The sequence below is a fragment of the Tursiops truncatus genome, chromosome 14 (assembly GCF_011762595.2).
Source record: "Tursiops truncatus isolate mTurTru1 chromosome 14, mTurTru1.mat.Y, whole genome shotgun sequence".
Taxonomy (NCBI): domain Eukaryota; kingdom Metazoa; phylum Chordata; class Mammalia; order Artiodactyla; family Delphinidae; genus Tursiops; species Tursiops truncatus.
Genome location: NC_047047.1, coordinates 73,915,801 through 74,059,979, shown reverse-complemented (window position 1 = coordinate 74,059,979; position 144,179 = coordinate 73,915,801). Strand labels below are relative to the sequence as shown.

The 144,179-nt window shown below is 41.7% G+C and overlaps 3 protein-coding genes and 2 pseudogenes across 6 annotated transcripts; all 5 read right to left on the bottom strand.

Annotated features, from left to right (window-relative positions):
* Positions 1-24,160: 24,160 nt before the first annotated feature.
* Positions 24,161-51,978, bottom strand: TTC32 (tetratricopeptide repeat domain 32). Of its 3 annotated transcripts, XM_004319907.4 has the most exons (8): positions 51,565-51,978; positions 46,880-47,046; positions 39,775-46,135; positions 39,228-39,409; positions 34,839-34,894; positions 34,557-34,665; positions 24,832-24,941; positions 24,161-24,286 (listed from the first exon to the last, which is right to left on the bottom strand). In XM_004319907.4, the coding sequence occupies exons 1-3, from the start codon at positions 51,714-51,716 to the stop codon at positions 46,008-46,010; spliced, it is 447 nt and encodes a 148-aa protein (XP_004319955.1). In that variant the 5' UTR covers positions 51,717-51,978; the 3' UTR covers positions 24,161-24,286; positions 24,832-24,941; positions 34,557-34,665; positions 34,839-34,894; positions 39,228-39,409; positions 39,775-46,007. The 3 variants fall into 3 exon arrangements, with proteins under 3 accessions (XP_004319955.1, XP_073647672.1, XP_073647673.1); XM_073791572.1 differs by lacking the exons at positions 24,161-24,286; positions 24,832-24,941; positions 46,880-47,046; positions 51,565-51,978 and adding exons at positions 28,063-30,650; positions 31,110-31,266 and having other exon boundaries at positions 39,775-46,010; XM_073791571.1 differs by lacking the exons at positions 24,161-24,286; positions 24,832-24,941; positions 46,880-47,046; positions 51,565-51,978 and adding an exon at positions 28,062-31,266 and having other exon boundaries at positions 39,775-46,010.
* Positions 51,979-55,225: 3,247 nt separating this feature from the next.
* On the bottom strand, positions 55,226-117,759 carry WDR35 (WD repeat domain 35). Its single transcript, XM_019943224.3, has 27 exons — positions 117,615-117,759; positions 116,589-116,706; positions 109,410-109,481; positions 108,261-108,353; positions 106,580-106,708; positions 103,158-103,291; positions 102,117-102,282; positions 101,851-101,996; positions 98,540-98,665; positions 95,448-95,633; positions 92,395-92,455; positions 86,184-86,328; positions 83,424-83,493; positions 82,346-82,399; positions 80,343-80,452; positions 79,655-79,865; positions 74,959-75,039; positions 69,933-70,069; positions 69,410-69,613; positions 68,412-68,558; positions 67,679-67,811; positions 65,556-65,666; positions 64,475-64,639; positions 63,353-63,493; positions 62,526-62,682; positions 58,982-59,222; positions 55,226-58,682 (listed from the first exon to the last, which is right to left on the bottom strand). Exons 1-27 carry the CDS (start codon positions 117,636-117,638, stop codon positions 58,532-58,534), a joined length of 3,513 nt encoding a protein of 1,170 aa, XP_019798783.1. The 5' UTR covers positions 117,639-117,759; the 3' UTR covers positions 55,226-58,531.
* LOC141276425 (E3 ubiquitin-protein ligase RNFT1 pseudogene) lies at positions 111,441-112,216 on the bottom strand (annotated as a pseudogene).
* LOC109551193 (E3 ubiquitin-protein ligase RNFT1 pseudogene) lies at positions 112,213-114,543 on the bottom strand (annotated as a pseudogene).
* A 2,075-nt stretch (positions 117,760-119,834) lies between the features above and the next one.
* Positions 119,835-140,823, bottom strand: MATN3 (matrilin 3). Of its 2 annotated transcripts, XM_019942492.3 has the most exons (8): positions 140,552-140,823; positions 135,841-136,407; positions 132,932-133,057; positions 132,000-132,125; positions 130,258-130,383; positions 127,377-127,502; positions 122,450-122,560; positions 119,835-120,812 (listed from the first exon to the last, which is right to left on the bottom strand). In XM_019942492.3, exons 1-8 carry the CDS (start codon positions 140,760-140,762, stop codon positions 120,757-120,759), a joined length of 1,449 nt encoding a protein of 482 aa, XP_019798051.2. In that variant the 5' UTR covers positions 140,763-140,823; the 3' UTR covers positions 119,835-120,756. The 2 variants fall into 2 exon arrangements, with proteins under 2 accessions (XP_019798051.2, XP_073647671.1); XM_073791570.1 differs by having other exon boundaries at positions 119,835-122,560.
* Between the last annotated feature and the right edge of the window lie 3,356 nt (positions 140,824-144,179).

The window sequence follows — 144,179 nt, the reverse complement described above, 5'->3', positions numbered from 1 at the left end:
TTTCTAAATACCAAATGATAGAGTAAATACTTAATCATTGACACCAAAAATAAATGACAAAACCATTCTAGAAAGAATATCCAAATTTCTTATTCACTCTACCACAGAACTTCTCAGCCTCGATTTTCTACACATTTCACATGTAGCTAACGTATAATTTTCCTCATTTTCCAGTGACCCCACTTTGTGACCTGGCGGTCTTTGTGTACTCGCCATATCATAACTGGCTGGTATACCAGATGAATTTCCCCCATCACCACCCAAGACCAGGATTCCAATCATGCTTAGTTGTATCAGGAAGCAAGAGTATCCTGCACGCTGCCCTTAAAAGGTAGATGTTACTTATGCTCTGTCTGGAAAGGGAGCTGGATAAATAGAAGTTTGCTATAGCAAGGGACCTACCTTTTATGTGAAATCATACATTATTAACTCGACCACTAAAGCAATAAAGCTAAAAATGCAACCCCTAAAATAATATTGCAAAGTATACAGCTAAAAATTCAATAGGAAATAAAAATAGAATGCTAAAATATATTCAGTTAACCCAAAAGAAGGAAAGAAAGGGAGAAAAGTGGAACTTAAAACAGATGTGACAAATACAAAACAAATGGCAAAATGACATACCTAAATCCAACTATATCAATCATTACACAGAATACCAATGTATTAAACACTACAATTAAAAGGTCAAGAGAGAGTGAATTTTTTAAGTAAGTCTTAATTATATGCTATCTACAGGAGACACACTTGAAGCAATTTATTTATAAATAGTTGAAATTAAAAGAAAAGAAAAGACAAACTACGCAAACATATATTATGAGGACCTCTAAAAGAGTTGCATTTCCAAAATCACAGGGCTAAAACACAGGAGACACACTTGGTACTTGCTCCCACCATGGATGAAGTAGGTCAAGGGCCAGAGTTTCCTCACACCACTCACCTTCCTCTGAACTTTACCTTCTACAGGTATACCAAAGCCAGCAACCCCTCTCTCCCTGGATCTCTGAGAACATACTCTTCCTAAAAATGCCACTAACTGGCTGCTCTCCTGGACCATGGCATCCCAGGATGGTTTCGGGAGCCAATGGATGGGCCCACACTGGAGCAAGATCCACCTAGAAGAGTAGTTACATAATCGAGGTGGCTTTGTTTTGTTTTATTCTTTTCACTCAAAAATATATCATGAATATCTTTTTTTCCAATTGATTTGAAGATACTTTATCTTTTTGTAATGACTGCATCATTTTCCTTTGTAGTATGAGCCATACTTCCGTTAACTGGTCCCTTAATAACGGCTGTTAAGAGGCTTTTCCAGTTTTCCATTAATCAGAAATTAATGAATATTCCAGTTCATTCTAATACAACTTTCCTCACTGGAACCATCTCCTTCTTATGGTAAATTTTCCAAGCAGGGTTGCTGGGTCAAAGGATATGGGCATTTTATGTTCTGGTATTTGTCACACTGCCTTATAAACGGGTTCTACTAACTTATACTCTTCTGAACTAAGTATCTCTCAAAACCTCAACTAATACTGTTACTTTTTTCCATGCAATCTGTTCACCTTCACTAATAGGCAAAACATGATATCTCAATCATTAATTAGCTTTTTTTCATCATTATGAGGGTTGAACATCTTTTTATATGTTCTGGCCACTTTATTTCTTCTTTTTGTAAATTGCCTATTCAATCTATTTGTCCATTTGTCTATGTGGGTTTTATTTTTCTTTCTCTTTTTATTTTTTAAGGGTCTTGTAGATACTGAGCCTATTAACCCTACTGGAAATGCTGCAAATATCTTTCCCAGTTTGTCATCTGGCTTTAAATCTTTAATCTGATTTTCACAGGGCAGATGCTTTTGTTAAATGTTAGATGTTAAATAAAACTTACATATTAGGAGCCTATAGGGTTTTCTGATTACATGATTAAATATTTACATTAACTCAGATCCATGTCCTCCTAAATAGCCCACAGATAATGCAACCTTCCCTCCAGGAGCAATGATCTAAGCTCTGGGGCCAGTAAGATGTTGATTAAATGTCTTCTGATGACACTGTGCTTCTTGCCTCTATACTTTTCACTTCCCAGCCTCTTCCCCTTGACTTCCAAAGCTCTCACTGAGGCATAATAGAAGCCATCTGCATCATCATCCCCTTCCAAGGCTCCTGTTTTTTTTTTCTTTTTTTTGCGGTACGCGGGCCTCTCACTGTTGTGGCCTCTCCCGTTCCGGAGCACAGGCTCCGGACGCGCAGGCTCAGTGGCCATGGCTCACGGGCCCAGCTGCTCCGCGGCATGTGGGATCCTCCTGGCTCGGGGCACGAACCCATGTCCCCTGCATCGGCAGGCGGACTCTCAACCACTGCGCCACCAGGGAAGCCCGGATCCTGCTTTTTAAAGGTGATGTACCTTCAGAAGTTTAGTCTTAGCATTGGAATCTAGCCCTCTGCCTTTGTGCATTCGTTCAAATAATCCTTAGGAATCACAGCATATGTTTGGCCTGTGTTGGATGGCAAACCCCTTGAAGTGCCTCTCCGGTCGCTAGTGGACTTGCTCGGTTCCATCCCAAAAAGGAAGAAAAGACAGGAAGATCAGCAAGGGAAAGCCCATGGCAGGACTCTGCAGCTCAAGGTCTTACCCCAGCCTCCTTGTCATGGCTGTGGTTGAAATAGAGGTTGTCATCTGTGAACAGGCCCAGCCTTTTGTCGACAAAGCCCAGTCGTTGCCAAACCTCAACCGCCTCCAAGTGCACCGTGGCAAGGGTTTGCTCAAAGAGATGACTTCACCAGCCCAGGGTAGAGCCAAGAGCCGAAATACTTCGTCTTCTGCTGTTTATTTTTAAATCATGATTATGTGTTCCCTCTTCTTTCAAGGACATCAAACATGTAGGAACATTGTGCAGGGACTTCTGGGGGGCCTGGCCACTGGCAAGAGCACAGAGGAGATGTCAGACAGGTGCAGGGAACACTGTATCCATGGAGGATGTTCAAAGGGCTGACCACACTTGGCTAGACTTGCTATTCCATAAGTGTGTCTGGTCCCAAGGCTGTGGTCATCTGGGAACAGTCACGGTGCACAGGGTTCTCCTCTAAGAATAATACTTCTCCCGCTGCATCTCCCAAAGGAAGCTGCTTATCTTCAAGATCAGGAGGTGAAGCTGACATCTTCCTCGGTCTCAGGCTCTTCCAAAGCGACATTTCTTCACTCTGTGCAAATCCTAGCTCTCTGGAGGCTCATATCTTCAAGTAATCTACCCGTTACCACTCCCTATCACTGTTCATTCATCAGAGACCCCAGTGTCAGCTGAACAATTACCTCCACCAACCAAAGTCCCTAGACCTCAACATCTGCACCCAGCACCTGGGCTGCTTTTTTTTTTTTTTTAAGTTTGTCTGTTTTATTTCCAGTCCAGTACCACACACACTCACACGCACACACATACTGCATCCACTTGAACTTGGCCTGGGCTGCTTCTAGCTCTCTTGACCTTCCAATCAACAGTGGCCTTTACCTCCACCCACCTTAACCATCATTCCTTTTGTGACTCCCTAGACCTTGTCTTCATATGTACTCCTTCACCTCTGAAATCTTGAATTCAGTCACCCTGATTTCCGACCACAGGCTTGAATTCTTTCAGCTCACTCATTTTTATGCACTATTGCTATACAAATACATTCCTCCTACTTTGCGCATTCTTCAGCCATATAGGGACCTTCTGCCCTCATTTCTTTGGCCTCTTCTCCCTCTCTCCCTTCCTTCCTTCTACTCTTCACTTCCTCCCCCACCCACCTGAAATTTCATGGTTTGACATCAAAATCCCTCTTTTGTCAATACCCTCAAATCAAACTCTTGTCCCTTTGATGTTTCACCACATCCACCCAACAGAACTGCAACCCTGGGTCATTTTGACCGATTCACTCCCTGTGCCTAAATGTAGGCAGCTAAACCCTACTGATGAAATTAGCTCAACCCTAGGCTTGGAGTCATTATAAATGTCTGGCCACCAACTAACCCAACACTGCTCTCATCTTCCCAGAGAGCTGGTTCAGATCTTCTACACTCTCAAACCTCTGCCTCTGCCTCCGTGCTCTTTCACCTCTCACTCCAGGGAGATGACTCCCTCGCCTCCTTCACGGAAGACACAGCTGCCAGTGGGCAGGAATTTTGCCAGATATTTACCATCAAACCTACCAATTGCCCTCTCTGCCTCCTACCCTCCTCCCTCTCACTAAAATGCGAGATTTCCTTCTTTTGCTCAAATCTAAGCCTTCCACTATTCTTCTTCTGATCTGTTTCCACCTCAGATGTCTCCTATGGACTGTCCACTCTCGCTCTCATCTCCAAATCCTCTGTCTTGCTATTAATTCCTTGCCATCAATACTTAAACATGCTCAAGTTTGCCTAACGTTAAAAAAAGATAAAACAACCTTCCTCAACCCAAAGTACCACCTCAACCCTTCTCAGACTCTCTTCCCCGGTCATAGTCAGTCATGTTTAACCTTCTTTATTATAAAATAAAACACAGATACAGAAGCACAATGTAAATGCATAATGTAATGAATTATTACAAAGTAAATAAGTTTGCCAAGATGTTCAAGAAATGGTATTTTTCTAGCCATCTCAGAAGCCATCCAGGCGCTCCATGTCAGTCATAATTTCCCCTTTCCCAAAACGTAATCACCATTTTGACTTTCACAGTCAAACACACTTTATGGCGTGTTTTTATAGTTGTATCACCATAGTTGTGTCCCTAGACACTGTAGTTTAGTTTTGCCCGTGGTTTCTTTGATACCTCTTTTGAATATCTATTATCTACATGTTCCCCCTTGATCCCTTTCTTTTCCTTTTCTTCACAATGTTTCAGTTAAAGAACCTTGGTCATTTGACCTGCAGAGTTTCTCCCAGTCTGGATTTTGCTGATTGCATACTATTGGTGAAGTTCTACATGGTCCTCTGTCCTCTGTTTTCCTGTACATTGGCCCCTGGATCTGGAGGTTTGCTCAGGCTCAATTTTGATCCGTTCGACAAGACTATAGGTTGTGGTGTTTCTTTCATCAGGAAGTGTTTAAAGTCTGGTTGTCTTTCTTTTTAAATGTTAGCAATCATTGAGGCACAATGTCTAGACCCTAATTCTATCATTTCCTTTTGTAGCTGAAATTCTTCTGTAAAAGATGTGTCTCCTCTTTTCCAACTTGGTTACATGGTGGTATCGCTGATATGGGACAGACAGGATAAATGTTTGATTCTTTCCTTACCCAGTTGTTAAGATAATAAATTTGTTCCATAACATCCTCTCAAGAAGACAAGTAGTTTTGGGGGTTTTTTAAGTATTATTATGAACTCATGGATTCCTCTCTTTTGCCAGTGGAATCCTCTTCAAAATGGCTCCTTTGTCCCTTTGACATAGCTTTAGCAGTCTTTGATAGCTCCCTTGCTATCTGATATGACAAGATGTTCCAGGCTTATCTTTGATATTTTCTATCCCAGACGCAGAATTAGCCATTTATCCAAGAAGCCTTGATTTGTTTTAATGGGAAACGATTTTTCAAGGTCACAGTCTTGGTGATAAGGATGCTCATGGATACGTAGGCAGACTTCTTAAGAGCATGATCTTCATTCCTCTGTCCCCGTTTACTCCTTAGCCCATCCAACTTAATTTCTGCCACCACCACTTCCTCAAAAATATTCTTACTAGTTGCTAAACGCAACTGGCACTTCTGAGACTTTATTCATAATTGACAGAATTGACCACTCCTTTCTTCTTGAAATACTCAGTAACATTGATATCCATGACACCACCTCCTTTTCCTCCTACCTTTTCAAGTGCTTCTTCCCATTCTCCATGGTGACCCTTGCCCAGCCCTTAAATTCTGTGGCCCTGAAAGGACTGAAAACATCTTAAAACTTTTCTCTTTTCACTGGACCTCTCTCTCTGACCTATACCACCCCTCCCATGGCTGAAATTAATTTCCATGTTGATAATTCTCAAATCTCCTATCATGATCTCTCTCCAGAATATAAGGCTACACTAGCCAACCCTTCACTTGGGTGTCCTACCCAGATACTTGTCATGTCTCCATTCCTCAACATGGTCCTGCTGTGATGATTCTTATCTCAGTGATTAGGGGCTGCGCGTACCTAGTTCCCTGAATCAGAATCCGAGCATCCACCTTTGACTCATCTCTAACCCAATCAAAACCTGAAACTGACTCAGTCCGTGCTCCCACCTAACTGTCCAGCATCTATACACTTCTCTCCACCAACACTACCCTTACTTCAGCTCATGCTGCCATCACCCAGCAGCATCTAAGCAAAAGCCTCCCTACCTGATCTCCTGCCTCTGGTGTGGCCCCTCCAGTCCATGTCCAATCCTTCTAAAACACAAACTGGATCACATCATTCTACCATTTAAATGTCTTCACATCAGTCTTGAAATAAAGTCCAAAATTTTTCTTAAGATATTTTTTTTACAAGACCTCTGCTCTTTTCAGAGAAGTGAGCTGATAAGTTCCCTTTCTGCTTAAGGTAGTTTGGATTGGGATTTCTGTCCCTGGTAAACAAAAGCACCAAATGGATATAATCCTATTGTAACTCAACCCACCTCAGGTCTCACCAGTCCATGGCAGACGTCTGGTCACATTAACAACAGTACGATGGCTCTTAGTTTCCACCTACTGTACAGGGACTCAGCCCCACCTCCCAAGACTCCCTCAGTTATTTCATGGCAGCAGTTTCCCCAATGGGTGCCTCACATGTGTTCAGGAACAGTTCTGGTCATGTTCTATTATAACACACTCTTGTCAAATGACTGAGGCCAGAAGAGTGAGATACATCAACTGACTCCATGATAATCATGGGCAGAGGTGGGAGGAGAGTGAGTGTGGTTGGCAGCCTCCACTAAAACCACTCGATTAGCATGGAGGAGAAGCCACCCCCTAGAGAAGGGAGAGTTGTTATCAAAGAACAGGGGAAGGAGAGCTGAGCAGACAAGACAACAGGGACCACCAAGGGCAAGGAGGGCCATCATCAACCACTGATGACAAAATGAAGGCCTAGGGAAGGGAAGAGATGTGCCCATGGTCATGGTCACTGGGAGAGAGAGGTGCAGAGCTCAAACTTGAGCCCCAGGATCCAGGGTGCTTCCCCTGCACACCCACTTCCTTTACAGGAGAGCTGGACACAACTTAGTAAGAGCCAGGAATGTTCACGACTTCTCAGGCCAGTTCTTTCCAATCCACTGTTGAGTTTGAGCACATCCCTGAACAGTGGGGCAAAGGCATGATCTGTTTAACAGCCCAATATCTCCCCAACATGAACACCAGGCTCGCAGGCTCCCCATGATGGAAACTGCCACGAAACAGAGGCCCAGACCACTGCAGCCTTCCTCAACTCAGGAAATGGCCATGTTATGGAGTTGAAGCTTGGCCCTTTTGCCCCAGGCTTGATCCAAATACCTCCTGACTCACACCCACTTCAGCCAACCCTGTGACTCTAAGATCCTGAAATTCTCTCACGTCTCATTAAGCAAATGAACCTGGTCCTTTAGACTTTTCTCTCTCTCCATCCTTCCAGAATTCCCTTTCCCAATTCTATAACCTAAGAGCTCTCCTTTCACTTCTTTCTCTAAGATTTTTCGCCTTTAAACCAAGCCCCAACCCAACCTCCAAATCCCAGACTCCTCAACAGAAAGAAGCCTGAATTGAGAGCAGGAACCCGGAGGGTGGAGCATGCTGGGACTGCTTCCCCGGATGAGGCCAAGCCAGTTCCTCCTCCTCTTGGACTTCAGTGTGCCCTTCCCGATGCCAAGCACACACATGCCAGGCTTTCCCCCATCTTCTGACCCACTATAAGCGTGAAAGATACCCTCTCTTCCCCCTCCCCCAACCACAACCCTCATGACACCAAATTCTCCAGCACTCACACTGGGGCTGCATTCTGCTCCCAGACTAGACCTGAATGGTGGGAAGAGATGGTCTTGGCCCTGGAGACACAGGGGTCCAGGGCTGTTTTTGTTTTAAAAATAAACCACATGACTCTTTCAGATTTGGGGAATGAAGAGCAAAGGGAAAGGGGATATAAGAGAAGCTTCAGGGCTGATTGCCAAAAATGTTTCCCAGCCCCCAATTTCTTTAACTGGGAGAATCTCACGGGGGAGCCAGCCACATGGTCTTGATTTATTACAACTTCACTCATCAGGCTGGTATCCTTTCAGGCGTATTGAACGGCCAACAGGCAAGAGCCTTTTCAAAGCCCCTTCCCCTCCGTCCTGGGGCTGGCCGGTGGCCAGGAGAGAGGCCCTGAAGCAGGAGCCTCGCGCAGCCTCCCAGGAAGCTGCTTCTGCTGGATAACATCCCCCCACGGAGCCAGAAGAAAGCTCTGCAGAGGATCACATGTGACAGAGATCACACAGGGACAAATGGCTCAAGGAGTCAAAGTCAGAATGGACGCCTTGGGACTGGACATAGGTGTGATGGACACATGTGACCATGGGTATGAACGACAGCGTGGACAGTACCACACACAACCAGCCTCCTGTGGGCGTCAGCCCCTCCCCCCGCACTGGTTCACACTCACATACAAGGGCCACCATTCCTGCCTGCTGGCGAGACACGCCCAGCGAGCTCTGTCCCTGCCTGTGGCTGGGACACCACTGACTCCCAAGCTCCCTGTGAACTGGTTGTTGAACCCATGCACACACTCTTGCTACAGACATACACACACACACACAGACTCCCTAAGAGTCCGTCTTCAGGAAAAGCCATCTTAGCTATGCCAGGAGTTCACTCCCCGATCTGGGTGAAGAGTAGGAATAAGTGCGTCTGCTCTCCACAGCCGCCTGCAGGACACAGTCTCTTCATCGAGGCCCTGCGCTGCGATGGCTCCTTGCAGCTGGTACCTGTGCCCCAGGTGTGTGTCTGTGGCAACAAACATGTGCAAACACGTACAAACACCAAAGCCCTCAGACACACAGAGATGAAGAGCAAGTTCCTTCTGGAGCTGGCCGTTGGAGGTCAGGGGTGACCTCTGGGAAGTCAAAGAAGGGACACCACACAGCTCACCTGGTGGCTTTTTCTAAGCATCATCCTAAAGCCGGAAAAGGCATAAAACCAGCCACAGTCCAGCACCAAGACGCATTTTCCCACCAAAGGATCCTTACTAGACGGTCCTTTCCCGAGAGCCAATCAGGGGCCATGTTTCCTGACTTCTGAGCAGAGCCGGGCCTGAGTGTGTTTCCTTTCCCAGCCAGGGGTGCCTGTACCCCAGATGCCCAGCCTTCACACGTTTTTTTTTTTTTTTGCGGTACGCGGGCCTCTCACTGCCGTGGCCTCTCGCGCCACGGAGCACAGGCTCCGGATGCGCAGGCTCACTGGCCATGGCTCACGGGCCCAGCCGCGGAGCGGCATGTGGGATCTTCCCGGACCGGGGCAAGAACCGGTGTCCCCCGCATCGGCAGGCGGACTCTCAACCACTGCGCTACCAGGGAAGCCCCCCTTCACACGCTTTTATTCACAGGCTGCAGATAAGCCCATCAGATCTGTCCCGGGGCCCAGCCTGGCTGGTGGAGGACTTCCAAGCTCTCTGGGGCTCAGTCTACAACCAACCAGGAGACCCACTGTGTGCGCAAAGGACGAGCCAGCCTGGGTATTCCCAAAGGACAAGGTCCCCTACCCCCAGCTTAGGGAGGGGATGCGTTTTATGATTGGGAAACACACTGATGGTGACAGAGGAAAGAGTCAAACTCAGCAACTGGCTGATCTATTCCCCAGACCAGGAAGTTCTAGAACATGATGCTGTCCAGTCAGGTGGCTTTGATGCTTCCCTAAACACCTCCCAGCTACGCTCAGTTTTGGGAAAACTCCAGGGTTGTTGGTCTTCACAGATGATCACAGATGTTGGTTCTGGAAGGGGATATAAACCAATACCTCATCTTCTGAATGGGAAACTGAGGCCAGAGGAGAAGACGGTCCTGTCCAAAGCAGTGCAGAGCTGGGCCGTGAAACCAGCCTGGTCCAGCAACTGAGAACACAGGCTTTGGAGATAGGAGGTCCTGAGTTCAACCCAAACCCCACTGTGGCCAAGGGCCAACACCGGCTTCTCCAGAACGAGCATCCTTGCTGGTGAAATAAGAACCCCACTAGCCCACGGAGTTAGGTGAGCACTAAACAGGACGCTACATGGAAGACTCCAGCATGGAGTAGATGCTTCATAAATGCAGGGTCTACCCCTTCCTGCTTCCTCATTCCTCCACCACGCCGAGCACAGCCTTGGCTGCCTCCTGACCATTTGGTCAGATGATGCTTTGGAGACCTGGCCCAACCTGAGACGACTGACCCAGTGGATGCGAGCACATCAGCTCAGCCCCTCCCAGGGTCAAGGCCAACTGGAGCTCAAGATTCCAGGAAGACCCCCTCCTTCCAGTTAGAGCCCAAAGCCTGCATCACCCTTCCCCTTGTGCTCCAATCCATCACAATAGTAGTACCAAGAGGGGAGACCCCTCCTCGTTTGGTGGCCCTCCCTGAGAAGGAGAGAATCCTGATTCATAGCGTCGCACAGCCCCACGTGTGGCTGAGGACCTGGGCGGTGCCCTTGCCGTCCGTGGACCCTGCAGGGCTTCCCTGAGCTGGAGGAGCACACAAGCTTCGTGGCCCCAGAAGGCAGAGCCAGGACCCAGGGCAGCGACAGGCTGCTGGGAGGTCGGGGGAGTATCGCGCCTGCCACGCCTATACCACTTTCCAATATAAAAAGCATTACAACATGCTCCCTATCTATCTTCTCAACTCGGAGTATAATGGGCCCTCTCAAAACATGATTACTCTTGGGCTTCCTTGGTGGCACAGTGGTTGAGAGTCCACCTGCTGATGCAGGGGACGCGGGTTCGTGCCCCAGTCCGGGAAGATCCCACGTGCCACGGAGCAGCTGGGCCCGTGAGCCATGGCCGCTGAGCCTGCGCGTCCGGAGCCTGTGCTCCGCAACGGGAGAGGCCACAACAGTGAGAGGCCCGCGTACCGCAAAAAACAAACAAACAAAAAACCATGATGACCCCAAGATGAATCTTAGCAGAGGAGCACCATCTGCCAAAGACTATGCTAGGAATTTCTCCAATGGGTAAGAGAGGAAGGAGGTGGCTTTGAGGTCCTCCCCAGAGAGGCCTTCCAGGCATCAGAGGATTCGAGTCCAGCTCCATCAGAGTTTCAGGACACTGACGGACAACCCCAAACATCACACAGTGAGAAGCTGGTTGCTTTTATGGGGCTCAAAAGGATACCTCCCAGGCCAGGTATGTCCAACAACTTAGCTGCAACTCCCCAGCCTGGAAAGGCCAGGCTTCCCTCCCCAACCCAGAAATTGGAAACTCACCTGCCACGTGCGTCTAGCAGAGCAGAACCTACTGCATTGACCCAGTGAGAGAACTAGGCCACCCACTGGGGGGCTCCCTGTGATTGGTGCCTGCAGTGAAGCATTCCAGGCTGAGCCTCCCAAGACACACACTCTGTCTGTTCAGTCTCCACGCCATTAGCAAGCAGAGATTTCCCTAGGCTGGTCCTCAGCAGGCTAAATGGGGAGGAGAAAGGCAGATTTCCCAGGACAAAGAAAGTCACTTTGTCCAGGAACTTGTCATAGCCAGAGTGGGCCATCTCTCCTCTCTGGATTCTAAGACCTGCCACTAAGATATGCTAGGGGTGGTGAGGGAGAAGGGGCACTGGGGTCCAGTATAGTCCAAGCCCAGGGAGTGGAGGGAGCCCGGTGGTCCACAAAGAGTGCTTCAAACCGCAGAGGAGAAAGAGGAAGCTCTCATGAAGACAAAGGACCCCTCAGTTCTGCCTTAATTCTTGGGGCTTATGGACACTATATAGCCATTTGGTTTTATTTTGTTTTGTCAAGGAAGGGATGGGGTGAGAATCAGAATGTCGTCTATCACCATGTCCTTACAGGTGACCCAGCCTGGTGGTTTTCAAACTATGCTTGAAGGAGCCCCAGGGTGCACAGGTCCTGTAAGGGGCGCTGGGGAGCAGACTGAAGGGGCAAGGTAGGGCCCTGCTACCTCCCACCCCACCTTACAAGAGTCATTCCGAGCTTATCTATTCTATGTGCGGGGCTTTTCGTTTGACAAAAGGCTCTCACGGATCCTTAAAAAAAATTTTTTTTTGGATACTTCTTGCTTTTTACAAGAGAAAATAAAACCAAGGCCCAAAGAGAGAATGGAATTGGCAAAGGCCACCGAATGGGATGTGATGATCTCCTGAGTGTCCAGCCAAAGTTCTTTTCATGCAATTCACCCAAACTTTAGCGCTACTTTAAGGGAAAAGGCACCACATAGGAATATTGAAAGTGAGAGGTGAGGGGCAATTACTCTCTAATTGTGGAGCATAAGAAGTGCACATGGATGGGTTTTTTTCCCTGGACAGAAACCACACACAATCCAGGCTTGGACAGAGCACCTGGGACCTGGGCAGGTACCCGTGCTAGATTGTTCCCAGGTCAGATTGATGGCGTCCACATCGTCAGGCCCAGTTTCAGGGCCATCACAAAGCCTGGTAAATGCTTCACTTTCCTGAGCCTGTCCGTGAACTTGAGCATGGAGACAATCCTAGGGGATTTACCTGGCTCAGGTACGGAATCTTTCAAAGCCCCAGACGAGAAGGCCCCAGGCAGGGCCCCAGCGGGGCTGAGTCAGTGTCAGGAGGAGACATGGTGTCAGCGTCTAGCTAATGCGCAAATAGATCATGAATAATTTGCTGGAAGCAGCTGAAGGCCATACGCATTCTACAGCCATCAAATGTAGACTGTACATTGTTTTTAAACTTATTTCATTTTCTCTTTTGCCAAAAAAGGGGGGAAAAAAAGACACAAGTTTTGGGCCATGAGATCAACCCACTTCATCTGCTCTATGTCCCTGTGTTTCTCCAGGCCTGGACTTTTATTGGTGTTTTGTCTGCAATGGGCTTTGGCCATGTAAATGCAAACAAAATGAGGTAACTCACACTTAAATCTTCTGGCTATATCGTGGCTGAAGGCTAGTGCTTCTGAGTGTCGGCAGAGATAGACAGGCAGGCAGGGACCCCAATCAAGTGGTGGCCGTCAGGCCGGGAGCCAGCATGTTGCACAGATTAGGGGTTCAGACCAGTGGTCTGGGATGGGGAGGCTCGGGAAGGCAGGACAGGATGAACTTAGCTACCGCCTGCGGGGTCTGCTTCACGACACCGGGCACTGAGAGTCGCTACGTCCTGAGCTACAGTGGGGCCCCCATTCTGAGTGTAGCACCAGGGGAATTCACTGCCCTGAATGGACCACACAACCCCTGGTAAGGAGAAATGGCCGGAGACCACAGCCCGTCCTCGCTCAGCCTCGCAGAAGTGAAGGAAGAGAAAAGAGCAGGAGGGGGTCAGGCATGGGGGCAGGGGCAGTGGGACACAAATAAAGAGAGAGATGGGACGGCCAGGGGCCAGGAGGCTGGGGACTGAGCCAAACTTGATTTAGAAAAATAAATGCGACATTTCTTATGCCCAAATGACACAGATCTAATTCACACCGTTTATACTTGTTTTAAGTGTATCAAACTTAAAGTGTGCCAGCTGTCCACACCCACAGATACTCAGCACCCGTTTTTCTATCGGCTCTTCTGCTGTGACTCTGCTCAGCCCCAGCAGATGCCCGACACACCCAGGCTCACTGACACTCCAGGTCCTGCAACAGGGGATGCGCAGATTCTTTCTGCCACAAGGGAAATTTGGGGGTTGGCTGAGGCCTTTGCATTTAGAAAGCCATTGGTAAACACCTGAAGTGCTCCCAGGTAACGAGGAAACAGAACCCTCCCGTCGGGGGCAGTGGCTTTTTCCCTCCTTCCGTGTATTCACCTATTCAACCAAAGTTTCTGGGGTTGCTTCACTAGACACATCCAGTGCTCACCAGTGTCTGTTTCTTTTCTTCTTCCTGGAAGTAGAAGACCCTCTCACAGTTAGAGGGGGCCCCGCAATTAATTCTAGCCAACGGGCTGTAAACAGAGGTGATGAGTGTCACTTCCGGGCTGGAGCGGTTGGGGGACCCTCCTTCATCCCCTTCTACCACAGCATCAAGAGAGACCATGCCCCAGACGATCTAATGCAAGTGACGGAGCTTCCGGCAGCTCAGGACTTCGAATGACTGCATGGAACAGAGTCTCTGTCCCTGATCTGTGGTGGACAGGAAGCATGAGCAAGAAATAAAACACTGTATTAAACCCCTGAGATTTCCAGGTTAATTTGCAAGCTAACCTAACCTAGCCTGACTACTACAGTGGCCAACCCCATAAAACCTGTCCCCAAAACAGGAGTTTGGGGGGGAGGGTCAGAAATCAGCAGGATGGAGAGAGAATGGAGAATATAGGGAGAAAAGCCACAGAGAGCAGGGCCTGGGGGCTGCCAAGGGGAACTTTGCCAAGTTCATGGTCTCTGGAGGTCAATCCCGCCCTGTCCCATCTCAGCCAGCAGCTATCCCCCACCACCTGGAAATGCCCTCTGCTCTGCCCCCTCCCCAGCCCTCCCGGGTCATCCGTCAGAGCTGCGTGAGGGGTGGGAGAGACCACCTGAGGGTGGAGACGTGAGCAGCTGCATAATTCAGGGGGCCCAGTGGGAACTGAAACATGAGTCCTCTTGTTCAAAAGTTAGGAAGAGTTTCAGGATGGTGATGGCGTGAGGCCCTTCTAAGCACGGACACCCACGGAGCGGGGAGGTCCCGAGACAGAGGTACAGGAAGGGGCGAGAGCCTCACACGGGGTCTCCGAGCCCCTGCAGCTGAGTCACAGCACCCTGTTCCTAAAACACCCCCAGGAAAAGCAGCAGCTCCTGGAGAAGCCCAATGGGACACACAGCCAGGGCATAGCACACTGCACCCCCCGAGGCCAGGCCTCCCCCTGCACCCCGTGTCAGATGGGATGCTGGGGGAGGTGAAGCCGTGAGCTCAGCCCCGTGGAGGCCCCGGAGGTGCAGGCGTGAGGTTCAGACCCACCACCTCCCCGGGGCTGCCGCCATCAACAGAGTGAAGGAGAATGAGTCACTGTCACGTGGCCAGGCCAGAAAAGAGGCCGCCAGGGCTGAGCTCTCTGGCAATCCCTGGGCGGCACTGGGCAGCCTCAGGGGAGGCACTAGGACATCTCAGCAGCAGCGGGCTCAATGCCAGGGGTAGGGGGAGGAAGTTACAGGCTGGGACGGTACCCAAGGGCTCAGGAACCTTGCCCACCCAGGAGGACCACATCCCCACAAGCTCAGGGCACACTCCCACCCCTCGCTCCCCCTCTCTTTGGTCCAAAGCCGCAACCTGAGGTGGGGAAGGAGGTCTGGTCTCAGCCCCAAAGCCGACCTACTTCATGACCCTCGGCATGGCTCCCCTCTCTCTCCCAGCTTATTTCTTCCACAGTAAAATCCAAAATTGGGTTATATGATCTCAGAGGCACTGTTGTCTCCAAAATCATGATTGTTCCTGAGAGGACTCTTCCTCGAGTGGGACAAGTCATGCTAGCCTTGGGGACTGAGTTCCAAGTCCCCCTAAGAGCAGACGGGGAGACAGGGCTGCATGACTTTACCTCCCTCCCAGCTTTTCTGGAGCCAACCTCCTTGCGGGGTCCCGGGGCCCCTCTGCTCAGCCACAGGTCGTGTGGTGCGATTTCACACCATGGGCGCACCCCAGCCTGGGGCTTTGCCATGGAATCAGCCAGAAACTGTCGTCCAGCTGGCAATGTGTGGGATCTCGAACAAAGGCCATGTGTAAATCACCCATAAAATCTCTCTCTTGCTCCCCACCGAGCTCTAATGGACCCCACAGAATAATTTACGAAGCCCAAGTGGGGAAGACTTCATCCCTCACCCAGGGCCATAAAGCATAGGGTCTTCTGGTCCTTCCCCAACAGTTCCACGGGCCCCAGGCTGGAACAGGGGACTTCCCCTCATGCACGTGCTTCCAGTCCCAACCCAGGGGTCTATTTCGGTCCTGCGAAGGCCCGGGTGTCACGGCCTCAGAATAAGGACGTGGGCAGACGCACAGGGACCCCAGGGCAATTTATCACCATCACTGCCCCCAGGATCTACAGCAAACTCATGTGGAATTCCAGAAAGTTTTTCCAGATATCTATTTCATGATTAAAATCAAGGTGATGACTGTACAGAGTTAAAAAGTCAAATAGTGCAGAAACTTACACGATGAAAAGAAAAACCCCCACCTGACACTGAAATAATCCTCTCATGAGTAGAATCTATTCCCCTCTACAGATACAGAAACTGCAGGAAGAGAGATCAAGCGGCTAGTCCAGGGTCACTCCGCCGGTCTGTAATGGAGCCCAGGCCCTCCGACCACCTGAGGTGACCGGTCCCTCGGGATGGCATTTGCTACCCCTTCTGGAGCTGGGAGGTTCAAGGTGCCTCCTGTCTAATTCCTGAGCCCCACACAGACCCGGATGCACAGCCTACCCTAAAGAAAGATGGGACTGAAGCTGGTTTCTGGTCCCTCTTGTGCCCGTGTGGCGTCCCCAGCTCCTCGTGAAGCTGGTTCCATCACGTCCCCATGCACGGCTCACACTGAGAGGGTCTGAGCTAGGGCTGGAGAGACATGGGAAGCAAGAGGGAGGAATTGTCCCACCTGGCACCCGGGGGATGGGGGCCCTAACCTTCAGAGTAGACTCCAGGGGAGGGTGAAACACAGACCGGTGGCTTGAATGAAGAATAAATGAATGAGTATCTCATTTGGGGACAAATAAACTTGCAGTACCATTGGGCCCTGAGGTAAAAGTCCTGCAGGCCATGAGGAAGGCAGCCGGAGACCACCAGGGCCAGACCACCTGCTGGACGTGCAGGGTCCACCCCAGCTGTGACAGGATGACAGTGTCCGGGGGCGCTCACATTCTGAGCAAGAAACCTGCGCCAACTGGGCCTGGCCCAGCCAGAGCTGAGTGATCTGGGACAAGTCCCAGAATCATCCGAACCCCCAAAAGTACCCAGAAGTCTAGGGAACTGAATGTTAGGAGAGCCCAGGATAGAACGTTTTATGTCCTTAAACAGAATCGCAGAGAGGAGGAGAAAGTCATCTGTGATGGTAAACTTCTCCCCACCCCAGGACAGGGTCCTCTCAGCAGCCATCCTCACTCACCTTAACTACTTCCACCAAGGGCATTCACACCCCTAGAAGTCTGCTCATTCCTTGGTTCAAATTTGTATGTTTTGAAAGTTTTTTTTTTTAATTTGACTAGAAACTGCCTTTTTGTAATTTCTGCTAACCAGCTCACGTCTAATCTCTTATAGCATATTTTCGCCACATTTTCTTCCTCCATAACATGTAACTGCCGGCCTCCAAATGTGCCTCATGGGCATTCACGCATGCGTTCACGGAACACATTTTACTGAGCATCTACTAGGTGCCAGGCACTGGAGCAGAAGAGAGTGTGAAAAAGACAAAAACTCCTGCCTCACAGACCCTGTATTTATTACAGTATTGCTTATAATAATAATAAATAAAATACACAGTACGTCAAATGGAGATAAGGAGAAAAATAAACAAAGCAGGGAAGGGGGGTTAGTACTCAGGGTAAGGTTTTAGATAGAATGGTCAAGAAAGCCGCATGGAGTCAGGACCTAAAAGGGGGGAGGGAGCAAGCAAGTCATTCACGGGGAGTGATAGGTGCAAAGGCCCTGAGGCAGCAAAGGCTGGGGCACAGATGGGCTTCAGGACAGGCATCTACGGAGTCTGGGGAAAACTCCACGCTTAGCGTTTCACTCAACAAGGAAACGGGAACGCAGGGGAATGAGAAGGACGTCTCGGAGATGAACCTTGAATTCGCTCTCATTTCTTTTATAACGTACGTTAGTACTTTATTATCTGCAACAGATTATGCTCACACCTCACAATGAAGACGACTCCCCAGGGCAGTGCCACACCGAGCTGAGAACGCCCTCCTAGCGACCAGCACAACCAGCACAGCCCTCTCCTTGGAGAAGAGAAGGGAGCTCACATCCCTCACTGTCTTGTCACCCTCCTGGACCCCCTCCAGCCTGTCTAGGTCAATCAATCAGTCTCCATCCTTCCTTAAATCACGATGTGCAGCTCACAACATGAAAGATGGAGAAAAATACACACTGCGTATCCGTTCACACGCAACTCAGGTTGCCTTAACCCAGACGCGTGACCTCCATGTTGGGGAGTCCGCACGCGGGCCCGCCCTCCCCCCCGCAACCACGTCACCTCCAATACCAGAAACATGAATCACTCGGATCCTTTCCCTTTTTTTAAGATGTTCCCAGGAAAATCTGTATTTAATTTATGGGCAATTTATAATGGAAATAGACCATATAAAATGTATACAAATGTGCAGGACTGTATATAGGGCTTGGAAGGAGGCAGTTGAGCTTAGCAATAATTAACGTGAAGGGTCTCTTCCCCGCTGCCAGGTAGACGTTTGGATTGCCTGTACTTTCATTAAACTTAAACCAGAAAGGGCTCAGGGGCCGAGGTCCAAACATTCCTCAACTCTGCAGAGGACGTCAGGACACAGAGCCGACGACAATACATTTCACCAGGATTGCCAAGGCCCTGTTTAAGTTTAGAAGATGCCTGTATTGCATTACTTGGACAGAGAGAGCCAGGCTGTGCACCACAATCAATTTTCCGGAGAAACAAAACCATCTCCAACCAAACCAACCCCAAACCAATGTGAGGCCGCAAGGGTTTGCAAGGCAGTCAGCAGACACACAGCACACCTGTCTTCTGTCCCCATTCTGGGCTCCTTGGCCTCCAAAGGCAAGACAGCTGCTGCTCCCCGCCTAGGGCCGCCCTGCTCAAGTCGAAGAAGAGTTACAGAGAACTTCAGAGTTGCCAAGAGTTATTTCCAGGGGACTTTGATCAACTGATGCTGTAATCTCTGAAAGGAAACATACTTCATTTAGAAGGTATTCTTTGGTGTCATTCCCAAGGAGAAGGCATACTTGTTTTTGGAAGAACAGAGCACTTTCTCTCTCTCTCTCTCTCTCTCCTTCTTCTTCTTCTTCTCTCTCTCCCTCTCCCTCTCTCTCCCAGCCGTGAGCACTCTAATTATGATGGTGCACAAACAACCTTGCTGAACACAGGGAAAGATCATAGAACATGCTGTCAGCCAGAAAAACATGTTTTCAACAATGCCCCATTAGGAGCCAAAATCCTAGATGGCGACAACACCATAGCCTAAGGGCCAAATCCCAGGCTCCAGCCTTTCCCGCCCACCCCCCTCACGGGTCTCCTGCAGTCCCCACCCCCTGAGGATTCCTCCTCTCTGACCCCATTCAGGGTGAGACCTGAGTGTAACAGAGGCAGGCCCCCCTAGAACACATATGGGTCCCTCGAAGCCCTTGGATGCCATGGTGAAGGGTGGTACATTTAAATAAGTTTTTCCTGGCATATTCTGACATGGCTTAGATCAACTACCTCATTTTTCAACAATGAAAAGATTAAACAGTTGTTAAGAGTTATAATATGATTTAATATGCTATTAAGCAGAGATGTAAACTATCAACGTTTAAGTTTCCAGAGAGAGACTTAAATATCAATTATATTCGAATCCAGTTTGTATCCAGCTGCCCCCACATCCCCATCCAGAAGCCCACATCAGGGGCAGCTCCCTACCACTGCCATGGGCACACACAGCCCCTCCGAAAACAGCTTTGGAAATCCAGTTCCCGTGCGCTGGTTTCAGGAGAATTTGTCGCGGCCAGGGAAACCAGGCTCAGGCTGTTCGCGACACTTCTTTTCCTTTAAATGGAGAACGATATCAAGTTTTGGAGACATTCTGGGGATATGTCTCTGTGCTGAATGATGGGAAAGGACCGTTAAGTACCTGATTTGAAACCAGAGTAGGACTCTAACTTCTGAACTCTCACTGGTTCAGTGCTGGCAACTTTTCAAAGTGTTTTTGTTTGTTTGTTTGTTTTTTCCAAATTACCTTGTAAGGCAAAATACAAAAAAAAAAAAAAAAATTCTTTTCTTTATCTGTTTCCTCTCCTTGCATTCACGTTTAAAAATATGGGTTCTTGTCTCACTTTACTCCCCAAACCATTCAGCCTGAAAACCCGCAGCCCCTGCTGTGGACACCTTCCCGATTCGCAGAGCCCCGTTTACATAACGCATCGACAGCCGTGCATCCTGCCTCAGTTCACCTCCAGGCCCCTGGACAGGTTCCGACACCGTGGGCCTCACCAGGAGGATGACTCCGTAACCCATTTTATCAATGGCAGCTGCAGGACGGAAGGGAAGGCAGACCCCACTGCGGGAGGAGCTCTGGTCAGCCTTCACAGAACACAGATGTGCCCTCACCTCCTGACCGTCTCTCTCCCTGTTCACTCCAACTAGAGCAGATCATAGCGGAACGGCACCAGCAAGGCAGGCTCTTGACACTGTCTTGTGGTCCAGCCAAGACCCCTGTCCCGGCCAGACCCACAGGCCCCCATCTCCCTCCATCGGACCCCGGGCAGCTTTAAAGATGATAAAGAAATCTGTGTGTGGGGAGCATCACCGTCCTGCTCTTGACAAGCGTCCGGGGGAAGCGGCTGAAAGAACATGTGAGAAAATGTTTTGCAGGGTGACTATCTCCTGACCCCAAACTACGGCTGCCCAATATCCAGGAAACCAGAAAGTCCTTATCAGGGCAAGATTGTGGTTGCAATTATTTAAAAATGCACATTCCATGTTTTTCAAGGGGAAGCCAGACTCCCCAAAGTAACAGTAAATCAAAACAGAAAACCACGCCCGGGCATGAGGCAAGCACGTAGCCGCTGATGCGTCTTAGAGGAGAGACCTTCCGTGGCTGCTGTGTGTGCGCTTCTGCGTCAGTGCAGCGACTCTTCTCCAGTCGCCAGGTGTGAGGCCCTTGGGGCTGGTGAGATGCAGCCCGGTGACCTGGAAGTTTCCTGCCTCTCTGCCTGCTACTCTCTCCAGCCTGCTGCAGAAGAAGAGACTCGGGGTCCACTTCCTTTATGACTTGTTTGGCTTTCCAGTTGTGCTCCTGGACAGCTTGTGATGAGCAGGGAGGGGTCTCTGACCCTTTTCCTCACGTACCCCAGCTGGCTGCACCTGTCGGGCCTCTGGCTCCAAAGGATGGGCCTGTATCTGGGTGAGAGGGAACCTCGGTGTATCAGTCACCGCGTCCCGAGCACTGTTGCCAGAGGCCAAGATGGGGTCTCGCCCTGAGTAGGTCTCCCTACATGTGTGTGTGCACACCACACTCTCACACACGCACACAGCCACACACCTCCCAACAGGCACACTCACACACCTGCCGGCATGCGCGTGCAGGGCTCTCTGAGTGACAGACCCTGGCACGGCTGGCGGCAGGTCACCCGCAGCCTCGGCCTCCGGAAGAACCAGGGCTCCCTCCATGCTTCCTGGGCCGGGCGTGTGTGTGGGAGTGTAAGGGCTGGATTTAGGATCTGGATAATATAAATAACGGACCACCACACTCAGATCGTCTTGTTTCCATGCAACCACAATCCCATGACCCTCCATTACTCTCCAAGCCACTCTTGTCGTATAATATATGAACTATGCATAAACATTTCTGGGTTATGATGGGTTTCCTAAAACTAAGAGAATTTCAGCCATAACACTGACATTTTTTTTCTGGAAATTAAAGCCTGGGAACAGTGGAAATCAAGTCCATCGATTTATGAATCGTGTTTCCGCACACAGCTCAGTTCCCAGCGCCTGTGGGGAAACAGAAACACGATCTCGTTTCTGATGGCGTGGCCACTGAGGCCAGCAGGCCTGACCCTGCTCGGTTTTCCACTTCATACCAGGAAGCCAGACTCTCCAAATAAGGGCCCTGCTGAAACCCAAGTGAACTAATACTTCAGGAAAGGACAAGGACACATCCAAGTAAGAGGGGCCTGTTCATTGCTCCTGGGACACGGGCGTCCCCTACCACTGCCCGGCTGTGGCACGAGGGGGACAACACTTCAGAGATGCTGGGACAGGAGGCTGGGGCCGTTCATCTGGGCCATTCCTCAGACACCAGGTCTGCACCCCGCTGTGAACCAGGCCTGGTGACATGGTGCGGGGACTGGTTGGTGTGTCAGCCTGTCCCCTGACTGTGACCTTCTGCTGATGGCGGACACGGACCCCCGACACCCAGCAAGCTGGAGGCCCGACCAATGTTTGCAGAATGATCACTAAGGGAGGTTTGAAAATGGCTTCAGGGAGGCAAAGAGGGAGTGGTGCCAGGCATGGAGGGAGGGCTGAGAGAAACCGGGGAAGCTTAACACACAAGGTGGGATCTGGGTATGGACACGAGGGTAGGATCTCAGCAATGCCGGCGGGAGAACAGACTAGGTGGAGGGAACACAGGGCAAAGCTAAGGGGTGGGGCCGGGGGGTAAAGGAAGAGTGGGAACGTCGCTTCGATGAGTGCTTTGGAGATGAGAAAGGAATCAGGGATGCAGCAGTTGGGATAAAGACATCCCTGGCAATATCTAATAAACGTCCTTTATAAGATTAAGGAAGTTCTGTTATATTCCTTGTATGCTCAGGGATTTTTTATAATCATCATAAATGGTCATTTAATTGTATTATATTTTTATTAATTTATCAACATTGTACTGAAGGTACTAGCTAATGCATTTAAGAAGAATAAATAAAATATGTAAGCATTAGGGGCTTCCCTGGTGGCGCAGTGGTTGAGAGTCCACCTGCCGATGCAGGGGACACGGGTTCGTGCCCCGGTCCGGGAAGATCCCACATGCCGTGGAGCGGCTGGGCCCGTGAGCCATGGCCGCTGAGCCTGCACGTCCGGAGCCTGTGCTCCGCAACGGGAGATGCCACAGCAGTGAGAGGCCCGCGTAGTGCAAAAAAAAAAAAAAAAAAAAAAAAATTTAAGCATTAAAAAACAGAGAGAGAGAGAGACCCATGGTGATGCTTCTGTGCTAGAAGGGCTCTGGGACGGCCTGGAGGGGCAGACTGCCACCTGCACGTCTCACTCCCGCTCCTTCCTGGATGCTTCTGTCTGCAGGGTTTCCTCAGCCAGGATGGCCTCTCCACCCCTTCCTCTAGGATAAACCTATCCATCCCTCAAGGCCCTGCTCAAACTCCACCTCTTCCAGGAAGCTTTCCCTGAACTCCTCAAAAGGCAATAATGCTCCTCTTCCTCCCCTGTTCCTATTTCTACTGAGCACAGTCTGCTCTGCCCAAGCCAGCCATCCGTTTAGGGCCGTGACAAGGCGGAGGAAGCATTTCAGGGACAGTGTTGCCGCAGAGGACAGTGCTCTACTGGAAGAAGGGCCACTTCCTACACCATCAGTTGCCCCCGTGGTGTGACTTAACCCAGGCTGAGCACACAGGACTGCAGAGAGGGACCTACCAATCCTGAGGGGGACTGGCTTGGGAGGGGGTGATCCAGCCAACCTAGCCCCTCCCCACTTCCCCACCCTGCAGGGACCCTGCCTGCCTTCCCAGCCCTTGACCCAGGAACCAGGACTTCAAGGCTCCTGTAGAAAGAGACTCCTGCACCCAGTTCAGGGGGCAGCCCTGCCTTCTGCGCCTCCCCACAGAACACCCAGCCGCCCGACCTCACCAGCACGCCACAGCTAGAGACCATAGTCAGCACTCATTAAAGCCAGGCAGCGTGGCCTGCCCAGTGCCAACACTTTCTGGCCACCATCATGTCCAGCCAGCCCAGCTCCCAGGAGGCCAACTAGGCCTGCCGGCTGGCACCATCCACCCCCAGGGCAACCTGTCTGGTCAGAGCATCTGAAAACTTCCCTAGCTCTGTGAGCAAACCCACTTTTACAAGGTGGGGGAGGGGACGGGGGAGGGGAGGGGGAGGGGAGGGGGAGGGGAGGGAGAGGGGGAGGGGGAGGGGAGGGGAGGGGGAGGGGAGGGGAGGGGGAGGGGAGGGGAGGGGAGGGAGGGCGGAGGGGAGGGAGGGGGAGGGGAGGGGGGAGAAGAGGCAGGAGGGTGGCAAGAGCTCTGGTCTTGGTCCTTCCCACTGAGGAGGAAGGTGGGAGACTGTCCCTTGCCTCTCCTGGTGCGGTGAGGCGTGGGCCTACAACAAGGCCCCCCACCTGTGAAGAAGCCAGAGCCCACCCCAGGCCTCTGGGTCCGCAGCACAGACACAGGCCCCAGGACTCTACCCTGGTCATAAGGAAGACACAGAACATGTTTCATGGATTATTTACGGGGCAAACACTCACATGACAAACTCTTTTTATTCCTTTTTATGGTTGTTTGGTTGTTTCACAGTGCTGTGTTAGCCTCCACTGCACAACAAAATGAATCAGCCATTGAGGAGGAGGATTATAATTTTTGTGACTTTCTGTTTGAATGAATAAAAAAAAAAACACTTCAATTTTCTGCCTGGCAAACCTTCCCAAGTACCTAAATAATTCTAAAAGGTCTAGTAAATTACCGAAAGTGTCCTGATGAGATCACACACACATATGTAAATATGCATATACATAAACATATACTATATATTAACACACAGAAACGTGACAAAAAAGTGAATCAGCCACACATACAGATATCCCCTCCCTTTTGGACCTCCCTCCCATTAGGTTGCCGCAGTGCACTAGGTAGAGTTCCCTGTGCTATACAGTACGTTCCCATCAGCTGTCTATTTTATACATAGTATCAATAATGTCTATGTGTCAATCCCCGTCTCCCAATTCCTCCCACCCCACCTCTTTCCCCCTTGGTATCCATACATTTGTTCTCTATGTCACATGACAAAATTATTCTTCATTCAACAAAGGGTCCTCTTAGGGAATTAACAAAATTTTCTCCAACACCTAAGTGCCCCTGGGAGAGCTAAGTAAGGCCTTACCCCAAATTCTCACCACGGAGGTGTTGGTCACTCACCCCTTAGTATGAATCTTCTGCCTCTGGTAGAATTCAACTTCCTGAAAGAACGGATTCAGTGGAGGACTGATACAGGCTGGTCATTTTGGAGCAAGGGTCACAGTATGAGGCTGGGGAGAGCGGAGGAGAGAAAGGGGACTTGTTCAGCCAGAGCATCGAATAAGGAGATAAAAGAAGAGCCGGCATCAGTCAGAGGCCCAGCAGGAAGAAATGAGGGTCTGAAACAGCCTCTTAGATTTGGGCACTGCATTAGTGTGCTGGAGCGGCTGTGACAAAGTACCACACACTGGGGGGCTTAAACAACAGAAGTTTATCATCTGCCTGTTCTGGAGGCCAGAGTCCAAGATCAAGGTGTCTGCAGGGTTGGTTCTTTCTGGGGACTGTCAGGGAGAAGCTGTTAGCCGCTGGTGGTTTGCTGGGCATTTTCAGTGTCACTGGCGTGTGGAAGCATCACCCTGACCTCCGCCTTCACCTTCACGTGGCCTTCTTCCTGAGTGCTTGTCTGTGTCCACATTTCCCCCTTTTATAAAGGACACCATCGTATTGGATTAGGGCCCCTCTAGTCCAGTACGGCCTCATCTTAAGTAATGACATCTGTAACAGCGTATTTCTAAATAAGGTCGCATTCTGAAGTTTCTGGGGGTTAGGAATTCAACACGTGAATTTAGGGGCACACGATTCAACCCATAAGAGGTTGGATACTACCATATGACCAAGCAATCCCACTATTGGACATATACCCAGAGAAAACCGTAGTTCAAAAAGACTCATGCAACCCAATATTCATTGCAACACTATTTACAATAGCCAGGTCATGGAAGCAACCTAAATGTCCATCAACAGACAAATGGATAAAGAAGATGTGGTACATATATACAGTGGAATATTACTCAGCCATAAAAAGGAATGAAATTGGGTCATTTTTAGAGACGTGGATGGACCTAGAGACTGTCATACAGAGTGAAGTAAGAAAGAGAAAAACAAATATCGTATATTAACGCATATATGTGGAATCTAGAAAAATGGTACAGATGGACTGGTTTGCAAGGCAGAAATAGAGACGCAGATGTAGAGAACAAACGTATGGACACCAAGGGGAGAAATGAAGGTGGTGGGATGAATTGGGAGATTGGGACTCACATATATACACTAATATGTATAAAATAGATAACTACTAAGAACCTGCTGTATAGCACGGGGAACTCCACTTCCCTGTACAGTGGAAACTAACACAACACTGTAAAACAACTATACCCCAATTAAAAAAAAAAAAGAGGCACCTCTTCGAGGATGGAGTTGTGGTAGAAGGGAACTCAGCCGCGACCAGCTAAGAGAACTTGAACAAGGCACTCCCCTGCCTGACCCTCAGTCTATGGTATGTGGATGGTGGGTCCCTCCCACCTGCCTCCCAGCATGTTGAGAGGGTCCATGAGGACGGGCCTGTGCTCTGCAGGCACCAGGGCAGTGTCAAGGTCTCAGCAGAGCCTCGCCTGCCTAGATCTTCGAGGCCCTTCCATCCCTCAAAGAAGGTCATGGGCCTAGCTTCCAAGATTCCCAAGCCCCTGGGATGAGGGAGCTGGGACACTGCAGGTGCAAAAGTACGGCCTGACACCAAGTGCCCTGGAGACTTCTTAAATGGGTAAGGCTCAAGGACCACAAGGCAGAGACTTCCACAGAAAAGCGTTCTATGAACAATCCCAGTAAATTCCTGATGTTGCCTGCAAACAGCTTGTGCGACCAGGAAGGAATAGCACTATCTCTGCCCAAGTCAGGCCCACCCACTGCCTTCAGAACAGAGCCAGATAAGGGAACGCACCGCCCCAGCCCCTATCACTGGCCAGCACCTGGTAAGCCCTTAAGGAGCCTTAGACTGCGGGAGGGAAGACCCACTTGCGGAGCGAGGGCGACACCCAGTGGTCATTTAGAAAATGGCATGCTCAGGCCCAGTGGCCGGACAGGAGAGAGGGAAGCCGCCCCACCATGTTTACCCAAGCGGCTCTGCCAGATTTGCGTCCCACATCCTCCGGACTCCACGTTGAGAAGCCAAGTCCTAGGAGGGACAGCAAGGTCTCCTTCACCTTCACAGGGCCATCTGACCGCCCACACAAAAATTTAAAAGAACAAAACCAGGCACGAGAGTGGGGCAGCTGAGCCCTCCTATTCAGACCACTCGTGCCAGCTGTGGACAGTCGAGCTGACCCTCTAACAGGGTTCTGTTCCCCAAGGGACACCCGCAGCAGGGCTCCCAGGCACCTCCCAGCAGGTCTGGAGTAAGGGAGCAGGGGGAACTCAGCGGCGACCGAGGCTCCAGGCCTGGCTCTGCACCAGGACCCGGGAAGCCCTCACCCCCACCGGGACTCGCACATCCCATCCCTGAAGTGTGGGCGCAATGGGGATACAGCAAAGCACCTCTGAGGGCATTTGCAGCTCATATGCCCTCTGGGTTGTTGTGAGCCACTTACTTTCAAGACCCTGAGCCTTGTTGGCGCCAGGCAGAGCTGGGTTCAAATCCTGCCTCTGCCCTTAACCAGCTCTGTGGTCTTGGGCAAGTCCCTTAGCTCCTAAAAGCCCTTTTCCTCTGATCTAAAATAGGCTTTTAAAAGAACTTGCCTCACAGGGTTACCAAGAAGATTCGATGATACAGTATATGGAAAGCACCCCACACTGTACCTTTCCCATAACAGGTGCTCTTATTATTTAAAATAAGGGTTCTTTTAAAAATATATATAGCATGAAAATAAAATAAGGGTTCTTCTTTTAGCCTCAGCTCTACGGCACGTGTCGAAGACAGCTCAGTATGGCATTAAGTAATGGAAGATCAGAGAAGGCATCTACGTCCTCTGCCCTTCCGCAGAGCCTCTCAGCCACAGACTCCACCCAGCCCTGATCCGCGCATTCCCACGCAACACGAGGCCCAAGACCACTCCCTGACTGCCTCAGGGTCAAGTCCACATTGATCCCGCCCTGCATTCCATCCGGGAACCCCCTTCTGATGGGGGTGGGAGAGGAGTGTTCCTGTTGGGCTGGGGGTTCTACCCCTGTCCAAGTCCAGCCTCCCTGTGTGACTGGAGACCATCCCACACCCACACCAAATGTCAGCAACAGCCCTCCGACCTCAGAGCTGGCCGCAGTCTGGGGTGAGCACAGAGGGTCTTTCAACTCAGTGATTTTAGATAAAGGAAAACAGTAAGTGGCAGAAGCAGGTGTAATTAAATTTAAGTGTATTTAACTTGACCTAATCTATCCAAATATGTTATCTTTTCGACCCACAGTCAACATGAAATATAATTCATGAGATGTTTTACATTATTTTATTGGTACTAAGTTTTCAAAATCTGGTATATATTTAACACAGCACATTTCAATTTGGACACTAAATTTTCATCAAAAGTACTTGATCTGTGAATCTGTTGTTCTAAACATCTTTTACATTTTTCCAATAACTGAACTGAGTATTTAAAAAATTTAACTTAATTCAAAGAAAATTAAATAAACAGTTCCTCAGCAGCAGCAGTGATACTTCAGGTGTTCAGCCACACATGCTAGTCTACCAAGTTGGACAACACAGCTCTAGATCCTTTGAGTAATTCTTTTTTTTTTCTTTTTCTTTTTGGCCACGCAGCTTGAGGGATCTTAGTTCCCCGGCCAGAGATCGAACCTGTGCCCCCTGCACTGGAAGCGTGGAGTCCTAACCACTGGACCACCAGGGAATTCCCAAGTAATTCTTAAATGAATCCACACCCAGAGACACAGCTCTTCGAAGTCCACGTCTTTTCTTCTTGCTCTGCCCGGGAACTCAGTGTTTTTGACCTTCATACGTTATTGGGCTGGCTGTGTGTCCCAAATCCCTCCTGACGATCCGTGGGTATGTGTAACAGTCAAAGCATCAAGATCGGTATCCATAGAGTAGAAACGAATACGGCGCAACTTCTGAGAAAGTAGCCGGTGCCCCAGAGAGTCCACGCTTGTAAAGAATCAGAGGGATAAGTCCAGTCTGCACATCTCACAGACTCGAGGGACCCGAGAGGAGATGCCATCCAGTGGCCACGCTGCTACTCAGACAGCTGTGCAGCAACGGAGGCCCACACAGAAGAGTGACTGGTCCAGACCACAGAGGCAGCACTGGAGCCCAGGTCCTCGAATGCTCAATTCTGAGCTAATAGGTGAGACAACTTCACCAACTCCACTTCCTGCAACCTTAAGTTTCCCTAGGAAGGCCGAGTCCTCCACCACGGGGGCACCTGGGGGCAAACGTCCCACGTGGTCTCTGGACTGGGAGACAAGATCCCGACCCTCGGCAAGCCCTGTCCCCACTCACACTCATCATCTGTGAAAGGAGGGGTGTGTTCATTTCCTGGGGCTGCTGGAACAAAGGACCACATACTTCGTGGCTTAAAACGACAGAAATTTATTCAGAAGTCAGAAATCAAGGTGTCAGTAGGGACCATACTTTCTCCAGTGGCTCTAGGAGAGGTTCCTCCCTTGCCTCTTCCAGCTTTTGGGGGTTCCAGAAGCTCCTCAGTTTGTAGCTTCATGACCCAAATCTCAGCCTCCATCCACATGGTCTCCTCTCCTCTTCCGTCTCAAATCTCTCTCTGCTCTTCTTTTAAAAGGACACTTATCATTGGATTTAGGGTCCACTCAAATAATCCAGGATGCTCTCTTCATTTCAAGAGCCTTAACTTAGTCACATCTGCCAAGATTCTTTTCCAAATAAGGTCATATTCACAGGTGCTGAGAGTTAGGTCTTAGGCATATTTGCAGCAGGGGGGCTCCGGACCAAATGAACTCCAGGTCTCACTCAGTTCTAAAACTCTGTCACAAAAATGTCAAAGAGCAACTATTTCAATATCTCTAATGCATCCAGGTAGGCTAAAAAAAAAAAAAAAAATCAACATCCCAAGAGGTAAATGGACAATTTTTACATCCAATTTGGAAGATACTCCAATTAGTAAGCAGACATACATGGATGCCCTGCCTTCCTAATGTCAGAGAGATGCAAACCAAGACGAGTCTTAGATGTGTTTATTCTAAGAAAATGCAAACCCAGCACTGACAAGGACGTGATGAAACTGGGACTTACACATGGACCCGCCATTTCTTCCCAGGGAAAGAAAGGGAGGCACGAATTAAATTGAATTGAATTGTAGGTGGGTATGTAAATCAGCAAAACTCCTTGTGGGAAAAAGCGTGGCAACATGTTCCAAGAACCTTGAAAATAAAGATGTCCATTGGCTGAAAATTCCGCAGCTGAGAATTCACCCTGAGGAAATCATCCTTGGAAACAAATGTCTGTCTCACATTATTTACAAAATCTGAATATTGCAAACAACATACACTTTCAAGAGAATGGGAAGAGTTTTGCGTGGACACTCTGCAGCCACAAACGCAACTTTAAAACCAGGAAAGCAGCTAAGGTGAATAGATCTGGATCACCGAGGATGAGGGAAGGAGTCTTCAGAGACGCGAGCCGTGTTTAGTTGTGGGTGAGCAAGAGCGTGATGTGTCTGCTTTATAATTATGTCATAAACTGCATCTGTTTTAAGCATTTTTATACTTCAATCGCATTTTAGGATGGATGGATGGATAGACAGATATATAGTGGTTTGGGGTTTTTTCATTTTGTTTTTCCTTTTTAAGAGGTAGATCCAAGAACCGTTAGGACACCAACTGCCCCGGAAGCGGAACTCCATCTGGGACAGAGCCTTGAAGGGCTCCCAGAACCGGAAGATGAATCAGCAGCGATTTCTTTGTACTTCCATGAAGTCCACAGCTGTTGACACACACGGTCCTGAGCGAGGATGAATGGAAGGAGGTCCCTAGGTTTCAGATCCCAAGAGGTGAAAATGTCATGACCGTGACTCCCGGGCCACGCCCTTGCCTCCTAGGACGCGCCCCTCACCCTCCCGTGGGAAGCCAGGCGCGGGGAGCGGGCGTCGCTCTGCAGCCGAGGAGCCTCCCCCGACGCATCACCCCGGGGGCAGCTGCCCGGAGCTGCAAGGCCGGTGGCACGCGACACACACCTGCCCTTCCGGGCCACCCCTCCTCTCCCCGGCGATCGCCCTGCGCAGCCCACCCGGCTCACCCCAGCTGAGCGCGCAGCCCCTGCCTGCGCGGCCCTCCCACCCAGGTCAGCGTGCTCCCGGGATAGGTGGCCCCAGTTCCCCTGCCCCTTGCTCCTCGCCGCCCTCCCCACCTGCCCGCTTCTCTGCCACAGGCTGTCCTTGCTGTTCCGGACCTTCTCCCCACGGCCGGGCCCGGGGGGCACCCAAACCGACCTCTCGCTGCCCCCGGGTCAGTGAAGGATCGAATGGAAGTGCTCGCGGGGAGTTCCCGTAGGGGCAGCCGCCGGGCCCGCCTTTTCCAGCTGACCCTGCACCGGGTCTTCCCAAGCTGCTTGCCCAGAATCTTCTGGATGAGGCTGGCCTGGGCTTTCTGAAAAACAAAGCCTACCGCTTAGAACTTATTGCTGGGGACTTCCCTGATGGCGCAGTGGTTAAGAATCCACCTGCCAATGCAGGAGCCACGGGTTCGAGCCCTGGTCCGGGAAGATTCCACCTGCCGCGGAATAACTAAGCCTGTGCGCCACAACTACTGAGCCTGTGCTCTAGAGCCCGCGAGCCACAACTGCTGAGCCCAGTGCGCCACAGCTACTGAGCTGCACGCCTAGAGCCCTGTGCTCTGCAACAAGAGAAGCCACGCAATGAGAAGCCCCCGCACCGCAACGAAGAGTAGCCTGTGCTCACCCCAACTAGAGAAAGCTGGCGCGAAGCAACGAAGACCCAACGCAGCCAAAAATAAATAAAATTAAATAAGTTAATTTTTTTAAAAAAGCACTTATTGGTGGGAGGGGAAGAGCTCTTGCGGCTTCTTATGGCCCCATGTCCCCAGAGCAACCTCCTGTCCCTCACTCCACACCCCTGACCAACAGGGTAAGACTGGCCTGGCCGGGGGCAGGGGAGGTAGTGAATTGAGGGGCCTCCGGCATCGCCTGTCCTTCCATCTGTGGGCCCTGCCCGCCCCCCCGACATGGAGGTGAGCCACCAGGGCCTGGGAAGCGTGAGGAACGCCAGTCAGAATGCGTGTCTCCAGGCCTGAAACGACTTCATTCATTCCTTCACCCTGTGAATGTAAGCCAAACTCGGTATTTACATGGAACACAGTCCCTTCGTATTTAAGCCTTATCAGCCATGAACTAGATCCTTTCCTGGAAGCAAGCTCTGATGAGGTCAGTCTTGGGTCCTCCCTCCAGGAGGGTGGCCAGTGCACCCACAGCCACTGCTCAGGGGCCTGGGCTTCAGAGACCGTGGGCGAGTTTCTCTTCATGGACACCCGTCAACAAGTAGGCTTCCTTATGGGGCAGGTACACTCAAAGGGGAGCAAGGCTCTGCATCTCATGGGCCCTCCTGGCCCACAGTCACGCATCACCTTCACTGCAGGGACTGTGCGGTCCACACACATTCCCAGGACCCAGCCCAGCCAATATCCACACCCAGTTACATCTTCCAGAGCAGGGCATCTGCCCAAGGCCACGGGTCCACCATAGGAATGGCCTTTCTTGTTGGGACCTAGATTCTCTTGAGACATCCTCAGGTCTAAGGGCCTGGTTGGGGCACCGGCTTTGACCCCACCTCTGTGCCCCAGGCAACAGCAGGGCACCACCTGGCGGTAGTGACTGCATACAGCCTACCAACCTGCAGGCCTGGGTTCCTGCCATCTAACCCCTAGACCTAGACAGAAGTGGCTTCCAGATCCCAGGCCCCCAGGCTAGCAGACAACTCTAGAGGTCCAGGGCCCAACATGCACGTGTTGCCAAATCTGCCTCTTCCGGTGAGGAAGCTGAACCCAGCCGTGGGGTGAGTCCCAGAACCTTTCCCTGCAGAGGATGCAAGCCCAGTTTGAGGTGGCTCTGAAGAAGGCTCCAGAAACCTCTCACAGAGTGTGTTCACCCCTCTTCAGGCTTCATTCGTGAGTAGCCAGGCCTCTGGGCTCTCCAGTCACGTGGCCCCCTGCTCGGTGCTTCAGTCACGTGTGGCCCCCTGGTGCTTCAGTCACGTGGCCCCCTGCTCGGTGCTTCAGTCACGTGGCCCCCTGCTCGGTGCTTCAGTCACGTGGCCCCCTGCTCGGTGCTTCAGGAGGGCTCCTTGGCCTCCAGCAGCCTTGTGTCCTGTCTTCCCCGTGATCTCTGCCTGCCTCATTTCGCCTTCCAGCCCCGTCTTAGGCCTCCTGCTGGCTCGAATCTGAAGCCACAGCATCTGCTTCTGTCCTGAGTAAAGAAGACCTTGAGCGTCTGCCTTGGTGGAATCCCTTTCCAGACTCACTGATTTCTCACTTCCTCTGTGGAAGATGACTGAGACGGTCACAGCTCAAACTCACCTCCTGTCACTTCCACACCTTCGTGAAAATTATCCCATCTCTTCCTATGTGAATTCTCAGGCTTCAGAGCGCATTTCAAATGCTGCCTCTTCCACAAAGCCTTTCTGGTTCTCCCTTCCCTCTCCCCCAACCCTCCTTCTTTTAAATTCTTATGATCAGAGTCATAACTATATTCTGCCGTGTATGGTCATTTGTCCCTTATTGTTTGTCCTTATTTTCCTTTCTAAATGGATTTCCTTGAAGGCAAGACCCATGATCTTTGCCTCTGGTAGCATTCAGGCTTGACATTCAACTCCTAAAATGTATGTGAAAATGAGTAAATTCTAATATTTGTCCACTCATCCTAGGTCAATGCTATTCTGCTGCTACTTGGGTAAAGAAACACTAACCCAAGTGGGCAGGCATGGGGACAGGCCAAGGAGAAAGCTGTTCTGCCACCAGGAGATGGCTCAGTGGTGTTGCAGACCCAGATTAGAGGTCAGTGGGGGACCGAGGGAGAACTTTCCTTAAGTATTTCTACCTGGTTGCTCTAGGCTTGGCATTCTCACTCAGTAGGGCCTATGAGGGGGCAGACAGATGCTGGAGATGCAGACAAGGATGGCTAAAGGTGAGGCTATTCCAGGGTGTATTCTGGGGGAAGGAGGGCAGAGGAGAAAATTCTCCCTGAGTTCACCAAATGCTTCCCCTCTTAAGATGAATCCTTCACTGAGCTCTACATTGGGAAAATGACCACCGTGAGTCAGACGTCAGAGTCGGGGTCCTTTGAGATGGAACGGATGTGCTTGGTGGATATCACAGCAGAATTACTCCCGGGCAAGTGCTGGGTGTCAGTGTCAGCAGGATTTGACACTGGAACACAGTGAAACATCACTGTGAATGGTAAGTGCTCTCAGACGGCTTCTGCCCATGAACAGCTTCATCTTCTAAAGACTCTGGCCCAAACCACCTGGCCCTCACCCATCAGGCTTTTCTAGTGTCTGGTTATGCTCATTTTCAGGCATTTTATGAGACATTTAACAAGTCTGGTTATCCTTCTAGAAGAAGGTAGTCCTGGAACAAAGTCCACATGAGCCAAGAAACCTTAGTTTTCCTTGCCTCGGTGATGTCCCCTCTCTGCACGCACCTTGAACTTGGGCCAGGAAAGTGTACTTAACCTTATGGCCTGGATTCTCAGTCAGGATCTTCCACTGACTTCCTAGCTGTTCCCTCCAGCCCCACGCAGGCTTCCTCATGTGTAACAAGGGGCCGGAAAGGGCTGTAGGCAGGTGTTGATGGACGCAAGTTTCTATGGGGCCAGAAAGTCACGATCTGAGAGGGAACCTCGGAACACATGTCACCTGCGACCCTACCTTCTTCCTCCTCAGAGGGTGGCACCCAAAGTTCCCGGCCGTGGTTCTGCCCGGCTGTCTGCTTCCTCGTCACAGAGGTAGCCACCGCGTCCACACTATCCAGGATGACCTGTAAGTCATTCCATAAATGTCAGCAGGTTTCAAATTCCAAACGCCCTTAACCAAGGGCGTGTCAGCCCCCGCCGCCCTGACACTGGTGTTCCAGTTCGGGGATCTTGCACCCTTCCTTAAAACAGGGAGAATTCTCCGCGCGCCACGGCAGGGGCCCTCCAAGTTTGTTACCTTAGAACGTGTTTTATGACATGAGATGAATGACCTCATCCTGGTTGTCTGGCTTCCTGTTGGCAAAGAAAAAACATTAGAGACAAGGATAATCACCACCTGCAGAGTCCTTTTGTGGAGGAGAAAAGCTGCTCAGTAACTAAGTTCTCCACAAGCATTTTCAACAGCTCCAGTCGGTCTGTCCCCACTTTCTCACATGTCCTAACCTGTCAGGAGCAGTTGTGGTCTCCATCGCAGCACGTGTGAGGCCCAGTTGCCCACTTCTCCAGGTAAGAGTGTTTTCCAGTGATGACCACGTGACTGTCTTCACCCCCAGGGACCAATATGAACCCCACTGTGGGAGTTCACGGAACGCAGTCTGACTTTGGAGGTCATCTTTGGCATGGCTCCTTCCTCCTCCATGTGTGATCTAATGGCCTCAGATGCAGGCCTACAGTTGTGGAGCCCTTCCTGGCCGGTCCTTAAGCAGTCTCTGAGGAGGGCGGCAAGAATGTTTCCCCTGGGCCCAGTTATGGAGCTTGTCTCCTTTCCAGAACATGCCGTAACAGACTGAGCCCTCAGCTCGGCCCATTCTCCCCTTCCTGGCCCCCGTAATGGTCTCAGGTGGGCAATGTTTCTCACTGTAGAAATGGGAGGTCCGTCCTGTTAACCTAGCTGAATGTTATGGCTTGGCTAGCTATAACGGCCAGGGTGGTGTGAGTGGAGTGTAGTTCTTGGCTTTGGTGATAAACGGCCCTGGCCGCAGAGCCCCTGCTGGTGGCCGGACCCCTGCTGGGCCACAGGCGCTGATTCAAGATGCTGGCTTCTCCCCACTGAGGAGCTCAGGCCCCCAATTCATCATGAGGATTTTAGAAACACCAAGAGCATCAAAGAAGAGGAAGGACACAGTTTAAGTGTAAGTATTGGCTCACATAAAGGAGACCCTTAAAGGGCCCCTAAGAAGACAGGATTTGCATGTAACCACTGACTAAAACTTGAAGTGCTTTAGAAAGCAAAAGCCCCTAAGTAGTGTGTATAAACTGACGGGCGTAAGTATTCAGAGAAGGGACAACAGCTCCGAGGAGAGTGAGAAAGTCTTCAGGAAGGAAGTGGCAACCCAGAGCCTTCTTGGAAGGGGAAGGGGCTCTGAACTTGAAGAGCAGAGGGTGTAATGTGCCCGTAGGGTGGATGGTGGCTGTGAGCCAAGGCTGTTGCATTGCATCTGGACTATTGGGAGAGAGACGAAAGGCTTGTTCCCCACTCCTGATGCCTCCTTCCGTGTGGGAAGAGCTCTAATAGCAGTGGCACACAACATTTCTCCACCCCCTTCCCCCCTCCTCCCCAACCTGGGGTTCTTAGTGGGATAAAGAACCAAACTGCACAGCTGGGACATGGCCTCCCTTCCCTTCCTTCCTCTCCTCGGAGTAGCCTGGGTTTCAGAGTCTGTGTTTCTCTGGTTTCCTCCTGGCCATAAAGTCTTCCCTGGGCCGCAGCAGCAACCTACATCTTCCCCAACGATGTGGCAGAGCAGCGGAGGGTTGAATAAATTGTCCTAATTCTAAGTCACTGGTTGGAGGACACAGCCTACACTCTCTGTAAGCCCTATATACTGGGCTTCCCAGAGAAGCCCAGCATCCCCCCTAAATGTGCCTGTCTGCACTACCAGTTGGTTCAAAGCCCAGTGCTATTTCCTTGGGCCCTCAAGACTGGGGGCAGCTGGCAAGGGGTGGCCACTCCCATCCTCCCTCCTCCCCAAGAGCGCATATGAAGCTCATTCTTGGATCCCATGAAACTTGTACTCTTAAAATAAAGTCCCTTTTGACATGAGTTGAATCTGAATAAGTGTTTGATCCTTGCACCTAAATTTGTCCCCAGGTGGAAATGGCAGGGATTGGCTTCCTCGGTGGCTGAGCCACTAGTCTCCCTGTTTGTCATCCTCTCAGTCTGGGCTGATGCAGAACCAGGTGGATAGCGCCTCCTGCTGGCCAGTGCTCCACAGTGAACTGCAGCCTGACAGGGGTTGGCGGAGAAGCAGCCAGCTTGGGGCCATGGACCCTCTCCCACCTCCACCCCAAAGCAGGGATCTTCTTGCCCAGCTGATGGGCGCCTGGCAGGACAGGACAGGCTCAGGCCCTGTGGTGCCAGGATGGCTCCTGCCAAGATGCCTGTTGCCTGGGGACAAAAAGAGGGAGAGGGCTTCCCTGGTGGTGCAGTGGTTGAGAGTCCGCCTGCCGATGCTGCCGATGCAGGGGACGCGGGTTCGTGCCCCGGTCCGGGAAGATCCCACATGCCGCGGAGCAGCTGGGCCCGTGAGCCATGGCCGCTGAGCCTGCGTGTCCGGAGCCTGTGCTCCGCGACGGGAAAGGCCACAAGAGTGAGAGGCCCGCATACCGCAAAAAAAAAAAAAAAAAAAAAAAAAAAAAGGCCCATTAGGCAATTCAAAAGGAATTATGTCTAGAAATTTGAAAGCCAGCAGCCAGCCTGAGGAGGAAGAGCACTTAAGGAAACATTCTGGGACATTCTGCTCCCACCCGGGACTGCTGGCTGTGGTGGTAATTGACGGTGATGGGACACAGCAGTGTTTTATGAGAGCCCAGGAGTAGGGAGCCCAAGAAGGCTATACATTAGTCATGTCTGAAAATCCTTCTCGCTGATACTGTGTGCCAGAAGAGCTAGCCACCGCCACTTGCCCAGATGAGGGACTTAATTGATCCAGGGAAAGGAGCCTTCAGCCAGCATTGTTCTACTTGCTCAATGGCAATGACTTTTTCCAGGGAGGAAAACCCACATAAAACTGTTGGAAGTAGAATTCTGGATCCAGTCAGGCCCTGATGTGTTATTAACCCATTATGCACAATTACATGGTATCCATTTGGTCTCCAATTTGAGAGAAGAAGCTTAATGCCCTCCCCCCGCAAACTAAAATCCTAGAGAAACTCAGGAGAACAAAGGGAAATCTCCCTGCATCTTCCCTTTCACCCTCTGGCCTCCTCTCCAGTCCCCACACGCTTGAATAGAGACACTGGTCGGTTACTCTGGACATCAGTCATCCCATGCTTAGACCTGGGCTAAGTGCCAGAGAGACGTACAAACACTGCTCCTGTCCTGAGTGTCCCCAGCTTGAGGGGAAGGACAAACACACAGGAAGGGAAAGAGCATAATTAGATGCTGGACTGAATGATACAGACGAGCAGTTCGCAAATTCGAGTGTGCATCAGAGCCCCCTGGAGAAGGCTGGGCCCTACTCCCAGGGAGTCAGGTTCAGCGGGTCTGGGCTGGGGCCCAGATGTTACGTACTGACAAGTTCTTAGGTTATGCTGGCACTGCTGGTCCAGAAACCACACTCTGAGAACCAGCGAAACAGACCACTTTACACCTTGCTCCCTACACCTTAGTGTCCAGCTGAAGCACGTGGGGAGCTCTTGAAAATGTAAAGTCTGAGTCCGTAGGTCTAGCATAAGGCCCGGAATCTGCACTACTAACAAGCTTCTAGGTGACGCCAATGCTGCTGGCCTGTGGACCACATCCAGTGGCAAAGGTGCTCCGTCTAGACCATCACGGAAAATGGGAGAACAAGGAGATGAGTTTGGGTTGATCTTGGCAGGGAAGGGTTAATGGTATTTGCTGGCACTTGAAGGAGGGACAGGATTTAAATAAATGAGGGCAAGAGGGCATTCTGGGAGAGAATGCCAGAGTAGAAGCAGGGAGGTGGGAGTGAGAATAACCAGGGTAGATAAGTGGCCCCTGGCCACTGTCACGTGCTGGCATCAGTGACGGATGGAGGCTTCGGGCTCCGCAAGAAGGCGCCTCGCTCCATTCACCCTCCACCCCACCCTCCACATCCAAGAGGCTGTTCCTATTGCAATAAGTCTACCAGCAGCTGGTCTTCATAATGGAAGTGATTATTGTTCTGCAGGCCCCACTGACAGCTCCCAGTCCTGCCAGCTTGGCCAACTTGGATGCCTGTCACCTGGCTTGTAATGGCTTGTTGTTTGGCAGCCTGAAGGAACTCCCACTTTTCTTTTCCCTTCTCGAGCCAGAGGAGGCTCTGTCCTCCAAGAGCCGAGTGTCTCAAAGGCACAGCGGGTGGTTAGGAACTTCTCAGCAGGCAGCCGGAGCAAACCAGCCTGTTTTTGTAGGGAGCTTACTCCTGGGTCCCTCTCCTGATTCAGTCAAGGTCATGACCAAATAAGGAAATAAGAGCCCTCTCTTTCCTCCCCTCCCTTGTTCTAACAAAATGTTCACCCTGTTCCCACAGAGCTGCATTTTGTGGGTGCAGGAACACGAAGGCATACGTGTAGAAAGTTTGGAAATGGAGCTAATGTTTACTGGGTAGTCTTTTAATTTTCCCAGGGCTGCCACAACCAAGTACCACAAACCGGATGGCTTATAAGAAATGTTTTCTCTTACCGTTCTGGACACTAAAAGTCTGAAATCCAGATGTTGGCAGGGCCATGCTCCCTCCAAAGCCTCCTGGGGCGGATCCTTCCTTGCCTCTTCCGGTTCTGGTAGCTGCAGGACATCCTTGACTTGTGGCGGCATCACTCCCGTCTCCGTCTCCGTCTTCACACGGCCCTCTCCTCTGTGTCTGTCTGTATCCAAATTTCCTTCTTACAAGGACACCGGTCGTACTGGATTAAGGGCCCACCCCTCTCCAATACGACCTCATCTTAACTAATTACATTGCAAAACCCCAAATGGGGTCATATTCTGAGGTGCCAGTGCTTAAGACTTCAACATATCTTGGGGGCGGGGGGGACACAATTCAGCCCATAACAAGAAGCCCCTGTTACAAAGCCATATGAAAACATAAAGTCCTTGCAGAATTTGACCTTGTCTTTTAGAGAGCTTCCAGCCTCTAAATTAAACTAGAACTATAAGCTGTTTTAAATGAAAACAACTATAAATCAGGCCCTTTCTCAAGAACAATGTTGAAACAAGAGGTCAAACCCCATACCTAATAGCCAGGGATGAATCTGCAAGATCTAAACAGCAAGTCCACTGGCAGACTAGGATCACGAATTCATCTATCCATTCAACATATTTGAGGCCCTTCTGTGTGCCAGGCACTGTTCTAGGTGCTGATGATACAGCAGTCAACGAAACAGACAAAAACCTCTGCCCTGGTACAGTTTACCTGCCGGGGGGCGAGAAGACAAGCAGACCAAATCAATAAAAATGCGGTATGGGTTGAGAGGGGAAAATAAGTGAAATGAGGATTGGGATTTGCATTTTAAGCGGGGTGGTCAGGGGAGGCGACAAGCAAGCAAAGGCCTGAAGGACACGAGGCTCTGGCCTTGGGGCGAGAGGTGCAGACAGGATACAGCAAGCACAAAGTTCCTCAACAGAAGATTTTGTGAGAACTCTGCTTCTTACTCTGTGATGAGCCACTGCATGCTTTCAAACACTCACATGACAAGTGTTTACTTAACTGAAGAACCAGAGACCCACCAGGATGAGAGCCTTTGAGGCACTGAGTAGTTATAGTCATTGAGGAAGGTCCCAATTTTACCTGGGCATAAAGTTACTGGGTTAAAATCAAAACGGGTTAATGTCCTCTGGGCCATAAAATTTGGGGTTATCATTTCCACCAGGCTAAAATCATTTGCATCTCCTCTGGACAAAAATCTTCAAGTTAGGGCTTCCCTGGTGGTGCAGTGGTTGAGAGTCCGCCTGCCAATGCAGGAGACACGGGTTCGTGCCCCGGTCCGGGAGGATCCCACATGCCGTGGAGCGGCTGGGCCCGTGAGCCATGGCCGCTGAGCCTGCGCGTCCGGAGCCTGTGCTCCGCAACGGGAGAGGCCACGACAGTGAGAGCCCCGCGTACCGCAAAAAAAAAAACAAAAAACAAAAAAAAACCTTCAAGTTATGTGTAATCTCACAGGGTCCAGGCCCTAATCAAGAGTAAATAGGAAATAAAAGAAAGACGCAACCCTGGAGAATTTAAACAGATCGTGGGTAGGTCTGTTAGGCTGTGCTCAGTATGATACTGAAAGGCTATGCAATCCTCCTTTTGCCTTCTTCATAAATGCTGGACCCTTTTTCTTAACATAAGACACAAATTTACATATTGGCAGCTGTGGCTTTCAATTTTCCAAATGCAGTGTGCTATTAATATTAATCTGCTTTTCACCATCTTCTGTGTCTGTTTTCAGTCAGGCAGGAAAATTAACAACAAGCAATTCTAGAATGACAATAATGCTCCATTATAAAAACTAAGTATATTTTAATACTCTTTTGATACTCACCTTTATGGATACTAAAACATTTTATGAGCGATTTAAATTTTGTATCAGGACCAAAGAAATACACACATATCTGCTTTGAGTTGAAGCCAGCAACAAAAAAACTGATTGACACTAACTGAACTGTGGTTTTGAATTTTATATGGATTTGGGGCATAACTCTGGGCAAGTTACTGAATTTCTTAGCCTCAGCTTCCTCCTCTGAAAAATAAAACCTTCGTCACTTCACTGTTGTACATGTGGTTGTGCTGACAGACACAGAGCTGGGATTACGCTGCTGTGCTCATTTTCACTCTGTTAAATGCATATTCACAGGTCATAATTTCTGCTTTTTGGGCTTTATTGTAGGTTTCTTCTTTTTATCATGTCTTTTGCTACATGGATGTGTCCTTTCATCTTGTGATTGTAAAAATTAAAATTCAGGTTTTTTAATCTTACCAATTGCTTTTTTTTTCCCAAGGGGAAAAAAAGTTTTACTCGTATTTCTCATCCTTCTTTCCTTTTGTAAAGAATGAAATGGTGTTTTCTTAAGTACCCTTAGCATTAGATATGAAATTCAACAAATCTCAGTCTCTCTCAATCTCCTCTCTGTCTCTCTCTAAATGCCATTTTTAACTGGAATCCCTTTCCCATAATTTAGTGTCCCATTTTTGAGAAATATAGAAAACAACACAACGTGCATTTATCTAGAAGCTGTTACAATTACACACTTAGCTCATGTACCAACTGTTCTGTTAGCTCTTCACTAGGTTCTTGGAAAGTTACACCATATGTTTGTCAATAATTAGTTTTTTAAAATAACAACCTGTTCACCCAAACACATTAAATAAATATGCCATAAGAAGTGAAAGTTCCACATCACGGCTTCAGGCAGAGATGCACCTCCCGTTTACTCCACACAAGTTTCTTGTCAGAGAACATCACATGAGCCAAATTGGAATCATGCTACTTATTTGGATGGAAGCAGAAGAGGCAGCAGTTTTTAGGACTCTTGCATCTGTGTTGTGTGTGTGCTACTAGGTGTTTTGAAACACTCTCATGTTTAGCCTTTAATTTGCCCAAAAGTGCTTTTCTGTGTTATAACTTCATTAAGTGCATTTTGCATGCCAGAAGACCATGAGACCCGAAAAGCTTGAAAAAGTTGAGAATGGTACAGAAACTCTGAATATACTTAAAACCCACTGAATTGTACACTCTGTATCTCAATAAAACTGATGGTACAGAAAAAATAATGAGTAAAGGAAGCATTCATGCCATTACAGTTTATGTAACTGTTGTAATTATGTAATTCCAAATTATTACTTATATAAACTTGTCTTTATCAGTCAATTGATATATATATATTTTAATTTTTATTGGAGTATAGTTGATTTACAATGTTGTGTTAGTTTCAAGTGTACAGCAAAGTGAATCATTTATACATATACTTATATCCACTATTTTTTAGATTCCTTTCCCATATAGGCCATTACAGAGTAGAGTTCCTTGTGCTATACAGTAGGTCCTTATTAGTTATCTATTTTTATATGTAGTAGTGTGTATATGTCAATCCCAATCTCCTAATTTATCCCTCCCTCCCCTTACACCCTGGTAATCATAAGTTTGTTTTTACATCTGTAACTCTATTTCCGTTTTGTAAATAAGTTCATTTGTACCCTTTTTTAAGATTCCACATATAAGTGATTTCATATATTTGTCTTTCTCTGTCTGACTTACTTCATTCAGTGTGACAATCTCTAGGTCCAGCCATGTGGCTGCAAATGGCATTATTTCGTGATATATTTTTCTATCTGCAAAAAGTATTTGGGTATCTTGGGCTAAGATGGAATTTGTAATTTTTCCAATTAAAATGAATGTAAAATGTTTTCATGTTATGGCTTTTCACTTAGCAGAAGCATTTTCAAGGATAAATTAAAGCTGTTAAGCAAGATAGGGGTTTAATTATTTGAAGCTTAGAGTCAGATGTTTAAGGGGGATTAGACTTGGCAGAGATGGAGATATTGAGATGTGTTGCCGTATGCTGAATTGATCTGTGCTGAGTGGCAGGGCTGAAATATATTCTGCCCATTGAGAAAGACGAAGACCTGCAAAACAGCGGAAGGCTAAGACTATATAGTGTTGTGGGGGGAAGGGGTAGAGAGGCCAGTGAAAGGCAGAAAAACCAGAAAAAATCTAGAAAAGGGCAAACAGATAATAATCAAAAGCTGACTTGGAAATTTCATTTGCTCATCCAGCAGCTGGGCTTGGTTTGTTGTCATAAAGGAAGTCCACATGCTTCATTCAGTTCCAGATTTCAGACAAAAAAAAAAAAAAAAGCTCCGTGCTTAAGAGTTAAAAGTTATTTTCTAAGCTCAAAAGTAATTTATATCCATTTATTCTCTCTTACCTTACTTTGTAAAGGACAAACCTTAAAACAAACTACAATTTTCTGCCTTGTTTGTAGAGAGAAAAAACTGGAAAACAATATAGTTTGGGCACTTTCCTAGTAGAAAAAGAGCTCAACAAGTACTGAAACGTGGGAAATATAAACAACAGCAAACATAAAATAACGTCTTTTTTAAAAGGTACATAGCAGGACTTCCCTGGTGGTCCAGTGGTTAAGACTTCGCCTTCCAATGCAGGGGTTGCGGGTTTGATCCCTGGTCGGGGAGCTCAGATCCCACATGCCTCGCCGCCAAAAAACCAAAACATAAAACAGAAGCAATACTGTCACAAATTCAATAAAGACTTTAAAAATGGTCCACATCAAAAAAATATTTAAAATTTTTTTTAAAAAAGGCAGATAGCAAAGGTATTAGTCAATCAGAAATTTAGAATCTGAATGTGTAATGTCGGAAGTTTTGAAGAAAATACATAAGGAAAATATATTATTCTTTAGTTATTTCCGGTAACTTGAGAAAAGTAAGTAAGTGTCTGGGTTCCAAATCAGCAATTGCTGATTCTGAACTTGAGTGACTTTTTTCTGATAAAGGATGAAGAAACGTTGAATAATAAAACCCTACAAAACCAAATTAAATTTTTAATAAGCTTTTTTTCATATTACATCTGATCCCAGTCAAGAGTAAAAAAAAAGAGAACATAAGCCAAGAGAAAATAAAGTTATCGAAGCATTTTTTAAGTATTTGATTTTCAGGACAGACTGGCTTCAAACCTTCCCAAGGTCTATGGACTTTGCTTTTTATTTTATTTTTTTAATAAGTTGTAAAATAAGTTTTTAAAAGAAGTTATCTTAAGAGGAATTTTTCTACATTTTAATGCAACTTTATAAATTCTTTCAAAGACATTTCCAACATAAGATAAGTCATATTGGAAAATGTGAATCATTCCAGAAATAGAGATTTTAGTTTCCTTTCAAACTTCATTTCCTTTTAATATTCATTCACCTGCAGCCCAAATTCTTCATGTATTTTGCCAGATATTATTTATGAACTACAAACGAGGCAATTATGTCCTCTGCTTTATGAAATCACTTAAACTCAAACAAAACAAAACGGAACAAAACACCCTTTTAAGGGTGATGATGGTGATTGCATCTGAGAAGGTCACAGTAGTTACACTGAGCCCTCCTCTGGAGACACTGGGCAAACATACTCTTTTCTCCTGATTAGGGCAATTTCCACCCCAGAACAGTTTTTTTCCACAGCAATAATAAACTAGTTTGGGAGATCCCCAGATACAGGCTCTGAATCTTTGAAAGCCAAACCTCAACAATAAAAACACACACACAAAAATGTAGGTGAGACATGGTGTCTCTGGCTCGTTTTCCCTTCAAATCCTTCCCGGCTCTCGAAAGCTTCATCATAGCCTAATCGAGCGTTGCAGCACCCAAATAAAATAGATTTTTTAAAAGCCTTCTATTTACTAAGTGCTTTTTGTCAGTTTCTCACCTCTCTAATCACCCCCATTCCACTCACAATTTATTATATAGAGTGTGAACAGTTCTTGGCTTATCGTGAGTATTCAGTAAATGTTGATGATGGGATTATTAGTGTCATTATCCAGAGACAAAAAACGATGCTCGATATTTAAATCTTAACTACCTTATCAATGATTACTAGAGAAAATCAAGTGTAAGTTGAATTCTTTCAAATTGCTCTCATGCAAGACATGTGTTTATTTTTAAGCCCAAACGTTATGTCTCTCTAGCCTAGCTATATAAAATAGCTTTGCTCTCAAAGTGAATACCATGGGGAGAAAATGGGCAGGGGACTATTGTAGATTAAAAGAACACAAAGAGGCTTAACAACAAAATGCAGTGTAACTTGATTGACTCCAGATCCAGAAATAAAAATCTACGCAAGACATTTTGGAAACAATTGGGGAATTCGAATATGGGCTGGGTATGGATGATATTATAGAATTATTAGTTTTATTAGGTATTATAACGGTATTGTGGCTATAAAGAAGGCTGTCTCTATTCTTAGAAAATGCAGGCTGAAATATTTAGGAGTAAAGTATTGTGATATCTGCGCAACTTATTTTCAAGTGGCTCAGTAAAAAGTTATATATTTAAGTATAGAGAAAAAGCAAATGTGACACAATGTTAACAACTGGTGAACCTCAGTGAAAAGTTTACAAGTGTTTATTGTACTATACTTCCAATTTTCTGTAGAGGTAAGATTTTTTTAATAAAAAGTTGGGAATAAAAATAGCAAAATAAATAGTTTTACTGAAGAAAACACCACACATTTCTTTAAATATTTTACTGTAATAATATACAATTATACATTCTTTTTACTTATTTACACTTCATAAAAGCATACCCACTCAACATAGTTACTCAATCTGAAATTAACTACCTTAAGTACATCATTTAACTTTCAGTGCTGATGCATGAATCTCTTTATCTTAAATATAAATCAAAATAGCTTAACACCAGCTTTAAATTAAAGACAATGAGATGCCAGGTGGATCATGAGTTAGTATTTCAACTAAGTTAAAATTTTCAATAATTTCTTTTTTGCTTTTCTTTTTTGTCTAGAATAGTCTGTTTTAAGCTCAAAACAGCATCTTGAAATCCAGGATTTAAGTCTAATACTTTCTTGAAATCTTCCAAAGCATCATCAAAGTATCCTGTACCAGAACCCAAAAAAATGGAAAAGAAAAAACACTGAGTATTTCTACATATTATTCATAGCAAAGTTTGGATACATATACTTTTGCTTTTATATTTACAAGCTTTCAACCACTCCTACTAAAGGAATATTTTCCTCTTGATAATGATGTAGGGATGTTTGAATCACAGTAACTTTGTGTACCCTTACAGATTAATACACTTAAAATTAGTTATGGGTTTACGTACTGGGATTTAACAGGTACATAGCCTAAATCATCACAAACTTTCAACAAAATCATATCACCTATTTTATATAATTACAGTAAAATTAAGAAACAGGAAATTAATATTCTTTTTAACACTTTAATGAGAAACGATCCTAACAGTCCCTTTAGTCCAAGAATCTAAAACCCCTTCACTTTATATTGTCTTGTATGCCTTCAAAGATTTTAACTGAGAAAAGCTTCCCAGGGGATCAGAAGCATTACCCTCATTTCGCAGCTGGGGATGCAGAGGCACGAAGTAATGGGATCCCTCTCACTCCGGTGGCCAGGTCCAATTCCCACCCCAGTGCCCCGCTGTGGTCTGTAACACCTACTGAAAGCCTAAAATAAATTCAGGTGGCTTCCTTTGCTCCAGGCTCTAAACCTAAATTTCACATCACTTTCACACTGGATGGTTGCTACATTAGCTTTACAACATTTGAGAGCTCTGAATTCACAGAATACAGTCAAAGACAAAAGGGAGAAAAAGATCCTTACCCAGCCTATATAATATCAACCCTCTGTTGTAATACGGAACTTCAAAATTGGGTTGGACTTCTATGGCAGATGTGTAGTCATCCATGGCTTCATAAAAATCCACCCTGAAGTACTTGATTTGCCCCCTGTTGTTATATGCAGTAGCCAAATCCTCAGGGCTGCATTTGCTTTAAACAAAAAGTTCACATTAAAAACAGTGTTGCCAAATTCCTCTTGCTTCCCCTTTCATTCTCTTTCGGGTGTTGTCAAACTCATAGCCTATGACATGCAGTATCTACACTGAAAAACCAAGCGGAAGAAACAAAGTGCGAGGAAATAAAGCGGTGGAGTCAATTTTTGTTTAATCCTGGTTTCTACATTCGCAAGGTTATATAGCACTGCAACGTCAATCTGAAAAGCACATTCATTTTACTGTGTGTTCAAAGCCCCTGTTCACTGTCAACTTGTTTTGTTGAATATAATATGAAAATGTTTATTTTCTAAAGCACATGCCAGTGAGGCAAAGAAGACAGCTCAGAATTGAATGAAGCAAGGAGGGAAAGCCAGCCCAAAGTTCAAGTGTGCTACGGACATGTCATAAAGTGAATCAGTTTTATCCTCAAATTTTTAAATGATCTCAAAACACTGAGATTTTAACTCATTTTCCACCAGTAAAGAAACAGAGGTTAACTCTAAGTGAAAAATCAACATGCTGATCCCTAGGGAGTGCTCTCTGGGGACAGAATCGCCCTCCCTCCAGCCTCAGCAGGTATCCTTCCCAAGGCCAGACTGGCTTCCTGCTAGTGGGACATCATGGCTCTGGTCCACACTGGGGGTCCTGTGTGCAGAAACGGCACTGCATCTGAGGGCTCCAGAGGTGGTCCAAGGAGCTTTGAGTGAGCAGCCTCCTGTGAGTGGTTAGACATCCAGGCAGCTCTGACCAGCCACCAGCTCAACAGGACACACACACGCACACACACACACACACACACACACACACACACACACACACACACCAGCCTTTGCTGGACAAATCTTCTACACAGAGAATATCAGTGGGCTCTGCTCCATGTCAGAGATGATTCTGTTTTCCTTTCTTTTTTTCAAAGAGGATTCTCAAATTTGAACCAAACAGGGAAGATGCAGGTTAAACTCAGCTGTCATTCTTTGTTATACTCCACAGTTCAAAGTCTAGTTCTCAGAAAATATTTGTGACCGCAGTCAGTGTTATTAAAAGTTACTTCTCTTAACATCTTGATCCTTGAGATCTCAGACAGGGACTGTAATTACTGCTGTTAGGAGCGGTACTCACAGCCTAGGGGTCTCCTTCAAGTTTAAGTTTCCTAACAATGGAAAGGAATCACTGCAACTTTAGAAAATGTCTGTTTCTGTGAGCTAGGACTGAGAGAGACTGGGTACATGGACACTTCTAGATGCCGCCAGCACCACCGTTAAATCCTAGTGAACAAGAAGGGACACTCCGTTTACCTCTCTCTCTGTTATGATATAGCTGGACTGCTGCCCAGTAAAGAGTATTAAGAAAAATGCAGCCTCAGGACTCGGTAAGGCTTTAGTCATTAAATTTCTAAGCTTCAAAGCTTTGTTATAAGTGTCTTATTATCAGAGGATCATCAAATGTTTGATTTAGAATCAGATCTCATTAAAACAAATTCTAAAAGCCTACTCTCCCTATGGAAATCGTTTCATATTTTAAAGACATGGGCTAACAGTTAAAGCCGAATTTTTTTAATACTGAGAATTTTGTAATGATAGTGTTTACTTGGATGGAATATAACCAAGTCACCTAATCCAAAAGTAGATTTTTTTTTTCTTTGCACTTGCTAACTTTAGCAAAGAAAAAAAAATTTGGAAATGACGTTTATGGCTAAGGCTGAACTTTTGGATATTAAAAGAAAACGTTATAAACCATTCAGAGTGGCAGGCATACAAAGACTGTGAATACTGTTTCAAAATGATTCACTGACCCATTGTTTTAAAAATAAACGCACCCTAAAAGATATATTTAAGGAAGAAAGTTGAAATGACAGAATTCAGTTTAACCATGAGTTCCTAGAAGAATTTCAGAACTATAAGGAAATTAGAAGGCTCATGCAGGCATGCTGAGCAACCTTCTGCTAAACCTCCACAGATTTTCCTTCCTATGCTGGTAAGGGGCAGAAATTACATTTGCCACACAACAAATTTGTGCTCTCAGGCTGAGATGAAAAAAGGAGGAGGAGTAACAAGACTAGAGGCATCGATGCCTGTTGCTGATGAATCCTTTTTGAAACCTACTAGATAAGTCTAAAAAATATAACAAACTAGTGAATATAACAAACAAGAAGCAGACTCACAGATATAGAGAACAAACTAGTGGTTACCAGTGGGGAAGGGGGAAGGGACAATACAGGGGTGGGGGATTAAGAGGTACAAAATATTAGGTATAAAATAAGCTACAAGGGGGCTTCCCTGGTGGCGCAGTGGTTGAGAGTCTGCCTGCCGATGATGCAGGGGACACGTGTTCGTGCCCCCGTCTGGTAGGATCCCACATGCCACGGAGCAGCTGGGCCCGTGAGCCATGGCCGCTGAGCCTGCGCGTCCGGAGCCTGTGCTCCGCAACGGGAGAGGCCACAACAGTGAGAGGCCCGCGTACCGAGGAAAAAAAAAAAAAAGCTACAAGGATATATTGTACAACACAGGGTATATAACCAATATTTTATAATAGCTATAAATGGAGTATAACCTTTAAAAATTGTGACTCACTATATTGTATACCTGTAACATATAATATTGTACAGCAACTATACTTCAATAAAAAATTAAAAAATAAAAAAAAATTAACCTACTAGATAAGTCTATGCTTAGAGCTTGAAACAAGAATAGAAAACTACATTTTCTATGATTACTAACTTTGGGGGGGGGTGGGTACCATCTTATTGCTTGTCCCAAAACTTCTATTAACTATTAGTCTGGTGTATGACTGAAATAAGAAAGCCACTAAATGTTTCTGATTTAATTCCATGTGAGTTTAACGAACAGGAGAAGAATCATAAGCCTCATACAAATAAGACTAGCTGGCATCCTGTCAAGAAAAATCAAATCCTTGAGGGGAGAGGATAGTGCAGACAACTCAGAACTGTCAGAAAACCTGCTCATCCAGCTGCCCTTTCTTTTTTCATCCTGGACCTCTCAACACCATCAACAAGAACAACAAAGGCAAAACCTGGAGTACAACACATGCTACACACTCAAGAATAAATCCAAGATGCTTTGAGAGAGTAGGTATTAGCAGGTGAGGTTGAGACAAGCTGGGACCTGGGACCCTTTGCTGCAGTGCTTGCACCTGGACAAACATCTCCTTGAGCAACAAAATACAAAGAAACTATACGGGACTAAAAAGTTGGTGCAAATTATGGACAAGATACAAGACCAAAAACAAAAACAAACGCCAACTGCCATTTCTGAAGAGCCGGGAGCAAAAACAAGGTGTCGGGAGCAAAAGCAGGGTACCGCGCATGCCCCCTACACTCAACGCCCCCAAAGGGGTGGGCAGACCGCCTAAGCCACCCCTCCGGCCAGCCGGACCCCGGACACACCCCCTCCCCTCACCCCTTATAAGGAATCAGCTCGCCCCTCCTCGGGGAGCAAGGGAATCTGTTACTTGTGTTTGCTCCCTCCGGCTGCAGCAGGGGCCCCAAGAAAGCCTTGCCGGAATTTCTTGTCGTCTCATCAGTTTCTATTGATTGGGGAAGGCCAAGAACCCTAGTAGGTATCAAGGTTGCTAACAGCACACAAAAAAAGACATTACATGTTCTCTGACAGAAGGACACAACACCACCTACAATAGTGTTCTCACCATAATTCTGGATCTGAATTGGATCAAACCTCAAGATTTAACTACCAACTCACAAGAAATGTAGGAGACAGAGGACCATATTAAATGACATCAGGGGGTTGAATTCAGCAAATCCAAACTATGGGAAACTCTCAGGACACATGACCCGGTTTCCTCACCAAATAAACTGCAAGGCAAAAAAATGAAGGGGAGCCTTAAAGGCTAAAAGACTTGACGTGCAACCCGACTTTAACCAACTGCTAAAAACCAACCAAACAAGCAAACAAAACAAAACAACCTTTATTGATCAACCAGGAAAATTCCAAAACTTGACATTAGCAATTATGTGCTAATGATATTGTGGTTACACCTTTTTAAATCCTTAAGATCTAGGAATGCACTCTGAAACATCAATGGATGAATAATATGATGCCCTGGATGAACTGATAATGCTTAAGCCCTGTGATGGTTACCTGGAGGTTCATTACACCATTTCCATATATTTAAATTTTTCACAGTGAAAAACAAAACACCTGCTGTGATGTCGTAGAGTTACGGCACTGTGTGCTAGCGTGGCCCCCACGGCACCTCGCCCTCACCAGGTCTCGCTCTAAGACTCTGGATCAGAGTAACATAGAATGGGGACACTCGAGGTGAAAGGCAGCCGGCGCCCCGGTGTCCGGACACCTTCATGGGTGTCCCCGAGGAACGCGCCGAGGGCTGCGCTCTAGGATGCTCCCTCACTGCCTTTCTGGAAAGACAAACGTCTGCCCGCTGCGCCGGTGAGCTCGGGTAGCCGAAAACCAGACTAGACGGACCCTGCCGCCCACCTTGCAGAGGTCCCGCTGTGCCCACTTCTCGCGATACTTACCTCCCGGACGCCTCTCCCTCGGAGGCCGCACAGGCGTACTGGCGAACGTAAGCGGAGTACAGCGCTTCGGCCTCCGCGTACTCGCCCTTCTGGAAATGAGCTTGGGCAAGCGCTAGGGTCGCGAGGTTTTCTTGCCCTTGCTGCCCTTCCATAGCGGTCGGAGGCCTAGCTTTCCCTGTAGAACTGGGGTTGATTTCTGAGCGATTAGAGGCGGCACGACAAAGCTACTTCCGCACCCCGGAATTTAACTTGACGGCAAAAACCTGGGCTCTAGAAAAGGGAGAATTTTGTGCCTTCCGCGGACCCGTCGTCTCGCGGGATTAATGACGCTGCTGGTGGCGAGCGCAGGTGCTTCAGGAAAGCTTGGGCAGACAGACCCCTGTGAAGTGCAGTTCTCTTGTTACTGCTGGTCTCGCCTACCTGTCTCCAGAAAAGCAGTAGATCGATAGTCCCAAACTGGTTTCCAAGTCCGTGGTTACATGTTGCAAGGAGTTTGCCCTTTGTTACAGTGAATGGTGGGGCAGGGGGGCGGTGCCGGAAGCGGAAAAGATGTAGGTTTGTTTTATGAATGGCTAAAGGACCCACGGATTTGTTGTAGCACTTTTCCGGTTCCTGCGTCCACCTGCTAGAGGTTGTTCTAAGCAGGCTGTGGTTACACTGAGACATTTTATGTCGAAATCCCATGAGCTTAGTTGTCACATGGACCTGAGTCCAGTTTCAAACACTACCATTTATTAACTCCAAGGCTCTAGACTGCAAACTTCTCAACCTTTTTGAACTTCTAGAATAGTGTAAGGATTAATTGAATAGTGTTTTGTGTTAATAGTCTGGGGTCGAGGATGTCAGTTTGCATTGCCAGGCCCTTTATGCCAAAGGGAAACCCATGTAGTAATGTATTAAACACGATATGTTTAATCCAAGTAAAAATTACGTAAAATGAACAGTCCTGAGAGAACAATTCCATTTAACATAGCATTAAAAAGAATAAAATACTTAGGAATTAACCAAGGAGATGAAAGACTTGGTTAGATGAAAACTACAAAACATTGATGAAAGAAAGCCATAAATAGACAAACCATGTTCGTACTAAAGCAATCTACAGATTCAATGGAATCCCTATCAAAATCCCAATGATGTTTTTACAGAAATATAAAACTCCATCCTAGAAATCATAAGAAATTTCAAGGGATTCCAAATAGCCAAAACTATCTTGAAAAATAACAAAGCTGGAGGACTTACATATCCTGATTTCAAAACTTACTAAAGCACAGTAATCAAAAGAGTGTGGTATTGGCATAAAGACAGTCTTTTCCATAAATGGTGGTGGGAAAACTGGATATCCACATGCAAAAGAACGAAGTGGGACCTAAATAGCATATTAGAAAATTCACTCAAAATGGACTAAAGACCTAAACGTAAGAGCTAAAGATTAAAAATTCTTAGAAGAAAACATAAAGCAAAAGCTTCATGACATTGGATTTGGCAATGATTTCTTGGCTATGACACCAAAAAGACAGGCAACAAAAGAAAAAATAAACTGGACTTTATGAAAAGTAAAACCTTTTGTGCATTAAAAGACTATCAACAAAGTAAATAACCCAGAGAGTAAGAGAAAATATCTGCAAATCATGTATCTGATACGGGTGTGAAATGCAAAGATGGAGGTTCTGTGGAGCAGGTTTGGGCTGGTGTGTCCATCTACTCACAGGACGAAGGGATCTGACATGGCGTCTCCATCACACTTGGGAAGCTCTGGTCTACAGGACACTGGAGGGCCCTGCCCCGTGACTGAGCTGCTGGGCCCAGGCTCAGTTGCTGTCCCTCTCCGACTCTCTTGCCCGGCTTCCACACAGTCCACCTGCACTCGGTGCTTTGCCTGCAGGGTGGCATCATCAAGACTTCCCTCAGCCAGCTCAGCCAGCAATACAACTATAAGATGATCTGCTGAAAGCGTCATGCTTGCCTTTAACCCCACACCGTCATCTGCCTCAAGAAGTGTGGCTACAACAACAGCCTGTGCCCTGAGAAGAAAGTCAAATAAGACTCCTCCACGAGGTCCTCCTTCCTCTGCAGGGCAGCCCCCTGACTGAGCCCCATGGCTAGGGGCCTCAGTAAGGTTTCCCTGTCACTGACTGGGATAGTAAAAATAAATAATAAATAAATAAAATTTAAAAATACGTGTATACACACACATACACTATACATATATATTTCCAGAATATATACAGAACTTCTAAAACTCAACTTTTCCAGAGTGGGTGTACTACTCTGCCTTTCCCCCAGCAATGTATGAGGGTTTCAATTACTCCATATCTTCACCAACATTTGTCAGTTTCAATTCTAGCTATTACAGTGGGTATGTAGAGGTTTCTCATTTTTCTCTAAATTCCTCTATATTTTACTAACTAGAAATTTAAACTGTGCCAAATAAGAAATGAGTAAATAAAATAGAAACTCTAATGTCTACTTTTTCTTTTAATTTTTGAGAAATCTCTTAAAAACAAAGAGCTCTTATTATGAAGAAAACTTACAGAACAGCAATTTCTTCAGTTTCACCTCTTTTTTTTTTTTTTTCTGGCCACACAGCGGGGCTTGCAGGATTTTAGTTCCCCTACCAGGGATCGAACCTGCACCCTTGACAGTGAAAGCGTGGAGTCCTAACCACTGAACCACAAGGGAATTCCCATTTCACCTCATTTTTTTCTTCTCCTAAATTCAACTGAAATATAAATTAATGCCTTTTATTTTTAAAAAGGTTATTAAGACTATTTTTACTTTCTCATCTATACTCTTTACGTACTTTTGAAATTTTCTCACAGGAACATATGTTAGTTTTATACTCAAAAACCAGTAAGTGGGACTTCCCTGGTGGCACAGTGGTTAAGAATCCACCTGCCAATGCAGGGGACATGGGTTCCAGCCCTGGTCCACGAAGATCCCACATGCTGCGGAGCAACTAAGCCCGTGCGCCACAACTACTGAGCTGCGCTGTAGAGCCTGTGAGCCACAACTACTGAGCCCACGTACCACAACCACTGAAGCCCACATGCCTAGATCCCGTGCTCCACAACAAGAGAAGCCCCCGCAATGAGAAGCCCATGCACCACAACGACGAGTAGCCCCCGCTCGCTGCAACTAGAGAAAGCCCGCGTGCAGCAACGAAGGCCCAATGCAGCCAATAAATAAATAAATAAATTTATTATTTTTTTTAAAAACAGTGTTAATTTCTTTTAAAAAACGAACTGAGAAAATGATAAGAGTAGGCAGTAGGGGGCAACGTAATATTGCGATTTTCATTTTAGAAACTCCGTAGCAATATTTTGGAGCTATAACATCATCAAATTAGGTATTCTTGATTTTCCATTAAAAATCTGGGAACAATGTTTCCCCATTTCTAAATGTGAACTCTGTATGATCTCTAAGGAGTAATTCACTGCAACCTCCAGTCATCAGACATTTGCCTAGTATCTTTAATAAATTGTTGTTGTTTTCCTGTAGGTAGCAAAAGTGATATTGTACAACTACTGTATCTCCTGTCCCTATCTCCCCTTATCCACTCTGGAGCCCAATACCCTTCGACCCAACCCCCATCAAAATATTTACATCAAAACAAGACAAATACCATGTTAGCATGAGTTATAGATAAAGAAAACAGGATAAATACAATTTTTACCTCAACATTTATTATTTTTATGTTTTTTCACTAATGCCACATAAAACCTAAGATCTCAGCTCTTAGAATACAAAAAGATAATTTCAAAGTGTATGTTAGCAAAAACATGTATGTAATATATATATAATACATATATAAAATAAAATCAGCATTTGTGCATGACAGCAGGTCAACAATGCTATGCTGCTTGTTAGCACACTGTTTATTTGTATGGCTTTATCAATCGGTTCGATCATCTCAATAGTTCGGCCTACCATGCTACTTTGAAACTTAACATAATTCAGGCCAAATTTTACGATAAAGAAAAGCATTACTTAAAGGGAGTCAGCTCATGTTTATTACAAGAAGAGAACAACCTTTATTATAATGTCTTCAATATACTGCCTCATTCTGTCTATCCGAATTCTCTCCAAGTATTTGTTGTATATAGACAATTTTGCTTCTCACTGCCCCTTTAATCAGGGGAGAATTTGTTGGTGTCGTTATCCTGAAATTTCCTTCATGTTGAATAAAACCAATTTTCAAGCAGGACAAAGGTCTGTCCCCAAGACATTACGGCAGATCCCTAAAACATTCACAGATATAAATCCCAAATAGTCATAAGCTTTTACAGTAGTTGGAAAGATATGTCTGTGTGTGTGTGTGTGTGTGTGTATATATATATATATATATATATATATACACACACACACACACACACATATATGTGTATATGCATGTGGATATATGTATGTGTATAAGTATATATACATACATACATACATATACATATGTGATAATCTAGGTCTACAAGGTATGAGAGGTTGTTTTTAGAGATTTTGGTTTCTTGATTAAACTGAACAAGACGTAGTGACAACAACTCGGGATCTATCTGAAATAATTAGTTGGAGGAAAAATTCTAGTGCTCAGGTAGCAAGGAATTAGTGGCAAATGAGAAGGCTCCAGAAGAGAGTTCCCATAAGATATGTTAGGAAAAGTCTGAGGAGTCAACAGCTGATTTTGGAATTGAAGCAAATGGGAGTGTAATCAATAAGTAACAGTAAGGGCTAGAGAATGACAATCTAACTTTGAGTTCTCAGCTGATTTCTGGGATGAGAAAGGGAAAGAAGAGATATTCAGGCATTAGACCATGGACCAAGAATCACAACTCTCAACATGCAGTCCTGCTGGAACTCCTAAACCTACATCCCTGAAAACCTCTCTCTCATTGATGAAGCAGAGAATAGTTTCATTCCTGAAAAGAGAAAGTCTTGTGGGAAGATGTAATTAAGTTCAACAGGAGATATATTCCCTAGGGCTGAGATCTTAGTTAGGATGTTGTTTTCTGATTTGGGGGAATACTGCATTCTGTTACAGACAAAAACAAATGAGATAGATGAAATCCACTGTCTTAAACTTAGATAAGTTAGAAACTTATGAGACATGTTAGACAAAGTAAATAGAGCATATATGTGTGACTATACCTAATATTGACAAGGCACTAAAAATACAAGAGGCAACCAAGGCACTAAATATTCACGGCACACTAGGTATGCATAAGACTTAGCAAGTGCTCAGTATGCGGGAGGTCTTAATTCAATTTCCCACTGATGACTCTTCTTCTGGTCTGTCCTCTGCCCAGGAAATACAACTGAATCCACAACTGCTCAGCAGGCTCACTGGCACCTACAGCTATGACCAGGTAAAACTGCCTTTTCTATTGAGCAAATGTGCCTCACTGGCCTCGGGCACACTCCATTCGATCGGGTCCCCCGGCTCAAATCTCAGCTCTGGTCCTCTTCCTAGCCACACTATCAGGGGGAAGGCGATGAGGCAGAGTAAGAGTCAGGGCATAAGAACAGATTACAACTCAGGAATCAGGAACTGTGCTCTCTCTACCTGACTGGCATCCTATACTAATAGTGTTAATCTATCCCATCACTTTCTCCTTGTTCTTCACTGTATATTTCAAGTTGATTCAATAAACCATGTGATTTGAGCTTGTAACCCTTTCTGTTCCGTGACCTCTGGAATGGCTTGCTTGGTAGTGTATTTGGAGGCTACCATTATATCAAGGCAACTTCCCACAAGGCACGTGAACACAGTCAGAGACTTCGAAGATTTCTGGTCTTCTCATTTTATTTAGTGACAGGAGCCTGCTATCTATTATGAGCTCATTTAAGCTCTAAACTTCTTCTCATAGCTCACTATTCTCCATCTGCATCAGGCTTAACTTGGCTCTAAAGGACCAGAAACATATCACATTGAGAGAGTTAACTAACCTAAGTATTGAAGCTGCAATAACAACCTTGCATATTTCTCTTTGTTGCCTCTGCTAAATATCAACCAAACTTCAGCAAATAATCTTGACGGAATAGTGCTTAAGTCTGGCCTGAAACCATAAAATGAGAGGAAGTAAGATCGTGAGAAATGGAGAATATTATTAGCTATATAAAATAGGTAAGAAATTACCCATTACTGATTACAATTTTTTTTAAATTAATGACAGTAAGTCAAAACAGATGCATATTGAGAATCACTCCCCACAACCCAAGAGTTGTTTAAAGAAACGATCCAGCTTGGTGACAATGTTTCAAGTAAAACTACAGCTACAAACTAGATGTTTTTGTATAAATGTATATTATTATAAATTCAGCTAAGTGTTTGGCACAATAATATGAAGAGTAAAGTACCAAATGTCATCTCTTAGATGAAACTAAAAGGGTAGATTAAAAAGGACAAGCTATGTAAAAATTAAGCTATTAGAAACAATTCAAATTGTAAAAATCTATGTCTTAAAATGCCTTCTCTTCACTTCTGAAAATAAAATAGAGAAGACTTTCAATGCTTATTTAATTAAACACAGCTAGAGACAGTGCTCATTTTGGTATTACAACTGTTTAACCTCCGTCTAATACAGGTTATGTCAGTTCCCTAAATTCAACTTTGCCCCATTCCCATGTTTCCCGCATCCCTCCCTGCTAGTAACCGTGACACTGTGAGAAAATTTTCTTATTTGGAATATTTCCATAGTATCATATAACCAATCACAAGATAGATAAATAGATAGATAGATAGATAGATAGATAAATAAGACAGGCAGATAATATGGTCCATTGCCATACATTTATATGACAATCAGCATCATTATTTCATGGTTGTATTTTTACACAAAATTTTATATATGTACATATTATGTATTTTATATATATATAGAATTTTTTATAAAAATACAACTGAAATAATGATGCTTATTTACATAAATTCAACATTGTTATATAAACACTCCTATTATATATGCAGTTTGTCATTCCTTCATCCCACTGCACTATGGCATAAGGGACAGAAGTTATAGTTACTTATTTCCTGAGCCAGGACACAGTGCTTGCACACATTGCATGTCCAGAATTGATATTCAGTGACCGGGTTTCCTGTGGCAACACATGTCGGCAGCTTCCCTTCCCCTCTGTAAAATAAGAGGGGACAATTATACTTTGAAACTTCTAATTCCTCAAAACTTCATTACACTACAAAAACTGAAGAATGAAAAGCATTTCAAGATAAGTTTCAAATAAAAAACTTTCCTTACAATGAGAAAATCAAGTATTAATACACTTACAAGACTAAATTAAATAGGGTATAATGTTAAGGTAGATTACTTCAAAATTTAGTGCTTTAATTATTATATTACACTATTTAGATATAAAAATCCAAGCTTCTAGTAAGGTGTTATAGAATGACATCTACTAGTTACATTTAGCCTACCCTTCAAGAAAGCTGTCCAATTCAGATTTTCTGTTATCTTTTGGAGTATGCTTGGTGAAGATTTCTAGAGCAAGATTTTCATATTGCTGTTTCTGTTCCGAACTGAGGGTCTCTAAAGATTCAAGTTTAATAAAAGCTTTTGAACAAGTGCCAAAAGCCCTACTGGCACATGCACAGAGTGCTAACAGAGAGTAGATCTCAACGGCAGGGATGATGTCTTCATAGTCTCTCAGGTGAAGAGCTAGGAAAGAGAAGACAATTTGGATTTTTTAAAGCAATCATGATATCTTGAACGTGCATGGGAAAAAATCTACGTTAAGCTGTTTCAGTTTAACCTACATGAACTTTAGCAAGCTTAAAGAAAACAATGGTAGGTGCCCAGAGAACAAGTAGGAGGAAGGAGGCTCCATGATCTCCACATTCTGTAACTCCAGCTAACAGCTCAGGGCCTATAAAAATAACCATCATCGAATGATGCACATGGCTGTGCCACTTAGAAATATATACACAGACCAAAAATAATTGGTGTCAAAACACCCATCTTTTGTTGCATATAAATATGTTAGAATTTCTGTGGATTCTCAAGATATCATGTTTCTTTTTGTTAAAAAAGCAAAGCATGAAATCATATGTTTTCTCTTTGTGTTTCTTTGAACAGATTATTGCTTTTGTTTGTCTTACTGAAACAATAGAACTTTGAGAAAAAAAGAAGTGAAAATGAGACTGTAAGTTGTCAGTTCAGACAATTTATTTTGCCAGCTACCATACCTTATTTTCAATTTTTCTATGCTGGAGATATAATCTCTTTCTTAAAAATGCACTGCACAATTAATATCAGATTGGTAACCAAATTGTATCTTTTTATTTTCTAGACCTTGCAATCTTAAAAATATCTTGTTATAGTATGATATTGGAAATTTCACAAAACAATTTAAAACAACATAGTCATGTATTTTACAACTAGATTCCTATAAACTGATGCTGGGGTCAAGTGTTTACAACAAAGTTCAGTGGCAGAAATTTACAAAAAGGAAATTCATTGAGTTACAATAAAACATACCCTCTAATTTCACAGGCTCACAGGCAATAATTTACAGAGTACACATTGTTTCAGATCATTTTATCACTGAACGACAACCATATTAAAGCATATGGATATCTTCACCCAGTAGGTAAAGAATCTCAAGTTAAAAGTCCAACTGATCTTGTAATATAGTAAGTCTAGATACTGTGCATAAATTATAAAAAATACAACTATTTTAAACAGTGCATAACTTATATCACATATTAATCAGTTAAAATTCAATGAAGGTAAGTTATAAACATACAAAAATAAAAATGATTCCTATGTATAGCTGATAATCAATTAGAAAAAAAAGGTACATTCCCCAGTGCTAACAATGACGAAAACAGGAATCAGCTACAAAAGAAATGTACAGAAAATACAATAAAACTATAGAACTTTAGAGAGAAACACAGATATACAAAACGTTTTTAAAAATTGATGTTTCTGGATGAGAAAACTCAATATTATAAATATATCAATGATCCCAATATTAATACATTAAATTAATGCAATTCTAATTCAAAATCCACTAGGACTTCACTGAAACTCTTCCCACCTTCAAAAAGATTCTAAAGTTAATCTGAACGAACAAATGCAAGCAAATACCCAAAATGTTTTTCATAAAAGAAGAGGAATGAAGGATAACAGAAATTCCAGATATTAAAATGTAAAAGTAAGGTAAATAAGAGGAAGTACAGACACAGAGGTCCATGTCTAGAAAATAACAGCCTAGGAAGAGATTAACAAAATGTGTGAATTTAGTTTCATAAAGGTAGAATTTCAAATCCATGAGGGATGAATAAGTTTTTAATAAATGGTTTTGGAATAACTAAGAAGTTAAAATAAAATACAATATTTAATAACCTTGAAGTAAAGGACTTCCTGAGCATGACCCCTATCAAGACTGATTGATAGGACTATGTAAAAAGCCACTGTCAATATCATCATCATGACTACCACTTCTCGAGGGCTCACAATATCCAGGCACTATAATAAGTAAATTTTCTTTTCATAAATTTCTCACTTAATCCTCAAAACAACCCTATGAAGAAGATCCTATTATCCCTACTTTTCACAAAAAGAAACTGAAGCTTAGAGAGGTTAAGTAATTGTAACTTATAAATGCCAGGGAAAATCAACAGATATGACAGAGGGTTGCTATATATAATTTCTAAAGAGCTCTTACAAAAAACTGAATAAAGAAAAAGAAAAGTCATCACTATAGAATTCCAGAAACATTCAAATAAAAGAATTTCTCTAAGAAGGTTTCTTTTAAAGATGATGCCATTGTACTATAGATTGATGATGTATTGGGGTATGATGTGTGCTGGTGATGGCTATTTCACAGTGGCCCAACCAATGTGACCCAGGGTGGGTGGTGACAGTGCCGGCAATGCTGTCATGGCCCATCTGAAAGCGCTGTAACGATTTAGTCATTCATATGCTTTGGTTTATAACATAATTCTCATAACTATGCTCTTTTGGAGTTAACCTATCTAAACTTGAAGATATTGTTAATCCAGAAATGAAGATCCTGATACTACATGTAAATAACCTTCTATAAATTATAGTACATAAATACGATGGCACATTATATAGGTATTAAAAATGACAACATAGATCTACATTTATCAATGTAGAAAGATAACTGCAATATACTGTTGAGGGTAAAAATCAAACTCAGGAGCAACATACATTGTGTGATATTATTTTAAATAAAACTGTATACAATTTTATAGGCTTGGAAAAAATGTCTAAAAGGAGGTTCACCCAAATGTTAGCAATGATTATCTCTGAATTATAAGATTATTTTACCTTTTTTGATTTTTTTCTGTTTTGGTTGAAATTGTTATGTAAGTATCAATTTTATAAAAAACATTTAACATACAGTTAAATGCTATAGAAATCTATCTACTAATATCGAAATATTTTACAACATATCATTATGTTTTTTTAAAAGTACACAAAAGTATGGTTTGTTATACTCTCAATATTTTAAAAAAACAAATTATTTCTAAATATATATACTTATTTTTATTTAAATATATATTTTATATAATTATTATACATAATGTAATACATATTACAGATATTAAATATGTAACTATTTATAGTTTATATTTTATATATATATATATATATATACACACACATACACACACACACACACAAGGATATGAACTGGGCTATTAAGTGTTTAAGTGATAGTGAATGCTATAAATGTTCTTTTTGCTTATCTCAAACTTCTGGTTTTTCTGTGAACCGTATATATTGCTTTCCATGTATTAAAAAATAAAAAGAACTTCAAAAGGGAATGTGAAAAACAGATCATAAACAGCAAATCTCAAATATATGAAAATAAATCCACAGAAAAAAAGTGTTATTGAAATCAATATAAGGGCACCTTGAAGGAGCTAGCCCTTCATCTACAATTTATGATTTTTGAGGCATGTTATATACATTAGGTAATATGCCCACCTGTCTTCAATGCATTGTCAACATAGCCCTCGTAGAGCTGCCTCTGCGCCAGTATGAAGAAGTGGTAAGCCTCAGCCCCTCTCCAAGCATTATCTGTGAAACGACTAGTTGTAGACAGAACTTCTTCTTCCAGCAAACCAGCCAAAGCAGAAGTGGCCTACAAGTAAAGCAGACCCACTTTTTCTGTCAGCACAACCCTAACAATGGTCCTTCCAATAGAGATGATTTCTGAAACTGGTATATCAATACATTAAAATAGCTCAGTTAGCAGATTTTATCATTATAAAACTGTCACTACAGACTTAATGTCTCCATTATAACTCACATTTTGTTAAATTGATATGATCAAAGTTTTTCTTCAGTTTTATTGGGGTATAATTGACAAATCAAATTGTAAGATATTTAAAGTGCACTTCGTGGTGATTTGTATACGGGTACATTGTGAAAGAACTCTCCTCCCCATAGTAACATCAAACTTTTAAATAGAATTGATTAAACTTTAAGTTAATGTAAGGCTTATCTGTACATTAAAATAATATATATATTCTAGGAAAGTTTTTAAAACTCACTGATTAGAAAGGATTTACCAAGTAAGGAATTTAAGCAAAGATTACAGATTAGTAAAAAAATATAATTTTCAATATTTCCAAGTTGAAATGTCTAAATGTGAGCAGTAATTCCAAATCAGTCATTCCTTTTCCTCATATCATTTAAGAAAATAAATGCAAACAAGTAAATTAAATGGCCTGTCCATAAAGAGAAGTTTGATAGTTCTTTTTTCCTTAAACACTTCAGATGACTTAATGTTACTTAATGTTCTACCTTACCTCTGAGCTCTTTCCTTTAACTTTTCCTCGCTGGGCATTTTTCATTTGCTCATGGTACTGCTCTATAAGTAAAGCTGATAGTACATAGAGCTTCTTAACACGTAAAGGTTTAGTTCTTTTCTTTGCCTCTTCATCTGCAATCTTTAAACATTTAAAGAATTGGGGGAAAATATTTCTCAATCTATACTTGTACAAATATTATCATTTCTGAAATACGATTCTCTAAAAACAGGAGGAAAGTCAGTAGGGTGGAATATAAATACCACCCATTTTCTTTTCCATAGTACTGATAAGTACTTAGTTCTTTCCTTAGTATTTAGCCATTAGAGTTATAACTCAAAACAATTTAAGAAAATAACAGATGTTGATAAATAATTAAATCAAAATGAAGAAAGCTTTCATAGAGTGGCTAGTATTTTATATAACAAAGAGATTTTTAAAATAATGTTCCAAGTACCCAGAGATAAGATGGCTTTAACATGGTATATCCTTCAGAAATTTAAATTTTTTTAAATGATTCGGAGGGAAATTTTTCCTTTGTCATTAAATCAAATGGGAAAAGTATAGACTAGAATGTAAAATTTGCATACATTAATACTGTTACTGGTCACGTTCCCTCCAAATGCATACTATGAAAAGTGTAACGTCGAGATTGGGATTGACATATATACACTAATATGTATAAAATAGATAACTAATAAGAACCTGCTGTATAAAAAAAAAGTGATATATAATAAAATCTTTCTTAAATAAAAAAAAAAGTGTAATGTCTTTAAAACTTGCACATTTAAAAGGACTTAAAGTTTTGTTATCATCAGGATTTAAATTCCAGTTAAGGGAATTTGTACTTTATGGTCCCTGAAAATTCTATAATTCCCTGTTAACTTCGGTATTAAGTAAATATAAAACTGCTTAAGCATCAATAAGGTGCTAAAAGTAATAAACAGCCTTTTTAGTAAAATGTAATAATACTAAGATAACACATAGTTATAGCAGTAATAAATGAGAGGGATTTTGCTATAACAAATATTTGTTTCCAAAAAACGGAAAATGTATCCTTGAGTTATAAGAAAACATTGGTAACTAGAACAAGCCAAATACTCACCAAGATTATTACATTACCTTAAACATCAGCTTAGCAGCATCATAAAAGTAACTGGCTTTCCGATAGAGTTCTATGGCATCAAGAATTTTATTCTTTTCCAATAAATGAGATGCATACCTCGCTAACAGGGAACCAATTTCTTTCATATTATGACTTTTAGCCAATTCAACAGCTTTGTTCCACTGGGGAAAAAATATATATAGCATACAATTACCCAAGCATTTATAGTCAGATATGTCTTAAAATACATACAATAAAGCTTTAAGTTTATAATAATAAATAACACTATATCAAAATAAAAAACTGGTATATGTTTTTAAAAATCACTTAAAATCAGAGCAATTATAAATTTTAGGAGTCAAACATGTCAAAATAATCAAATGATCTGAGGCTGATTTGCTTAAGAAGTACATCTGAAAAAGAAAGCATCAAAGTTTATAATCACATTAACCTTATAATTCTAATTTTGCACAAACTATGAGCAAGAAAAAGATACATTTGTTTATAGAAAAAAATACACAATTTCAGTTAAGAAAATGTCCTATCAGATTTAACATTTAAAAGTTATTTTTATAAAGCAAATGGAGCTTTATAAAATACTTCAAGAAAATACTTAAAAGAATACATCGATAGTCAACAATTTCAACAATTCTGCATTTTAATTTTAGTTAAATTCCAGCTCTTAAAAGTATCAAATATGTGTTTTCTATAAGGGGAAAGGAAAATAGATTTGCCAAAATAAATACTGATAAAGTAACTCAATTCCTTCCTCTTGCAATGACCATTAACTGGTCCTTCTTTGGAAACAAAACCCAAGCCTAATAAAATGCAGAAAATTATGAAATTACTTCCAGACAAAAACTTGCCAGACTAAAAGCACAGGGTTTGTTCAGGTTCCCATACTGAGTTAGTTATGAGCGGGTCTCCCTTAATGGTAGCATTTCAAGAGGTAAATGCAAATTCCAACATTTTCTCAGTCCTCAACTAAGTAAGAGACTATCTGGCTCCCTTCACAAAATCCATCTCAAGCTCTCCAACCCTTACAGGCAACAGTCTTTAAAGCATCACTATGGGTGACTTTAATTTTCAGTTCCTTACTCGGTTGAGATGTACACAGGTATCCACTGCTGCCTTTGGTTGATTACATTTCAAAAACGCAGTCACTGCTTGTTCACACATTCCAGCTCTCACAAACATTTGTGCTACTTCCTGTGGATAAAATAATACTATCGATCTCATAGAACAAGGAAATCACTTATATTTTAACTTATAAAACTCCATAGGGACATAAGAATATTAAATTTTCTGGTGGCTACAGTAATTTTTCTTTTAAATGGACGTAGGGGCAGGGGCTACAAACCAGAAGAGATGCTAAAACATCACTTTTTATAAAATCTGGGCTTCACTGGCTCACAGCACAGATCTTATTTTCAACCAGGTTTTGAAGATACTGCACTCTTACCTTCTCTCAGTGCAGTAGCTAGCTTACAGAAATACCAAGCTCCAAAACAAACCCCACGCTAGCAAGTAAAAAAAACCCTTTAAGGCAATTGATGTTATACTCAATGTCGATCATTAATTAGAGGTTTAAGGGAAACCTGACACTCAGAGGGCTCTCAAATCCCTCTATAAAGCAATGCCCCAGACAAGTTGGCCATTCATCAGTTCGGGAAGCTGGACCAAAAACAGAGGAGGAGAACCACAACAACCACTGATCACACTCCTTGGGCTGTACTTCCCATCTTCAGAATATCACTTTTTTTTCTTTCTTAATATCTAATTGGTCAGCGTTTTCTCTCCCCATCCCTACTCCTAAAATATTTTGGGATATATCATAAAAGTACAATTTTGTACCCAACTATCTTTTTCAAAGTAATGCTTATATTTTCCTGATTATAAAGTAATACATTCTTATGGTAAAAAAAATTAGAAAATATGAAAAAATAAAGGTACACATAATCTTATTCCCACAAGAAACCTCTCTCTCTATTCTGGTGTAATTTCCTAATATCTGTATCCTGTGAATATATATGTATATGTGTATTTGTGAATATATCGTAATCATATTACATATAGTTTTGTATCCTGTGTTCCTCACTTAAATATTTTGTACATTTTCCCATATTATTAAAAAATCCTCCAAAACTTGATTTAAAATTTGCAGTACTACTGAAATTTTTTAATTATTTTAAATATTTAATTATTATAGCTATAATTACTTAGTACTTAATCAGTAATATTACTGCTCTGGATACCGTACAGCAACATTTTTTTCTGCATCATCAGACACACCTAACAGATGACAGTATAATGTCAGATACACAGTCCCTAATCCCAGGGTTGTAAGTAATTTCAGTTTTCCTACTCAAATGAACATATAAGATTGAGAATAAGGGTGTGTAAAAATGCCATTATTACAGGGATAATTGCCCTAATTCACAATAGAGAAAAGAACTGAATTAACAGAATTCTATACTCATCTATTAAGTAACCGACAAAATTTTGTAGCAGAATCCACAACTGATATACGTCCAGACCCTGCAGTTGAGAGCTACTACCTCTCCAGGTCTTGTACAACTCAGTGATTTACCTTTCTGATAAAACAAATAAAATACAAGCTCACTTACATTATTCAACAATTAATTTAAAGAGCCTTGAAAAGAAAACTTAGAACAAAGTTATAGAGAGCTCTGCTTTTAGTTTCTTTTTTTCAACATTAAATCCTTTATTATTAATATAACCTAATAAAAGTCAAGCTATCTTGACTTTTATTGCTAATATAACCTAATAAAAGTTTATTGTGAACCTAATAAAAGTTTAAGCTATCTTAAACTTTTCTTATAGCAAATTTCAAACATACATACGCACACACTACTCCCCAGATCATTTTGAAGCGAATCTCTGACATGTCATTTCACCTGTAAATATTTCACGTGTTCAGCTAATTTTTTAAAGCAAGTTTACAAAACTGACAAGCCTACACAAGACTGTGATCATGTTAAAATAGTAGGAATATGACTGATTTCTTCCTCTCCAGTTTCAAGCATTCTGTAATACTGGTAAATTGTTTTAATAACTAAAGCATCATTCCATGCCTAAGAAACTGTAAAGTTTTAGTTAATTTTTAATTTTCTATATTGCAGTGGACATTTCCAGACTACGACATAAAAACCTTATAAAGTAACCTAACAACTCCAAAAACTGAAATTTATAATACCTACTGGAAGCAACTTGTGGTTTTCTGGAAGTGAATTGGCAAGATTCTCCAATCCCTCATAATCCTCTAACATATAATAACACTCAGCTAAGCGTTCCTGGTTCCGGCCTTGTACATAATATTGTACAGCATTCAACCTATGGAAAGAAAAAAAACCCTTTTAAAACTAATGTGAATCTCCTCATAAATAAGCACTTTTACTAAAAATGTTCTTTCATTAGAATGCCAGCACTAGTATTATTCCAATCATCTTTAGTTACAGCATGTCTTTGAAGCATATAAATTGAACAAAAAGCAAAACTAAACTAAAGACTGCATAGCATATTTTAGTTACAACATTCTTTGAATGTTCTTAAGAAATATGTTTTAATCTGATATACAGTTGTATTTCCAAACACTGACATAAATAAATAAGCATACTGATCAAAATAACTTAACAATAAAAGTCAATGATTTCTGAAAATAATCTATAATAACAAAAGAAAATATAAACTGTGGCCTCAAACAGTAGAAAGCTACCTGGAACTACAGTATAAGTCTTCTGGGTTTTGAAACTCCAAAGTCTTACAGTGCTTGAAGGATCTCTTGCTCCTCAATGTGAATCCAGAGCTATGTGAATTTTGGGATCTGGAAGGATGGTCTTCATTTCCCTAGCATTATTTCATAGGGAAGTACTCAGGCAGTTACAATTTTAAGTGCCAAATGAACGGATGAGGGGGTCCAGATAGGTTACCTACCACTTTTGCCGATCAGCAAAGTAGTCTCCGATGGCATTGTGGGCTTGTTCAAGGAGACTGTCATCCGCATCACCAGATCCAGTTTTCAGGAGTTGGAGTACTCGAAACCAATCTCCCAACTTCAGCCGGAGGCCAATAGCCAGATCTCTACAAAAATTGACATTCACTCATTCATTCACCAAGTATCTATCAAGCGCCTACTATGTGCTAGGTTCAGTTCTAGGGCACTGAGAATACACAACAGTGAAGAGACAGATAAGGTACCTCCAAACATTTTAGAAATTTAGCCTCACCAGGTAAGAGGCAATGGAGAGAACCTGCAAAAGGAAAGAGGAAACAATTTCCTGCCTCTTATTATCCTAGACTTTCAATTTACTTGGCAAAATAATGACTTAAATAATAATCACTTCTTTTCATCAATTTCTTAAGACATAATCAGACTTATTTCATGTTTACATGTTTGGTTTTATATTTCTTTTCAGGGCTTGAGTTGTATTAGCAACCTCCTGAAAGTACAAATAATAAAAATTAGATATAATGTTCACAGTTGAAATGAAGTTCATACAGTATTTTATATAAATAAAAATGAAATATAAAGAGTAAAACTCAATCCCTACTTTGATTTTTATTTCATGCTCCTTGACAAGTGAAAATTAAATAATGGCCTAAACCAAAAAAGAGAACCCAAATAATGAGTGGTATAGTAAATGATAAAGCCTCCAGTCTCTGCAGTCATATGAATGTTTTTCCTACCAAGTGAAAAAAGTCTCCCATGGCCAGTCATTAATATTACATAAAAACAGAGAAGAAAGTTGCCCCAAATTACAAAGCATAAATTAATGAAGGTCATGTAGACTATCTAGGTTGTAATCCAAACAAATTATTTTCTGAAAGAGATGGTATGATACATTTAGTCTATTTTACAATCCTCATTTGTGAAAAAAAAAAAAATCACAAATTCTGGGATTAGTCCGGATGCCTGCACCTTTATCACTTACCTTCTGTCCATATCAAGATACATCCTTTCAGCCTCTTCGAACCTGCCGAAGTAGGCAGCCACTTCCGCCTGCTTCATGGACTCACTCTGCAGGTTACCCAGGCGCTTCACAAACTTAATGCCTTGGTAATCTTTGCAACGCACAAACGCTTGCTCTGCAGTGTGCAAATCCAGTTTCTGAAGAGCTGCTTCAGCCAGTAGGCGCCTTTATTAAAAAGAGAAACAGAAAAGCCAATGGCAAATTAAGGATAAACAAGTCTTGAATCAGAATTCAATTATTACACCTACTGTTTCTAGTGAAACATGGTGGAAAGTGATTATTTTAACACATTTATACGTTTCATATAATATTATGCTTATGTTGAATACTTCCGAATCTAAAATAAATTTCTATATTTTAAATCTAAAAAGAATAAGAACAGAAGCCTATTCCCATCAGGAGCCTCGTATGAGAGCAGGGGACGACAGAGCTGAGACTTTACACCTGAAAACTTGAGAGGTTTTATTTATTTATTTTTAAATACCAAAGTCGGGGGTGTGGATTATCCTCTATGAACTGAGATGCATCCTCAATTCCAACCTTCTCAATCAGTGCTCGGCTATCTCTCAGGGACCGAATCTCAAAGTTAATGATATAATCCTTGTCTGGATATTCTGGATTCTAAAAGTAAAGATGAAAAGAAAGAAATTCAAATAGTTGCCTTTAGAGTATTTTTTTTTTTTTTTTTGCGATACGCGGGCTTTTCACTGTTGTGGCCTCTCCCGTTGCAGAGCACAGGCTCCGGACGCGCAGGCTCAGCGGCCATGGCTCACGGGCCCAGCCGCTCCGCGGCATGTGGGATCTTCCCGGACCGGGGCACGAACCCGCATCCCCTGCATCAGCAGGCGGGCTCTCAACCGCTGCGCCACCAGGGAAGCCCTGTATTTTTTTTTTTTTTTTTTACAGTAAAAACAGCAAACAAATAAACAACTGTATCATATTATCAGCAAAACTTGGCAAAAGAGAAGTTGCCATGTGTGGGTCTTCTGAATTATCTGGAAAACATCCACAGTCCACAAGTGAAGTCCCTCCTGAGGCAATCAGGGGAAAAGGGGACAGTCGTCAAAGGGGTCCCTTACAATCATGCAGCCTTGTCTCCCTTGGCTCAAAATGTCTTTCCCCAGGAGCTACTCTCTTCCCGTCCCAAGTGCTGCCAGCCTCCACTGGAGCAGAAAACACCATGTGCAGGGCCTCTACCCCTCACTCCTTAGTCTACTCTTTTTTTCTATTATTGAAAAAAAAAATTATAAATAGCAGTTGCTCTGAGGGTGGGTATGGACAGATTTACTGGGAAGAGGCATGAGGGAACTTTCTAGCATGATAGTAATGTTCTGTATCTTGACAGGGGTTTGAATTGCACAACCGTATGCATTTGTCATAACTCACTGACTGGTACACTTAAGATCTGTGCATTTCATTGTATGCAAATTTTATTTCAAGTGAAAGAAAACTATAAGCAAATACTGAACTTGAATTAGTGAACTTTAATTAATGATATGCATGCTAAAGTATATATGTACTAACTCTGAAATATATTAAAAAACAGGACTGATTAATGGGCAGATAGACAGATGGACAGAAATATGACACAGCAAGTATAGTAAAATGCTAAATAGAATTTAAGTGCTGCCCACATGCTGTTGGGCAGCAGACAAAATTTTTAAAAAAAAAGAAAAAGGGCTGGTTTTCATCACTACTTTCCTTTTATAATTTAGCAGCCTGACAAAGAAAAAAAAATTTAAAGGCCAGTCTTGCAGCAAAGAACTAGCTAACAGCCAGAGAAAGAAAACAGTTATAACGAACTCACTGATATTCTACATATTCTAAGTAACGAAAAAGTGAAGCATACAAGAAAATTAGAGCCCCCGTGTGTAAAAGAGTAACGGCTCCCATGGACCAGAGTGCTCTGAAAAGGTTAACTGAGCCACACATACCCCTTCCCCACCCTGCAACTGAACCCCTGTATCTAGAAACTGAAAAGTTCTTAGGGAACTACCGTGCAAAGTAGGATGGAAAGAGCATGAGGTTTGGACTCAAACAGTCCTTAGCTCAAATCCTAATTCCATCCCTTGCTGGTTATGTGGCAGCTCTTTCTAGAACCTGCCCTACCCCGCTCCCTACCCACCTAGGAAGCCAGGGCCATCTTCCCCAAATATAAACCTAATCATATCATTCTCCTGCATTACTCCGCCACCGACTCCAGGATCAAGTCTAAACTCCACAGCAAGGCATACGAGGTCACTTATGACCTGGGTCCCCTACCCCATTACCTCTCCCCAGCCTCATTTCTGCCAGCACTACAGTTACACACACCAGCTTTGAAGCCAGAAAGCTTGGAGTCAAACCATGCTTTTGCCTACTGCTAACCGGGTACCACTGGCAAATCAGCTTATTTCTCCAAGCCTCTGATTCTTCCTCTGAAAAAATGGAATAGTAATCAAACTTACTTCCTAGCATTGGGAGGATTAAGTGAGATAACACATATCAAACACTGAGCACAATGCCTAGCCGTGTTATCCACATTATTCACAGTCTCAGAACTGACCCAATGCTCTCTTGCTTCAGACCTTTGAAGAGATACACCTACTGACTGAACCACAGCACCCCTGCCCCTCTTCCAGTTGCTGAAGTTCTTGTCTATCTCCCCAACTCCTCTACTTGAAGCCAGGAACTGTCTTACTGGCTCTCAATAAATATTTGCTGAGTCAGTGAACAGATGAACTTTGGATAAATCATTTTCAGCCACTAAGAGCCTTCCTCACCTAAAAATGAGGTCTGTGTAATATCTACCAGGTACAGGGGTAATCACAAACAAACATCTCATACAAAGGAAATTTAGAGAACTGTTAATTACCGTCCTTTTCCTTCTGCACTCCTCCTTCTCTAGTCCTCCAAGAAATTTCTCATGTTATTTCTTTTTCCTATTTTATTGAAATATAATTGGCATGTAACATTGTATTAGTTTTAGGTGTACAACACTCATGTTGTTTCTTAAAACTGTATGCTTGAAGGAATCCACAGTTCAGCTAAATATTTCCTGGGTCAACAAGACCTCAGAGGGAACTAAGGTATGACAATATTCTTTTCTTTACGGCTTTTTATGTAGTAAGTCAGACAGATAACAAAATTGTCACACAGAACCTGGTTTTCCCTCACAGTTTAACAATGCCTGCCACTAAACCGGGCAACAGTACTGTAGTTATTCTTTTTTTTTTTTTAACATCTTTATTGGAGTATAATTGCTTTACAATGGTATGTTAGTTTCTGCTTTATAACAAAGTGAATCAGTTATACATATACATATGTTCCCATATCTCTTCCCTCTTGCGTCTCCCTCCCTCCCACCCTCCCTATTCCCCCACCCAAGGTGGTCACAAAGCACCGAGCTGATCTCCTTGTGCTATGCGGCTGCTTCCCACTAGCTAGCTATTTTACGTTTGGTAGTGTATATATGTCCATGCCACTCTCTCACTTTGTCACAGCTTACCCTTCCCCCTCCCCATATCCTCAATCTAGTAGGTCTGTGTCTTTATTCCCGTCTTACCCCTAGGTTCTTCATGACATTTTCTTTTTTCTTAGATTCCATATATATGTGTTAGCATACAGTATTTGTCTTTCTCTTTCTGACTTTCTTTATCCTAGTATTAGATATGCATAAAATGTGTATCAAGAATTTTAAAGTACATCTAACCAGTTTAAACATGTGTTTTAAAAAATTCTTCATAAAAGTCAATATAATCATCAGAGCAACACATCACAGGCATTTTTAAGCATTCCAGAATTTAAGGCAATCAGCAACAATGAGCCTTTCTTGAAAAAAATTATAATGATGATATCCAGCCAACTAAAAGATTAATCAAAATTAAGAACTCATGTACAGAGAAAATGTAGAAAAAGACTGGTAATAGCTTCCATTTAAATATAAGACTACATATGTGGAAAATTAGGGTTACAAAACAAAATGTTAATGTTCTAAATCCTGACAACATAAAAATAACAATGTGCCTAACAAAAAGAAGAGAGAAAGAGGGAGAAAATGTAAAAACACCGTCTTTTAGAGTGACAATCAATACTATTAAAAGTTAAGATGTAGTTTAAAAGCAATAACCTCTTAGTTCTTCAGTTTTTTTCTTAACCCAGAAAAGCTGTATCATTTGTGGTGAAAAAAAATTAATGTTCTACAATTCCTTCAGATTCACTGTCACATTACTGAATTAAAATTAAACACTAAACAAGTAGATTGTACAGTGATGTCATTTTTATAAAATTACTTCTGTTTATTTATCTAATCTATCAAATCTATCTTCCACATACTGGTTACAGCTATACGGAATAATGTTCTGATGTTTACCTAATGTTAATCATTAAGAGACCTAGATTGTAACAGAACTTCAGACCTTCCTTTTTGACTGACTGCTGATAGCTTTTAAGCCTCACCCTTCCCCCTTTCCCTTCTGCCTCACATCTGGACAAGATGATAAGAAAGCATAAGTGTTCCATCCTTTGGTGATGCAGGAGTTTCAAACCACACATATCTCTACCTACCCATGGGAACCCTCACCCTAGGCCCACCCTCTAACTGCCCAAAAAACCCAAGCCAGTCTCCTTTCCCTGCTCTCAAATCAATTTTGGAGCAGCTTGGGAAGCCTATCCTTTCTCCCCTAAAAACTCATTAAGTTTGTAAGACCGTTTTACACCCTTTTGGTGTATCTGTGGTGTCATCACTCTTTACACGCAAACCAAATTTTGGGTGAGGGCCATTCCTGCTGCGGCAGGGTGGTCATGACACAGAAAACAACTGGTTCCCAATAAAAGAGCTACAATTTACATGTCAAACCAAAATATGAAAACATGTTACAAAATGCAACTAACTTCTGGAAATTTAAAATCCACTATTCCAATTCCAAAACACATATGTAGTACATAGAAAAATAAATATTTTGGATAAAAGGAAGGTAAACTTTCAATACATTCTTAGAGTAAAATATTTTCAAAGAACATTCAATGAAGGCCAAAGTAGGTATTCAAAAATTATCTGGAATTAGAACTTTTTTATAAAACCTGAAAAATAAAATAGGAGAACAGTGGACCTCCAAATAAAAAAGTTACTCAAATATCCTAGAACAAGCGAAAGACTAAAGAAAATTATCAAATATTTCTTCAGTATCTCTGTTATTAATATAAAAATAATGAAAACAACTAACTACCATTTATGAGCTCTTGATCATAGCACTGTGCTGTTTTTCACTCATTATCTTATAAAATAACAATCCGGTAAGACAGGTACTATTACTATCCACATTTTATAGAGGTAAAAACAGGCTCATAAACAGGAAGGGAAAAATGAAACTTTAAAAGATGAAGGAACCTGTCTAAAGGTTGTATAAGTGAGAGGGCAGGGCTGGAACTCCTCACTGCATACTCCTAACCAGGACACTACACTGCCTGGTATAAAATGAGTCCCAGTCAAGCCAGCAACAGAAATATAATTGTTTTTTAATAAGAATTACCTTTAATATCTCATCCAAAAGAACAGATTTAATTTCTAAATCCTCAAAATTACAAATATATCCAGAAGTCTGAATGGGTTCCTTTAAAGACAAAAACAAATGTTATGTTTAACTGTACAAAAGTTTCCTTCTTTACCATATCATGATTTTAACTTTTATTATCAAAATTTTCAAAACAACAAAAAAGGAGAGAGAATGTCATTAAAACCCATATACACATCATCTAAATAATTATTCACATTTTAGAAATATGCTTCAGTCAATTTTTTGGCTAAGGTATTTTAAAGTAAAGTAAATTTAGACATGACATTTCACCCCGAACTATTTCATATCTCTAAAACATAAGGATGTTCTCTTACGTGGCCACATTACTATTATCACACCTTAACATAATCAGTATTAATTCCCTAATAGGATCCAGTATCAGTTCAAATTTTCTGAATTAATCCAAAAATGGTTTATACAGTTTGATAATTCTTATTCATGCCATGCAACATTAAATTTAATTCTTAATGAACTGACAAACACTATATTTGTATCTAAGCATCAAAGTCCCATACCATACTGAAAAGTATGTTCTCTATAACATTAGCCGGAGGGCATCCTTGATAGATTCATTTCCTATATAAGAAGATTTAATTTGCCAACATGGAAACACATGAGCCTGCTATATGTCTGTTTCTTGTCCTAGCGTTATACAGGCTTGTAGAAATAAAGTATGGTAAATGCATATTATAATGTAAAGTAGTTGTCCTAAATCCCTAGTAAAAGAAATACACTCCCAATATACTTAATACCTTCAAGAACACTGTAAAAAGAATAGGATAACGTTGTCTGATAATGAACATAACTCCAGAATGCAATTTTTTAAAATATGTGTGTGATGTCATAGTGAAATAGAAAGTAACCTAAATCCAAATGAAATAACATATCAAATCTATAACTCTGAAAGTTAGTGCTTCATATATAATAGAAACTACAAAAATTATCACGGTAAGACACTAAAAAGATGAAACTAAGAAGTAAATATTGAATCATATTTAGTTTGCATTTAATATGTCTAAGTTTAATAATGAGGCTCTTGTAGGCACATTATATGTGTTTATTGGGTTTTTAAATGTATATTTTCTTTAAAAAGTAGAAACTGACTAAAATTATATGAGAAAATTTTATAAAATCCCTAAATTTCCTCAAAAAAATTATATTACATATAGGCAAACAGTATGCTTTTATGAACCGAAAAAATCAGAATAAAATTTAATTCACAAAAAAAGCACATGTAACAAAATATTTCTTATAAATTATAGGGGCCTTTCATATACTTTATTTTGGTACTACATGTAAACTAAGTGTACCCTTATAAAAAGGTTAATCACTAGAAATTTTTTTATTTTTAGCTAGATAATTTAACAAAGCAAGAGGGTCAAAAGATAAAGTCATAAAAGATGATCTGTGGATAAAAAATAATACCAAAAACAAAGAGAAAAGGAGAAATAGAAGGATAAGGAGAGAAATCGGGCAGCACCAAGATGGCACAGGGAGACCCTGAGCTCAATTCCTCCCACAAACACACCAAAACTACACCTACATATAGAACAGCTCTCTGTGAGGATGACTTGAAGACTAGCAGAATGGCTCTTCTACAACCAAGGCTGCAGAAAGATAAAACACACCGAGTCTGGTAGGAGGGGAGGGGAAGTGATCTAGCCGAGACCCACACCCCTAGCAGGCAACCTAGAGATGGAAGGGCTTATCACAAGCATGGGGATCTTCCCTAAGGAGCAAGGGGTTCACACCCCACACTGAGCACCCCAGCCCTGGGGTCCAGCACTGGGAAGACAAGCTCCCTTGGCTGATTTTTAAAACCAGTGGGGCTTACCAGAGGGCTGTAAGAAACTGAGACTCTGATCTTAAAGGGTGCAAGCACAGTCTTGCTTGCAGAGGCAGCAGATTGAAAAGTGCCTGGAACCCTGACCTGCCTGCCAAGACTGCACCAGCACAGTCTCCCAGCCTGCACTGGGCTGCAGCTCTAGCACCCCCCACAGAGGTGGCAACCACCACTGCACCATGGGAGAAGACGCAGCATGCGCTGGGCCCTGGCTGTAGCCCTTCCGGCTCCAGCCCCACCTTCTGCCAAGGCAGCAGCCCCAGAAAGCCCCAGGAGAAGCCCCCACCTGTGCTGGGTTCTATAACAAAAGACAAGGAAGGGCATTATATAATGATAAAAGGGTCAATCCAAGAAGAGGATATAACATTCATAAACATACATGCACCTAACATAGGATCACCTAAATATATAAAGCAAGTATTAACAGACATAAAGGGAGAAACTGACAGTAATACAATAATATTAGGGAACTTTATTCCCTACTTACATCAATGGAAAGATCATCCAGACAGAAAATCAATTAGAAAACAGTGGCCTTAAATGACATATTAGACCAAATGGACTTAAAAGCTATCTACAGGACACAAACACAGCAGAATATACATTCTTTTCAAGTGCTCATGGAACATTCTCCAGGATAGATCACATGCCAGGCCATAAGACAAATCTCAATAAATTTTAAAAGACTGAAACGATATCAAGCATCTTTTCTGACCACAACAGTATAAAACTAGAAATCAATTATAGTAAGAAAACTGGAAATAAAACAAACACATGGAAACTAAACAACATCTAAACTAAACTAAAAAAATCAATGGGTCAACAAAGAAATCAAAGAATCAGTACCTTCAGAGGGTCACTGGAGATGAAAATGATCAAGCAGGGAATATCAACATTAAATACTCACTTCCCAATTCTCAAGGAAAATATGCTTTATCAATGAATTAGAATTTTGCACACAAATGGCACCCTTTTCTCACACATAATCTGAAGAAGGGTCTACAATTTAAGGAAAGGTATGAAACTAGAATTCATAATAACACTCAAACATATAAAAATGTATTCGGTATTAACCATCAAACAACAGTTTATCTCCCTAATAATAACACAGAATACTATGTCCTAAAGGAGTTCTAGTAAGTTCAGTTTTGAAGAGTATGACCTCACATGCTAGAGGAGTGACTAGCAGAGTAACTAACCAAACAGGGACCACAGGCAGGGTCCTCATGAATGAAAAGAACAGCACACCATGGTTTGTAAAGAAATCCAGTCAATAGTAATGTTATACAAAATTCACCTGCCTCTAAATCTAATAGAAATTGAAGTACTTGCCAAGCCAGACAACAAACTCCAAAAATAAATAAATAAAAGGTTGTTCTTTTAAAACTACTTAAGAAACACTTTCCACCAGGCAAAGATTTCCCTTGGTGCTAGACTGACCATGTGTGACCATTATGCTAGGCATAATCCTCTCACTTCTCCAGGCATATGATTTTGGAATTAATACAAGTAGGGCCAAGGATGGAAAAAGGACCCTAACACTCAAAACGTATTTTACTTCCATCCTCAAGTTTATCCCATGGTTACCTGTCAAATTTCCACACTTGTTTTGTACCAAGGGTCAAATTTTCTTTGAACCCTTGAAAGAAGTCCATGCTTATATAGGTCAAATGCAGCAGCCCTGAATGCCCTTCCTTTGAGCCATTACTCAGGGCCTGAAAATTACAAAGATCCTTAAGACTCCTAAAAGCTTTAACAAAGACTTTGAGAACAATTTACATCAGGTCATTGACCAACCCAAAGATCCTGAGTAGGGCTCAAACGGGGAAATGTAAAAATAATTTAGGGTATTAAAGATGTTTAGTTTACCACTAAATAATTACAGAAGATCTTCAGTAGCTCAGGGGACCCAGCGTGTAATTTCTTCCCAAGAAGGAAACTACAGGTCCAAACAAACATCAATTAATGACATAAAGCACTTATCAAGTCATCTCTTATTATTTCCACTAGTGGAGTATAACAGGAGTATTGAAAATTCCAAATTGAAAATCCACTGATAATTCGAAAATTGTTTAAAAGATTTATCTTCTTAATGATGTTTTGATTAGGCTACCACTCAAATTAGTTTGAATTCCCAAACACAACAGCTAACAGTTGATACACAGCAGACTGACAGGAAAATTCTGAGCCTAAAAATTAGCTGATGTGAGCCACAAGTAGAAAATAAAAATATAACTTTAAAATCAGTGAGAAAGCAGCTTTCTGACAGCCCAGAGAGAGCAGATTATTAATCACAGTCCACATTTGCCTGTTCGTAAGATTATCAGGATGATAAAGAACATGGATTACTAGGTGACAAAGTTCATGTAAATATACATAAGACAAAGGTAAGCACAGAATAAGCACAGAACAGGCAAAAGAGAATGAAAGGGCGAGGCAATTCCAAAACCACATTTTTTTGGCTGGTGGTTTTAAGCAATTTTGGTAATAAGACTACTTTATTTGTTCTAAACTTTGACAAGGAAAGAAATAAAGACTATATAGTTAGTGAGCATGGTTCCATCTTTTAAAAAGAATAGATAAATGCTTAGAAAGTGCCTTTCAGTGAAAGTGGAGAATATTTAAAGGATAAATATTAATCCCACTTAAGACCAAATATTTTTAAATTCCACAGAAATGTTTCTATTTATTTTCAGAATTCATGCAGCCAACACCAACAAACTTCTTGAAAAAACAAAGGGGAAATGTCCAGGTTTTGGTATTTGGCTCATTATTTATGTACTGTTAATGCTTATTTCTTGTTTTTACCTCAGGATCCAAGTTTCTGAAAACATACATTCTTGTCTTCTCCATCATTGCAAACAAATCAGGATTATCTTTGGCCCACTTCATATCCCAGACATCTTTTCGCTCCAATTTTAACAACTCGCCAATAACTTGCTGTCCTGTGCTGTCTGTTACCCGAGCATCCAAGTCAAAGAAGGTCAGAACTCCTGAGATGTCTATGATAGCAAGACGACTACAAATAATGAAATTGGAGAAGGGGAAAAAAAAACTGTAAAAGTACTATCTGCGTTCATGAACATAATTACTTATCACCATTCTTCAAAATAAGTTCATCAGAACCCGGGAATGAGGTAGAAATGGCTTTAAATAAATAACTGGCTTTAAACTAACATTTACAAATTTGATAGAAGACATGGGCTGCTTTCCATTTTGCTTCCTTGTGAAAAAAGTATCCAAAGGATGAAAGCAACTGGTATGCAAATAATTTTTTTTACACTAGAGTTTCTATATTTTGCCCAATGAGAGAAAACATCTAGACACAGTATAGTAAATATAATATTTAAATACAAATATACTATAGTAAAACCACACTGAACTGTAAGACAAGTTTAAAACAAACACAAGTCTTTGCATTTATTACATAAATACAACAATCCCAATGGATGACTTCTAAGTCTAACATGTACGTGAGGAAAGTTTTCAGACTTACCTGGAGTTGCAATTCAAGGATAACTGGTAGGCTCGACAATCAAGGGAGTATTTTTGAATCAAACCAACATTAGGAAGACTGTATCTCTGAATGGTGCCAGATTCACGACTCTACAGAAAGTATTTTTGATTACTAAAGCATATTTACCATAATAATATTAAATCACAACTACAGGTCTCTCTATATGTTCATACATTTGTTTCAAAACCAAAGTGATGGTGTCATAGTGAATTCTCAGTTCTGATCCTGATCGTGTTCTGAGTACAAATTTACCTCATAATTTAATTAAAACCTTTTTAAAGTGGCTGAAGGTGATCTAATTTTTTTTCATGTAATATTCAAGAGAGAAGTCAGAAACCTAGCTCTTTAATAATACATAAAGTCTTACATCACAAGGAAGATGTATCTAGGGTTATTTACAGTTGTCTAGGTTAACATTCGGGGTACATTAAAGGCTAAAATATAAAGCACTTATTGAACTAAATTTCGTATACGTGAAAAATCAATATAAGATCACCATAGGAAACAGTTGTTACTGAAAGTCTATGTTTTTATCCTATAGCCATCTATGTGATACCAGTTTGTGGCAAAGGGAGATGATCAGAAAGCAGTGATACAATGAGTATTAGTTTAAATGTGCTTAAAAATAAAACAGAATATAAGTTTCTATGCAACTCTGTGCAAGCCTTAAGGCTGACAGATCAACAGTTAGAGCAACAGACAGGAGAGAGCTGTGATTTTCAAACCCTGCTGTGCCTCCGGCCACAGCCACGGGGAAAAAAGCAGAAGGCTGCACTCAGCCCATCACTCCCTGTCCCGTTTCTAATGGCAGCAGCTCTGCCCTCCCAGCATGCTTCTCCACAGAGGCCTATCAGAAAGGCTGGGGAGGGCAAGAGAGTGGTGAGGAGGGCAGATATTTTTTAATGTACAAAAAGGAGGTATAGACTTTAAAAGATTATACTGAAGTACACAATAAGATTTTGTTTTTGAAAAAGTGGGTCCTGTGGCTTTAAAAGTTTGAAAAAGGCAAGGTTCTAAAAGCTGTTTATATTTCAACAGTGGAAAGTTTTAAACGCAGAAGATACCTTTTCCATTAAAATTTTTGGCTGATATTAAAACTATTTGAGTGTAGAGGTAGACTCTCATTTAGGAATTAAGTCAATTTTTGTGACTGATCTGACTTGCATGTTTTTTTTATTTTTCCTGCAAATGTCAGAAACACAACTAACACAACCAAAAACCTGCTGTATAGCAAAGAATCTAAAAAGAAAACCTGACCTGACTGTAAGACAAACTGCCTTAAAACATATACCAAATTTATTTGGTGAGGAAAAATGAATACTATGTTCTTAAGATTTTTTCCCCCATAAACTTAGCTAATGTCTAAAGAATGTAACTAGAACTGGAAATATACACACGCAAGGATCTATTTACATAATTCGAATTTAATGACTCTACCAGCATTATTATATTAAACACTTATTTCTAAAATTAATATTTTCAAATGTCAGAGCTCAAGAAAAGGCACAACAACATTGATACATTGATTTTATTTGAAAAATTCAGCAAAATTTTGCCACAGGCTTCTTTATTTTACTGGCTACCAAGCACACTACCTCTTCATTCTAATTCTTATGGAAGTAGCTGAGCCGAAGCACTTTCTCCAATATGAAAAAGCAGTCCACACAGAGGAGGAAACTTTCCAAGACCTGCTACCACCGTCCATCTGCTCCACATCTGCCAACCTTTATTGGGCTCGTTCAACCCAGCCTCAAACTCTCCCCAGCTGGCCATGATTCTACCGCTTTCACAAAGTTATTTTTGGCAAATGATTAACAATTTGTGAGGCAATCTTTAAAACTTTCTTATTTCTTTTGTTGGACCTAGTAAAACTTGAGGTGCCCGCAAGATGATATTCAAATCCAAAACATGTTGCTTTATTCTATTTTTAACAAGTTAAACGATTATTATTCATAGAATAAGTTTTTCTTTTAACAACTTACCACAATCAATGTCTTATCAGATGCAGTTATGGCACAAATTGGATCCCTTGTGCCCTAAAATAAATCAGCATTACTCTTTAACAAATATCCATTGACTGGCTAATCTGGTACAAGGTAGTATACAATTCACTAAGAAGAATACCGTAACTCTATATTTATTAACTTAACCAGCATTTGCTTACTGAGCACCTACTATATGCCAGACATTGAACTAAGCACTGGAGATACTCGGATAAAATCTTTGCCCTCGGGGATTACTCAGAAGTCTACTGGGAAAGGCAGTGGAACCAACACCTAATGACAGCACAGTATGATCACAGTAGAGGTAAACCACAGGAGTTATAAGTGCACAGAGGGAAGAGCATAAACTTATACCAAAATGGGAAGAGAGACAAAAGCTTGAGCTCAGCTGTAGAAGATGAACATTCAGCGAAAGGACCAGCGTGTTGCCAAAATAGAGAAGGGGGCAAATGGCACGGCACTGCTACAGCCTGGATGGATTATTGTTTTAAGCCAGTCTCAAAAGCTGACATGCTATTACATGCTGTATGAGTCCATTCGTAAAACATTCTCAGAGTGACAAAACTATAGAGATGGAAACAGATGAGTGATTGCCAGAGGACAAGGATGGGGGTGGAGAGCGGGTGTGAAAATGAAGAAGTAGCACGAGGCAATTCCTTTATGGTGATGAAGTTACATAAAACTACATGTAAAAACTAGTGAAAACTGAATAGGAATTGGGTCGTGGTCTAGTTCACAGCATCATTACCAATGTCAATTCCCTGATTTTGATATTACACTATAGTTATGTAAGATGTCACCATTGAGGGAAGCTGGGTAAAGAGGCTCTATGTGCTATTTTTGCAACTTCCTGTGGGCCTATGATCATGTCAAAATAAACTTTTTTTCAAAATCAAAAGAAGAAAAAACAAATCTAGAAAAATTTGAATTAGAATAGAAATTTTTAAAAGAATTACTAGAATAAAATGCTATTCGTTGGAAACAAATTATTTTCAGTTCTCAAAATAAAATTACAGTATTTCCAAATCTATGGATATTAACATTTGCTGGCACTTACTTGAATGGCTTTGCTATAATCAAGCACACCATCCGCTGATCCAGAAGGAGTATCATCAACATGATAAATTCTGAAAAAAAAAATTTAATTTCAATGATGGTATAAGTAAGGTTTATACTATTTCATGATCTCTAGAACAATTAAAGGATTGGATGACACCAATGAATACTGTTATTTAATATTACTGTCCTGATTATTTTAAAGAGTTCTTGACACAGCTCAATCTTACAAAGGCAGAAACTACCTACCATGTGTTTACTAGTTATGCAAGTGCCGTGCTCCTGAGAGCTATGCCAAAAATACATTTGGACACTGAATCATATATTTCCAGTGAATTTCGGTAAAAGCCCCAAGAGATATGTTCCCTTACTCCCCCAATGAACATCTGTCAGGAACAACTTCTAAAGCATCAAGTTTCTCTGTTGTTTCTCCCTAATTTCCCTTCTAACGATATGCTTAATAAAGGTAAAACGTAAGTGCATTTGGGAAGCTCTAATTAATGGAATTCTTGTTCTGAAGTAAAGAACCCTCCCCTATACGTATTGTGTTATGAAGATGCACCACTTCTGGTGTACCATCTCTCGGATACCTTTACTGTAACACTTATTCACACCACAGTATTGCTGCTAGTTTCCTTGTCTCTCCCACTAGACGGTGATTTTCCTAGAGGCAAAGACTACATCTCCAGTGCCTGCCACACGTTGTCAGGTGCTCTATAGTGTCTGCTGAAGAAAACATTGAAATGAACGGAGGTGAACAGAGAAGACACATCATTGAGTAGCTATGAGGCCCTGGGCAAGTTATTTAACTTCTCTGAGCCTCAATTTCTTCATCTGTAAAAGAAGGCTAACAATTCCCCCTTTGCAGGATTTTTGAGAGGCATAAATAAAACGATGCTGGTAAAGCACACGTGCACAGAGCCTGATACATAAAAGGAGTTCAAGACACTGCAGCTGCAATATAATCACAGGAAAATTAAGCCATTTTCCATCTTTAAAATATCATGAAAGTTTATCATTGTTAAATTAAAGTCGTATTTGTACTTTCACCAATATAATAAGGAGATCAAATGTTAAATAAATTTTAAAGAAATGTATTAAAAACAGAAAGGTATACTAATTTAGAGGTACCATGTTTCTGCTTTCTAATACATTTTTATTAAGTACATACAGTCAATATTTCTACTTAGTTATCACAAAATATAAGTCAAAGGTTAGAATAGGAGGTCTCTCAAGAGATCATCTGACCCAAATCCCTTTCTTAAAACAAGTAGGGTACTACAAGAAAGGCCAATCTGAGGAAAGTGGCTCAGAGCCAGATAAACCTGGCATTGTGTGCCATCTCCTCTTATCAGCTGGGAACCTCTGGCAAATAATTTACGCTGTGTGTCTCAGTTTCCTCTCTGTGAAACAGGAATAATACGAGTACTGACTAGACTTCCCAGTGTCTGGCACACAAGAAGTAGTACTCCATCGATGCTGGTTCCTATCAGCATCACCAACGGTATTTTACAGATGACGAGACTGAAGTTCAGAGAGAACTGGCCCAAAGTCATTAAAACTAGGAAGTATACCCCAGACAGAAATATAAGGAAATGATGCCTTCTTTATTTAAACAGAAGCCAGAATCTCTTTAGCTGGTTCACAAAGCACAGTCACTCCATGGAGAGGCTAGACTATTCTGCTCCAACCTTGTCCTAAGAGCCACCTTCTCCCCACAGACTGCAGGTCTCTTGTTACTAGTGCTAGTAACAAAGAGGCCAAAGATTCTTCCCACTGGGTCTTTCAGAACTACAGAGAATACAAGATATAGTATTTTTCCACTTCTTTTTTTTCCTGCTTCCACATGAATTCAGGTATCCACAATACTTTTACTGGGGTTATATCACCTACCTTAGTACACGAGTGAGTCTTAAAGGGAAGGGAAGATTGCATTAAGATCTCAAGTATGTGTGAAGGAAAATGGTTTGAAAAAAGCAACCTGAGATTTCTGACATGACTTCCCGCTGCCCACCACCACCAACACAGGCCTGTGCCCTCATTAACAATCATTAGGTTAAAATTACTCAACCAAATGCTTTGCTTAAAGCCTTAGGATAACAACAAAAGGGCAGCAAACGTGGAATATCACTAACAGAGACAATATAACTTACAAAACACAGTAAATGCACTGCTATACTTATTAGAAAGAATCCCTCCATCCTGGCTCCTAATTTCTCCACATGGTAGAGTCATCTTTACCCCCAGTTATCAGAAATAGTTCCAACCCCAAAACCCCTGGAATCCAGGGCAAGAGAAAGAAGGCAAGTGACCAATTCTCCCCACCTAGAGACCTCCTCCATATCTGTGTCTACGGACCTGCCTCTCCTGTGATGATTATGATACTAGAATCACCCCACCGTCCTGGAAAGACCTCTACCTCTAACCCATAGGAATGAAGTTTTGGTTAGACAATCATATGTCAGTGTAGCATTATAACTCTAATACGGAGAGAGTAGATAAGTGAGAATAGCCATCCCTTATAAAAACACAGGTTTCCAGTCTTTAACGCTAAAGGCTTTTCTTTTGTTACACCATGCTACTTCTCTTTTATTTTGATAAATTTAAACACATAAATCTGAAAGATATTCAAATTAATGGAAAATTATTTCTAGTAATCAAAACAATTTACAGTTCTCAAGCATGACAATTTGTAAATAGCTATGTCCGATTTAAATGTGATATGGTTGAGCTACTAAAAAATGTTCATCAAAAGTTATACCTTTCTCTCCCTTCTTTTCGAGACCGGGTGATCTGATTAATTTCCAATGCTGTGAGCTTCTTTGCCACACGATACTGCCAGGTATAAAATGCTTCTTTTGAAGCTGCTATCACATGGGTTTTGGTCATTGTAACAAACAATGGTACTATTAAAAAGAACATTAAGGCAATTAGGTTACAATTAGAATTGCAAAATGTGCTGCAAAAGACTTCAGTGATCACTGAGTCCAACCTCGCATCTTATAGACAGTATACCCTAAAAACAGTCTGAGAACTCAGAAGAGTCAAAAGTTTGTAGGACCATACAGAAATATCAACTCAAAATGAATCAGACATAAGTATAGAACTCTTAGAAGAAAACTTATGTGTAAATCTATGGGACATTGGGTTAGGCAATGATTTCTTAAATATGACACCAAAACCACAAGCAAGAAAAGAAAAAGTAGGGCTTCCCTGGTGGCGCAGTGGTTGAGAGTCCGCCTGCCGATGCAGGGGACACGGGTTCGTGCCCCGGTCCGAGAAGATCCCACATGCCACGGAGCGGCTGGGCCCGTGGGCCATGGCCGCTGAGCCTGTGCGTCCAGAGCCTGTGCTCCGCAATGGAAGAGGCCACAACAGTGAGAGGCCATGTACCGCAAAAAAAAAAAAAAAGAAAAGAAAAGAAAAGAAAAAGTAGATAAACTGGACTTCATCAAAATTAAAAATGTTTGTGCTTCAAAGGACACCAGCAAAAAAGTGAAAAAACAATCCACAAATGGAAGAAAATATTTGAAAATCATATACATGATAGGGAATTACATCTAGAATGTATAAAGAACTCTTGTAACTCAATAATAAAAAGACAAATAGCACAATTTAAAATTGGGCAAAGCATCTGAGCAGACATTTTTCCAATGAAGATACACAAATGGCTACTAAGCAAATGAAAAGATGCTCAACATTATTAGCCACCAGGCAAAGCAAAATCACAATGAGATAACATTTCACACCTACTAGCATGGCTAGAATCAAGAAGTCAGACAATAATGAGTATTTGCAAAAAATGTGGAGAAATGGTAGGAATGTAAGTGGTGCATCCACTTTGAAAAATAGCTCGGTAGTTCTTCAACATGTTAAATGTATCAGTAGAATTACCACATGCCCTAGCAATTCCACGCCTAGGTATATATCCAAGAGAAATGAGAACATATGTCTACACAAAAACTCATACACAGGGGTCTCCCTGGTGGCGCAGTGGTTGGGAGTCCGCCTGCTGATGCAGGGGACACGGGTTCGTGCCCTGGACCAGGAGGATCCCACGTGCCGCGGAGCGGCGGGGCCCGTGAGCCACGGCCGCTGAGCCTGCGCGTCCGGAGCCTGTGCTCCGCAACCGGAGAGGCAGCGGCAGTGAGAGGCCCGCGTACAGCAAAAACAAACAAACAAACAAAAAAACTCATACACAAATATTAATAACAGCATTCATAACAGTCAAAAAAATAGAAACAGCCCAAATGTCCAAATGGATAAATAAAATCCCACTCCTTCCTCCCATCCCCACTACCATTACTGCTTGGTTCAGGCCTTTATCCTTCCCTCTGATCTCATATGTGTTATATTTCCTCATTAATTTAGTAAATGAAATTCTCCAAATTTAGGAATATAGTCTCTTAAACATTTTTTTCATCTGTTCCATTTCTTAGAGAATATTTAATTAAATTCCTACTGTGTACCCTTTGATGAAGTAGTCTCATCAAATCCATCTTACAGATACAGAGGATTAAAGATGTAAAATAACTTGCCCAAGGTCACAAACAAACAATACAAAATTAAACACACACATTCACAAAAATATAGAAAAACAAAAAACTCTTTCATAAAAGATCATTTTAGTAGCTAATTTCTAAATTCACAATTAAAATGGTACAAAACATATTGCTCTATTCAAAACTACTGTACAAAGTAATCATTAATACAGTCAGAATAAAGGAACAGTGTTAATAACAGCTACCGTTTATGGAGTTCTTGCCACAGCCCAAATAAAGGACATTTAGGGCAGTAAGAGACTTAGGAACTAAACAAAGAATTAGAAACTAGATTGATGGTATAGTGTTAACTGAACAGATTAACAAGTCGAGATTCAAACGCAAGAATTTTTATATGCTAAATAAATAGCTCAGTATAGTTGAATCATATTAAAAAGTTGTTTTTAATTACAGTTGTCAAGATTTCTCTATTCAAAATGTGTCCCACTACCAAACTCTAGAGGGAGTGAGAAGCCTTCCTGTAGGGAACAGCTGGTTGGAAGGCAGTCCTGAGAATGGTGGCAGAGCCCGATTCAGGGGCAGCCCTGAGTGGGACAAATGAGCAGGCCAGGCCTAGGCTTTGCTGAGCTTTTGCTGATCCCATCTGCACTAAATCGTAAGACATTTGCTAAATGTTCAGTAAATTCTACCACAGGTAGTCTGATGCCGGTAACTATTATGCCTTTAGTGTGATGTGAAGTAAGTTCACAAACCTTAACTGCTTTCTAATAAAATAGTTTTTCCTAAGCATATAAAAGCATTTTTCTAACCAATGTTTAGCTACAATTTTAAAGTATACTCATGTTTCCTTTTTTTTGATACATCCTAAATAATCACAAGTTTATTATCAGCCTAATTAATTCAAAATTAAAAAGTGGTTCATAGCAAGTCAGACTTCTTGGATTTATATCACAGGCACTTGCTAACTCCGTGGCCTTAGATAAATTAAGTATTCTCTCTGAACCTCTGTTTGCTTACTGTAAATTGAAGATAATAATAATATTACCAACCTTATAGAGCTACTTTAAGGATTAAGAGAGATAACAAATATAAACCATAGTACAGTGCCTGGCATAGAATAAATGCTTAATAATAATAATTTCAAATGCCAATATTTATTGAATTTTAAAAATTATATGTCAGGCATTTTTATATAATTATATAGTTATGATATATAATATTAATACATAATTAATGTATTACATACATAACTCACACCTACCTTTTAAGGCAGGCACTATTATTACCCCCATTTAGCAGATGAAGAAACTGAAGGATGGAATGGTTAAATAACTCACTGAAGTTGCACAGCTAGAAAGCGGTAGAAGCTGGGACACAAACACAGTCAATCTGGTTCCAGAATCTGTGCTCTTAACCACTATGGCAGACTGCTTCTCATTAAGGGTTAATAACTGTTAGGTGAGGTTGCTATTATTTTTTGCTTTTTATAATAAAACGATATATAAATTCACTAGTCAATACAAAAAACAAATACAATATATATGAAACATGTTCTTTTGAATCAGCATGGCAGTAATTTTGGCAAATTCACTTGGGCAGATAATCCTATCCAAATAAATTATGCTAGATCATCATTTATTATCTATCCCATCCAGGTGGTTTAGTTCTTAGTTTGCTAGAACTAAGCCTCTAGGAAAAAGTTAGAAGACCAAATTTTAACAGACTGAATATTTTAGGGAAAAAATATAACCAGGAAAAAAGCAGTCCATGTCCTTCTCAACTATTCAGTATCCAGAAAGAAAAAAACTGAAATATCTAGAAAGATCATTGGGAAAAAATTGTAAAGAAAGTAATTATGCTTCCATTAATTGAAATTTGTAACACTAATAGGTAATAGTTACTAGCTAAGCAAGGATGTAAAATAATTTAGGACAGTCTAGGAATTCACATATAAGTAAAACCTGAACCTGCTTGTAATAGTTTAATGCTGAGGCCTGAAATAAATGTCTACATCTGTAATGTTCCCCCACTTTTCTACCTATTTCTCAGCCCTTTAAAGAGCTGCTAAACTGAAATTGCACTGAACTGTTTTCATCAAATCACCTCTCTCTGGCCTATATAGAAGACTTAGTGCAAATGCTACCGGCCACCATTAGAAAGCTCCTACGTGCTCCCCACAAGATGGCTGCAGCACAGGCACCTGGTACTTTTCAGGCACTTTTCATGCCTTCATTCCTCTGCAAATGCTGTTTCCTCTCCTTATAAGTGTTACCTGAAGAAATACTTATCCTTCAGAACTCAGCTCAAATGAAACCTTCTCTAAGTAGAAAAAATGTCCCTGACATCCTTATGCACCGATATCTACTTATCTAGCACCTAGCACCAAAACCTAGCACACAGCAGGGGAGCAAATGTCATTGTTCAATAGACTAACTATATTTTAATTATCTGTTTAGACATTCTACAGGAAATGTCAGAGTTAATTTCTTATCACTCCCAGTACCCAGTACAGTACCTGAAACAGTATATACTCATTGATGGTTTGCTAAATAAATAGATTTTATTTTAAATATTTTCATACATTCAATAAACATTTGTTATGGGGCAAGCACAGCGTTAGGCAGTGGGGATACAGAAATGAATAAACATGGTTAGATCTTTAAGAAGCTCAAAATCTTGGAGGGAAGGTAGATAAGAAAATCAATAATCACAGTGCAGAGTAAGTACTTTGGATAGAAGCACACCAAAGGTATACTGAAGGCTCAAAGGAAGAGGCCCCAAAAATGGTACCTAACTCTTACACGTACAGTACAACAGAGCCTCACGAACTAAACTTCTGTAATAATACATAATGTTCTTTTTAAAAGTTTCTCTAGAGATTTTCAGGAAGAGCAGATGACAAATCACATTTCCTAGAACAATATCAGTTATACACTTTTTTTGCTTTAGCCTCCAGTCCTCATGAAAATTTGGCATAGAAACTTAAAAAAGGAATTTCACAGGATATGTGTGAAGCAAAAATGTTGAATTTTCGGCTGAGTTTACTGCAGACCAGTGAAAGAACTGTTTGTTAAAATTTCAGCCAGTGAGACCACAAAAAAAAAAGTTTCAAGACTCAAAAATACAAATAATCATGCCCTCAAGCATTTGCCATTTTATGAAGGTAAAGGATTTACATCTGGCTTTATGAAAACATAGACTGCATGTGATTAAAATACTTTGAGGCTAACCCTATCATCATTATGATATTACGTTAAAACTTTTGATATTAAAAGAAAAAGCATATAATCTGAAGACTGACAGAATTCATCCCTTAGATTTAAGACTATTCTATTTCCAATAAAAAGAAGATATTCATGTGATAAGTATAATAATTTTAAGCTAAGGAATATTAACATTAACAAAGAACACTAACATTTATGTACATATATAAATATATTGCGAGAAACATATAAACATACCTAACACTGAACATAAGACAAGAAGTTGAAAAGTTTCAATGTTTAAAAGTGAGTTACCAAGACCCTAAACATACAGTTTAAAATCTTTGAGGCCAGTAAGTATTCTTCACATTTGCTTGTATCACCCAAATACCTTAGCAAAATACTTAGAAGGCACACTTTAACATTTAGTTGTTAAGGCCGAATGTGAAATCTAAAAACAAAAAAGACTAGTCCTCAGATTCAGAAGATAATTCAATGGGTTTTCAATTTTTGAAACCTACTATTTTTTCTAACGCCATATCCAATAAACTAATATACATTTTAAAAGAAAATCATTATTTTGGAAGTTATAGTGAAATTGGCAACAAAATATTTGGTAACAATTTTTGACAAAATACTAAGAATAAGATTTGGAATTTTTTATGGTTACTTTCATAGCTATTGGATAGAGGGAAGGGTAAATCTAAAGAAACAAATGTCTTCTGAAAACAAAAAAGTCAGGAATTTTTTTAAGTTGTCCCTATTAATAAACTAATTTCATCAGAAAAATCTGGACAGGGCAAACTCACTTTAACAAGCAGCTAAAGTGTTTTTTATGGAAGAGAGGTACTTGGCAGTTTATTAATAATAAAAGTGGTTTCATGGCAGAATTCTTTCTATAATCCTCAGTGTATTACATACTAATCATTACACTGGATACCAATTCTCATACAATTGTATTTCCCATTTAAAGCAAATGATGGCAGTACAGCAGTCGTGAGATTCTTGTGAATTTTAGACAGAGTGAACTTAAAAGTTATTGTATGAAGCAGGATCCTTCTGAGAGTGAAATGGGGCATTACTAGTAATTTTACCATGACAACAGGCATAGACTGGTACTGAACCTGAACCTGGCAAACCAGGAAGTATGTTCATCCTTGTTTTAGAGAATACCGTTCTAATTAATAATAATACCATTGTTACATTTTAAAATTAGTTTACAAATAAGACTTGATTAAAGAGGGAGTAAATATTAACATTTCCTTACCAAGATCAATGTATTTGGGATCCAGAGGTGTGCCAATAGAATTACAAAGAACTAGCACAAACTGTGAACAAATAAAACAGAAAGTATCAAAACTCCTGCTTATGTATTGTAAAAGAAATAATGCTTAACATACCATGCTTATCTCTTTTTCAAGTATCACTAACATGGAAAGAATTGATAAAATTAAATACAAAGAACAGCAAAGATAATCTACAGCACAAAAGTAAAGAAATATGCACTAAAATTAAACTAAGGCTGATTTCTCAATATAGTGGAACACTGGTTTTTAAGAGACCATTTAAGAAACACAAGTACACTGGCTACTTCTCATTTTTATACTTCTAAAATTCCTGGTCAGCTATAACCTCAAAACTCATTTTTATCCTATAACCAGCTATGTAAGAGCTAACAATTTGTTACCGTTGCACCAAATGTTTCCATCTCGTTCTCCTCCTTTGAAGCAATATATAAATGACATGAGAAATTCAGAAAAATTCAGTTAATTCAGAAAAAAACATAACCCAACCCAATGAAAATAACTTAAAATGCCCAGTGGTTAACACATACACAATTATCAATGAGTAATATTAGGAAAAATAATCGAACATAATGCACACTTTATATCAGATTATTCTAATGGTAATTTTTTTGCTGTTAGTCACCTTCTCTATATCTAGTACTAAGAATAATATTTTACATAGATGTTTTCTTGATTAGAATAATAATTTCAAATAACCAATTCTCAACGTACTATTTACACAGACTTCTTTTCTCAGTATCTCAAGTAAAACTTGTTTAATTTCATAAACGTAAACTAAATGATAAAAAAATACAGTAAAATATCATAATTTACTCTTCCACTACTTAAAACAAGCTTATTTACTACCACAAAATATAAATGTTTTACATACTTATTATTCACATGCTCATAGCTTAAAGAATCAAATGAGACATCTTACTAAAAACAGAAGTCCCCCAACTTCCCATTTCTTGCTCCCTAGAGTAATTACTTTCAGCTCCTGTAATTCATTCTTTTGCTATTTACCTCCACAAATGTAAGTAACATGTTTACAATGCTACTTCTTGTTCTATTTTGTTTCAATTCAGGACATCATGTAACCATTACTTTCACCCCTCCTTCCCAGCCTCCCATTACACAGGAGCACACTCCCATCACTTCATCTTTCCACTACAGTCTTGTTAAATCAGAATTTAAGTTTTAAAATGTTATTATAGTTCAATTTTTAAGCAATTTTAAAAATCTAGTGAATACATCATTTTGACTCTAAATGCTATTCAGTGAAGCTGAGGCAAGTATAACATGATTTGTTTTCCTTCCAAGCATGTTTTAAAGCTTTCCCTGGCGTGGATAATTGCCTTTATTTTTTTCTCTTTGCTTAGTTTTCTCTGTGTTTATTACTAACTCAAGTCCCCAGTTGTCTCCCAGTTATCTATGTGTCCCCTCAGGAGGTCAACCACATTAACTATTCTACTAATTTCATCTTGAATTTCTTTTGGAGCCACTGGGCTGCTCTCATTCGATGACTCACTCCCTAGGCGTGTGCACAACTGCCAGCTGGTACCACTCCATGCCACTGTTGTCAGGTTACCTGGTTTCTTCCTCTTTCTTAGTTTATTCTTCGTTTTGGTAAACCATATCCCATAACCTCCTAAGTTAAGAAAGCTCGGAAGGTAAATTTTTGGTGATCTCGTACATCTAAAAATGTCTTATTCTACCCTCATATTTAATGAGTAGTTTGCTTAAGGTATGGAATTCAAGGTGGGAAATCATTTTCCCTCAGAATTTTGAAAGCAATTCTCCAAAGTATTGAGGTTGACAAGTCAAATGCCATTATCATACCTGATCCCATGAAATCTGTTCTGGAACCAAGTGGGAAATGAAGACTGCGGTAACATTCATCTAACTGCCCTGTTTTCAGCAAGAGTTCCACCACCCTTCCCTGTGCTTGGTGCCCTTCAGTGCAGGGACTCCGTATCCTCTCTGGAGGGTAAACCAGTCTCCCTCGTGGTTAGAAGGGCAGCTGCCCACAGGCTCAGTAGTGGGAGGGGATCTAGAAATCTGCTCCTTTATATGACCCTTTTTCTTTTTCCCAAAGTATTCTCCTGCCTGCATAATCTCTGGTACTTCAAATCCCTTTTCTGTTCAATTCTTTCTCCTACCAGGTACCACCACCAAGTCCTGTGTTTCTGGGATTCTGTGATGTAAACTCGTTGCTTCTTTCTTTCTCCACTGATGGCTGAGGGTTCCATTTTCTTGGGTCTGCTAAGGTAATTACCACTAACCTCCTTACTCTCTAAACTCCAAAATTATGTTGCTTTTTCCTCTCCCTTTCTGATCCCTATGGGCTTATAGCTTTTTAAAAAATACCTTTCCTGTTGTTTCAGTCAGTTTCAGGAGAGAACAGAGCCAAATGTGGCTGTTCAATGGCCACCTTAAACTAAAAATTCTATACTTTTTAACGGGATGAAATAATTTATAACACAGCCAAAGACATTGGTAGTCCTTTCTTGAAAAATTTGCATACTTCTGCAAATATTTAAATTGTTAGCAGACTTTTTTAAAGGGCATTATTTATTTATTGTATGTTATGAGACACTGTCTTTTAAAGTAATATAAGTTCACATAAAAGTACATTTCTGAATGTCAAAGCTACCCAAATTGTTATAAATGGCCATTGTTACATAATTTCTTGAGCATTTGTACTAGACATCTGGTTATTCATTTCTACTTATGGAATTTTAAATTGGAAAAGAATTGTGGTATTTTAAATATATTTCAGAGACAAAAAGCTTCAGTACAGGTCAATATAAACTGCCAATGGATTAACTAATTGGAGAAAAAAATCAGGGGACACAGAACCAATGGAGTCATATAACTTTCCAAACAGAGGTCTAGACAGACATGGCCAATAGACCCAATACTTTGCTGTACCTGCCAGTACAGAGGCCATGCTTGAGAAGACAGAGAACTATAGCCCAATTCTGCCAAGTAGTTAACCCTTCTAAGTTTTAAGATATCAAGGAACACCTACCTGAGGATGATTTTCATCAGCTTTTGTAGCCAAAATGCAGAAATCTCCACAAGTAGTAATAGAAATGAGACTCTTCACATACTTAACATATTTCTCGTTGTTTTTTGTATCCCAAAATATAACACAGTATTCTGGACGATCAGGTCTGGTATAAGCATAAACTACAGTGTTTGAGCAATAACCCCACTAGGAAGAAAGGAAGAAGGAAAGGGAGGGAACAGAAGGAGGGAGGGAAGAGAGAGACAGGAAGGAAGGAAGCAAGGAAGGAAGGGAGGGAGGGAGGAAGTAAGTTAGGAAGGAAGGAAGGAAGGGAGAAAGGAAGAAAGGAAGGGAGAACGAAAGAAAGAAAGAAAGAAAGAAAGAAAGAAAGAAAGAAAGGAAGAAAGGAAGGAAGGAAGGAAGGAAGGAAGGAAGAGAGAGAGAAAGAAAGAGAGAAAGAAAAAGCAAGCAATTAACGTTGGGAAAGTCATATTATTATATTTTTATATTTTTCCTCTAGAAATACTGCAGATACGTGGTTTATCGGTGCTGACAAAATAAATTCTTTAGAAATGGAAGAGAGAAGGACTGAATATTCAGCTTAATCTCTTTTCTCACTAAAATAACAAATCTAAAAGTAATAAAGACAGTTAAAAAAAACTGTACCACAAAAATAAATTTGGTTTAACTTCCCTTATTTTAGTTTGTAAGATTTAAGCTTCAGTGGTGAAAATTTCAGATTTTTCAATAGTCAATAACAGTTGCTTGGGGGACAACAGCAAGAGAGATCCCTGCCAAAGTTCAATTCTGAGTCCTGAAGCCAAAATTAAGAAATAGCGGCTTTGCCTTTTTTCTCCCATCCACGTTTTTTTATATTTGTTTTTATCAGAGTAACATATGCACATAGTTTATAGTCAAATAATTCTACATGGCTTATTTAACACAAAAACAAAATGCAGGAGCCCCCTGCCTAATTTCCTCCTTGGGGTAGCCATTTACAACTATTTTAGCTGTAACTGTTTTGGTATTGATTTCCATATCACATGTGGATTGATTACAGAACTTAGAGCTTTCCCTCTCCCAACAAATTTATACATAATTTTGAATAAATCAATATTCAGTGTCTACATTATTAACACTGTGTTTACTCTTCTTTTTTGCGGGGGGGAGGGGCCGTGCTGTGGGGCATGTGAGATCCCAGTTCCCCGACCAGGGGTCGAACCCACGCCCTGCCACAATGGAAGCAGAGCCCCAACCACTGGACCACCAGGGAAGTCTCCAGTATTTACTATTCAAAGTAATATGGTGATTACTTTCTAAAATAAACTTTTTAACTCTAAAATAATTTTAGATTTATACAAAAGTTGCAAAACTAATACAGTGTACCCTAACCCTTTACTCATTTTCCCCTGTTGTTAACATCTTACTAATATTACCACAGTACATTTGTCACAACTAAGAAACCAACACTGATACATTACTATTAACAGAACTCCAAACTCAATTTGGACTTCATTCGCTTTTCCCTAATGTCCTTTTTCTAATCCAGAATCCCCTTTGGAACACATTATTATATTTAGTCGTCATGTCTCCTTAGGCTCCTCTGGGCTATGATGGTTTCTCAGTCTCTCCAGGTTTTTGATGATATTGACAGTGTTGAGGAGTCCTGGTCAGGTAGTATGTAGAATGTGCCTCAATTCATGTTAGTCTGATGTTTTTCTCAGGCTTAGACTGGGGTTACCAGTTTTTAGGAAGATCACCCCACAGGTGAAGACCTCTTCTCATCACATCACATCAGGGGGTAGTGATAGCCATGTGACGTCACTGTTGATGCTAACCTCGATCGCCTGGACAAGGTGGTGTTCTCCAGGTTTCTCCACTGTAAAGTCACTTTCTTTTTTCCCCCTTTTTTTCCATACTCCACTCTTTGGAAGTAAGTCACTAAATGCAGCCCACACTCAAGTTGGGGGAACGAGGTAGGGGACTTTGCTCTACCTGCTGGCAGGGTGGTGTCTAGTAAATTAGAATACTTCTGTAAGGAAGATTTGTTTCTTCTCCCCCATTTGTTTATTTAAACAATTTATTGATATCAGTTTGTACTCATGGACATTTGTTGTATAATTTGGGTTACAATCCAATGTTACATCATTTATTTTGTTGCTCCAATTGTTCCAGCCTTGGCCACCGTGAGCTTTTCAGGCTGGCTCCCTTGTCCCTTTGGCGTACCCCATCCTTTTGTTTTTTGAGCACTTCCTTACTTTCTGGCACTATAAGATGCTCCAGGCTTATCTTGCATTTTCCCTGCCCTAGTCCTACAATCAGTCATTTCTCCAAGGTGCTTGACCTTTAAAAATTAGATATATAAGTCTTCTCACAACAACTATCCTTAGTAGTTTACCAGCTCAGTCTCATACTTCACAGCTTGTTATGGGTCAAATGTTAAATTTAAGGTAAAATATTGATTAGTCATTATGCTGCTTAGTCTCATTTTCCCCTTCTGATCCATTCTCCGCCATTCTCTGGCCTGCTCCGTGCCCTGGAGGCTGACTTCTATGAAATCCATTACCAGGACTACCTTGCCTTCTGCTTTCCAGTTGGGCTTGGCCAACAGAAGGCACCAGCAGGTGGTGAGATGGGCTGAATTATTTACTCCCCAAGGCTGTCTCTGCCCAGCCAGCTAGCAGTGGCTGTGCCCCTATGGAGTAGACCCTCTTGCGTAGCCACAGAGCTGGTGGGTTCCAGGAATAATACTTCCTTCTCTTGCTCACTGTTGCTAGTCTCTGGGTGCTTGCTTTGTCATCCCTTTCTGGTCCCCTTAACTCTGCTCATCCCTCTGTAATAAACCCTTCATCAATCTCTCTTCAACTACTCCTTTGTGCCATCTGTTTCCTGCTGAGACCCTGACACTGTTGGAGTAATTTTACTAATTAAATATAGTATTCCAGGAACATTTACCAGTTCTAAGGCCTTCACACTGAAAAAAGCCTCCTTTCAACTGGTTTATAAAACAATGTGGCTATGAATATATGCAAAAAACACACATTATACTTTCAGCTATAACAAAATTATATCATAAAAAACATTTTTTTTTTACATTTGCTCTTAATACTCACCTTATAATCGGGTCGAATATTTGCAAAATATATAAAAGAATCAACAGCTAGTGCAATTTTCAGTCCACCTCCTTCCCAAGATAGTGCAGACATCTGCTTTCCAGGAATCTTCAAAGTACCCAGATGCTGAAAAAAGTAATTATATTTAACCTAAAGTATCACAATTAAATAAAATACCACCAATCACTTCACAGAGATCAAAAGTGGTACAAATATTATTTTATGAAAGGTTGCTACAAACTTCAAATCATTTCCCTTCAATTTTTATAAGGTAAAGCAAACATATGAGAGGAGAAATTTACAAACTATAGCCAAAGAATTCAGTATCAAATTTCATCAAATCTAAGATGCCAGAGATTTAAATACGCATCTTTATTTTTATGTACAACTTAGGAAAGAAAAACACACTGCTAGCTAAAAATAGGACAACTTTGATTTTAAGATGCATCCCAATTTAGAGTTGTAAAGAATCGTGCTTCTTAGAATCAATGAAATATTGGAGTAATAAACTCAATCCTTAAAGTCTTTCCTCTCGTTCAGGCCCCTTCCCACCCCCAACAGCCAACCAGATGCCAAGCGTTTTGCTTTCACTCCTTTCTATCCTCCACTACAACTGCCTTCTTTCTTGACTGAACTATGGTGACAGCCTCCTAACTGCAATTTTTACCTTTTGTCTCTTTTCTCATTCCTGCCTTTCCAATTCAATCTCCACTCTACTGCCGTGATTATCATTCTAGAAGACATATCTAATCATGTCCTACTCTGCTTTTAAAAAATGTTTAACAATTTTTAAAAATCAATAGCTCCCCACCAGTACATTCTCTAGAATAGTATACAGTGACTTTCCCCACTTTCCCAAAACTCTGTGGCTCAACACCTTACGAGTTAGCTGTAATTACTGTGTTCTCCTCATGAGGGAATTACTGTGCCTCCATTCCTTGGGCCCATATACTATCTCTTCTGCCTGAAATCCTCCTTTCCTTTTCCCTAAGACTCCCTCATCCTACTACTCCTTGTCCTGCAGGAGTATTCCTATTCATCCATCAAGAAACAACTTAAATATTACTTCCTGCCTTCTTCCCTTCCTCTAGGGTTCCAGAGAATTTAGACAATGAGCTACCTGACAGCACTAACTTTATCATATTCACATTTATTACCCTATCCCTTAATAGATTCCTTGGTAAACAAGTACTCAAAAAAAAATCAAGTAAATAAATGTATCATGCCTTCAAGTGAATTTCTTCATATACTAACAGTATATTTAATGGCTAAATTAGCAAATGAATAAATGAATACAAAGACTTTTTTAATGTGGACAAAGAAAGAAAACATTTTTAATCTATGTTTATTTGACAAACAGTATAATCCCAAGAATTTTAATAAATTATACTGGTATCCCTCGTTCTTAAGCAGATATGCTCTAAAATCAAATTTAATATATTAAACTCCACTTTGCCAGGGAAACCAATGGGGAAAAAAAAAGTTGTAACCTAGGAGGGTCCACTCTATCTGTCCTGCTGCCTGTACGAAACCAGAAGGAAAAAGCAGGGTCTCACAACATCACTCTGGGTACTGACAACCCATACTAGGAGGAGAATAAGGCCATCTTCTAACTCTGAGAAACACGCCAGGCGGTGGCAGCAGCGGGGAAAGAACACTGTAGACATGTCCCCAGAGTTACCTCCTTTGATTTTTACAACAGTGCCATGAGATGTTACCTTTATTTCAGGAAATACGTTAACCGAGTCTCAGAGGTTAAATAACTTCTCTAAGTGAAACCACACTGTAGAAACAGAATTCAAAGCCAAAGCCAGGTCAACCAGACTACAAACCCCATGCTCTGTCATCCCCTCCCATGGCTAAGACCACACTGAGAAAACTTGAAGACCCCAGCCCTCAGAACCAAAAGTAAATTCTTCCCTGAGGTTTTCCTTAAGTTTCAATCTTTAGTTAATTTCTTCCCAAGTTCTTTCTAATAACATAGATCCAAAAACAAATACCCCATATATTCACTCATTCAAAAAATACTATGACTAAATACCCCGAGGACCTATGCTAGATACCTTTAATTACAACTATACCAAAAACCACTTACAGTTTTCAATTTAACACATAACAGTTGATTTGCAAGATAAAGCAAATAGGCCCTTGAATGCATGTTTTTATACTTGGAGAAGACTGAACTAACAAAAATACCCTGATAAGATAATATAATGATAAATAAGCCAATGGCAACAAACAAAAATAACGAATAAAGAACATGAATTTAAAAGAAAGCTATAAACACTGAGATAACTAGAATTCAAATTTTTAATTATTTAGGAATCTTGAGAACTATACTTTTGTTTTTTCTTAGCTTTTACATCTACCAGAAATATTATTAGTTGACAAAGTACAGAGACTACATACTCTCCAGAGCACATTCTGCTGGGTAACTTTCAGCATCAGCTGACACCATTACTTACCCTAACAGAATTTATTAAAATATATTAAAAAGTATTAACATAGTGAAACTGGTATAGGTTTTTGTGTAGCCAAAAATAAATATTATTGAAGTCTAAGGTGAATTTATAAAAACCAACAGGATATTCAAAAGAGACTGAATATAGTCTAAAGCAAGAAAATAAAATAGGTAAAGATTATTAAGCTTAGTTACTAATAAGTTCTCATTTTCTAAATTTTTAAAATGCACAACATGTTAATTCTCCTATTTTATATTTTCCACTGCTGCTTCAAGAAAATTCTCTTCAAAAATTAAGTTTATTAATAATACTATTGAGAAGGATACCATATGTTATTTATGAAAAAATGTTTATATTTTAATGTAGCATCACCTAAGATTAATTATAAAGAGATTTTCTTAAAATAATCTATTATTCCACAACAAATTGAAACAATTAGAAGTTTGGGAAAAGGATAGACAGCACATTTAATTTATATTAAAACCCCCCCAGATTAATCTGAAACAGCTAAATTACACTAAAAACAACTCAAAAATCAGCTGTAAAGAGATGCATATTCAGATCACAGAGAAAATACTCTCAATAACTACTCCCTAATGATTTCTTATGTGAAACATCTGGTTTTCTAAATGTAAAGATTATAAAATAAATTCCACGATAAAATGAAGGCTTATAATATAAGGATATTATTCAAAGACATACACCTGATAGTTCATCATTTTTACTTAAAATGTCCGTTTTAAAAAATGTGACAAGTTTATACCCCCTTCCTCCATTCTTCTTTCCCCTACCTTATTCACTGCATATTTAAATGGAAAGAAAGAAAGACAAAACCTTGAATACATTTACCTCACCAAATGGAGTGTAAAATTGCACAGTGTTTACATCTTTGTCCTGGGTGATGGCCTTCTGGGAGCCTGCCACAGCTAACACGCTGCCAGTGTGGTTCCACTGGATACTTACTACATACATGCCACTATCAATTAAAACAGGATCTAGTCAACAAAAAGAAAGCAACTGTGGTAAAATATTTAGCCTAGAGAACTTTATAATCTTAAGAATAATTAAAAAATTTTTTTTTAATTCTCCACATTAAAGAAAGAAAAATTACATACTTTGGTCATTCTCATGTCTCATTATTTGGCATCTGCCATTGTCAAAACAAATCGCAAGGCAGGGGCAGTGTGGCTCCACATAGCCTTCTGTGCCATGGTACCAGTGAATTCCAGCGATACTGACTGCTCCAGTGACATTCACCAAACAATTCAGTTTCATTTTCATCTAAATAAAATCAGTTAGTTAGTATTGTATATTTTAAAACAGGGATTAGTATGAACAGAGTATTATGGAAAGACACTGAAAATAGGATTTAAAAATCTGGTTTTGAATACAAGCTCCATCACTTACTGCTTTACCAACCATGGACAAATCACCTGAGTTTCAGTTTTCCCCGTTTGTAAAATGAGGATTTCAAAAAAGCTCATAGAGTTTTTATGAGACTCAAATGATCAAAGGTATACAATATTACTCTGAAAATAGAAAAGTGTCATGTAAAAGTTGGTTACTATCACTTCCACCAACGAATGGGTTCATGTAACGTCTTAACCCTCACTAAAAATAAAACAGGCCCATAAGTAAGATCAGAGATCTATCATAGCTAGATCTCACAAAGCTAGAGTTTTTCTTGAGATTCTGCTACCTAAGCCTATTCTATTTTGCCTTCTTTCCAGGACCTGATTTTTGTCCCTTACTGTTTAAATCTTCCATCCTTTTTATAATCTAGTACCTTGCTACAAAAATACCTTTGGTATCTCATGTCACCTTTGACTTCAGGTATTTGAAGACACAGAGATCAAACTGCACATCATCCTACCCATCATCCCTCAGCTTCAATACACTGAAGCCTTGTATTGAAAAGCCTTGTCCTTCCCAGCTACCAGGAAATCAGAACTAAGAGCATTAATTTACCTTGAAGCAACCCAGAAGGTTTTTTTTAATAAAATGAATTTTTAGACAACTGGGAAAAAAACCCTGAATTGAAGACTTTCTTGATTACGCAAACTATCATAATAAATGAATGTGTATACATATATGAATGATATATAAAATAATCATACAAAGTTGTGTAAATAAAAGTAAGGAATATACGTACTTACTATAAAATTCCCTTGATTATCATAAATGTGTATTTCTCCATTTGCCATTCCAAAAAGTAAGATTTTACTATCTGCGGACCATGCTACGTGACATAACTGTATACCCTTCAGGTCTTTTCCCCAAATGCGATTCCCTAAAACAAACATAAAACATAATTATTTCCTTAAAAGTTCAAGGTCATGATTCTCTAACAACTGTTCTAGAAATCTCTGTTTCCCTAAAGAGCTCTCACATTCTTCACAGTATTCATGCATTTGTTCAATTTATTCAGTCATTAAATATTTACTGAGCACCTACTATGTGCCAAACACACACTAAGCATTTGAAATAGCAGCTGTTTCCAACTTTCTCCCTTCTCTTCTAAATTCTCACTCAGGACCTCACTCCCAAATAGCAGATGAATTCATCTTTTACTTTGGAAAGAAAATAAAAGCTTTCAAAAAAGAAATCCCCCATTCCCACTTTCAAACATTCAGAACATAACTGAACCCACACTTATCCTTTCTGCTTTGCCCCCTAATACAAAGGAAGAGGTATGTCCCCAACCAGACACCAATCTAAAGCTAATCCCTCTATCTATTCTCTGATCTAATCCCTTCTGAGCTTTGCAAAGATCTCCCTCTACTGATTATTCACATTTTCTCTCTCTCTCTGTATTTTTTTGGTTTTGGTTTTGGTTTTTCTTTGGCCTCGCAGCGCGGCTTGTGGGATCTTAGTTCCCCGACCAGGGATTGAATCCAGGCCTGGCAGTGAAAGCACCCGGTCCTAACCACTGGACTGCCAGGGAATTCCCCTTCTCTCTCTCTTTAAACTCTTCTCTCCAGGCCCTTTCTTATAAGCATTTAAACATACTCAGGTCTATTCCTCTTCAAAACTACCACCTCAGATAAAAACAAACAAACAAAAAACTCTTCCTTCAACCTTAAGTTCCCTTCTAACTACCGCCCTATTTCTACCATTCCTTTCCCAGCCAAACTTCTTGAAAGAGTTATCCACACTGTAATCTTTGCTCCCTCACCTCGCACTCAACCCTCAACCCAACACAGTCTGGCTTCTGCCCCATAACTCCACTGTGGGGAAGGTGAAACTGCCTTTGTGGAGATCACTGATGGCCTCTTGATAAATCCAATGGATGCATTTTTCTTTTTCTTTCCTTTTTTTTTAAGTACTTAAATTATTTTATTCCATGTTTTTACTTTTTTTATTGGAGTCTAATTGCTTTACAATGTTGTGTTAGTTTCTGCTGTAGAACAAAGTAAATCAGCCATATGTGTACATATATCCCCTCTCTCTTGAGCCTCCTTCCCACCCCCTCCCTGTCTTTTTTATTGTTTTGACCACCTCTTCCTTCCTTCTTGGTTTCTATGAAATCTCCAAGACTTCTACTTTTCAGTATCCTTTATGGAATTCTCTTCTCCTATCCATCCATTAAATGTGCTGGTTCTCACTCTACAGATGGCCCCTGGGTTTTTCATCTATTCCAATGGTTTAAATTACCATCCCTATGCTGGTGATTCCCAAAATTATGCCTTCAATCCAGATATTTCTAAGCTGCAGGCGTATATATCTAATTGTGGTCTAGACATATGTACTTGGATGTCCTATGGGATGACAAAATCAACATGTTGAAAACTGAAATCTCCCCTCAAAACCAGTCTTTTCCCACATCCCTTATTTCAATGAAAGGTACCAACCACCATCCATCCAGTGGCAAAGCTAAGAACCTGGATATCACTCTAGACACTTCCATCCTCTCATCCCCAACCCAATCAATAACAAGGTCCTATCTGTTCTACTACCTAAGTATCTCTAGAATATGTCTACTTACTTCCATCTTCTTTGTCATCACCCTGGTTCAGGCTACCATCCACCACGATCTATCACCTGAATTACCATAGTAATTTCCTAACTGGTACACCTGCCCCCATCTTTCTTACCTTTCTCCTGTCTTCATATTGCAAACATAGAGATGTTCCTAAAGAACAAATCTGACCACATTGCTCCCATTCTTAAAACCTTTCATTGGACAAAAAACAAAACAGAAAAAAACCTTTCATTGGCTTCCCAATGCTCTTAGAGTTAAGTCCAAACTCCTTGTATAACTTATAATCTGCATGATCTGCCTTCTGCTAATCTTTCTAATTTCATCACATACAGCTCTTCTTCCTTTAGCATTATACTATACTGATTCTCAAAATTGTTTCAATATCCCAAAACATGGCTAAATTCAACTCCTCTGGACCTCCTTAAATGCTATCTCTTAGGCCTAGGACATTCTACACACCAACCTTCTTTGTGGCTAATGCCTCAGCACAGATATCATTTCCTTTACAATGCCTTCCCTGGTCCCTCTAAGTCTAGGTTACATAATTCTTCTACATGTTGCTGTCTTTTCCCTGTCTTAGTACCTATCACAACGCATTGTAATTGCTTGGTTATTTATCCATCTCTCCCGCTCTAGATCTGGAATATTTTTTTGTTGTATCTAGTGCCTAGAACTACAGCTGTCACTTTGCAGACTCTCAGAAACAGAATTTTTTCATACCAAAAAAAATTTTTTAATAAATTATTTCTTTAATAGAGAGAACTTCACACTAAAACAAAGGTACAGACTCTCAGAAGGCCCAGTGTTATCTACGAACTAGAATTTTAAAGACATAGGTTTGAAGGCTACAAAACACAACAAACAATGACATGCTCAGTTCTATTAAAAAAAGACTAGATCATTTCACAATATGAAATGAAATAATATTTCATTTCACAATAAAAATACTGAATCATTATGTTGTACACCTGAAACTAATGTTATATGTCAATTTTATCTCAATTTTTAAAAAGTGATAGATCTCTATATACTTTTTTTTTTTTTTTTTTTGCTGTACACGGGCCTCTCACTGTTGTGGCCTCTCCCGTTGTGGAGCACAGGCTCCGGACATGCAGGCTCAGCGGCCATGGCTCACGGGCCCAGCCGGTCCACGCCACATGGGATCTTCCCGGACCGGGACACGAACTCGTGTCTCGAACCCGTGTCCCCTGCATCGGCAGGCGGACTCTCAACCACTGCACCACCAGGGACGCCCTCTATATACTTTTTGAAACTAAAATCTACATATTTACAATACAGTCTAACAAGTGTAAAGATAAATCATATAATTAGGTGGACATATTTAAAATAACTCTGAGAAATTAATTCATTTTTTTCCAGTCCTACTGTAGAAAAAAAATTTTTAACAGATTTTTTACTTGAATATACTTAAAAATAAGTAATTCTTAAATGTCATCAAATTGTACAGTAACTATTTTCTCTTTTGATGTTTATTTTTCTGTCAGAATGCTAACATATGATAATTAATTTAAACCTCTAAAGATTAAAAATGTCAGCTAAATCTTGATCTTAGCTCTGGGTGCAAAAATGCATTACCATCCACTGAACCAACTATCACAGCCCCATCCTCGTATACAATGCATATCTTCTGTCCATCAGCATTCCAGCTCATGCTTCGAACCACTGATTTATTTCTATTGTTGATCATCTCCTCATACCAAGAGCCTGTTTTCACAAAGAAAAACAAATGACAAGTCAAAACTTTCACATCTAATAAATGGTACTTCAGAGTTGAAACATTCCATAAAATACACTGTGGGATAAATAACTGCAAAGCTTTCTACAACCTGAGACATTTAACTATGAAATCTTCAAATCCAACAGAACAAGATGAAAAAAAAACTTGGGCCTTGACTAATAATTGCTTCAAAGATTATCACAGAAAACACAATAAATGCCCATCTTTTTTTTTTCTCTCTCTCTCTTTCTTGCTTTCTTTCTTTCTTCCTTCTTTTCTGTCAATTAAAAAACAAAACTTCATTTGCTTCTGAAGGCCGAAACAATTGATTTTTCTCAAAGTCTGACTTTTCCCACTTGAGTACACCTCAGATAATAACCAAGGAAAGAACAAAATAACCACAATTACTTCATAAGTATGCACAAACTCTCCAATGATTAATTATAGGCATATTAAATATAAGCATATTATGTAAAAGCTCTAAAACTGCTTGAAAAAAATTTAAACAGTTCATATCACATTAGTGATATCACATCACTAATGCTGAGTGACAAAAACGTTCTTGTACATGGGGTTGGAGTGAGATGTGACTTGTCTCAAGGTGTAACCAAATGTGAGGCAAATCACAGAGCTATTCTGTTTTCTTTTTGTTTTTTAAAAGACTTTACTACATTCTGGTACAGGGAATTCTAGTCTGAAGCCAAGTAAGTAATCATGTAACATGGAATAACTAGTCAGAGCAGGGTATTATCCATCAAGACTGAGGCTCAGAGAAGACCTACTTTGGAAAAAGACAAAGTTTAATCTCCTATATTTTCACATTCTACTCACTACACACATATACACAGACATAAACTTTAAAAATAAATGAGTTTGTGTACTACAGCATGTTTTAATTAAGAATTTTTAAAAGGTATACACCGTAAATGTTTTTAAAACAAAACACATAAACTAAGGTACACTGTTCTTTTAAAGATGATGGCTACAGGCCCCAAGAGAACATGTTTTATGAGTTATTTTTCTGGTAATAGTGATGCACCTAAATTAATCCCTCTCTTGTTCTCTCTTGTGGGCAAAAGACACAAATTGTGAGCCAGTAGTCAGAGCTGAGATAAAATCTATATCCAAGAAGGAAAAGGAAGTTAACTGACTCATTAGAGGAAATTAATTATTGCCTTTGACACCTTCATAAATGTGTTTTTATCTGCTGAACTAACTCCAGCCACTGACCACAGAGAAACTAATCTTACTGGAAACCTGAAAAAAAGAGCTATCTCAAGCAGAAACGATTCTGCCAAGAGCCTAAGTTCAGTTTGAAGATAACCAACAGTCACATAATTCACTTTCTTAACGCAAGGTCACCGTTCAAAAGAAGTAAGGTTAAAGGGAGAAGTAGGAAGCCATAAACCCAGAAATATCACCCCTGTGAACTCCTGCTGCCAGTTAAAAAGGGTCTATTTCAAAGATGTTATTTCCCCATTCAAATACTGTAATCCAGACTCCAATTTGGGAAAGATTAAATAAGCTCTCCTAAGATACCTTTATATAACATCCAAACAATGATAAGACCATTTTGATCACTGGTAGTCAACTTCTGATATTGTTCATTCCATGTTACAACTTGAACAGAACCTAAAAAATTATAAGACAATTTAGAAACTAAAAAAGAGCTACAATTAATTTCAAATTTATATTTTTATAATAAACACCAAGAGCATGTTAAAATCAATACTGTTCCTGGGCAACAAACAGCAATTAAGAGTCTTTAATATTACTCAAAAATGTTCATAGGATGCAGTTACTATTATCACTCATTTCTACAATAATGCATAATACTAATTTTCATGTTTATTCCTATTTCATGCCAGCTAATTAAGGTACCAATTATGATCAGCTGCAAGAGCTGCCATATATCTGATGACCGAAACAAATGTAAGTAAGATTTACCCAATTTGCCTGACTCCCCAAGATTATTATGCCCAAAGGACATCATACTAAGTACTTGTTTTTGGGGGGAGGTGGTATTTGTTTGTCATTAATATGTCCCCTAATCTCTCCGCCTGCACCACACCTTGTTTTCCATTCTAGTAGTAACACACTCTTGAGCAGCTCTTAAACCTCTGGGTTATAGGAACAAATGTGTTTTTTTTAGTTTTTTTAATCCTTAAATACTTTATTGTATATTTCCTAAGAACAAGGACATTCTCTTTCAAAACTATTTTACAAATTAGAAATTTTAACACTGATACAATATTATCTCCAACCCACAGTCCACATTTAAGTTTTATCAATTGTCCAAATAATGTCCTTTATAGATACTTGTTTTTCTCATTTCAAGATCCAGTCTAGGATCATCTAGTACATTCAGTTGTCAGGTCTCTTTAGTTTACTTTTATCTGGGACTATAAAACAGACTCTAAAAAAGGATTATATCCTATCCATAGACAGATAACAGTATTTTTAATATTTAAAATTACAGCTACTTTTTTTCATAACTATTGAAGATGTTACTTAATCATGTGAAAGTTGTTGAATGATTCTAGGCTGTGTTAATTATGGCTAAATAGAAATGATTACTTTAAATATTACCATCATTTAAAATGATGACATTTTTGCATTAAGTAGATGGTTTCTAAATACCTAAAGATAATACTATTCAAATATGATTTAAAAATTTACATGACTCACCACTATGACCTTCAAGAGTCTGATTCATAGAAAGGTTACTAGGGGCTGCAAGACCCCTCAATTTTGCATCATCTAGAACAAAAACAAAAACAAAAAATACTATGGAAAATATATAAAAGTGACAGATTATAAGATTTTGATATTTCTTGCTTTTTTTGAAAGGAGTTCCTATTCCTGGACAATATTAGAAAGTTTTTTTTTTTTTTTTCTGTACACGGGCCTCTCACTGCTGTGGCCTCTCCCGTTGTGGAGCACAGGCTCCGGACGCGCAGGCTCAGCCAGGGCTCACGGGCCCAACCGCTCCGCGGCATGTGGGATCTTCCTGGACCGGGGCATGAACCCGTGTCCCCTGCATTGGCAGGCGGACTCTCTCAACCACTGCACCACCAGAGAAGCCCCTAGAAAGATTTTTTTTAAAGCATGCTTTATCCTGATCTGTTTTTCTCAACATGGACAATAACACCTACCCCCTTGCAAAGATGTTATTCTGGCAAAATAAAGCAAAATGTATAAAAGAACACTGTTTATTCAGTATACTGAATATATTGGTAATTATTATTGCTACTTATTCCTTGCCAAAAGATAACAAATAGAAGTATTTATGACATATAGATTGAGAATTTTAAAGCATAAGAGGGATCAAAAAGCAAAGACTTTGGGGCTTCCCTGGTGGCGCAGTGGTTGAGAGTCCACCTGCCGATGCAGGGGATACGGGTTCGTGCCCCGGTCCGGGAAGATCCGCGGCTGGGCCCGTGAGCCATGGCCGCTGAGCCTGTGCGTCCGAAGCCTGGAAACTAGTTTTTACTAGATTTTGCAGAATCTTATATTCATTCATTCATTCATTCATTCAACAAATATTTATTGAATGTCTACACTCTTCCATGCACTGTGGAAGACTCTGAAAATAAATGATGAACAAAAGCCCTCTGCCCTCAGAGAGCTTGTAGTCTACTAAGGGGACAGATATTAAATACACACACACCCACAAAAATATATATGCATATATATAAAATTATAAACTGGGGAAGTAAAGGCATAATAGGAGACAGTAACAGAAGGGGATTAATTTAGACTGAAGGGAGAACCAGGGAAGGATTTCTGAAGAAACGATATCTAAACTGAGACTGAAGGAGAAACTGGGAAAAGCCAAGCCAGGTAGGGGGGAAAGTATTCCAGGCTAGGAAACAGCAAGTACAAAGGCCCCTGCGTAGAAGTATAGAGCCTTTGGCAAACTGAAAGAAGGCCTATGTGGTTGAATTAGTGGAGAATGGCACAAGATAAGGCAGAAGTGATAGGCACAGAAAAAATGATAAAGTCTTTGCAGGAAGTGATAAAAATTTTAGATTTTATCCAAAGTGCAATGTAAGCCTTTAAAGACTGTTTTTTATTTGAAGTGACTTATTCTCCTTGATTACTAATCATACTATAGAGAAGAATACAATAATATAAAATGTCATCTCAGTAAATGAATCTTCACTTAGAAAATCTGATTGTTACATGTAAAATATAACATTTAAAACATTCATTTAAAAATACAAATTTATGAAAATCTTAAGAATTTGTGAGAGTGGGAATTATAAAAGTTGATGCTGAAGAAAATTCTCCTTTCAGATAACATGTATCTTAAAAAATTATGAAAAATATTCTTTATTCTGAAAACAATCTCAGGGAAAAAAAATTCCTGAGTTCCTCTAAAACCATTAGTTCTAATTATCCAGTTACTGTCTTGGTAACATTAACAATAATACACATATATAACATCACAATCATCTGTCAAACAATTAGGATAAAATAAATGTTGTTGACATACATGTTAGGTTGAACATTATTCTTTTAACAGAGGGTTCTTTCACTCATTGACTCTTTTAAAGATTGTACTACACACTTAAGCCTTATTCTACTCTTCTAAAAGAAATTTGATACAAACATTCTTCTTAACTTATAGCACTGAAAATCCATTCTAATGCCTATAGTCATAGTCACTGTAACCAAGTAAAATTAGAGATATGTGATTCCAAGGGTTTGCAGGACCTAACATATTTGAAAGTGTGAGGAAGTAGGTCCATCTTTCCATTTGTTTATATGGTCTGAATTCACAATTCTGCATAGCGGGTATGTTTTCTCTTTGTGAAACCACAAAGTACAGGACTCCTGACAAAATATATTCTGACAGATGACAATAAGTTTTTGAAATTCTACTTGACATGGTGAACAAACGGCATCCACATCTGAACACTGTCTTTTGCTGGCAGCAACTCCAGAACTTGATCGTGCAGAAAATACCTGCAAAACCTACCTGAAAGTTCTGATGTCCAAAAAAAAAAAGTCAAAAGTTTTCAATGAGGTGGAGTAAAGCCACCAAGATCCCAAGACTCTACTGAGTTACATTAAACTCCCCATGGCCAATAAACAAACCAAACTGGCATGGTATGTGCTTCTAAAAGCACATACCAATAACCCTTGGAATTAAAAGGCATGATGAAAGGAGGCACCAAAAAAAGAAGGCATTTGAAACCCATGAAGAGGGATTTCAGAATGAAATCAGTAATTCCAACCATCTAAAGTATCCCCCAGAAGCTCAAAAAGTCCAAAGGATTTAAAAAGATTAAACTGGGGGCTTCCCTGGTGGCGCAGTGGTTGAGAGTCCGCCTGCCGATGCAGGGGACACGGGTTCGTGCCCCGGTCCGGGAAGATCCCACATGCCGCGGAGCGGCTGGGCCCGTGAGCCATGGCCGCTGAGCCTGCGCGTCCGGAGACGGTGCTCCACAACGGGAGAGGCCACAGCAGTGAGAGGCCCGCGTATCGGAAAAAAAAAAAAAAAAAAAAGATTAAACTGTCATAAAGTGACTGAGAATGAGAGATACAACAAAGGAGAACAGAAGACCCTGCTCAGAACACCAGTAACCAAGCACACTAAATCTCTGAGCACCTTTATCTTAGGAAAACCCGGCTGACGTTCATAAATATCTGTTTTTACACTTTGCATTCATAAAACTTGTTAGCTTTTATTTGCATCCATAAAAGTTGTTAGCAGCCCAACTCCAAGAGAAATTCCTGTTATGTGCTGCATAGTAAGTTTGACAAGCAGGATCAAAATATATGGAAGACATTTTGGTAACACTTGAAGAGAGGGTGGGGTTCTGAGAAGGAGCTGCTATGGGTTCTCCAGACTCCCTGGCAGGATCACCTGATTGCCTTGCTTCTCTGCGTGATGGGCTACAAGTGACTATGTGCACATCCATGGGTACAGCTATGGACACCTGACCTGGTATTTCTGGAGCTTTCTTTAGGTACGGAGTTGGTGTGGATTATGGACATCTCTAGAACAAAGGCAAGAAGCTTCGCGCGTCCGTCTCGCTACATGGGCACGTCGGAAGGTCGAGGCACTCCCACTGCCTGCAGTTCCTGAAGGACTATGCAGGTGGCTACAGTTGGCTTGTATGGTCTTGGAACACTTTTTCTCTGACCCGAATGTTTGCTTTAGGGTGATACCTCCTCTAATGAAGATGAGTAGACTGCACCCTCTGCAGCAGTGGCAGGAAGAGCAAGAGATGCCATCTCTAGTCAGGGCCATTGCCCTCAAACCCCACCACAAGCAACTCTGGCCCAAGCTGGCAGCCCTTTAGAGACTTTTAGCAGGGAAATAACATGATCTGGTTCCTTTTTTTTTTTTAAGATCACAATAGCTGGAGTGTGAAGAATAGACTAGAAAGAGGCAAGAAACAATGAAGGGAGGGAGGCTGATTCTCACAGCAGTCTAGGTGAGAGCTGATAGTGGCTGGGACTAGAGAGGTAGCACGGGACAAAGGAAAAGGATGGATTCAGATACTCTTTGGAGATAGAAGCATAGGGTTGTTGATGAAGGTGATGTTAAGTGAGAAGAAGGGGGCTTCTAGCTTGAGCAAATGGGTGAAATTTAAGATATTTACTGAAATGGAGAGAAATGAAAGAAGATATATGGGAGAAGGTCAAGAGTTCAGTTTTAAACAAAGTAAGTATGAGATGCCTGTGAAAGATTCTTGCGGAGATGTCCAAGTCTGAAAAATCAGAACTGGGCTACAGAGATATATTTAGGAATCGTCACCCCAAAGATGGCATTTAAAGCTAAGGGAACGAAAGAACAAGTCTAAAGACAAAGTAAAACGAAGACAGCCCAGAACCAAGTTCTCAGGAATTCGTACAGTTAGAGGAGAATCTAGTAAAGAGACTGAGAACTTACCAGAAAGGAAAGGAGGGGAAAGCCATATGTATAAATATAACAATAATTTAAAACATTTCTATTCTCCTTTTGTCTTGAAAAATAATGGTTCAAGACAGAAGGAAAGGTCAAATGCTGATAAGAACCCAAAAAAGCTGTCCATGAGATTTGGAAAATGAAAGTCACTGGTGAGGGAGAAAAAAGAGGGAGAAAGCAGACTGATACTCCAAGAATAGAGAGAGGATAAAAAAGTGATGAGGTCCCTGAGAAGGTGAGAGGAGGTGGGCTCCAGCAAAACCTGTGGAAGTTGGCCTGTGAGAGAAGAAGGATACTGCCTCCCCATCTTAACCTGATGTAAGAAGCTGGGGCAAATGCTGATTCTAGTTCCTTTCCTTCTAAGGCAAGGGAGTGAAAACTGGGAATGCCACCACAGGGGATGCAAAGTAGTGCTTCAAATGTACTCGGCATATGCAGTATCTGGTGATTGTTACTGGAGGGATCTGTTGCATCACAACTATTATTATTAAATACAATAGACTGACCTTTTAAGAATCATCCAACAATATTTCTCATATTTATCTCTTTCAACATGACTTACACTCATTAACTACCAAAACAAATAATTTACTCCATATTCCAAGGCTCTCAAGAAACTATTTTCCATCTTGCTCACTAATTTCAAAGAATATTCTAACCACACTTCATCAAAAATGCAGAACAGGGACTTCCCTGGTGGCGCGGTGGATAAGACTATGTGTTCCCAGTGCATGGGGCCAGGGTTCGATCCCTGGTCAGGGAACTAGATCCCACATGCATGCCGCAACAAAGAGTTCGCGTGCCACAACTAAGGAGCCCGCATGCTGCAACTAAGGACCCGGTGAGCCACAACTAAGGAGCCTGTGAGCCACAACTAAGAAGCCCACCTGCTGCGACTAAGACCTGGTGCAACCAAATAAATAAATAAATAAATAAAATACCAATTTAAAAAGCACATATATATTTTTTTTAAGTGCAGAACAGGAAATGAAGTAATTTTTTTCTTGAAAAGCCTTCAATATTAAACATAATGCATTTCTTAACGTAACTAAAACTTTCCACATATTTTAAGGCAAAAAAATATGTATATGTACATATACTTACATATATTTGAGAAATATAACAGAGACAAAAATTTTCTTTCAACACAGTTAAGAAAACTAAAGTGTTGAGAGATTAAATTACTAAACATCAGAAGCCAAACTCTGATTGGTACATAAGTATCTACCTTCCAAATTTGCCTTTTATTTCATATAGTTAATCTAGCACATCAAAACAATTATTCTCTCTTTGCTTAGGCTGTCATGAGTCCTCCACATAGTGGGTAAAAACGAGGCTTTGAAAGTGAAACAAACTAAGTTTTGATGGAAGAAATGTTCACATATTGAGGTATGGGGAAGTCATTCTGGCTTACATATTATTTAGCTTAAACTTTATGCTAATTAGAACAGTCTGTTTTTTAGCCTATCACACATATCTTGTATATGTGCTTTAACCATTAAAGAAAAGTGTGCATTGTCCAGAAGTAAAGAATGTCCATTCTGGAGACAGAGATCAATGCCTCCCTTCCTGGGACCTCGATGCTTGTACTCCTTCGATGATAAGGCTCCCTTCCCAGGTGCCAAAGCCATACTGACTTGCTGTGTAGGAAGCAAATATATTCCTTGAAGGAGTGTACCCCTGTCGTGTTTGATGGTCTTTGCTCTGACAAGAGATAAAACCATGCTGAAAACCATCTTCTTCGGAATAGTTCCTCAGAGCTGTCTGAGAGGCTGCCTCCCCAGCTATAGTCCTCAGTTTGGCTCAAATAAAATTCTTTTCTATTCCTGTTACTTCAAATCTTAGCTGTGTCACTTATTTCCTGTGTGACCTTGGGCAAGTTATTAACTGATCAGCACCTAGTTTTCTCATCTGGAATACCTACCTCTCAAGATTATTGTGAAGTCAAATTAGATAGTGAAGGTTAAACACCCCAGACATAGAAAGTGCTCAATAAATATTTATAACTACCACTTCAAAGCTGTAGAGCAGTGCGGTCTGAGATTCAGCAACACCAGCATCACTAGAAATGCAAATTCTCAGACCGAATTCCAGATCTACTCTGGGGCTTGGGTCCAGAAATCTGTTTCAACAAACTCTTCAGATGATTCTTATGCCTGATAAAGCTTGAGAAGCAATGCTGTAAGGAATCCAAAATGTAATTTAGTTCAACCTTCATTTTACAAAAGACTGAACTAAAACCCAGATATACTCAGCAACTTGCTGAAAGACATTCAGAAGTCTTATGGCAGAGCTGAGGTTCCAACTCCAATCTCCTTATCTAAATCTCCAATTTAGACTGGAAATTGTCTAGCTCTCCAACCTAGAGCAATACTAGATAATAAAGAAATGTGAAACTGTTTGCTATGATTCCAGAGAACTAGAAAAAGAGAAATCAAGCTGTAAAACACAAGAGACTTATTACTAAAAATGGTTTTTTTAATCCCATTTTCTGTTCTTGGGAACTAGGTGCATAATTATTAACACATCTGAAAAGTGGAAAGGACAACACAGGCCTGTAAATAATCTACCAAAACGTGAGATTTTTGTGACCTTACTGAAATGCTGATTCACATCATTTTTATTTTACTTTATTTATTTTAGACTCCTATTTATATAGCACAACCAATACACATAGCATAAAACAACATAATGACTTAGTTTTCATTCTTCATTCATTTTCATTTGCCATCAATAATTTCAGCAAAAGCCATCTGATGTTTACATTCAATATTTTCTGAACTTTGTTACAAAAATACTCTAGAAGAACACCCCAAAATGTTTGGGGTTTTGTTCTTTTTCCTTTTGAAAGAATTAGAATTGCATACTGACAAATACCATGGGCAAATCTCTCTGACCAAATGATTTTCCATCAAGTTCAAACATTTGGGCTTGCATTCATTTACCTGTCTGTGTCTCTAATTTCAAAACCTTCAGTAATCCATCTTCACCACCACATGCTATGAATCCTTGGTCCTTGTTCCAAGATATACATTTCAGCTTCACATTATTGGGAATGGCAATCTGAAAAGCAACCACACCCACTCTCACAGCTTTTCACCAAGGGGTTGGGAATGAGTCTACAGGACACGAAGCCTGAAGAAGAAAAACGGCCAGCCTTGCAGAAATGTGAGCCGTTATGAAAATGAGCATAGTCCCCTGAACTGCCCTGGGCCCATTTGGGAAAGAAAGAAAGGACTGCCCACAAAGAGAAGGGCAGTGACTGCAAAGGAACCCAATGGGGAGTGACCTGATGGATTTTTAAAAGGGGGGAGGGGGACTTCCCTGGTGATCCAGTGGTTAAGACTCCCCACTCCCAATTCAGGGGACCTGAGTTCAATCCCTGGACAAGGAACTAGATCCCACATGCCACACTAAAGATCCCGCATGCCGCAACCAAAAGATCCCGCAGGCATCAATGAAGATCCCGCGTGCTGCAACCGAGACCCTGTGCAGCCAAATAAATACTTTTTAAAAAATAAACAAAAGGGGGTAGGGATAACGGAAGTATAAATCTATTATCATCAATTCATATTCCCTTTCTGCATACACTTTGGGTACCTTTTTATTACTTTTCTCCTGCCCAGAGGCCTGTGATGATCCAAAGAGTTTAAATCACCTGGATAAGCAACAGGTGAAGGAGGAAAGACAGGGCAGCACGAAGTGATCAGCCCTGCAGGCCCCCCAAAAGGACCTAACCAGGGGCAAGAATGGGAAAGAATCATGCGAGAGGGCTGCTGTCTCCGCCAAGGATTATTTGGGTCTTGGAGACCATCAGGCGGAGGTTCGAGGCTGGACCATGCAGGAAGGTGGGCGGAGGGACGTCGAAGCCGGGATCACCACTCATGGCCCTTCCGGCAGGATGCGGGAATCGCCCGCAGGTCGAGAGATCAGAGGAGGAGCGACGGCTCCGGGAAACCCGGGAAACTCACTTTCTTGCTCAAGTAAAAGAACATTCTGGGAACCCCGAGAGGACGACGCCAGCAGATAAAGCCCGACACAGGAAACTTCTTCTAAGCCGCCAATCGCTAGTACCCGCGGCTCTTGGAAGCTCCGGTCGCCCTGGCAACCGCCGCCGCTGGGTCGCATCCGGGGCGCCGAGGGACACTTCCGGCGTCGTCCTCGTCTCGCCGGGCGTCGTACGCCTGCGCGGACGTCGCGGGGCTGGTAGACCCGGTGTCGCGGGTAGGACCTGGTCGCTCTGCTCCTGGGCTTTTCTGCCCAGCGCCCTGGCTCGTAGCCTCAGCTGCCCTACGACTGGGCGGGCTTCGAGGACCGGCCACACCTCGGGTGGTCGCGGCGGAACTCGACTGAGGTGTCAGTACCAAGTCAGTAAGGGCGCCCATTAAAATGAGGTCGTAAAGATGAGGTGTTCTGTAAGCCCCGAAGTCCCAATATTGTGAAAGGAAAAAGTTATTTACTGTATTTGGTAGACTGGCGCCGTTGGCCAAATGAAGGTACAAACGTGCATTTTCAGAGCGTGCAAACCTTCCTTTGTGCCTTTGGGGATGGGAGAGCCCCCTGGAGCAATTTGGGGGTAGGAGATTTTGTTAATTGTTTGTTTTAGTACTTTTTAACAACTTGTTTAAGCTGTTACTGCAGCCTAAGGGTCCTTATAAAAAGAATAAGTGTGTACACTTGAAACTAACACAACATTGTAAATTACCTACACTTCAATTTTTTTTTTAATTTTTAAAAAGGAAAAAATATGTGTGAGCTGTGGGCTGTTACAGCAATAATTGCCATTGGGGCATAGCCTCCCATTTTTAAGTACTTGAGGTGTTTAGTATTTTCTTGCCTGTGGTCCACTGTATTCTTTTTCTACCTTATTTCTTTCTTCAGTTCTCCTTGTCCTTTCTGAATGCTTGGAGAGTTACACACCACCACAATTTTAGACATAGCGCAGAAACTCCTATGAAATTATTCAGTCTCATCTGTTTTTTTAATTAGTCTCTGGTTTTACCTTTTACCATATTTGCGGCTACGCCTGTTGATTTGTATAATCTAGTGTGTACTTTATGCAACGGTAGCTAATTTCCCCATCTCAGGCAAATAACATTCAAATCCTTTGACCCAAGTCTCTTGCCTCACCCAGCATACTCGAAAATTGACAATGGTACTAGCCTTTCCTATTAAATCTAAACCCAAGCTAAAATCAGATCTTCCTTCGGTCTTAAAATGTTTTTACTTTGGTGCCCCCACTTTAAGCAAGCCAGTATGCTTTTTTTAATCCCACTATTCCTGTGTGCTTCCAAGGTCATTTTATATATCCTATGATGTTCCTGCTTCCTTGGCCAATTGCGCCTAGCCAAACGCACACATCAGGTCTCCCTGAGAAATCCTTCCCAAACTTAAGCCCGATCCCATTCAGATAATTTGTTTGTTTTCAAATGAATGTGTATCTTTTTCAGCACCAACTACATCCCTAAGATATGTTTGTTGGCAACGGATCACGGGCTCCCTATACTGGACTCAAGAAAAAAATCAATTATCTAAGCCAGGGGATTCCAGTCAACTGGTTAAGCTTAAGACATGATTAGTTCAAGCTATTGATGGTCACACTCTTGAAAATTTGTCTCTCTTTAAATACCTTTCCCTAGTTCTTGCACATGAGCTCTCATTTATTCCTCCTATAACACCATGTCTTTGTGATATATTAATATAACTAATTTGTGCTCAAATAAGTTTGGAAAATAATACTTGCTGTATGTCAGGTGCTTTCAAAAATGTTGAGCAATAACAATAAATGTTTCATATAATATTTACTGCCTTTGATGTGTTCATTTTTCATGTCTTCCCTTTACAGTTTATATTTTAGATTTTTTACTGTTTCTGGGTTTGCATCTGTAGGTTATATTTTCTTTTCAAGTGCATATATTAATGTACCCTCATCATTATTTTATCTGAATTTATGTAATTTTGTTTTATTCCCTCTCCCACAACAATCTTGATTAAAGCCTTTCTGTTTAACCTGAGCTTAAATTTTTAATTTTAAGAGCACGAGATTAAATTATAGGAGGAGTCACAGTATTGTGTCCTTTGACAAGAAACTGTTTCGTTCAAAATAATTGTAATTCAGCTTAATTTAAGAAAATATGTTAATAGGCAAAGTTGATACAAGAGTTACCAAAAAAAAGCATGACAATAATATATAAAGATATTGACATTTTTATTATACTAAACACAACATAAACCAAGAAAAGAATGAGTAGTATACAATTTAAAGAACTATTTTTTCTAAGTTACAAGCATAAAAGCTGAAAAAAATTTATCAAATATGTAAGTGAAAAAAAAGAGTTAGTCTTATCATTAACATTTTAAAAGACATTAGGTTTTGTTACTTATTATACCAGTATTTATAAATATATAATTTTATTGACTGGATCCTAGAGTAAAACAGCAAAGTAAATTTAGGGTTTTTTGTCCTTGGTAAAAAATTTAACACTTCATTCACAACTAATTGTGTGTTTCTTTCTAACATCAGAATGAATGAAAAATGACATATAACAGTTCACTTAATCTGTATTAACTATATTTAGGTATGTGTATTACAATTTCCTGATCACAGCTTCAACAATACTCTGGCAAAAATGAGAAAAAAACAAAAAGTGATAAAGATATAGTTCTAAATTGTAGTCATCTCAATTTAATTATATGAACTTTTTATGTGTAAATACCCTGTACAATTTACACTCTAAAGTAACAGGACTGGTTTACACTATAAATACTATCAAGAGAACATCAAAAGTTCGCATTTTAAGCCTGGTTATCTTACTAATATAAACATTTAAAAATTAAATGGCTCAATTAGTAAAGAAAGAAAGAAATTATGAAACTTTTCACTCTGTTTCCTACCATTTCACAGTAATAGCTTAGAGACACTAAAATTTGCTCTTAATAAGGGACATTTATGTCCTTAGAAAAATGATACAGATTCTCCAGAAGATCCTCATACTACTTATCCAGTAACATTAAAGCATTGGTAATGGCAGATTACTAGCAGGAACACTGGAGTATGCCGAAGTAGTAAATACACCAAATGCTTCATATTTCCAGGTAAAAAAATTGAGGAATTTAACGATGTATTTGTCCATATTCATTTGCTTGCAACTTCTCCAAAATGTCATCAAGTGGCTAAGTTGTTAAGGCTAACACCGTATATTTTTAGACATTAGAAAATGCAAACACACTTTCAAACACTTCAATACAAGATTATATATATATATATTTAAGTTTTATTTTGAACAAAAAGAGTGAAATTGTTTTCTCACCAAAAATCTAATCTATCTAAAACTCAGATATTCTGTTCTTTAGCGAGCATGATATAAAGCAGTGGTCTTCAAACATTTTTCGTTCATATGTCCCCTAAAATAATTTTGACAAATAAGTGAATCTTGTGCATATTTAGAATACATGAAAATTTTCATCATAAGTTTTAGTTGCAAATATGCAATTTCTGCTATATTATAAATATTGATGCTTTAAAACAAAATTTAAATCAGTCTTTTAAATGTATCCCAGGTAATATTAATACTGTACTGAATTGTTACTACTGTTGTTCTTCTAAAATGAAATACTTCCTTGAATTTGTATTTCCTTTCTACTTCCTCCACAATTTTATTCTACTTTGAATCTTGGAAATCTGTTCTTTATCACTCTATTATACTTCTCTGATGTAAACTTCATACAAACAACAAGCACATACATATTTATATTGAAATTACCTTTGGATTAATTTTCTTTGACCATAAGGTGCTAAATTTTTTTAATCGTCTCAGTTGAGCTACCATTACAACTATTATGGGGACACAATTGATCCAAACAACGAGTAAGTCACAATTTTGACATAAAATCATTAAAAATAAAAGGTGAATTGTAATTAGAAAGGTATCTCCTAATGGGATGAATTGGGGGAGATGTGTTTATGAAGCTTAATTTAAAAGCTCTCTGGAGAGTTTACCTTTCCAAGATATTCACCTTAGTAAAGTTCAGGGTAAGTAAGAGGTATGCCTTTCTTGTATAAATTTAGGAGAATGGTGACACTGAAGTGAGAGATGGGAAAAGAGAATGCCAACTGACCCCAAGTTGCATTGTAGGCAGATCGATTTAAGGAAGTGAAGGATTTGGAAATTGATTCCTTTAAAATTTTCTGTGTCCCCACATACCCCTGGAAAGTCTCTGCATACCCCTAGGGTATCCCTATCACAGTCTGAATACCATGCCTCTAAGATCCCTAGGAAAGGTGTTGTTAACTTGAACTACGCTAAGAAAAAGTACTTTTCCTGAATTACTCCTTTGGCTAAAAAACTGATTTTGAAAGTTTCTGAGGTAGTACCGTGTTACATTTTGAAATCTGCTTTTTGACCACTTGGCTAGACAAAGCACACAGCTATGTGTCGTCTGAACTATCACACTCCATTAATCAGCTGACTCGTTTTGTACATGTACAGATTCTGAATAAGAAAATCATATTAAGGAATCAGGATAACAGCACTGTCAAATAGAGCACAATTAGGAGCTTATATTGCTATGGAAAAGCACTAGAAAAATAAATAATTACACAGCTCTTACATGTAAATAAGAATGGGTGTAACGGTCTTAAAACATTTTAAAAGAACTCAAGTAAAAAAATTAAAGCTGTGTATTACTGTGGCTCATCTTAAAACTTAATAAGGCACTTATCTTGTGCAATGTCCTAAAATGTCAGCTCAATTGTAGTACCTAAGCTGGCTTCAAGCAGAAGCAGAAAACCTTCCAGAAAGGATATGCTTGGTGTTCAGTCTCTGCAGATATGAGCTGACCTTATCCTGGAATGCCAGTGTGGCTTCACATGCACAAGCATCTTCTGTGGAGATGAGTCTTCGTGCTTCTGCAATGGCTGAAGACAATGACAATACACAAAATGTTATAGCTAATTAGAAATCATAGTAAATCAGGAAATCTGTGATTCAATACTTCCTTATATATATATATATTTTTTTTTTTTTGCGGTATGCGGGCCTCTCACTGTTGTGGCCTCTCCGCTCCGGAGGCGCAGGCTCAGCGGCCATGGCTCACGGGCCCAGCCGCTCCGCGGCATGTGGGATCCTCCCAGACCGGGGCACGAACCCGTGTCCCCTGCATCGGCAGGCGGACTCTCAACCACTGCGCCACCAGGGAAGCCCAATACTTCCATTTTTAATTCTTACCTAAATGCATTTTCTAGGAGATAAAAGAATATAAGAGCACATGGAAAGAGGAGAAAGTACTGTGGACTTTGTCACCAAAGAAACTGAGTTAGAGATGTTGAGGAAAAGTTTACAATTGTCAAAGCTGGGTGATGGTTATATGAGAGTTCACTCTATTGTTCTCTATACTTTTGTAATTGTCTGAAATTTTCCATGATATAAAGTAAATATTTAAGTTAATGCAGGGAGAAGCCAAGAATGCAGAGATAAGACAATCCCTTGTGATACTGTGTACTCATTACGAAATGAAAATGTTCACTATGGAGAACAGTGTGAGGTTCCTTTAAAAACCAAAAATAGACCTACCATATGATCCTGCAATCCCACTTCTGGGCAAATATCTGGAGAAAACCCTAATTTGAAAAGACACATGCACCCCAATGTTCATAGCAGCACTATTCACAACAGCCAAGACATAGAAACAACCTAAATGTCCATCGACAGATGAATGGATAAAGAAGATGTGGTACATATATACAATGGAATACTATTCAGCCATAAAAAGAATGAAATAATGCCATTTGCAGCAACATGGATGGACCTAGAGATTGTCATACTAAGTAAAGTAAGTCAGAGAAAGACAAATATCATATATCACTTACATGTAGAATCTAAAAAAGTGATACAAATGAACTTATTTACAAAACAGAAATAGACTCACAGACATAGAAAACAGACTTATGGTTACCAAAGGGGATTGGGGGAAGGCGGAAGATAAATTAGGAGTTTGGGATTAAGATATATCCCTGCTATATATAAAATAGTTAAACAACAAGGACCTACTGTATAGTACAGGGAACTATACTCAGTATCTTGTAATAACCTATAATGTAAGAGAATCTGAAAAGTTATATATATATATATATATATATATATATGTATATATTACTGAATCACTTTGCTGTATACGTGACACTAACACAACATTGTAAATTAACTATACTTCAATTTTAAAAAATGAAAATGAGGAAAACAGTCCTCTATTTGTGTGGCCAAAACATTTCAAGGTTTAAAACTAGATAATTCCTGAATTCCTATACAGACTATTATTTTACTGAACGGTTTGAACTGAGAATTCTTGTTCTTACCCATAAATACTTTGGAACTAAAAATTCAGGTTTGTATTGACATTTAAGCAAAGAACGTGGAAGAATGATAATTCTAACTCCAATTGCTTCTGTAATTCAGTGAGGCGGCTATTCCGACTCAATATCATAGCCCCTAAAGTTGCCTAACAGAAATAAGAGTAACTTCCAGATCTGAAGACTGATGAATAATCTTCCAACTGAGTAGTAGTACTGCTTGGGGAAAAGAGTAGTCCTTTGCTCTTGCATTTTCTCCCACATTCTATCCGTAAAATGTTACACAAAAATCCGAACGAACTTTTTGGTCAACCCAATACAAAGATAAGATACAGGGCTGGAGGACCATAAATTCACTTGATTAATCAATCTAGCTGTCTAAATCCTATTGAAACTTTTAGGGACAGCCAGCTCAAATCCCCATCTCGATCAGTAAATTAATAGTAAGCCAAAAAGTATCTACTGAATATCAAGTACATGCCCATCATCCCTGTACAGAGTATAAAATTGGTACCTATGATACTTTTCCAGCATATCTTGCCTGATAGCCTATAAGCTCTGTGAGGGTAGGGGCTCAGTGTAATATTCTCATTAAAACACCCCATAGAAAACTGGAAAACTGTGATGTTGCACAATTGAAAGTTGAGAGATGGATCCATTCACACTAGCAGCAAAAAGAATAAAATATTTAGGAATAAATTTAACAAAAGTAGTGCAAGCCTTGTACAGTGCAAACCACAAAACATTAATCTGTCTCCAGTTCCTTCCTCGGGACCTAACAGAGTACTAGATATAGAACAGAAGTTCCATGAATACTTGCTGAACAAATAAGTGAATGGCTAAAGAAATGAGGTCAGAGCCTAAGCCATTATAAACCATTCTGGAATCCTCACCTTCCAGGAGAAGAAAAAATTCCCAAGACTGATTTTTCTGAAGATTAAACACTTAAGATAGGAAGACAGCACCCAGAAATACTCAAATGGTAAAAGCAAGCTGCTCCTTATTAACCCTCCCCCTCCCCAAGAAACTGATCCACACTTTATTTCAAATGAAGAAGTATCTGCTGAGTAACTGTCACGTGTTACGGTAGATGCTAAGAGTACAGACAAAATCTACTACCCGTGGTGGTTGGGGTCTATAGGAGCATAAAACCACAAGTCCAAAACTTGCATTTTCTTCCCCAAATCTGCTTCACTCTCAGTCCCCTTAGTAAATATACCCCATCCTTCCAGCTGCTCAAGTGGAAGAGGAAAGCCATCCTACTCCACCCCCATCCTATCCCCACATCCAGTTTATCACCAAGCCCTGTTCATCCTACCTTCAAAACATGTCTGGAATCAGTCTACTTCTATCACCTTGTCACCATCCTAGCCCAACTGCAATAGCCCCCGAACTGGTTGGTCTTCTTCTGCTCTTCATCCTCTTCAATCCGCTGTTCACACAGCAGCTAGAGTGAGGTTTTTTTTTTTTTTTTTTTTGCGGTACGCGGGCCTCTCACTGTTGTGGCCCCTCCCGCTGCGGAGCACAGGCTCCGGACGCGCAGGCTCAGCGGCCATGGCTCACGGGCCCAGCCGCTCCGCGGCACGTGGGATCTTCCCAGACCGGGATACGAACCCATGTCCCCTGCATCGGCAGGCGGACTCTCAACCACTGCGCCACCAGGGAAGCCCTAGAGTGACTTTTAAAAATATAAACAGCATGGTGCTGCTCCACTGCTAAAAACCCTCCATGACTTCCCATTTCTCATAGAATTTCCCATGCCCCAGAGCAGCAGCATAGTTTGACCCCGCCTAACTCTCCAAACTGCCTTACACCACACTTATCCCTGGCCGGTCATGCTTCCGTCAGACGGGTGGCCTTTCACCTCCTCTCCCCACTAAAGCCACCACTCAGGACCTGGCGTTGCTCTCCCTCCTTCCGCCAGCACTCCAGTCTCAACCTACCTCAGAGAGACCCTCCCAACCTGAAATAGGGTCCCCAACCCCCATTCTGTTCTCCTCCATCGCTGCTCTTAATTTATAAATGTGTTATGCACTCGTCTTTTCCCCCTAGACTGTTACCCAAGACCATACTTGTTTTGTTCATGATTGTATACCTAGTGCCTAGAACATAGCAGATGCTCTATTTATTGATTGGATGAAGGAATGACTGAAGGAACACACAAGTAACCACAACACAAGGCATCCAGTGCTGAAAAAGAGGACACAGTTCAATGGAAGAATAAGGGGAATGCTGGTAGAGGGGGTAAAAACTGAACTAGTCCTGGAAATTAAACAAACAGACATTATTTTGTAACATTTGATTCACAAAAAGTAATTTATAGGACACTGATGTAAGTTATGATGCATAATAAAGACAAATGCCTCATAATGCATAAAAACGAATGCATGATAAACCCACTGCACAACTTAAGAATTAAAACATAACGAATGCTGTTGCAGAGACGTCATTTAAGAAGTGGAAATATAAATACAATCTAGGAGAAGATATTTGCAACACATAAAAACAACAACGAATTTATATCCAGACATGTGAAGAGTTGTTATGATAAGTAAGAAAAATATAAATAACCCAATAGAAAAATAAAGGCATAAATAGATAAGATCTTATTTTCCAGATAAGAGACTGAAGTGACAAATAAATATAAGAAGAGAAGCTTAGCCTCTTTAGAACCAGGAAGTGGGGAGAAGAAAGACTACAGGGAGATACTTCTTTACATCTACCAGACTGACAAAAGTTTAATCCAACAAAACCAAACGTTGGCGAGGATGTGGTTCTTGGATTTTGACAAGCAGAAGAGGCAAGGGAAGCAGATTACAGTAAAGGATGGAGACAGGTGAGTACAGGGCATGCTCCAGGAATATCAAACAGTCCATGTGGCTGGATCACAGGTCTTGGAGAGAAGGAGTGAATCTGGGGCCAAATGTAGTGACAAAATGAAAAAGAGTGGTTACCTGGGGTAGGGAGAGTGGAATGGGGAGTTTTTGTTTAATGGGTACAGAGCTTTAGTTTGGGATGATAAAAAAAGTTCTGGAGATGGACAGTGGGATAGTTGCACAACAATGTGAATGTACTTAACACCACTGGACTACACTTAAAATGGTTAACATGCTAGATTTTATGTCATGTATATTTTACTGTAATTAAAGAAAAACCTGGACTTAGGGAGAGACTTTAATTAGAAAAAAAAAAATGGAATCAGACCATGGAGGGAAGGATGCCTGGTGGAAAGGTAGAATTATTTCATTCTGAAGACATTTGGGAACCACTGGAGAATTCTGACCCAGGAGCAAGACTCAGAAGCGTGCTTCAGACTTGGAGACGGGAAAGCTCACTCCTAAGACTGTCCTAGCACATGAATTAGGCTTAAAGGGACAGTCTTTACCTGAACATGTCTTCTTGTCTTCATTCAAGGTGTAGCCAGTATAACAATCGCAGTGGTAAGACGCGGCCCCGTCATTCACACAGATGTGCTGGCACCCATGAGAGCCCAGTGCACACTGGTCACGAACTGAGCAGGAATGGGTCAGGAAAGAGAATATTCACAAATTACAACTGGAAACTAAACACAGACTTCCGGGAGAAAGAAGCTTTGGTTCGGTGCCAACAAGTGCAGCAAATGAATCCTACAGTCGTCAGCAACGCGTCTCCCACGTTTCAGAAGGAGAGAGCCTCTTTTCCCGTTCCCTATCCCACACCCCTTTCCTTGTTATCTCTTGCAGCTATCTCGGTGCCTTCTCTTTTTTGCTATCTGCAGTCCTGGGGCTGCACTGAGTCTTGATTCTATTCCAGAACTTATCTCCAGCCTTTCCTGATGACCATGAATACCTGCAACCTGTCCAGCTATACACAGATCATCTTCACCATCACCAAAAATAAATTATTAGGGACCTACCTGCACATGCAGTTACATTTGATGCTGCACAAAAACTATGTTGACCAAGGGCCTGCCCTTGATGCTTAAAGTGGGACAGAAAACACTGGCCTGCACACACACACGCACACACACACACACACACACACACACACACACACACACACACAGAAGAAATAATAACAATGATGATGATGACGATGGTGATGATGTGTATGACTGGATAGGGAAGTATTTGTGTCTGTCACAAGTAAATACATTACAAGGAACAAGGGCTTCCTGGGATACATAGGTTCTTCCTCGGCCATTGCAGAAGCCAAACTACTTTATTTGTTCTCCTCTAACTCTCCTCTTAAGTGTCATTTTATGCTCACAAACCTTCCATGGCTCACTATTGCCTGTAAAACAGCTGTTCATGAAGCGTAAGGCCCTAGGTAATCTATCCATAGTGTCTTTCCAACTTTCACACTGATATTCCCCTTCACTACTACAATTCAGATGTTTCCAGCAAAATGCCTACTAGCAGAACATTTTGTTTTCCCCTCAGCCCAGCTTAGCAGCGACTCTGGCGATAACAAGTGGATATGCCTGCAGTCCCTGGCCCGTGATCTGGGGCTCCACATTTAATTTACAGGCCTTGCCACTGCCCAGCAAGGGGAAGGCAGGCCATTAGAGGGGATCTGACCCAGTTTTAGAATGGCATCCATTATTGCTGTAAAATATATAAATACCAACTTCTCACCATCTCGTCTTTTCCTTCTATCTCCTTTTGCTGTCCTGTGCTTTGTACCATGAGACGTGTAGCTTAGTGTTTGAGAGCATATGTAACCACCAGTGCAAGTGCCTGGGTTCAGATCCTGGCTCTGCTACTCACTAGGCAAGTGACCATAGGCAAGTTACTTTGTCTGTGCCTCAGTTTCCTTGTAAAGTTGCTGTGAGCAGTAAATGTGTGACTGTGTCTAAAATGCCTAGAACCGTGCATGGTACCCAGCAGGCACTGAAGAATGTTGGCAAACCGTTATCTGGAAGTGTTGCCTGGAGTAGTCTGCCTTAACTGAAAATCGCCTTTGATTTCTTTCTTTAATAAAATGGTCCATTTTATGCCATAATATCTGTTAGTTTACATGTAAATGTGTTTTTGTTTCCTTTTCCCAGGTCTTCAGATTAAAGGTCCTGCTTAAAGTACCAAGAGGGATACTTGTAACGGTTTGAGAAGTGCAGCCTTGAGTACTTTCCATCCAACTGACTTAGTCCCACCCCCTGAACAAACCAGTGCAAGCCACTCCCCTTGCCCTTGCCCTCTCCACTCCTCCATCTAAGCCTTATCCGCCCTCCTGCCGAGGCCCACCTCCAGTCCCAGCCCTCTGTGTCCATCCTAGACCTCCTGCCTCCCAGCCCCTCCCGCCCTTAGTCACTGTCGGTCCCTCTCCCTGGCTAAGAGTCCCTGCTTTCTTAAGGTGCTGTTTCTCCTTGCACCCAGCCTGTACGTAGCTCAGAGGCAGAAGCTGACGCTTCCTTACAACCCCACATTGCTTAGCAGAGTCCTGGGAACAAAATAAGTGCTCAGAACTCTTTTATTGATCTCATTTTTTAAAAAAAAAAGGGGGGAATTAATGATATGCCACTTCCTTTAATCTCTCTTGAAAAGGTCACACATTACATCTCAAGGAAGAGGAAAGCATACATAAAATCTAAAAAAATATTGAATATGCCAAAACTAAACACCACCCTGAGAGCTAGGAATTTCTCTTAGGAGTGGTTTTACATTACAAATGCCACTCTGTTCTGCCAGTGAGTTTAAATCAAATTAATGAGGATTAGCAGTTCTGGCATGGGCTTCCTCACCAAGTTATAAGTCTCACATTCACCCAAGACTGATCATCTAGAAACTGTCAGGGAACGACTTGCTTCAAACTTACTGGAAGATCTGTGTAGGTCTAATTCAGACATTTACAAAGCCTCCTTTACTAAAACGATCTGGCTTTAAGATTAACACTACAGAAAAGTTCCAGGCCAAGTTTTAATTGGAAAAAGATCAGTTCAGCCTATCACACCAAATACTTACTGTCCAGCTGACTTCCTCTAAAGTTTCCTATTTGCTTTACAGAGCTATAAAATTTTCCTGGATTAGGACCGTACATTCAATTAGCTTTTCTTATATCCCCACTCCCTACCCATTACCCAGTAATTTTCTGAAGTGAGCTATGTTTGGAAAACCTAGTGAGCTCACTGCCTCCTGAGCAATGTTTACCTTGGTCTGAAAAGCATGGTAGAATGTCTGAAGCCCGATTCCTTACATTACCTTTACGAATCTCTCTCTTGGTGAAATGCAAGTTGGTTTCACTGCAGTAGAAAGAGCCCCGGATGAAAGAATTTACTGAGTGGACCTTACCTGAACACGTTTTTTTATCTTCATTCAGAGTGTAGCCCTCGTAGCATTCACAGTGATGAGACCCAGCTCTGTCATTCACACAAATGTGCTGACAGTCGTGTGTGCCCAAAGCACACTGATCTTGAGCTGCCCAACAAAAGTCCAGAAGAAAAGATGTTAAACGTGGAAAAGTCTTTTATCAGCCATATATAGAAATCTTCTTATTTGCAGCTAGCGATGCAGAGAGGAAAACTTATTAGAAACCACTCAAAGCCATCAGTAATATCTGTTCTCACTAGGAATTAGCTGAGTAAAACAAACTCCTACACACACAATACTTATGCTTCTATTTTTCCCCACCCCTTTTCAGAATCATCTATACTGAGCTTTTTTTTTTTTTGCGGTACGCGGGCCTCGCACTGTTGTGGCCTCTCCCGTTGCGGAGCACAGGCTCCGGACGCGCAGGCTCAGCGGCCATGGCTCATGGGCCCAGCCGCTCCGCGGCATGTGGGATCTTCCCAGACCGGGGCACGGACCCGTGTCGCCTGCATCGGGAGGTGGACTCTCAACCACTGCGCCACCAGGGAAGCCCTATACTGAGCTCTTATAATCGAAGTATCTCATGAATACTTTCTAAAGCATTCCTTTTAGATTTGTTGTATTTATGCTGAATCAGAGGGATTCTAACAGCTGGGGGACGAATTATACTAGAATCAGAAAGACATAGAATTAGAGTTTGAAGAAACTGTAGCTCGACCCTCTCCTGTAATAAATGAGGAAACTGCGTCCAAAGGAGACCAAATGACTCAGAACAGCATCAGAACTCAAGACCCAAATTGCTACTCAATGTATTTTTCTCTGTACTGACATGATATTTTTTAACTTTTTTTTTTTATCTTTGAGCTTTTTGTTTTGAAATCACTTCAGGCTTATGAAAAAGTTTCAAAAATAGTGAAAAAAATCCAGTACTTCACCCCGTTTCCCCAAATGTTAACATCCTATATAAGCACAGTGTAATTACCAAAACCAGGAAACTAATACTGATACAATACCATTAACTAACCTACAGACCTTATTCAAATTTTGCCAATGGTTCCACCACTAATGTCCTTCTTCTGGTCCAGGATCCAATCCAGGATCACACATTGCATTAAGTTGTCACATCTCCTTAGTTTCCGCCAATCTGGGACATTTCTTTAGTCTGTCTTTGCCTTTCATGACTGTGACACTTTTGAAAATTACTGAAAAATTAGTTTGTAGAATGTCTCTCAATTTGGGTTTGTCTGAGGTTTCCTCATGATTCTGAATTTTTAGCAAGAATACCACAGAAGTGCTATTGTGCCCTCAGAACATCATGTCAGGAGATGCATGACGTCACTGTGTGTTATTGCTGGTGATGTAAACTCTGATGTCTTGGTTGAAGTGGTGTCTGCCAGGTTTCTCCACTATGGAATGACTGCTTTTCTTTCTGTAAGTAGTAAGTTCCTTGTGGGCTGTTATTTGATTTTCACATACTAAATTGTCTTTAGATTCTGGAAAGGACTCTTAGGGCTGGGTACAGAGAAGGAAATAACACACTCACACATGTGGGTCATGAGAGACACATGCTGCCATTTGTAACTTTTCTAATAAGAAAGGGGGAAAGCCCAAGATGGCAAGAGAGGAAAAGAGACCGAGCTCCCCGTCGATGTGACCCCCGCCAAACACTGACTAGGGAGACAGGTAAACAGGGAGGCAACAGTAAAGCCTCTGCCCCCACTTACCCGAACACGTTTTCCTGTCTTCATTTAAGGTATAACCTTCATAGCACTCACAATGATAAGAGCCATTTCTGTCGTTCACACAGATGTGTTCACAGCCGTGAGTGTTAAGAGCACACTTATTAATAACTATCAAAAGATGATCAGGACAAATGTCAACACATGGAAAACATGGCAAATAAATAACTACGGGCCACACCACACACACACACACACACACACACACACACACACACACAGTGCTAATGAAATGGGACAGCTTGGCACGAGAGGAAGCCTGCTGGACTGGGTGGGAACCCACTTCGTCTTGACTCTTTCACTAACAGACCCCATGACATGGGTAGGTAAGTCTTCTCCCTTCTTGTGGAGGTCTCAATTTCATTTTCTATAAAATGAGCAGGTTGAATTAAATGATCTCTAAGTTTTCTTCCTCTCAAAAGCTTTTTTCCAGGATTTAACAAATTGGACCTAATTCCCACTCTTCATCGATTGTACGTGAGTATTCACAGAGCAGATGAGTGAGAGCCTCCCTAGATTTTCTTCCACTTCTAGATTCCATGAATCTTCTACGGTCACAGACAGGTAAGAGGAGCTTGTATTTAATGAAATAAAACCCAGGAAAAAAAAAATCCAAAACCTCAAAAGGACGAAGAGTTTTGGCCCCCTTCCTCACTAGCCCTTTTCCCTACTAGCCCTTCTCTCTAAACCTAGTAATAAGTACTGTAATAGGTACTTATACTATTACATTACTTATAGTATTACATACTGTTTTAGGTATTACCTCACTTTTCTCCTCATGTTCCTTTTCAAGAAAAGTCATTGATAACAGTAAATCCCCCACAGGGCAGTTAGGAGAAAAGCATAATGCCAGTCCAAAGCCTGGGGTGAGTCCCCAGATAAGTTTCCATCAGCCACCACCCCTTAAGCAGCCTCACCTGAACACGTCTTCTTATCGGCATTCAAGGAATATCCTTGGCTGCACTCACAGTGGTGCTTGCCTTCCCCGTCACTGACACACACATGCTGGCACTGGTGTGTGCCCAGCGCGCATGGGTCCAGAGCTGTGCAAAGGAAATTTACAACAGTCAGCGTCGACAGGTAAGAAGCATTTCAGATACTTCCTCCTGTGTCAAAACAACATCACTCTCCAGGTCCGTCTCTGATTCTATCTTTAGTTCACTCTAAAAATTGGCTACTTGTTTCCTGCCCCTGGTTTATTATAAATACCACTCTCAGTAATGTTTAAATTGTAACTAATTTAAAATCATAGATCTTGTGGTTGACTTTCTCAAAAAAGAAAGGGAATTTTGAATTTGGAGCTGAAGCCAAACACTTTACATGAATCAGGCAATTCAATATTTTATTCAATGTATCCACCTAGCCAGAAAAAAAGACTTTTGCTTCCCAACAGAAAGAAGGGAACAGTAATGTACTTCCTGAAGTTCTATGAGCTAGTGGTCCCACTGCCACCAGAACCCAGTTTCCAACGGTTCTATAGTTTGTGTCTAAACAGAATTCACACCCAGGCTTTCCTCTAGGCCTGGAACCCACTCACTCTTGGGCAGCAACACATGTTTGAAATTGCAAATGGTGGAGGGCAACGTAGGTAACTGCCTTCCGAATATGCGGCATGGGTTCCTAAGCCCAAATGTATACGCATGCGACTCTCATATCTGCCAGGAGAATAAACTTACGTGCTATATACAAACCAGTAAAAAGAAAAGGAAGAAAACAACAAATTAGATTACATTAGCTAAACTGTATCCTCATTTTTTGCTCCTGGAGCCATTTTTAACCTCAGATTTTTTTCCCCCAGTGACATGTTTTGATAAAAGAATCAATGAATTTAGTCATTTCTGAGAAACCAAGGAGGCCTGTTGCAGGAGGCTGGCACCCCTGTGGCAGGTCACCCAGCCTCCACTATTTTGGCAACAGGACAGGTTAATATTTTCCCAAGAAGGGCCTTCTCATGGAATAATCTTTCCAGCTCGTTAACTACAACAGCTACCTCTCAGTCTTTTTTCCATAGAGAGGATATTTTCCCCCCAGAACAAGCAGATCTTTCGTACCAGAATGAAAAGATGACCACTCACCACTTGTTACTTTATGTCCTTCAAGCCCAACCCCAGGTGCTATCTTTGAGACCCAGCCTTGCCATAGACCAGCATCTTTATGGAAAAGTTCTCACCCACAAACACAGGGGGGTTTTCTGGGAGAAAGAAAGCTATTTTCTTTTGGGAAACCAATGAATGCTGAGTCAATGCCACCGAAGCCAAGGACAGCTTGTGAAGACCCAGTGTCCTAGGGCAGGAAAGATAAAGGGTCCCTGGCCAGGTCTGGTTGAGATGAGGCCAGACTTTGCTCCAGACCGAGACTTCGTCTCTCATTTCCTGACAAATTATTGATTGCTGAGTTTCACATTCATTTATATATAAAGTCTCCTTGAAATTTACAATTGTAATGATTGGTTCACTTGTTTGTCTCACCCCCAGCCGCAGACTGCTGCTTGATGGTAGGAGGGACTACCTTATCTTTGTATCATCAGTGATCAATAAACACATGTTGAAAAAACAAATGTGAAATAGATTATATAGCAAAAGATATCTACATTTTAAAATTCACCTGAACTAGAAATTTGTCCACACCTGCTTAGATAATTCCACAGAGGGCTTTGAAAGATTATCTCCAAATGATAAAAAATAAAGCATGACTATAGAAAGAAAGAAAGAAACAAAGAAACAAAGGAAGACAGAAATTTTTAAAAGAAAAACAAAAATAAATTTAAAAGTAAAAATTAAAAAGTTTGAGTCCCACAAATTCATAATCCTGGTCAGTGACCACAGATAAACCCGAGCCTTGAATGGATTCATATTCATGGGTTTGGCTGATTCATGCTAAAGATTCTAATTAAATCAGCATGTTTGGATTTAAGCTCCATCCTAAAGGAAGAAAGGAGAAGAACAGTAACAGAATAATTAAAAAATTAAATAAAAACAAAAAATACCCTGCTTCTTGCTATCTCACAAGTGAGCTGAAATCCTAACCTTCCTGGTCCCTAAGCCTCTCCCTCCACAGGGAATAATCAGACACCGAGCTGAATCTGAAAACTGGAGTATTCACTAAGTGTACACACTGACTGACAGTTACACTGGGATATAAGCCGGCTGATCTTTCCACAGACAGACACAGTCCCCGACTTCTGCCCCAAAAACAAGCAGAGTTCTGTTAAATCTAGAGATGGAAAAACTAAAGAAAATACCTGGAAAAAATGTGGTGGGCAGAGGGGAGAAGAGAGGTGTCTGGAGATTTTTTTATTTGTATTTTTTTCTGACCCCATCAGGGAATAGCAGGATCATGTACCTTGGATATTTCCAGAATTTCACATTTCTAATGCAAACACAAAGATTTTTATGAGCAAACCAAGTTATATATAAGGCAGCTCTATATTTCTAAACCAACAAAGTATGTTTAAGTTGCTAAAAAAAAAAAAAAAAGAGGGCTTCCCTGGTGGCGCAGTGGTTGGGAGTCCGCCTGCCGATGCAGGGGACGTGGGTTCGTGCCTTGGTCCGGGAGGATCCCTCATGCCGCGGAGCGGCTGGGCCCGTGGGCCATGGCCGCTGGGCCTGCGCGTCCGAGGCCTGTGCTCCGCGACGGGAGAGGCCACAACAGTGAGAGGCCCGCGCACCGCAAAAAAAACAAAAAAAAGAAATACACACATATGAAAAAGTATTGCTTATATTTAAGTTTTCCATAAATTTCCACCAAAAAAGAATAAATCTCTTTTTTTTTGGATACACAATGTCTGACTATATAACATCTTTTCTAGTTGGAAGCAAAGACTTACCACAAAAGGTTTCCTGGAATCTAGAGGAAAGTTTCTCAATGACCCCATAGGTCTCCACATAGAAAACGTGCTCGTCCAGGGGCTCACTGGCCATCATCCTGAGGGACTCCATGTCTGCCCGGTCCACGCCCACGGCGTACAGCTCAATACCGGATGCCTGGGCCCGAGCCGCCACTTCATTCACCTGATCCTGGGGCCGCCCATCTGTCACAATGATGGCCACCTTAGGGATGTTGGAAGCGGGTCCCCGAGCTCCTGCCTCCACTGTGAAAGCTTCGTCCATCGCTGTCTGGATGGCCAGGCCCGACATGGTCCCTGTGGACAAGGGTGTGATCCGCGCCACGGCCTGTTTCAGGGACTGCTTATCCGAGTGGGTCTGGAGATGGAACTCGATCTTCACGGTGCTGGCGTAGTTCACCACTGCCACCCGCGTGTCTGCCGGCCCGATGTCCAGAGTGTCAATTACCCGTGAGATAAAGGTTTTTACTTTGGTGAACTCCAGAGGCCGTACACTACGAGAACTATCAATGATAAACACCAAGTCCAAGGGCATGCTCTTGCAAACACCTGCAAAGAAGGGTGTGAGAAACAGACATGACTAAGCGATGAGCAGACCACAGTCAAAAATGGGGCAGTTCTGGGACTTCCTTGACAGTCCAGTGGTTAGGACTCCACGCTTCCACTGCTCGGGGTGAGGGTTGATCCCTGGTCCGGGAACTAAGATCCCACATGCCCGTGCTGCCAGGCCAACACAAACAAACAAAAAAAAAACAAGAAAGAAATGGGGTCAGTTCTCCCACCCAGAGAGTTCTGGCCAGCATCCCTTGATCGCAAATACCCCACTGTCTGCTGTCTTCCCCAAGACCACCCTCCCTTTGGATGTTGAAAGCACTGAGGCCTTCAGGATTCCCTAGTGAGAATTCACATAGAGGTGTGACATTTCCCCAAATATCTCCCCTACAGGCTGGCTGAGTCTTGAAATTTCACTGGGAACCTTATCCTTCTGCTTAAAGTTTTGTTCAAGGGTTCCTCTAGACTCCCAGGAATGAATGGATTCCAGACCTCTCTTGGGCTTCTTGGCCATCAGAGGCAATGGGACAGTGATCCTGAATCGTGTGAAAGGTGAACTCAGGGCACCCTCACTGCACCCTCCCCTGCCTGCCCAGGCCTCAGAGCCCCTCGGGCAATGGCAGAGTGTGAGGTAAGGCACACTGGTGCTCTCGTGCTGGCCTCCTTCTTTTACTCCACTTCCAAGGCGGTGAAAACTGCTCCAGAGTAGCCCTAAATTCTCCCTCCATCTGGTCATTCACTCACGTTTAGTGAACTTTGAGGTCCAACTAGCCCTGAGTTACAGTTTGAAAGTGGAAAGAAGGATAACAACTTAATCTGGTCCCTGTTGACTTCCATCTTTGTCAGTATGTCTTGTTTTAAGAAGCAGAGATTTTGACCTAGTATCTGTCCTACTGTCCCCACCAAAGTGTCTTAGTCACCTCTCTTTCATTTTTTCATTCACCAAATATATTTTTTTGAGAGCCTACCATGTATTAAGCCATGGGGCTACAAAAGCAAATAAGCCAGATTCCCTGCCCTCAAGAAACTTGCATCGTTCCCACACAAAAGTACCTGGCACATTGCAGCAACACAATACATTTTTGTTTTCAGCACATCCTTCTTATCCTTTTTTCCTCTAATCTCGTTCTATACTCCTCCCTCTCCTAGCCACCCAAATCAAATCCAAAAGTCAGGACTAGCTAAGAAAGAAGCCATTCCTCTTCTTTCAACACACACACACACACGCACGCACACGCACATGCACATGCACACACACACCAAGCCCTGAATGGAAATGAGATCCTTGGGCATGAAGTGTCATTCAGGGTTCTTTTCTTTCCTAATAGGGGGCTGGAAATTGATGCAACTCTAAGAAGGCAATTTACTCAGTGTGTAGGGGGAAAAGGTATAGGTATTTATTCATTCAAAATAAATTCCTAGGCTAAGCAGTTGATGACAGAAAAAGCCCAGTCTGGAGCAGGAATTATGCCTGTTTTCTTTTAAAAACTGAAAAGTATCCTCTTGGTTTTAGCCTGATTCCTAGAGGTATTAACTAAAACAATAAATAATATCCTACTTTCAATAACACTGAGGGATCACAGGATTCCAACACAACAACCCTGTGAAGTTAGAGATGCAGAGGTTGTTTTTATACCCATTTTACAGGCGAGAAAACTGAGTCTCAGGAAGCTGTAAGACCTAGAAAGTGGTAGAAAATAGCGGTAGATTGCACTCCAGGTTTCCTGACTCCCAGCCCAAAGGGACCTTTCATTTCATGGTTGCCTCTCTCTGAAGGAACATTTTCTACTACCAAAATTAACATTACCTCATGTACCTAGTAAACATCCTGCTTGGTGACTTTGAGCCACCAGCCTGAAATATGCTGTGCGTCATGTATTTAGCTAGGTCAAAAGGAATTAATTCTTTAAAAAAAAAAAACCCTCCAGAATTTCATTTCGTCCCTAATTACCATGCATCGAAAGCAAAGAAGAAGAAAATCCTTCCAGGAGTTGGATCTGGATGTTTTTGCATAATTTGAGTAAAGGGAAAACTACATGTGATACAAACCCATATCTGACAATGCTGTCACTAACACCCAAGTGGTGTCCTTACTAATATCGAGGCTATGTTCTTGTAAGTAAACATCCAGGATTCCTTGCTTCTTCACTTGATTTTTCACATGGAATCATCTATGGGAGGTCACAGGGGTGTGGTGGGCAGGAATAATGCCCCCCAAAGATGTCCATGTCCTAATCCCCAGAACCTGTAATTATGTTAATTTACATGGTAAAGGAGACTTTGCATGTGTGATTACGTTAAAGGCTTGAGATTGAGGATGTTGTCCTGGATTATTCTGGTGGGTCCAATGTAATTACAACAGCTCCCAGAGTGGAAGAGAGAGGCAGAAGAGGAGATCTGAGAGATGACATGTGAGGACTCATCCTGCCTTTGGCGGCTTTGAAAATGGAGGGAAAAGGCCATGAGCCAAGGAATGAGGGCGGCCTCTACAAGCTGAAAAAGGCAAAGAAACGGATTCTCCTCTAAGGTCTTTCCAAAAGGAACATGTCCCTGCTGACACCTTAATTTTAGTCCAGTGAGACTAGTGTCAGACTTCTGAGCCACAGAACTCTTAGATAATAAATGTGTGTTGTTTTAAGCCACTAAGTTCATGGTAATTTATTACAGCAGGAATAGAAAATACAGGGGGCTTGACTCAGATGGCAGGACATTCTGTGAGCATCTGCTTACTTCCTGATTCAGACCCCCTCATCATTAATTGTTTTTGAATCTCACTCCCCTTTACTAGATAACAGCACTTTGATTCTCAGAAACCAAGAAAATGAGAATCTGAATTTCCTAAAATGTTTCCTTACTCACAATAACTGTCCATTTCTGATAGCTCTGCTAGAAATAAAAGCCCATAGCAAAGCTTAGCAGTTTCTGGGTGCAAAAAGAAGTGAATTTGAAAAAGGGTGGAATGTTGTGTTTATTAAAGAATTATCATTCAATATTGGTTTGGGTTTCAGGTAATAAAGGACCAGTACTGCATAGGAGGAACATTGACCACCCCACGCAGAATCCCTCCTCTCCCTCCCAGATGCTTCCCCAAGGGAGGTGGATCAGGACAAGAGGTAAAATTAACTTCTAGGAGAAAGGCTTCTCCCCTACCCCCATTCCTGGCCTGGAGCAACCAACTGATTACTAACTGAATTGAACGGTGGTGAACCCTGGCACTCCCTGTCTCAATGACAATGCTCTCGCCATATCAAATCCAGCCCACTGGAGCTGATGCAGGAAAGAATCCTTTGTGCTCTTCCTCAACATTATCCAGAAAGGTGCAGGAGGGGTAGACAACACAAATCAACCTGGGCCATGAAGCATCACTGGCCAGATGAGACTGGACATCCAGAAAATGGTTTGATGTAGCCTCTCTTTAAAGCAGGACTTTAACAAGTCTGATGCTGGACTTTTTGGTAATGAAGATAAAATCTTATGTAAACCATATTGAGAGCTTGGTAGCTTGAAGCAGTGGAAAGTTCCATGCTTGGGTTATCTGAGCCCTGAGTTTTATTCTGGGCTCTGACACTGATTTGCTGGGTCCCCTCCCCTTGACGAGCCTCAGTTTCCCTATATGTGCTGTCAGATGATCTTCCCTCTCTGCTGCTTTAGGATTTTTGCTCAACCAGAGAACTAAAAGCAGAATCTCAGGAAAGGTTTACTGAGCTGAACCAGAGGTGGGTCTAGGACAGAGAGCTGAGAGGCGCCTGGTGTTCCCACGGCTGCCCCATCCTCCCTGCCCAAATCTCAGGGGGCAGTTGCTGGAGTTTGACCTTCAGGAGACCCAAAGTCTAGCCCTGACTACGAGTGACCTTGGGCATCTCTCTCTTCCCTTCTCTGGACCTCAGTATCCCCACAAGATTCATCGGGGAGGGGATCTTTCTCCTGCACCACAGTCTGGCTCCGGCTGGGATGGAGGGAATACCTGGTGGATGACGGAGGCTCTTCCTCCTCATTCAACGCCTGATGCCCCTGCCCACCCAACATCCCGCCCGGCCCCGGCCGGGGATCTCCCTCCTTCCTGGAGGGTGTCCCTCCCTGAGGCCCTCTCAGGTCCCTCTCAGCCTGGGGTCCCTCTCCCGTCCCCGCCCAGGCCGTGTACCTGCGCCGCGGGCCCCGCCGTGCTGGCCGGCCCCAGAATAGGGCGTGCCGGTGGGGGCGGCCGGAGCGGGACGGCGTCCGGGGCTGCCCCCTGGGCCGCGGGTCCCCAACCTCAGGAAGCCGGGGCGGTCCAGGGGGCCGGGGACGGCGCGGGGTAGCAGCAGCAGCAGCTGCCAGAGCAGCAGGAGCAGTCCCGGCAGATGTCGCAGCATCGTGGGCTTGGCGCTGCTGCCCGTGTGCGTCGGGGGTCGTCGCTCCCTCGCTGGCTGGGTCAGTCGTGGGCCCGTGCGCCGCTCCCGGGCGGCCAATTTAAAGGTCCCGCGGCCGTGGGCCCCGCCCCGCAGCCTTCGGTCCCGCCCCTCGGCCGTAGGCCCCGCCCAGCGAACCCGTCCGGGGCCGCGCGCCGCCTGCTCAGTGCATTCCCGCGGCTGGCGTGGAATGTCTGGGGCCTCTCGGCCGGCGGCGCGGTGCCCGACTCCGGCCCGCCGCCGCCGCCGCCCCTCCCGCCCCTGCCCTGCGCCGGCCCGGTCTCGTCTGGGTGGTCTCGGCCCGGTGCCTCCCGGCCGGGCTCTGCTTCCCTCCAAACTTCTGCCTCGCTGTACACCCGGGGCCTGGTCGACCCCACTCGTCTGGCCAGGGCCCCAGGCTCCCGGTTCAGGAGGCCCGAGCTCTGCCGTCCAGCTCCGTTCAGGTTTGCCTGCCTCAAGGTTTCACCTCCATCCTCACACCACATTCCTTTCCCCTACCAAGTAACCCAGGTTTTTCTGTGGGCTCTCTGTAAAAAAAATTAAAACTAAAAAAGGCTCATAGATTGTACCAGCATGAATAGACATGCTTTCATCGCAGCTTCAAAAATCCATAAACATTTGAACTTACATTACCAGGACTAGAAAGTCAAACATACATTCCCCAGAGAGCCCCCTGTGAGCTGGAAGGACAGCCTGTACCACAGGCTTCGAAGGCTCTCCCTTTATCCCACTTCCTCCCCAGAAGAGTGATGGTGGCAGCACAGGACTGGAGGCTGCCCAGGGGACCCTCCAGGAACTCACAGTCTACTGGCAGAGAAAGATGCATAAATGATGTACCTGTCTAAGGGAACAAAACACACTGAATTCAAGGAGAGACTGGCTCTGCCTGAGGAAACCAGTAAGGCTTCTAAACTAGCTTTTAAAAGCTACACTCCACACAGTAACCTTAAAACCACTTCTCTTCTTAAACCTTGCAACTTCACTTCCAGTAAAATCCGAGCTCCTTTTCATGGCCACCTCGTCTACTGAACTGACCACATCTGGAACTGTACTCTGCTCTCCATGCGTCAACCACACTACCCTTCCCTCTGTCCTGGAGGACACCAAGCTTGTTCCCACCTTGTGGCCTTGGCAACTGGTTGTCCCACTTCCCATCTGCCATCTTCTCCCCCCACCCTAACACACCCGTCTCCCTCTCATCACCTCAGAGCAGTGGTCCACCCTAACACACCCGTCTCCCTCTCATCACCTCAGAGCAGTAGTTCTCAAACAATTTCTCATCTCATCAAACCTCACAGAATCTACACACTCCGTCAGTATCCATGGGAGCAGCTTATTAGGACATTGAGAGTCATAAGGAGGGAAAACATCTCTCAGCTCCCAGTGAGAATTCACCAATTTCAAAGAATCTTAGAAGAAGCTAGAATGTTATCATAATGGGAAAGGGACACTAAGAATATTGAAAGAAGTTATGCCAAGGTGAGAAGGGCTTGCCAAACACAATGTCTGCCAGCTCTATGGACATATGTCATTTGTCAGTCATCATACTCTTTGGATGATTCTCAAAGCCTTTGAACACTCTTACTAAACTTGAGGATTCCAACTTTATGAGTCAGCACCTCCCCAAGTAGAATCCAGCAACTTGCTTCCCAGCATCTCTTGCAGCTATATATGCAAGGGACCCAGACTTCACTGACCAGATGAGCTCAGCCATTCTGTTTCAGCAGCTAGTGGTGAAAAGAAGCAAGCACTCTGTAGACTTCACTCTGACAAGGGTGGGGAGACAGCTAGCTTTCAAAGCAGCCATGGAGAGGGTAGAGCTGGATTCAGTGCCTGGGGAAAGCAGGGTGAGCTCTGTTGTCTGTGCCCAGCAGCAGTAGCTGTAGATGTCCCCTAGAACTGACCTGCAATATCATCTGGGAGTGTTTCATGACTGTGTGATCATGATTCTATTAAGTCTTTGAGAATAAGCAGAAAATGTGGGAATTAAGTTTAAACTTTATGTTCTAATGTCTGTGCAGTTTTTAATGCCAGCTTCCTTGCTACATGAGAGTTGGTTGAAGGCCATGTTGGCTGCTCTGGAAAAGAAGAGGACTACTTTTGAAACTTAGGTAGCACATTTGTATCATTGCCAATAAGTTCTGAAGAGGTCTTTTAATGACCTACTGCTATTAATTAACATTTAGAACTCAAGACGTATTTCTATTCAAAACAATTGAATTAATATTTGAAAAGAGCAACACAGCAATTTTGATTCCTTTAATAAAAGATTGGCATTGATTTTTGTTGTTTCTTTTTTTGTTGTTGTTTTGTTTTGTTGCGGTACGCGGGCCTCTCACTGTTGTGGCCTCTCCCGTTGCAGAGCACAGGCTCCAGACGCGCAGGCTCAGTGGCCATGGCTCACGGGCTCAGCCGCTCTGCGGCATGTGGGATCTTCCCGGATCGGGGCATGAACCCGCGTGCCCTGCATCGGCAGGCGGACTCTCAACCACTGCGCCACCAGGGAAGCCCTACTGTTTCATTTTATAGATATAAGCATGAGTATTAAGTTTCATTACTTAATAAAAAAAATGTCAACCAATTTATTAGTCATCAATGTAATGTCTTCCTCTTCAGAGCAGTCTTTCCTGAGGCCATATCTTAATTAGTTTTTTCAAGCTTATTTTTACCACTATCTACTATAACAACTACATTTTATATCATGAATCAGGTGCTACATAAATATACGATAGGGATATATACAACAGTAGTAATTTCCTGAAACAAGTTACCCTTACCACATATGACATACTCTAATGTCTTCTGTTTTATTCATGTCCATTCGGTTCTATTTCATTTTTTTAAAAAAATCTGGTCATCAACATCTAAACAGAGTTCATGATTCACTAATGTTTCTCAGTCAGCAGTTTGAAAACTGTTTTAAATATTCTTTCCTAGTGTCTCTTCCTTTCCAATCTATTACAGTATCCTGTTTCTTTTATATATTTTTTAAAAAGATTAAATGTATTTATTTCTATACCCCACTAGACTGAAGGCTCTGGGAGCGCAGAGCTGACGCCTGTGTTGTCCGCTGCTGAATTCCTGTAAGTTCTCCCTCACTGCGTGCAGGTTCATGGTCTATGGTGGGACCAGGACTTCAGGAAATGAAAGCTCATAGAACAGGGCTGATATTTAGCTGTGCCTTGGCAGGACAGTAAACAGGCATGTCAGATTGTTTGTAGAAGAAATAAATTGCCATTACTTTTCCAAGAGTCAAATGATGCTGAGGAAATGGCTTTTCTCAGTTTCACTCCACTGCCTGACAAGAGCCGGCTCTGTGCTGGGCATGGGCCCCGCAGACAGGCCCTTCCTCTGGCCTCCTCTAGCGGGGGGAGTTGGTGC

What these genes read in the sequence shown, in the direction of transcription:
- TTC32 (XM_004319907.4), bottom strand. Translation starts at nt 51,716, where the DNA reads ATGGAAGGGCAGCAAGGGCAAGAAAACCTCGCGACCCTAGCGCTTGCC. An exon ending in GAGGGAGAGGCGTCCGGGAG is followed by an intron (nt 47,047 to 51,564) that starts GTAAGTATCGCG and finishes TTTTGTTTAAAG; the next exon opens with CAAATGCAGCCCTGAGGATT. An exon ending in GTTGATATTATATAGGCTGG is followed by an intron (nt 46,136 to 46,879) that starts GTAAGGATCTTT and finishes GTTCTGGTACAG; the next exon opens with GATACTTTGATGATGCTTTG.
- WDR35 (XM_019943224.3), bottom strand. Translation starts at nt 117,638, where the DNA reads ATGTTCTTTTACTTGAGCAAGAAA. An exon ending in AATCCACACCCCCGACTTTG is followed by an intron (nt 69,614 to 69,932) that starts GTATTTAAAAAT and finishes TTTTTAATAAAG; the next exon opens with GCGCCTACTGGCTGAAGCAG. An exon ending in TATCTTGATATGGACAGAAG is followed by an intron (nt 68,559 to 69,409) that starts GTAAGTGATAAA and finishes CAATTTTTGTAG; the next exon opens with AGATCTGGCTATTGGCCTCC.
- MATN3 (XM_019942492.3), bottom strand. Translation starts at nt 140,762, where the DNA reads ATGCTGCGACATCTGCCGGGACTGCTCCTGCTGCTCTGGCAGCTGCTG. An exon ending in CGATAAGAAGACGTGTTCAG is followed by an intron (nt 132,126 to 132,931) that starts GTGAGGCTGCTT and finishes ATCTTTTGATAG; the next exon opens with TTATTAATAAGTGTGCTCTT. An exon ending in GCAGAGACTGAACACCAAGC is followed by an intron (nt 120,813 to 122,449) that starts ATATCCTTTCTG and finishes CAACTTAGCCAC; the next exon opens with TTGATGACATTTTGGAGAAG.